We start from the raw sequence: 144,179 nt of genomic DNA on the forward strand, positions 1-144,179 counted from the left end.
AGCTGCTCCACTCTGAGGGAGGACCTCAGAAGTGTATAGTGGGCATATACCCTGCAAGCATCGGATCTAAACATTCACATCCTGTCATAAATAAAACTTCCTGCGGAACATGCCATGTCACATGGTAAGACTTTTTTAAAAAGCAAATCACTCCCAATTGAGGAGATTTTTCTTGTAAAAGTTGTTTTGAGCATTTACTACATATAAATTAAAGATAGGAAAGGGGAAAAAAATTTCTCAGCATCTTAGTAATTTTAGTGTACTCAATTAAATCCGCACAAACTACACCCATTTCCAGTTCAGACTCCATCTGGTTCCTACGATGTTGCATAGAATTTTCCCAGGAAGGAACAAGTGAGTGCAGTCAGCAGCTTTCTAATTTGCAAATATACAGTCAGTTACACTTTCTCAGACACTGAGGTGCACACTCACACTTTGAGCTCTTGCTGAGTAGAGGTTTTTGACACCAGCCAGGCCCTGAGGCCAAGTCAGACAATGAAATGATGGTGGTACACTCTTCTCTGGGCCATCTGCAGTGACATTCTTCTTAACCAGTGACTACTCTGATCCTCACCTCTTGCTAGAACAGGAATGAGAAAGTCAGGTTCACAATATTTACAAAGCAAGCATTCCTGTTTCCATTTGTAAATCACTGTTTGCTCATTATATTGTCCATCCTTTTTATGGTGATAAAATTGATGTTTGCTTCTGTCTATACTTTGGTATCACAAGCAGTTCTGTCCAGCTGCCTATGAAAACATAATCTTTATTCTTGAATTTGTGAGTGAATTAGGTATCTGAGAAAGAGGAGCCCAAGTCTGTTCAATGGAGGATGCACAAAAACTGTATATCCTGTATGACAATTCCAGATGCAATATTCTTAGGTGTGAGGCCTTCTTTGGGGGAAATTCAGCTTAGATTCCCACTTGTATTTACTTTCTTTAGACAGTATTTTTAAACCAATATGTATTATAGACATCCATTTGACTAGCCACCTTCATCTGTCAGCTATTACCTCATCCTAGCCACCTTGGCTGTTGTATGAAAAGGAGGGTAATGTGGGAAAAGATCAGACTATAATTCATCTGCTAAATACATTCTCTTAAAAAGAAAGTACTGAGATAAATTATGCCTAACCAGCAGCTAAGGTAGCATCTGCATCTGTAGTTTCTACAAGCCTTAATAACCAAGGTACACTCTGTACTTAGGAGAGTGAGAAATCTTCTGAAAACGATTGTTTGTGCACATCACTCAAAGCAGGCATCCGTGATGGAGAAACCACTGATCTCTAGCTTTGGACAACCATGCTGCTTTTCTGGTTTTGCACTTGCATCTATTTCTTCTTTTAGCTGCTTAGCTGTGTGATGAATTGTAATGGAAGTAGTTCTGGGTAACGCGAGTAACAGTGGGCTAAAGCAGGCGAGCTGGTACATAAATTAGGCTGTTTGTTACAGCTTTTAAGTTGCTTAAACAGCCACACTGATGAAATGTTGGTAACCATCTGCTACCAACATTTGTAAATAAATATAAACCAACCTAAATATTTCCTGGTTTGTTGCTCTGTTTCAGGCATGGGTCTCTTTTTTGAGGATTTTTTCTTAATTGACATGTAGTTTATGCACAAGCTTAATTTCCTCAGACTGTTTAGATGCCTGGGGGTGATTTCACTACACTGTTCTTTGGTATCCCTGAATGCAAATTACACATGACTGAACGGAGAGGGAGGATGCCTAATTCTGATGATGATGATTATTGATATTATTTATCAGTGGCAAAGCAAACTGTTAAACTGTAAATTCTTCATGGCAGACTGGTTAGAGGGATTAATTGTAAGCTTTCTTTATGTGAATTTATTAGGCAAATCTGAGCAAGTGGAACAAACCTGTTCTCGTTACAGAAGGAAGAGATTTCAAAGCATTTAGGAGCCTTATGCAAACCACAGCTGTGTTTGACTCTATAGGAATAAGAGATGGAATTTTGGAAGTCTGAATCTTTAGTTTTGACCTTATATCACTGTGTTATACACAGCAGCTCTAGAACACTCTTCATTTCAATGCATCCTTTTCAAAGCTTCCTCTCTGACTTGTGATCGCACAATATCTCTTTTGTTTCCATAACAGTTGCTTACTGGGAAAAATAATATTATGAAAACTGTAGTGGAAATCAGCTGTTGGATACTTCTTCAAGCCTCTACCACATAAAATGTTACTTGTTGACTGTTGCTATCATTTTGCATCATAGTGCCCCAAGGAAATAAAAGCCGCTCGCTCTCAGATCTGCTTTCCTTTCTTGACAGCTTTGTCTTTGCAACAAACAGTGCCTCCAAACTAGGAGTGCTCAAAGGGAAACTCACAATTTGCAGAAAATTTTTTAAAATACAATGAAGAAATGAAAAGTCTTCTTGATAGCCAGATTTTCCTACATTAAAGTGTTACTTTCTGACAATGGGTAGTTTAGCTTTACAACATGATTTTACAACTCCTCCAACACACCAAGGACTGTGCTCATTTTAGACATCTTTTTTCTTTTATTGATGATCTACATTGAGTTATTATCTCTTATGTGAACATGATTTCTAAATCCACTGGTGAGATGTAATGTAGTAGAAATGTCTCTTAATTTTTAAAAAAACTTCACATATTCCTTTCCCACTAGAGAGCTAGATCAAATATGAGCATAGCTATATTATTTTGTACAAACCAATGATCTTTTTTTTTTTTTTACTTGCTTCCAGATGACTGCAATGCTTATGAAAGCTGCCAGGATGCATTAAAATCATTCATGAATTTGTAATAAGGGTCTTAGGTTCCACACGGCAAGTATTTTGCAGTAGAAAGGATTCATTGCCAAAGGATTCATCCTTGTTAATAGCACACTCTGCAGTTGTGAAACACTGGCCTTTCAGACTTGAGCAAATAATTGAATGTCCTTTTGGCTCTGTTCCACTAATGACCCTCTAGATTAGGGCAGAATCCTAAAGTCAGAGAGTAAATGGGGTCTTCTTACTGGGATAGGTTTCTAAGTGTATTTGATATCTTCCTGTACAGACAAAATAAAAAGTGAGGCTTGCTCTTGAAGAACAAAGTGTTTTGGGAAAAACGAGGAGCTACTTGGTTCTTTTGCAGCGATTTGAAACAAATATTAAGACTGGCATTAACAGAGTCTGAGTGGAAGTGTGTCTGTGTGTGTATGTGAAAGTGCCCGATGAAGCAGTAGAACACGTGTTAAAAAGGTATCTGAACAAAGAGAAAGAACAAAGTGACCTAAAGATAAGGTATCAAACAAGACAAAGAACAAATGCAGGGCCACAAAATACACAAAGGCAACAAACATTCATGACATTCATGGATTTCTGAAGAGTGAAACAAAACAGTGAGACAAAGTACTCTTTACACTATCCCCTTCTAGAGAGTATAAAAAGCAATTCCAAAATCAGTTTCCTTACCAATCAAGAAGCCCAGAGGCACAATGAGGACAAAACAGACAGTATCCTTATCCTCTGTGTGATCACACATGTGATGTTGACCAGGCCATTTGAACACACACATTTTGATGTTTCCAAGTATGTGGGTGTGAAAGCATAAAGAGAAACAGTATTTTGCAGAGATTTTGTTTATAAAATCACATTCTGCTTTCCTAAGACCTCATGCTGAGCTCTATCACACTCATTTTCTATGCACTTTAGTTCTTCAAAATCCTTCAAAACCTAGGGATTCAAAACATAGACATCGCAGGTAAATGATACACATGTCCCCCTGGCAAAAATGTTTGCTGTGATTGCTGTTCAGCAGCTTTAAGGAAGGCCAAAGGTTGCACTGCAAAGATAGGCTTCACAAAGCCATGGCAACAGAGGGGGTCTAGACAGCTTAAACGAGAATTCACAGGGATAAAATTGTTACAAGTGGACACAGCCAGCACAAAACCTACGCATCATTTAAATTCTTCTTGAGCCTTTAAAACTGGGCAATAAATGGTTTACAGGCCTTGGCCGTCCCGGTTTCTTCCTCTTAAAACAATTCAGCTGAAAAAGAAAGTTACAGTAAAGGAAAGCCTTACAGATTGTGTCACCCCTTTATAGTAGTGCTAAAAACTAGTCAGATCATGCAATATATTTTCTCTAAAACAACACAGGGAGTTATACTAGTCTTCCAGAAGGATTTGAAATGAAAGCTTAGTGTTATACTGCAGAATCAACGTGGAAGTTTGGGAGATTTATGGTTTGATTATAACATGAAACATTCTGGTTTCAGGTTGCCATCTCAGATTCAGAGCAGTTTCCAAGTTTTCATGAAAAGTTTCTATGTGCTGAAAATTAAGACACTTGTTGTGGAAGTCTGTATCTTCTTTCCTGGCTACACAATGCAATGTGTCAATCTGGAAAAGTCTGAAGTTGGAAAATGGATTCTGTCTTTGGTGCAGAAGCCAGTACATCCTGGTATGTTAGATCAGTCTCCACACATAGACAGATCAAGAGGCCTTACAGGATCATCAGTTGGGCATGTCTAAGAGCAATGACATATATTTAGGCAATATATGCCTAAATGAGGACTTCAGTAGATTTAGGATGATCAGACCGTGCACCGGAAAATCTACGCACTGTCTTCCTCTGAATGTGTTCTGACTTCACAGGCGGCCTATCCAGAGTCCTATACCATGCTCTGGCATATTAAAAAGATTTCTTCATCCTGGGCAAAACTGAGTAGCTCCACACAAGCCTGACCAAATACTCCTTCATCTGAGGGGATGGATCCAGCAAGCACATACAGCTTAACCTGCAGCATCAGCCACTTAAGAAATGGCAGTGGCAGCAGGATGAGCAAGATATATGTGAGATGCTGTATTCAACAACTCCTTAAAGTACTGATGCATTCTCAGAAATCCCAGCCTCCTCTCTTTTCCTCTCTCCATTCCTTCCAGCCACTTCCTCACGTTTCCTCACACACTTCTTTCGGAAGCCATTCAGTTCTTTGCTGCACTATGGCAGAGTTTGTAGCAGTGGAGCAGGAAGAAGCGTTAGGAGCCATAACAACTTCATAAATGTCTGCAGTGCAGTTATTTTCTTCAGTTCTGGGGCCTCTGAGCGCTACTCCAATATAAACATGGACAAGCAAAAGATAAGAACATGACCTAAGTAAGAAAGAAATCTGCTGCTCACTAGCCCAACACACCCAATGCTACCAGCTGGCTTGTGCGTGTCTTATTCAAATGGCTGCTGTGCCTTGCACCAGGCTCAGGCTAATAAACACGGCAACTAAGAGGAAGCCCTCAATGACTGGCATGTACCACTCTCCTCATTTCTGCATATTCGAATACTTTCAAAACAGGTTTTTATTTTCCAAAGCAAATGACGCATGTAAGGCATGGTTTATACTCTGTAATTCTCATAACCAGGTTGGAAGACCAACCTCAGCTTCGAACTATTCCTCCAGCTCTGAAAATTCAACTTCAAGGATGAACATCCGTGACGCTCGTTCTGTAATTCTACCTATCACACATATGGACTGATATCCATGTGTCTGAGAGCCACACGTGTCTGTTGGAAACCAATCATGTTTAAAAGAATTCCAATGTCCACAAGTCTCCAACAGGCAAACCTGTAATCCCTACACAGAAAAGACAGGCGAGTAAGGACACCAGCCATGATCTGATGATTTAGTAGCATCTAGCAATCTGGCTGCTACATTGCACCTAATAGCATTTCATCAAGAGTGAGAGCTCCATGTTAAAAAAAAGGGGGGGGCATCGCAATGAAAATCATTTACAGTCTTATGTATACTTACTTCGGCTCCACAGAGGTTAGTGTTCTGCATGAATCACAGTGGTACACTGATGGTTTGGCCAATACTCAGACAGTACATCAGGGAAGAGAATTGCATATAATAATGCAATATCCTGTTTGGAGGCTTAAGAGGCAAAAATTCAGCAGTAATCACTTCCAAGGGTAGTAACGTAGTTTGTATAGCCTTCATAATGACTCCACAGTTATTCAGTCAATGCAAATGGAGTCTGATATTGAGCATCAAGAAGATAAATTAACAACAAAATGAGTCTTACTCACACATCCACCTACGTCAGTGGTGGACTGCAAAGACACAGCATGCACTCTTAAAGTATGTTGCTCTCCTTTTTAAGTTGCTGAGATGGCTGAAAGGGAGGCAGGAGCAAACCCTTTCTTTACTAAATACTGTGTGAAGAAACAAAAAAAGCTGTTAAAATCTAGTAAGCAAATTTTCCATTGGAATTAATGACTAGTTCATGTTATAAAGGCCTTTTGGTTTACCAATCATTTTGGCTAACAGTGAAAACACAATAAAATTCTTTCATGAGCTTCAGATTTGGCAATAACATGCATGAAGTGCCAAATGCCAGGATGTTGGCCTTCTTAATTTTTGTTTAAGACCCAGTTTTCCAGACAAACCAACTGTAGTCTAATTAATTAAAAACAAACAAACTAAGCCTCAAAATTTGACATAAACCATACCATCAAATCCCCAAAAATTTAATGATATAAGCTTATTTGATATAAGCTTCCTTCCTACCTCTCTCTCCAGCTCCAGGCAGTTCTCTTCTGTGTCTGAAGTCATGCTGGAAATAATTTAAAAAGCAAAGTCTTGGCTGAGGACCCCAAATGTCTTATGGTCAATGAATATATCCCCTGAAGACTTGCCTTACATCTAAAATGGAATACCAAGGATTCTACAACTATAGCAGCTGAAAAAAAAACCCCATCCAAAATAAACCAGGGGTTATCATCAAGCTGGATATAAGACAACGAACAAAAGCTAACAAACAGAAGACTCACTGTGTCATGTCTAAAATTAGACTGCATTGACATCTGCATTGTCACGGGTTTGTGGAATACTCAAAGGCTATTATATTATTGTTTTAAGCATCATATATCTCTTTATCAATTTGATAAATACACCTAGTTCAGTGTATTGCTAGTTCAATGGGTAAGCGACAGGATAATTTCTTACAGGAACAAACGATGGAGTCAGTATAATTGGTACAAATTGCAACACTGAAAAAAACCCAACAAACGGTAATTCTTCTGAAGTTCCTGAAAGAAACAGGACAAACAGAAGAGACAGTATTACCTCTGTCACTGCCTCACAACACAGCTCAGTCCTGAAGTTGACTCCCTCAGTCACCTGTACAGCTGAAACCAGCCTTGTTGGCAACGTGAGCTGCAGCAAAGTGCCTGCACAGGAAAAGAGATGGGAACATGGAGCTGGAAATGGGAGGAGTGGGTGGGAGAACTCGGGATTTAGATCATCTGAAACCAACATGGAATCACACCTTAAACTGCTTAAAATAAGCCAGGTCATTTTGAGAGAAATGACTTAAAGAAGTGCGGGGGTGGTGATCCGGGCAGGCTTCAGAACATTGCCCCCTCTGTCTGAAGCAGGGATAAGAAGGCAAGACAGGCTGAGGAAGACAGAAAGATTCCTTTCAGTTGGATCTCGCTAGACACATTTTCCAGCACACCTGACATACCACTGGTCTCACATGCCTTATCATACCACCTGAAACTGCATATAGCAGAGTGATTCTGCCCAGGCGATTTAATGAAGAAACTCCAGGTTATAGTATGAAGAAATTCAGCCAAGTAAAAGAGAGGAGGGAGGAAAATAGTGGAACAATTACCCTTGTATCACTGTATGAAACCATACACTGAAAATGGCCAGTAAAATCTGACCAAAAAATGAAACAAAGATACAAGATAAAAAACCAACCAAACAAAAAACGAATCACTGGAGCTTTGAGACTTTATGCCACCAAAACACAGACATTTCTTGAACCATCTGGGTAGTTCACCTGATTCCAATGAACTGTGTTTGCAGAATGTGTGGTTTGATCCATATGCAGAAATATTTCACTGAGATGGGAAGTGACAAATCATAACATAGGTCTGATGTGACTCGTTCAGAAATTAATTTTGGAGCTCCCATTACCATAACAATGCTAATAAACTGTAAGTCACTCAGATGAAGAGAAATAAAAGTTGGCTGCTGGCTTAAATCATGAGTTAGAAGATCTCAAAGCCCCTGAAGTGTGCATGCATGGAGAATCATGGGATATGCTGAATTCAAGAATAGTGGGCAGCTTAGGAAAGAGATAATTTATGAAAGCTTTCTGAAAAGCAGGATATTTTAGACCTCACAGGAAACAAGCAGAACTGCAATGCGTGGCAACTACGGAGGACAAAGTAACACCCTGGTGTAAGGGGGAGACTGTGAGGTATCAGATCCACACACATCTGTTCCTGTGCTTGGTGGAAGGCAGGTTCAGATGAGAACGGGACGGCTGCTCAACAAACATTAAATGTGACAGAAACAAGCCCCTACAACAGCAGTTCTCACTTTCTACACGACCTCTAACACTCCAATTGCCTTATCCATTCAGCTTGGTTTCACTCCTTGTGCTCATGTCACTTTTCTCTTACATTTATAATCTCTACTATAAAATCAGGAATATATTTGCACTTTTCCTCAAGTACAATTGACTACAGCATTCCTTGAAACGCGAGAAAATTTGCTTTCCTTTCAGACCATGCACATTTTTTACACAAAAGCATTTCCAGCGCCGGTTTCTGCTGCCACAGCCGTTTCGCAGCCAAAAGAATGGGCTTTTTCTTTAAGTGTCAATAATAGAAAGTAATAAAAGCGTGACACATCCCGAGGCTCTGGGAGCTGCTCCTGAGGGAGCGGCGGCGGGAGCACGACCCTTTCCCGGGATCTGGAGATCCCTGTCACACTATTATCGGATCGGCGCGGTCGGGTCAGTGCTGCCGATCATTTACTCTGGGGGCGGGGGTGAACACAGATGACGCTGAGAGCTTTAGGGTTGGGGGGGGGGGTTGTGGTTTTTTTTTATTTTTATTTTTTTATTACAAGTTTTTTTATTATAAGGTTTTTTTATTATAAGGTGTTTCAACTTCGGCTTGGAGGGACACCGCTCTTTCTTCCACCTAACACCGGTGGAAACACTATGTATTTTCAGCCCCATCTTCATTAGAATTTTAACACCAAAGCAACCCACAAGAACCCGAAACCGGCCAGCCAGCCAATCAAACCCCCAAATCGGGGCTGTTTTGGCACAGAAAACCTCTGTAGATACACATGAATGACAATTTCATAAAGCATTAGGGAAACGCAACACTGCTAAGTCTATGTCGGCGGCTGCTCCTGCCGATCTAATTACAGCTGGTAATCAAGGTGACTTTAGGGGAAACACCTTCCCCTGCCGGGGCCGATCCCTCGCAGGCTCAGTCGCCCCTCAGGGACCGTCCCCTCACTGGAAGCGCCCCCACCTCACGCGCGCTCCCTGAGCCCCCGCCCCCCCGGGCGCGCACGTGCTGGAAGCAAACACCGCGCGGCGCATGCGCGGCCCAGCCGCCCCTCCCTCCCTTCCCCCCGCCCCGCTGGGGGCCGGAGGGGCCACGGGCGGGGTCTCGGTCTCCGGGCGCCTGATTGACTGATGTCATTTCCCCGGCCCCGCGCCGCGCCCGCCCATTGGCTGCCCGTGGACCGCTATGTGCGCCGCGCCTCCTGGTTGGCTGTTGCCGCGCGGGCCGCCGGCCTATCCCAATTCGGGCCACACGGATTAGGGTCCCTGGCCCCGCCTCCGGTCCCGGCCCCGCCCACCGCCGCGTTTTCCTCCCTCCCATTGGTCAGTACCCATTCCTCTCCGCCCCCCGTCACTGCTCTGATTGGGTGATGGCCCAGCTCTCTGGGTGACAGCCCCACCCTCGTCCCCCCCCGCGGTGGCCGCTCATAAAGTTTTGTTCGGAGGCGCCCAGGCCACGCCTCCTTCATCTCCCGGCCCCGCCCCCCCGCGAGCGCGGCCCCGCCCCCGCCCTGCCCGCGCGGGCGGGGGGAGCGGCGGCCGTTGGGGCGCGCGCGCGCTCGCGCCGGCGGCACCTCCCGTCCTCCGTCGTCCCCTCCCTCAGTCCCGCTCGGCGGCCGCCGCGGCAGCACCCGCGGAGCCGGAGCCGCTCTGGGTAGCGCTGCCTCATCCTCCTCTTCCTCCTCAGCTCCGCTCTCCCCCGGGCACGGTGAGCACACGCCGCGCGGAGCTGGGCTCGCCTCCCTCTCCGCGTGTGGGGAGCCAGGGCGGTGCTGTGGCCGGCGGGTGGGGCGGGAGGGATGTTGTGGGGCTGAGGGGGCTGCGCGGCTCTGCCCCCGCCCCGGCCCCGCGGACCCGCTGCGGGCGCGGCCGCCGCTCGTCGCGGCTGGCGCTTGGTCGCACTTGTCACCCGGGACCAGGCTGAGCTTTCTCGCCCTATTTCATATCTGTCACATTGCCTGGGAAACTTCCCCAGCGCGATACAACTTTGAGTAAAAACGCAAAGAAAAAAAAAAAAAGACAAAAAAAAGCCCAAAAAAGCCCATTTCCTTTAATGTTACAGCTGCTGAAAAAAACACAGCCCTGCGAGTTCCTCTTAAAATATAATTGCAACATCACTCCTTTGGAGGAAGCGAGACCTGGAACATAGGACCGCAGGGAAAGCACTTAATCTCTCCTCCTTTTGTGTAACCTGGGAAAAGACTTGGCTTTTCTGTGCCGTAGGACTCTCCGCTGGGATGTTTAATACCTTTTAAAGTATTCCGAGGCTTTTCGGAAAGATCTTAGGTGCAAATTGCTGCTGCTGTAAGGCTCTGATCCGGTGAATTGAAAATGAGTTTGGGTATTTGAAGAGACTGCTGTGCTGGGTTTTTTCTGTCGTTTTCGGAAATGCAACCGTGCCGGTGCTGGACGTGGCTTGTCTGAAATCTGGGTGTATTCACTCGCCACCCGATGGTTCTGACATCTGCTTTTGAAACTTGTGTGCGCTTTCTACTGCCTTTGGCTTGACTGACCTTGCTCAGCGGAATCCTTTGTACTATTCGTACTTCCAGATCTTGTATAACATCTGCCAGTGCTATAGAAATACAGTTAGGGTTTTTGGATGTCTGTCCTCCTTCCTGTTTGGTTTTTCTCACAGATATCTTTTTAAAACTCAGAGACTGAGATTAATGCTTTTTTTTTTTTCCTCCTTGTAATTCAACAGATGCAGTTTATGTTGCTTTTTAGTCGCCAGGGGAAACTGAGACTCCAGAAGTGGTATGTCCCATTATCTGACAAAGAAAAGAAGAAAATCACAAGGGAACTTGTTCAAACGGTATTAGCCCGCAAACCGAAAATGTGCAGTTTCCTCGAATGGAGAGACCTGAAGATTGTCTACAAAAGGTTGTTCTGTCTCACTAACCTCGTAATTGCCATACATCACAAACAGTAGCAGGAAAATAATGAAGGTTGTTTGTGTTTTGTTTTGTTTTGGTGTTGGTTTTTTTCCCTTCCCTCTGCTGGTTACAGAGAAGAGTGACTTTTGCCTTGAATCTAATTTGATAACCAAGTAGGAATCATTCATGTATGGAAAATCACTCATGCATTTAGAAATGTACTGAAGAAAAGAAATGAGCTTTCCTTCTACTTTCATAAGGAGTGGCGGTTCTTGGTACTCTGCTTAGGTTCACACAGTCCATACATGCTTCATATTGGTAGGCATTTCAGATGTAATAGGTGATAAAGGAGAATTTTCTAAATGTGCATGTCAGCCAATGACTTCATAAATCAGATGAAAATATAACTTGCTTTTTAAGGCTCATAGAAATAAGGAAATTTTTTAGAGTACTTAGTTTGGTTCATTTGAATTTTATTTTTTTTTTGGCTATGAACACAAAAAGGGATTTCTTCTAATTGAAGGAATCATGGCTAGCTGTGTTTTAGTGCAAGTACTAAAACAAACTCTGTCAGTTTTTTTGCAGTAGTTTAATTTTTCACTTGTTCTCTAACCTTTCTAGGAGTATTTGGCATGCATTTTTTATCTTTGTGCTGGTCTTTAGAATGTATCAAAATGTGGTAGTGTGAACATAATTTTCTCCACAAAGCAGTAATCCACCTCCTGATGGGATGGGATACATCTCTTCCAGGTAAAGCTGCTGCTACAAGGTCTTGAGTTATCTTCATTCTCTAGTTAGGTATAAACTTGATAAGGTTTATGTGTTCTTGTTTTCTCTTTGAAATGGTAGGTAATTTGTGCCCTACAATAAATGTTGTTGTATTCTCTGTAGGTAGGACAGAGAGAACTGGAGCCAAAATTAAGAGTTTGTAACTTTTCCACTGTAATAAATCACAGAATCACAGGATATTCTGAGTTGGAATGAGTAGAATCAAATATGTTTAGATGTTTTAAGTCCTGTTTTCATACAGACATTGGTGTGTGTAATGTCACACTTGTGAATATTGCTGCTCTGAATATTACTTGCATGTGGTTTTTTAACACGAGGAGGAAAGAGGAGCAATGCATGAGGCTGTGCTGGAAGAAAGCATGGACAGGGTTTTCTTCTGCCTCTCAATTTCCTCACAGAACGTCTTGTACATGCGTGTAGACCAGCTTGCTCAAACACTTGGTATGTTTCCTTAAGTGATAGTACCTGGAAGTGCTTTTCCAGCTGGGCTTCCATGAGACTAGATCAGAAAAATGAGGCATGAGTAGGGCCGTCTGTTCCCTTCCTTACCCAGTCTGGAACAGCAGTAACTGTTCTGGGGATGATTCCACATAACTGCTTTCCCCCCCTGTTTTATTGCTGTTAACAACTATTTGCCATGCCCTTTTGTGTCTAAGGAGCTGGTGGGTATGACCATTTGAGTTACTGGAAATTGTGGTGTTCTTGCATCTCAGTAGTGTGTTGTGGATCCTGTGTTCAAGGAGAATGAAGAAATTTGCTGGGAGATGCATTTAGAGCATTTTTGACCGGACGTAGACTGCAGTCTGTCTGCTGGACTGCTGGTGTGCACAGCTGACTGCAGTAGCTTATTTCACTGTCTGCAGACCAATCTGGCACAGGGAGCCTATGAAATTGCTAAAGATGAGCTTGTACCAAGCTAATGAACATCTCAAATCTTGCCTTACTTTTAGTTTTGGGGTTTTTTTTTCTAAACCGTCACCAGAAGGACTAGCTATAAGAAGTGATAGTTTAGATTCCTGTATCTGATTAACACTGACAGCTTTTATAGTTGTGGGACTTTTTCCAATCACCACACCATAACTAAAGATGATGAGTACCAGCTAGTGTGATTTCTTTGAAAAGGGTTATTTTTTGTAGCTGAAAAGGTGGGTGGCTTAAAGAGAAACACACCTGCTGGAACTTTGTGTGCTTTGAGAAATTGCAAAAGGTGCTCCCAATTGCTTACAGACAAGAGCCTCTTGAGCATCTCTACTGAGATCTGCTCTATTGCTGGGAAGGATCTGAACCTGCTGGTGCAAATGTTTTTCAGTATAATCTATAAAAGTATGTGCACAGTGCTATTGTACATGTTGCATGTGCATATTACTGTTATGAGTCTTGAATTGCTGCAATTTGTGCCGGTTTTGTTTTTAGAGTGTATTTATTGTCCACATGTAGGAGAATTGACCTAGATATTGCTGCTCAAAGAATGGTTGGCATTATTGGAAGTATACTCAAGTGTCTCATCATTGTACCTTTTTGCAAGAACAGAATGAACTCAAGTGCAAAATTGGCAAGTCTGTAGCTTTAGCTTCCTTATGATACTTAACATTTATTAAGACAGCTAAACTATTTTGATTAGCCTCCTTAGCTCTGTAGTGTTTCATTTTTATAGGATGTTTTCTGAATGAATCTTCAAGAAAGCAGAACTTAAAATCCATCTGAACATGTGTGGCGTAACTTTTATTTTGCTTGGTTTCATACATGAGCATTGATAACATTTGCAACATAGGCTCAGTCATTGCCTTCTTAATTTTTTTTCCTTTAACACTACAAAACAAGACAGAAAGGCACCCTGCTTTTGTCATGCTTCATGAATTGGGTTATGCATATTCTGTAGCTGGATTGGAAGAGTGTTTTTCAGGCAGATAGGCAACAGAAGATTGAAAAAGGATGTGAGCTTCTGACTTGAAGAATCAGAGAGATTTTAAGTGACTTGCTGGGAAAAAAAATAAATATGGGAAGCCAAAAACAACTGCACTTTATGAAAATAGAGGGGGGAATCATCTGCACACAACAAATTAGAAACTTTCCCCCTGTGGCAGAAAAAATGTGTTAAATGTTAAAATTTCTAATTTTACTAAAAAAAAGGAACTTAGAATGTAATTTTTTTTTATTTGAAGACCTCATCTGTTCACTGTTTTGACATCTGGCAGTATGAATTATTTTCATTATGTAGTATAATGCAGGCAAAATCAGAAATCAGAGAATAACTGATTTTATATAAATTTTACTTTGTTAGCATTTGGTTAATTGCGTTCATGGGATTTAGTTATTGTTGACTGATTATTTGATTAAGGGTTGTGGCTTCGTTTTTATGTGTCAGTTTGGAACTGTGTTTGCAATATGAAATTATTAAACTGTCATTACTGCCCTTGATGTTGTGGCAATTACCTTTTACTTTAGCATGACATAACCAATATCATAGTTTATGTTAAAGACTTACAGCAGATTGAGTTTTAGAACTTTCTTTTTACCCTCTCTCCACTGAAAGTTGCAATGGAAGAGCCCCTTGTGCAGGTAGTGTGCCTTTTCACTTTAATTATTATGAATGGAAGGTACAGCCATGTGACCAGCGGGATGTGCCCAGCAGTTGGCATGATCCCTGTTCTACTTTATGTACAACTTAGCTGCCAAAAATCTGTTAAAATTGCTATTATGATGTTGATTAGATAGCTTTGTAAAACTGGCTGAATGCAGCATTTATAGTGAATTAGATACTTGGGTTTGATAATTTTAATTAGATTAGGCCTTCGTAGTACAGGATTCTTGTTCATGTGGCACTAGAAGGACCTCAGCATCAAGAAACAGCAGCTTTTTTTTTAGAGAACTATCAGTATCATGTTCTTGTTCATTTTTAAAACTACTGGGGGGTATAGCCCTGCTGAAATAAGAAACTGTAAAAGAAATACTTAGCTTTGGTAGACTCTGTCCTGGAGTCTCAGAAGTTCTTGTTTTATTAAAGAAATGCGTAAATTTTTTGGGATGAGAAAAAATCTTTTGTTAGGCACAACATATTAGTGGTCCTAGTTTTCATTTGGGCAGCTATCACCAAACCACAGATCCTTGGGCTCCCTTAAGAACCTGTCTGCCCCTTGGTTGTCATTTACAGTTTGGTTCTGATTGTGCCAAACTCTCTAAGCTTTAAACTTCTGCAGTTAGGATCTACATGCAAAGTGACTGATGCTGACAGACTTATGGTTTGTTTGCAAGTTTACCTGGTGACAAACTTCCAGGGATGACTTTAAGCAGATGTTGTCTCACCTAGTAGGAGAATGCCACTGAGCTGGCAGGATTTTCTCTGCCCCACAGAGATGGGATCTTGCAGCAGAGTTACTGAACTTGGCTGTGAGCAGAGTAGTGGAGAACTCTACTGAAGCATTGCCTGCCTGTTGTGAGGCTTCCCAATACTGAACTATTGAGAGGGAGATACATGCATTTGTTTCCTATCACAAAAAAAAATCTTAAGGCCGTCTGTCTGAAGGCAGGAATTTGTATAAGTACTTATACCTGCTGTGTTACCTTTTTGTTCTTTAATTCCATATTACATTTTAGGTCAAAATTTCTGAGATTCTGTCCAAACTGCTTTTGGTCTCTCTGGTTTTCATCCCCTTTCTGACAAACGAAGGATATTTATCATAAAATATTTTCCTAAATGAGGGTAAGCAGCTGAGCTGAGCTTGAAGATTCTGTTAATAATATTTAGTGAGGGAAAAAGACTAATTGCAATAGGAATAAAAAAGGCAGAATCTTTCTTCCAGACTGCACTGTATTTGCTTGTAGGTGTGTGCTTTACTGTCAGAATTTGCCTTTTCATTGGATGCATATGAAAGACAGGTCTCTGTCAGGCTCATAATGGAGAATCTGCTCCTGCAGAGCAGAAATCTTTTACAGCTTGAGTACAGTAATTTACTCATGTTTGTGTGGGTACTCTCCATGTAAACTTCTGCACTTGGCAAAACTTTTGGTGTCTGCTCTAGACTGTAAGTGGACGCATTTTTCTGAAGCCCTGGCCTGCAGGGGAAAAAAATTACAATAAACTATTGCCTCTGAGAATTTGGGTCTGAAGCATTCCTTTGTGGTATGCTCATGCCCTTTGCAATGATGGCTGACTTGTTCATAGACTTTTGCTGTTTTCCATTTAGGCTTATTAAATCTGCATTTGTTTTCTTTTGTTGAGTAGTGATCCGTTAGTCAAGGCTGGTACTTAAAAAATACATGGAAAAATATTATCTGCATATAATAATAGATACCCAGGCCTCCATTTTGTGTTGATACTCTCTGAGTAGTTTTTGTTTCTTAGTATTATTTCTCTAGAACTGCAGTTGGCAGAGCTTGAATGTGTAGTCTGCTCACTAGCTGCCAAATACAGGCTTTCCAAAGTATGTTGCATTCTCTTTTAAATGAGGACACTGAGAGCAGGCTACTTTCTGGGAAAGTATTTTATGTTAGTCTCCCTTTCCAGCCCCTTTCTTTAGTTTTGATTTTTTTTTCCCCATAAAATAGTTCGGTGCATCCAGACTAACTCTTAAGTAATAGAAAGCACAAAAGGTCTGTCCCATGTGGATAAACTTAAAATATTTGAGTCAGATTTGATTTGATAAGGTCTGCTGGTATGTGGTTCAACTTGTGTTTAAGCACTGTAAGGAAGCAGTTTAACTACACATCATCATAATCAGTGCTGCTCATCTGAAGGTGATGAAAGCTTTGTTTAGATGGATTTGGCCTGAGTGCTGGTGATTAGTGTAAATGTCAAATACTGTGTCAAAGCTCTTTTTTTCTACAGTGAAATATGATAACATGGAGTTTGACTAATGAATTCCTCAGTAGGTTTGAAAGCATGTTTTTTCTGTATAGTATCACTTCCCAGTACTCTTTAAAATAGTTTCGATTTCTTGTACAGATTGAATCTTGCAAACTACTGCAGTGACACTTGTAAATGTCCTTGAAATTAAGTGGGGCACAAACAAAAAGTGTAAAATGAAAAGAACTGTGCTCAGATAGGACTTCTGATGAGCTCACAAGTCCCCATGGTGAAGAGATGAAGGAGCGAGGTAATGAAAATGTTGTCCTTCAGTGGAAGTGTCTTCGTCTCTTCTCCCATCATGTTTTGTGGTAGGATGGAAAAAATCACAGGCAGTAACATTTTATTATGGTTTAAAGCTTTTGTATAAAAGTTATTCTGATTAATCCTTCATAATGAAGCCATGGCAATTTGAGTCAGAGCAGTGTGTGGGGGGGGGGGAACACTTTTTGCTGGTAAATGGTACTGGATGAGTGTCTAAGAGACAAATTTGAACACAGCTCAAAATACAGCATTTTTTTGCAGAACTTCTAGCCAAAAACTCTTGACAATTTCTTTAGGGGTTTACAAAGTTCCACCTGATAAAATATATGTAATGTTTAAAAGCTGCATGGATTTCGCTGTATGGGAAACAGGTACGCACCTTAAATTTGGCATTCACATCTGAATGACTTCTTTTTCGGTAGGGCTGACTTCTCAGACTGTTTAATGTGTCCAATTGTCCGCTCTAAAGAGGCAAACAAAAGCTGTTTCTGATTCATGTAAATTAGCAGTTACAACAGGTGGTACTTGAAGTCTGGTTTGTGCCATGTGTGACTGAGCAGCATATGGTTTGGGCACTTTAGAAAAGACTAAATGGGGTTTTCAGCTTTCATTCCTGTTTTGGTTTTTTTATCAGCTTTTTTAAACATGACTTGAACAAATGTATGGTAGGCACAGTGGAATTGGTTGGTCTTTTTATTAAAGTGGAACCCTATCATATCTGAAGAATTCTGTCTTCCAAGATGGAAGTGGATTGTTGGAAACTATTTGATGGCCTCTCATTAATCTGATGCCAGGACAGTTGGTAGTGATTTAGTTGTTGGCTTAATAGTAATTGGGGTATATGACATAAGAGTTGGTTTTGGAGTTTTTTGAATTTGTTAAATTCTCTTTAAAGACCAAATTCTAATTGCTAATTCAATTTGTCTTTCTCAAGGCATTTTCTGTAGTTTTTAATATTTCTGTGTGTAGCTTGTGTGATAAAGATTTAAGATTGAGTCTGTTGATTAGTATACTGGTGCTTGGATGTTACAGACAGTAGAGAAAATATCATGCCTCAGAACTCTGCCAGGAGACCAGAAAATCAAATACATTTCCTTTTCCAGCCACTTCTTTGGCTAATTTATTTCCATCACCTAAAGGATAGTGAAGACTGAAGTCATTCTGGACTCAAGGAGACAGATCCCTTTTGTACATGTGTATGTCTTCTGGTCTTTCAGCTGCTCTTTGGTAGGAGGTTTAGGTTGGATATGAGAAAGAGGTTCTTCACCCGGAGGGTGGTTGGGCACTGGAACAGGCTCCCCAGGAAGTGATCACAGCACCAAACCTGACAGAGTTCAAGAAGCGTTTGGACGATGTTCTCAGGCACATGGTGTGACTCTTGGGGATGGTCCTGTGCAGGGCCAGGAGTTGGACTTGATGAGCCTTGTGGGTCCCTTCCAACTCCGCATATTCTGTGATTCTGTGACTTGCTTGGCTGTTGATTTAGAGGAACAATATGCTAAACTTGAGTATGAAAGGCAGCTGAGAATGCGATACTCCTCAAGCACATTCATTTTTCTCATGCTCCTATACTCACATCAGGATTATTTTGTTTTACAGATATGCAAGTCTCTATTTCTGCTGTGCTATTGAAGATCAGGACAATGAACTAATAACTCTGGAAATAATTCATCGCTATGTAGAACTTCTTGACAAGTATTTTGGCAGTGTGAGTTAGTTTCTTTATATTTTGTCATTTTGTTTTATACCCACAGGACTTTTATAAAAACATAACCAACTAGCTGTTGAAAAGATGCATCTAACAAACACATTTTATGTGACTTGCTTGGCCAAACTGATGGTTGCCTATATAACTGTTAAAATATGGAATTAAATTATGGATTTGGGAGAAGAGCTGTTATTAATCTGGTGGTAATTGCCTGTATTTATTTCATTTCATAGTAGTTTCACTTGAGGTCAGATAAAATCTTATTCTTAGCTTTCTGTTTAGGCAGCTTTCCTTCTGGCACTGCTCTAGTGTGTGAGCACTTCTTACATCTGCTTCCAAAGGAAGCAGTTGGTTGTGAAGTAGCAGGAACGGTAAGGAAAGACAAGACAGACATCTGCTTACCCAAACAGCAAACACAGAAAAACTGTTGTACTATACATTGACACTTGTAGAAAAACTGCTGCTTGTTCTTCTGCCTTCCTAGTCCTTCTGACTAGGGAATGCACAGGATGAGTAAAAAATTTGAGATTATTGTCTTCACATTTTTCTGTAAGATTGCGTGGCCTGCCTTTAGATACTACAGTCAAGAAGACAACTTTTATAGGGATATTCTCTTACCTCTTGAAGAGCCACATAATACAGATGGTTGTGAATTGAACCCTTTTTAACAATGATGGAAGTGTTTTTCAGAGGTTGCTGTAACTGTTTCTAACTCAAGCAAAAAATTTTATTTTTTTTTCCCCTCCAAGGACTGATTTTTATTATTGCCCCATTTTGTACAAGGCTATAGCCTTAGGTAATGATTTGGTGAAGTTTGGTGAAGCTGTGAACAAGTTAAGTTTTGTGAGAGGATGTACCTCAAGTGAGAGTATCCTCCCGCTTTGCAATAATACCTGATGTTCATTTTAGGTATGTGAACTTGATATCATCTTCAATTTTGAAAAAGCCTATTTCATTCTGGATGAGTTCCTTTTAGGAGGGGAAGTTCAGGAGACTTCCAAGAAAAATGTTCTTAAAGCCATCGAACAAGCAGATCTTTTACAGGAGGTAAGCAAATTCAGCTTCTCTGGCCAAAATGTCAGCATGGTAGGCTGTGACCTAAAAAAGCTCCTGTTTCTCTAAGCTTGTAGAAGGTACTTTTTAGCATGCTTAGCATGTAGTTTCCAGTTAGTTGTCCTAATTGTGCAATAGGATGATGTTATCCTGCTCTTTTTGTTTTGTTTGGCACGTGTATGTTTTAACCCACTGTGACTTTCTGTTCTGCTAGTAACTGCAAGTGGCTATTTTATGTTTATACTTAGATAATTGTAGTTCATGTTGGTTTAACTAAGTGTTGTTCATGTGTCTTTCATTTCTTCCTTTTATTAATTAATCATTAGTTTTTCTGTTCATACCTGATGCATGTTCACTTCTTTACTGTTTCATTGCTGAAATCCAGAAGGTAGACTCTCTTCTTTGAGACTCATTCAGGTATAGTTCTTATTAGTTCTTAGACCTGCTTTTCTGCTATAGTTTGCTTACTCTGGAGAACTTCTGTGTTGACAAAGCAGTAATAGTAGTGCCATAGAAACATATGGAATAAAGTATAAGAACATTGTTTTTTCACTTTGAATGCTTTTGTTTTTTATTACTACTGTAGAAGAAAGGTTGCATCTCTACCATTCTTTTAAGAACTTGTGACGTGAAGGAGTTCATTGGTGTAGAAAGACTTAGTGTCGTTTCTCCATCCTATGCTTGTTACTTTGTGTTCGTTTTGTTGTTTTTTTTCGTACTGAATTGTGGTCAGTGTGAAGGTTCTTGAATATCTAAATGGAAGTCACAAAGTACTGGTGTACTGGGGAAATCATCAGCCTTGTGTGCAAATCAGTGGAACATATGGTTTAACAGGCATGATGAACCTTAATTTTTTTAAATGTACTGAGGTTCACTGCTCAGATTTGATATTGATCTAAGCTGCTCTATTTTTTCCCCCAATGTGAACCTTCAATTTGCTATTTTGTTCTATGAGTTAATTGCTTAATTCTTTTATAAGCATTCTGTGTTTCACTTGTTAATCTTTGTTGAGCGTAGTATTAATAGGATGGGGAAACATTCTTTACCCTGTAGTTGTGTTTGTAATCCTTTCAGAGTGCTGGCAGATCTGCTGCACATTAAAGTTCTTGTTTGTCAACAGCTGCTTAGTGTCAGGGACAAGGTCAGCCACTGCACACAGATTTGCCACCCTGTTTTTCTAGAAAGGAAATACATGCACTTACTTTTTGTGTTCTAATTCAATTTTTGTTAAGCTCTTCTTTACTTTTAGAAGAATTATCTTAACCAGAAGTCCTGTTGCACTTCACAAAGAGGGAAGAAAAATAATATGTTTATACTCTTAAAATCTTTTGCTCTTTATATGAAAGCAGATATAACAGATTAGCTGTATATTCCAGTCTATTTCCTGCAAATGCAGTTAATTATAGAATTACTGTATTCTTTCTCATTCTTACTGGTCTTGAATTTTATTTTCACCATTTTTGTAGCACTCTTCTAAAGCAAAAATGCATTCTACTTCTAGGAATTCATTACTGATTTTCTATCCAAGCAACTAACATTCACTTTTTACAGAGAATATAATTTAATATTGATATTACTTCAAGTTAAAAATTTTGTTCAAAAGGAAATACCACTTTTCCCTTGCCCTGATAGTTTTACCCTGGCTTCCCCATCTCTGGGAGATTTCCTGTTTTCAAGATTTATTAAATAATTTCTTACTAATTGGAATGTAACAGTTTATCACAGTGCCATAGTAGTCCTATGTCGGACTCCTGTATTTTTTTATTCTTAGTTATATTGACTGTTGATCAATTCTAAAACTACTCCATAAGTCTGGTTTTTAGTTTATAAGCCCTGTAAAAGTCTGGGGTCATATTTATATTGAGCTTCCAATACATTTGGACTCTTTCTGCAGAAGTTTGGTTTTGTATCAACTGCTGCTATGTGCATGCTGAGTTTGATGAAGAGAGTTGTTAAAATAACAGCTGGTCACATCTGGAGACTTTCTGGTACTTTGAGTTAGTGTCTGCTTCTAAATGCAAAAGTGTGATTAGTTAGTGTGATTCTAAATGCAAAACATATTTCTAGCAGGGTTGTAATGAGTTTGGTTTTGACCATGTCAGATTTTAATTATGGGCAAAGTGACTTTTATTTGGCCTTGAATACTCATATTGCCAAATATATATATTAATCAGTGTTGAATGCACAACATTATTAATTAGTAATGCCACATACATTAAAGTCTGAAGTACCTTACAGATGAAGAGCTGTACGGAATACTTAGACAAAGGAAAATCATTACAAATACATTAAGTGGCTACTTGTGTGATGTTGAAAGGAAATATGTGGAGGCCCAAATTGCTGAGTAGTGAATTAGTTCTTAATAGCCTTGGCTACTTGTATTTTCTGTGGTGGTTTTCCGGGATGTACTTCTGTGCCTGAGCACCTACTTCAGTTTGTCATTAAGTTCTTGATGCTGTGTGGTCCACTTGCTAACTGGTAGAGTTTGTGTGACTGAAACACACTAACTTTTTAAACCATTCCCACCTTCACTGCTCTAAAGGCGGTTTTTGCCTGTCTGAACAACTCAGTTATACTGAGAGAAGAAAATTGGCAGATGCAGTATGTTGTTGCACGCCTTACATATGTTTTTATATGTATATACACACGTGTGGTGTATAGAACAGCTAAAAGGTAACCCTGTGCATAATTTTATGATATTTAAATTTTTTAAGGCATGAAACTACCAACAGTAGATCTTCTATGCAAAAGAGGGGATTTGATTTATTTCTCTCAAAAGTCTAATTGCTGTGGTTTTATTTGCTGGTTTGAATAATTCCGTGTGGTGCTTGGAAGTTTGTAGTCATTTACTGTGCTAAAGCACTAAAATCAAGGAGTTAATAATTCTAATATCTAAAACAAGCAGTCATATATATATTTTAAAGTAAATCTATACAGAATCGCTCATCTTCATTTGAAATAGGAAAAAGTTCCTAAACATTGGCTTTGAGTGAAAATTCTTCTTGTTGATTATCCTATGTAAATTTTATAAAAGTGTTTTGGAAATTATCCCTGTTTTTGTCCACTGCTATTCTTTTGTAGGGTGTTTATGTATTTTTTTTAGTAGTTGATTGCAGAACATCTGAATACTTAAAAATATATGTGTTTTTAGAAGCGTCATAATAAAAAGACCAATGGTTCTGTCAACAAATCACACTTGTTTCCATCACTATTTTGGCAATAAAAATCTTAAAGCTATGTGAATGTTTTTTTTTTCTTATGCTCTTGCATTTTGGCCTCAGGCAGTATTTACTAGTCCTTCCAAATGAAGAATAAGAGATAGGCTATCAATTAACTTTACTTTCTTTGCTGTTTCAAGCCCTTGCCTCATCCTGTGTCCAGAAGGGTGCTTAAGGTGTTCATGTTGGCTGACTTGTGCTAGATGCTTAGGGTTGCTGTGTAGATTTAAGCTTTTGGTTTTAGAATGAGCATCTTTGGAAATGAAAATTCATTGAGTTTTCAGCTTATGCCATGAAAATTTTCTTCTTGGAGATGAAATGTGCTGGTTGGAAACTACGTTTGAAGGTATGCGTAATAGTAGGTATTAGGTTGTCCTTGAGATACGATAATGTTGGTATTATCAGTAACAAAAAAAATCTGATACTTAAGCCTTCAGTAGGTGGGAGTATAAGGGGTTTTGTCTGCTTTAGGAAACATCCTTTGTGAGCAGCTGTTTCATAGTAGTTGCCTGAGAAACTTACCATAATTAATGCAATTAATTCAGTTTTCACTTAATGTTATCTCTTAAATATAGACTATTGAAATAGACTGCCTTCTTAAGTTGGCAGTGGCATTATTTGCCTTGGCTATACCTGTGTCTTGCTCAGTGTGAAACAAGAATGAATAGTGGAATCTTTATTAAAATGGAGAGCTGCCTGCCATGATTTCTCTCTGCTCTTCTCGTGTAACTTCTGCCTCAGCTTCAGGCAGTCAGCTTGGTTGGTCAGTTCTTTAGATTGTATGTGCTTGATTTTAAGCACAGACAATGATCTACAGTAATATTTTAGAAGATACTTATAGGGACCTTTGAGAGGCACTATGAACGAGAAAGGGTTATGTTGTTAGTTCATTATTTGATGGGTGGACTGTTCAGTAGATAAAGAAGTGGTTGGACAGTTACAGCCAGAGGGTAGTGGTCAATGGCTTGGTGTCTCAGTGAATATCAGTGACAAGTGGGGTTCCCCAGAGATCTGTAATGGGACTAGTGCTGTTTAATGTCTTTGTTAATGACACAGAGAGAGGGATTGAGTGCACCCTTCATGAGTTTGTAGGTGACACCAAGCTGAGTGGTGTGGTAGACACCTGAAAGATGGGATACCATCCAGGGGGACCTGGACAAGCTTGAGAAGTGGACCCATGGGAAACTCATGAAATTCAATAAGACCAACTGCAAGGTGCTGTACCTGGTTTGGGGCAACCCACAGTATTGATACAGGCTGGGGGTGAACAGATAAAGAGCAGCTGAGAAGGACTTGAGGGTGCTGGGGGATGAGAGGCTGGACATGAGCCAGCAATGTGCGCTCATGGAACAGAACGCCAAACGTGTCCTGGGCTACATCCAAAGTAGTGTGGGCAGCAGGTCAAGAGTGTGATTCTGCCCCTCTGCTCTGCCCTTATGAGACCTCACCTGGAGTGCTGCATCCAGCTCCAAGGAACAACCCTCTATAACAACCAGCTGTAGATTTAATAGTAGCAAACAGCTCTGTAAACCTTGATATCAGATACATTTCCGTATTTTTAATAGATCTTTTTGAACTGTCCTTCTTGTGCTGTTGAAGTAGGCTTTCCTGCAAATACTTACCAAATCATACCCTTATGTTTAAAGAAAAAGGAATTATTCCAGAAAATGAATAGTAGAACCTGTATCTCTTTTTCCAAAATAGTAATTTGGGGAGGAGAAGTTAATTTTTCCAGGTTTAAATGTCTTCTTGAAAATGTAGCATTGAGTATCCAGGAAGTTACTGTATCATGCTTCAACCTCTTCCCATTTTCAGTCTGCTTTTTGTGGTTTTTTATTCCTGGTAACTTGAATATTTTTCTGGTTTGTATGTGAGTTGTTTGATTCTTTCTGGAAAAATGCAGTTCAGTGTCTTAATGTTCCTTGTCAAGTTTCTTGCTTTTCTGGATGTGTCATGATGTTTAGGACTTACCATAGATTTGCAGGCTGTGATTTCTAAATGCTTTGGAAATCCAGTTGTCTTTCCAAAAACATGTTGTCAAATCTTAATCTATCCTTATCTTTATGAATTGAAAATGATAGAAAGCAGTCCACTTTTCACCTGAGCAGCTTTTCTTCAGACCTTTAAAAATATCATTTTACTAAATCTGTCTCCATAATGTTCTCCCCTTTTTGGGCTGTTTTGTTTGTGTGTATGCACGTAAGATGTGATTAATCTTATTACATTAAAGAAATCAAAATAAATAAAAACTAGAAGTTCTTAAGACTCAACAAGTTGAGGAAGGAGTCTTTCATATAAGTGTTAAATATGCATTCATTGAGCTTTGCAAATTGAAACATTAGAAAGTTTCAATTATAAGACAAATTAGCGTAAGGGAGATCCTTGCTGTCTCATAACTGTTCAGTGCCCTCTCTGTTGTGATCAATTCACAAACCTACCTGGGAATTTGATCATTCGTTGATATGACCAATTCCTGTAGAGCTGTTGATGGTATATTAACAGCACACCAAACTCTTCGTAGATTATAATTCTGTTTAGGTCATATTTATTATCTGTACACTGAACTGATAGATTCCTCTCCAGAGATATTCTTCTGTTGTTGGCAGTAGAAGCACTGTGTCAGGGTGATATGATGAAAATTTTAGCACTGCTCCATATGCCATAGCTGTTTTCAGGAGTTTAGTCATGTGCTTCTCGTCAATAAACATGGCAAATTCAATGAACAATTGCAGAAGGCTGCTTGACAGTAAGGAGTATCTTATCTTCAAAATTAGGTGCTTTCTAAATGTGCACATTAATCTGCATTTTAATAGAACAAGTTCATTGGATGTGGCAGAATGCTGAAAAGAGCAATGCTAATGTTTGGATCTTGAGATTGTGAGGAGAAAATTCCATTTTTACCCTGGTGTCTGAGATGATGTGTCATGTTGCAGTGCTACTACCCTTTCCTAGAATTTTCACTACCTGTGAGGAGGGTTGTAGAGTGCTAGAGAATATTAGGTGAAAAGAATAAGAATGCCCCTCGGAGGCATTCTGTTGTGTTTGGTTTTAGATTCTCATTTCTTTGTGGTCTTATCTGTGTGTTCTACAGATGTCGGGCACGTTGCTGGAATGTGTTTTGGGGCTTTCATTTGTTATTTTTAAGGGAGAAGCTATGTTTTTTGTTGCCAAGTTGTCTAGCAACAGAAATAGTTCTGGTGATGGATATCAAGATACAATGAAAGTATATATATTAAATTTTACACTGAAAATTTGATATTAAAAAGCAAAAAAAGTCTGAGATGACCTATTGTTCCCTGTTCTTTGAGAAAACTGTTTGATTAACAGATGGATTGAAGAAAATGAAAATGTCCAGCTTTTTGCTCTAAGCATTACTACATGAAGGTGACTGCTCAGCAATGTGACTTAATAAACATGATTTTGTACCTCTTGAATTAAATTGTTTAAATTACTTCAAGGACAGTAGGTAGAAATGTTGAATGATACTTATTTTTCTTCATGGAACAAGTATGATTTAATATCAATGTTAGTAATAATACTGTGTGACAGTTAATCACTGAATTAAATATATGTAAATTTTGTAGCATCCTATTCTATTATGCTCTCAATCTGTTATAATAATGAACAACTGATCTTAAGTTCCCTTTACAAAAAAGTCTTTGAATTAATATTCTTTCAAGCACAAATGAAGCTTTCTAAACAACTCTCTACAACTTATTCTTTTAAGGTACTGGTATCCTTTATCTGGTTGAGAAATGAAAAATAAACTTAAGAGGTTTTTTAATGCATCTCCTTGGAGTCTTTGAACAGATGTTTTCTACTGATGCATTTCTGTTTGCTTTCTTAGCAGTGGACCTTTAGGAAGACTTAAAATTGTATTAACTTAAAGAATAACAATAAGTGAAACAGATTTGAGTGTAATAACTGAATTTTTGTATATAGTTTAGAATATTTCTAAGTCTTATTGTAAATGGAAATAAGCTGTACATGATTGGTGGATGTTGGGGTTTTGTTTGTTTGTTTGTTTTCTTTTTTTTATTTAGTAGTTGGTATTATATTTTCATTGCTGCTTGATTTTGTGTTTGTAGAGCCAGAATGAAGACTGGGGAGGTTTGTCTGAGGATATCTTATGATTAAGAGCATTCTAAGGCATTAGCCTTTTTGACCCCCATCTAAATGATTGGTAACTACCAAGTTTACCATTTTGGTGGCATGGATTAAATGGGTGCTATGCAAAAACTGCTGCACGTGTAATTAAGTCCTTGCAAGGGTAAACAGAAAATGGGTGATGGGCTTAACTTTCTGCAACACTTGCATGATGGTCTTTGAAGAGTGCTTTGAGTGTTTCCTTTTATTTTCCTTTCATGTACTAACCGCATCAACTTGAAGTGTCTGACTTCTACTGGCTTTCTTTGGTGTTAATAATTAAGTGGGATAATGCAAGTTAGAGAAATGGATACCAAAACTAATACCTAAACAGATGTTTGGCTTTGTTTACTTACAATCAGCCCATGTAAACATGTATTTATTGGAAAATGAGCTGTTTACATCTGCTATGCAAAGAAAATGGGCCCTAAAAAGACTGGGTGCTGCTGCAATTGACTGTATATCAAGTGCCGGATGCTGCATGACAGAACAAAGCTTATTTGCATACATAGTGCATTGCAACATATTTTTATCCAAAGCGTAAGTGGAATACATTGTGGCAGTCCTACTAATAAAGGTAAGATTTTATTTTGCATAAGGCAAGTTCAAAACACATGAAAATGATTTGCTGGTGAAAACTTAATTAGTCTACTGCTTATTTGATATAATGATAAACAAGTAGTTGAGTAAACAAAATAGCTTTTGTAATGCGGAACTGCGGTAATAGATCTAATTTCATACACCGCTTTATAAATGTCAGGATTTAGTTTCTAGTTAAAAGAAAATAATTATAGTACACAAAAATATATGTTACATGTGTAAAATCAAATTCACTGTTGGTATATGGGTGTTTTTACCATTTAAGAGTTTCCTAGTATGTGATACAGCCATTGATCTGTGTTTGGAAGTGGGGAGTAGCCAATAATCTGCTTTTGATTGGACCTGTAGAACTAGAGCAGCCAACAAGTCATTTGTTGAAAACAGAATTTCTTATATGAGCTTGGACATATCCTAAAACAACTAGGAAAAAACTAAATGCTCAAGCTGGATACTTTCCACATTTCCTCCCATGTTTATTCCTTTTTCTCTCCTCTTCACGATAAATTCATGTACAAACAGTGTGATTCTCATGGTAAGGTTAGTATTAATACTGCAACTGTAAAACTTTTCTTGTGATTAAAAACTTAAAAAGTTATCTGTGTTTGGAACCTGTGCTAAGAACAGAACTTTTACTTATGAGTCTTAATCTTTCTACTGTTGTTGTCTTTGATGGCTACAAAGACCAATTCTAGCACGTACAAGCTCAGGCTTAGAGAATTCTGTGTGACTCCAGTTTACTTGCCTAGACTGTGTCCCAGATGAATTCTATGTATGGGCTCAGTGTTGAAGAATTGTGCTTTTGTCCCCACTAAGCTAAACACAGTGGCATTATCTGATGGCCATGAGATGTTACTTCTTGGCCTGTACTGTTCTCTGGAAGGAGTGAAGGAGTAGTCGCTCTGTTCAGAGCTAATTTACAAGGTTGTTATGACTCCTCAGAATATGGAGAAATGGAGATGGTGTCTGCTGGGGTAAGTGGAGAGGACAGATAAATGTTACACATAACAAGAGACGGGGGATAGTTTGCCTGCCATAAGGAACTGCAGCTTGTATAGAGGAATGAAGATCATCTGTCTTAAAGAAAGATCTCTTGAGGTAAAAGAGGTTGTCTTCGGACAAGGGGAGGAGTTTGACTCATAGCTTTGGTGCTTGGATTAACCTGATATTTAACTGATAGGTTATACATCTTCAAATTACTTAATCCTTGTTACTACTCTCTGAGGCATAAACAAGCAGTGTTTATGAATGACTAGAATGTGGAGTTTTTGAGAGCTGTTTCAGAGAATTTGCTTGTAAACGAGGGTGTCAAGTTCTACATGTGCTGTGTGGCAGTTGTAATAATCCACGTATTCAGAAGTAGTCAGCTGCATACAGAATTTGGGGAAGTTTAAGGTAAGCCTTGTATAATATTGAAAAACCTATGTGGTACACATCTAGACTAGGTGAAATCTTTATATTGAACATTTAAGTTCTGCTGTGTAGAACTTTGGGTTTCATTGAGAACAACTCACGGGTGGTGAAGTCAGGGTGCAGTTTCCTCATCACCCAAAACCATGCTGGCAGTAACTCTTATTGAGAAGACCAGATCCGTTCCTACTGCCACCTTTGTGTTGTATTGATCCACTTGCCCTGTGGTTATGTGGCTCCCAGTTTGTTTGCTAAAATTTGAACACATGTAGGGCAGCATGAGGGAAGTGCTGGGAGGAAGAAAGCAGTGGCATTGAAAAGGGAAGTAAAAGGCAGCTGCTTTTGCAGTCCAGGACTTTTGCTAAAGCTAGTAGTGTAACTTAAATTACATCTTATTTTTAAAAATTCCAGTATCTAAGTGTTTTAAAAAGCCACTGTTCCACGCATCTCTTGTCCTGACTCAATGTCTGCTGTGAACCCCCAAGTCAGCCAGCATAGGTAAATTCTAATTTACCTGTCTGATGCTGCACCCCTGCTTTTGGCCTGAGTCATAGGAGTGTAGCAAGGAACTTTAGCAGCAGTATTGACTTAAGGAGTTTTTGGTTCTCCTTTCCCTCTTTCCTTTGTGCCGGAAGAACTATTTATATGATCATTCTAGAACTGGATTTCAGATCCATTTAAACTGATCCAATTTAAATTGCTCATGTCTAAAAACATATAGTCAGCAGCTTTTCTTTTCCATGTTTACAACTCGTGCTGCAAACATCTGCCCAAACAATTATAAGAAGGCAAAGTGCTGCAGGACCAGGAAGGAAGGGAAATGCTTAAATGCCATTGCCATGGAAGCCGAATGATATTGGATGTGACGGGGCTTGTTGCAGCAGTGTATGTGGTCATCCCTTCAAAGGTACAGCCCTGCAGTTTAAGAAATGCTTTCTTAAGTAACGGAGACTAAATAGCGCAAACCAGTATCTGCAGTGCTGGAAGCAAACATTACTGAATCCTTATGTGCGTGGTTTGGCAGTTTGCCAAACATACAGACACTGTGGGATTATCTGCTAGAGAACTCTGTGATCTTTAATGATTGTGGCTCTAATTTCACAATACAAAGTATTCAGCCACAGTATGTGCTTAAAGCATTTGTGTTTTTATGGTGGCAGAGAGGAGCCTCTGGTGGATTCTGGGAACCATCCTTGTCCTGAAGGGTTAGGCTGTTGATTCTTCATAGCTCACTGCGTAGCAGCTGATTGGCACGTACGGAGCACAGCCTCCCAGAGTGATTATCACCCCTGATCCAGCAGATCAGAATAGCAGCTCAGAAGCAGGAAGAACCAACCCACTATTATCCAGTTACAGTACATGAAGGTTCCACTGATATTTTTACTTCTGCTTTTGGCAGGGAGGCAGGAAGGCCACTGCTGATCTTATGTCGTATCTGCTCTGGTGTGCTGAGGTGATGTTTTAGAGCCAAAGGGTGTGCATATGCTAGGATGTTCTGCTGAATAACACTTGCGTGATAACTGTTGCTGTTTAAGACTCTAGTTGAGAATTGTGTTGACAAATTTACACCAGTTTTGAAGATGTTTTTAATTTTTTTGGTCTGTATAGGAAGCTGCAGACAAGATCTTAATTTGGAGTTGTTATTGATATAGGATTGTTTTTTGTTTTTGAAGAGCACCATAGTTAATACTTGTCTTTGAAGATGTTCAAAACCTTATGGGTGTTTCTAGGTTCTCTGAGAAAACACTTTGTTCTCCTTTAAGAGTAAAATAGAATTTTCCCAACGTTCCATCCCTGGACGTATTCAAGGTCAGGCTGGATGGGGTACTAAACAACCTGGTATAGTGGAAGGTGTCCCTGCCCATGGCAAGAGGTTTGGAACTAGATCTAAAAGATCCCTTCCAACCCAAACCCTTCTATCTAATTGGAGTTATTAAATAGCTGGCTAACCACAGATTAGGAAACAGATACTCCACTGTTTTGAAATTCTTGAAAGGGCAAGTAAACAGCATCAATTTCCTAAAGCAACCTTTCATTAGAAATATTTCCTAAAAAAGATTCAGAAGTAGAGTGTAAAAGTAAGTGCTTCTGAAGCATTGCTAAAGAAGGGCTTGTTAAATGTTAATCTTTTCCTGCTGTAAGAACTTCATGTTTCTAAATAGAAGCCCTCATCCCCCCACTTTCCCACAGCCTGTTCCTATAGAATTCTTTGAAAACTTCCGTATGCTCCATGGTCCTGCATCTTCTTGTTCTTGCTAGGGTGTTTTTAAATGCTTGGGTGAGGGGGGAAGCCAGGTCTTTATCGAAAGGTAGCAGTTACAGTTTTTTCCTGCAGTTTAACATGGCTTGCCTTCATAGGCTTTGTCCTGGGTTTAATGGGAAATAAGTTAAAACAATAACCTAAATATTCCCTGAAAAAGAAGTTATGCCAAGTATTCGTGAAGTCTCACTGCCATGAGATGTTGTCAGTAAAATGGCAGCACTGCAAAACACTAAACTTAAGACAGTTTGGTGTAGGCATAAATAATTTATCTCTCTCTTGCCTGAGGAAATAAGTGTTTTCTTGTCCACTACAGACTTAAAATACCTTAAATTGCAGCAAGAAAATAATTTCAAAATAGATGTTAGGCAAATTTTGCAGTAGTGATGATAATATAGCATTTAAGTAGATCGCCTGGGGCACAGTAAAAAGGCATCACTGGATGCTTTTAACAGATTGAATATTTCTCAGGAAAGTTATAAGTATGCTGTTTGGAGGACTGGATTAAATGAAGCCCCTTCTAATTTGATTTTGGTTATGATTTTTAATTAGATTGGGTCATGACAAAGTTGGCTGAGAAAATATCAGTTGAGTTGGACTGACTGAATAGTTCTGTTTACTCAAATCAACTCTACCATTTTTCTAATTTAAAAATCTCTAATGACTCAGGCTGGCAATTTCAGAGAGTATTATTAGCTTTTTAAAATGAGTTGTAAACACAGATGTCAGTTTGAAAAAGATGAATTCTAGTAACTTTAAAACACTGAGGAATTGCAATGTGCAGCCTGTATTGTAGAGCTGTTACTGCTTTGGCAGAACTGGTATTTAAGACCTATGTGTTAAAGTCAGATAAACAGTTTACATTCACATTTTTAAATAAGTGATGATTTTTCAGAGGTAATATTTCATGTTAGTTTGCCATTGTGTATTGTGCTGTAAGGACACCATTGCCTCTTCAACTAATTTATAAACTCATTAGATCTAGATTGTTATCTTAGACAACATCTGAGCCTGTGAAGCATATCCCTGAGGTCTGCACAGTCCCACCAAAGGAAGGCAAGGTAGCATAGATACTGGTTGTGGAATTTGACATTTGTCCCTTACCCACTTTGTCTGTTCTGATCTTCAGACCAGCAGGCCAACTGCTCTGGAGACAGTGTAGCAGGGAACACCAAAAAAACCAAAAAAGTCAGTTGAAACTTGAAACTAGTTCTCTGATGGCAAACAATTTGTCTAAACTTTATTTTCCTTTCAGTTGTTTGTCAGGCTGCCCATAGTGCCAGGCCCTCTGTGTGGAATGGTCCAAGACGTCCTTGGTGGGGTACAGAGATCTCCCTGAAACTGCAGTGTTTTCCTTCTCATTATTGCTGTGTTATCCTTCATATCTCTGTTACTTGTTGCCTTCCATTTAATCCTTTAGCTTCACCTCTACAAACTTTGTTTATCTAGTCTAGTTGCAGGTGGTGTTTACATGTCCTGTAAACTAAAAAGCTGCCAGGAGCCAAATAACCACTTTTGTCCTGTTGTTTTCTGACAATCTATCTTGCTTTATCAGTAGATAAGAAGTTTCTGTCAAGATGAGGCACTAATTTCATAGTGACTTGAGTCAATCATATAATTTTCTGTACCATGTTTTTCATGGCAAAGACAGTGAATTCCTCAAGTTATAAACCACTGAAAATACAAACAGGGTGGGGAATACCCCAGGACTGTGTGGGAGAGTAGAATTTTGGAAAGTACTGAAAAGGTAACAAGTAGATAAACATGAAATGAACACTTCCATGTCCTTATTAGTTGATACCAGTTATGTAAAAGGGGACATGATCACTGTTTCTGGGCCAAAGAGTGTGCTAAAGAATGTGTGCAGCCGGGGATAATCTTTGAACACAACAGCAGCGGATTATAATCAGCCTCGTAAGACTGCTAGAAAATGAACTGCTCTCTTTCTTCTTTCTGTCCAGAGAACTAGTGTAAAATTAAATATGTTCTGAGATTGGATAGGCATTTCAGTGAAGACACTGACGGCTCTAGGTTTCCAAGGGTGAAACACTGGAAGACATAAGTGTTATTTTCAAGGAGGAGGGGAATCACCTGTGTACATATATTTCCAGGTAAAAATTGGGCATTTTAGAGTGTTACAATATGCCTGTTTTTCAGTTGTCTTCATGGATCTATATCATGCCAGCAATGTAAGTAAAGCAGTGTTTTCTGTAAAGCAAAGTTTTCTGTAAGAATCTCTCTGGGAGTCTGTTGTCTGTGGAGGCTCCAGGAGTTCTAAAGGTAGTACTTTCTTGGTTTTAGTCAAAACTTCTACTCCTTGAGGAGTACACTACTGTCATGCAATTCCTTTTCCAGTTAGGAATATGCCTCAGCATTTTGTTTTTAATGTGGGCTGACAGTTCTGACTTGTGCAGTATGAGAGGTTTTAAGAGTTAAAATTCACGTTTGTAATTCTGTATTATATACCAGATTCTTTTGAATTCTACCGAAAATCACAGCAGACTAGAATTTATTTGCAACTGACACTGAGTTATATGAGTTATATAGGTGCTGTTATTTTTTGAACTACTGGATTTGTAGTTAGTTTGGTCAGAATAATTCTAACTACTGTGGGATAATCTTCGGATTACTGATACTGAAAAGCAGGATAAATATTGTAAAACTCCTAGGATATTTTTGTTGTGCTCTTTTTTGTAATTTGAGATTAGAATTTAAAAATACACAAGCTTGAACATGTGAATAAACTGACATGTGAATAAACAGAGGAGACAGGTTTAGAAGTCATGGGATCTTTCTCAGTTCTGTTGTAAGACTTCTGTAATTCTGAGGAGTGGAATACTGAAATAGATTGAAGATTATAATGGGCACATGAAAGATGGTAACTAATATGAGAGAGTTGAGTTTTGTGTGTTTTGTTTTCTTCTCAGAAGATGTGTAATGGGCATATGTGGGGCTGATGCTCCTAAATTGCTATTACTGCATTAAAAATGTCCTCATCTGTCTTCGGGGCACTGATTTTTAATACAGAAAACTGAGTGTTGCTTATTTCTAGCTCATCTTTCACCAAATTGTGTACTAACATTGTATGCTAATCATACAAGAGTGTATTGAATTCAGCAGCATAATTCAAAAGCAAAGAAAACTTTGCCTGCTGTGAGAGGTGTATCAGATATGTCCTGTTTTTAAAACAGACACTGTTTCTATAAAATGTAATTTTTGTCACCAGTAGTGCCACAGCTGTACTGCCCTGGCATGGTGCTGCTCACAGCCATGTTTGAGAGGCCTGGTGCCTCTAAAGGTGTGTTTATTGGAGCAGCTGTGGTGGGTGATGTCAGATGTCACTTAGCCCAGTGCCTGTCTCTGACAGAGGCCAACTGTTGATGTCTCCATAGAGACAAGAATTGTGCAAATAATAGAGTGATCCATCTCTTGAGCAGTCTTTCTGCTTCAAACATTTTTTGGCTGAGAAGAAACTCTGAGCTGATGTTATACAGTAACTATGATGTGAACTTGTTCTGTGTGTTGTTGGACCCAGCATGCAAATTAGAGGGGGGTAAAATGATGGTTCTCCCCCCAGGAAATTTAGAGTAGCCAAAAATGCAATATTGTATTTCTGTATCAAATGTCCTTTTAATGTCAGAGATACAATAATGAGATAATACTTTTGTTTTCTTGCATATCTGTTCACCGTTTTATTATGTATAAGAATATGTACGTTTCTTTTGTAGCCACGACATGAATACTTTAATGTGCCAGTGTACTAAATGGCTTCATTCATCATGCATGCAGAGTTTCAGAGGAGATAGACCTGTGACTTACTCATGACAGAACATTATCATCAGCTTGCTGAATCCAGTCATCTTGAATCTAATAGAATGCCACAACCATTCTCTGCTGTTGTACTTTCCTCTTCCCCCTCTGTTTTACAGTGTTGTCTCTTCATGTCTCATTTCAACAGAACTTGTGCTTGTTGGCATATGGTTTAACTTTTTTATTGTGTGTAAGCTTGAAGTCTTATGCTTAAGAGTTCTGTAGCATTTTCTGAGCTAAACATCTATATACTGTAACACCTTACTGTAACATTACTCAACCTGTGTTTATCTTTCAAATAGGTTGTGGTGGTATTTAAACATACGCTTAAAACCTGTCGGTGAGGTTCATACTTAACAGAGAAACCAGTGAAGGAGTAGTATCATGTGAAATGTGTATACACACAAGTATTACATGGTGTTATACACAGTTCTACACAGACCGTTATCGCAAAGATGCAAATACCAATACTCTTTTCTGAAGACTGGCACAATAGTGTGACTGACTTTACAAAGAGGAGAAAGGCAGAATTGATTAGGTCAAAGAGAATGACTTAGATAAATTTGAAGCTAGAACATTTGTATTTAAATGTTCAAAACACTCTTGTGAGTAGTTGAACGGTTGCTGCCACTGAAGGTGAGAATAAGATCATTGCTTTACAAATGAATAATAGAATCATAGAATCATCAAAGTTGGAAAAGACCTCTAAGATCACTGAGTCCAACCATTTGTTAGGGTTGGAAAGATCTAAGTCCATTAACAGTATACTTGAAATATATCTTCTTAAATTGGCATTTCCAGATTTACATGCAGGCTGCCTTGTGTATCCGAGAACTGCCACTGCACATAAGTGCATTCCACTGAAAAGTGGGCAGAGTGAGAGGGCATGTATTGCATCCTCTATTTGTAACCTAAAACCAATGCTGGTTTTGAAAATTGTTTTAGTGTAATTAACAAGGAAGTGGTTACTGAGATTAACCACAAACAGTAGTTCTATATGTGGTAATGCACTACCTTCCAAATGTTAAACTGACATAAAAATGGGAGATTTAGGGGATTAGACAAAAGATTTGAATTGGATTTGCAGCATTCTGGAATCTTAGAAAACGAGATCATAGGAGTGGTTTTCCATTTCCAAGTTTGCCTTTTTTTCTGTAAGCCATTAACAGTGTGTTTGGATGTCTGGTTAATGCTGCTTTAGCCTACATTATTTCATGCCTGTTGGCTTAAAATGCTGTGCATTGAGCTGTAATGAGATGCTGTTTTTCTTGTTATCTGTATACAGCTGCTTGCTTCTAAATGACTAGGTAATGAATTGGCTTTTCTGGCATGTTTGAAATAAAGTATTGCATGCACTTTTGTCTCATGTGAATGACTTTTTTCCTCATCTGTGTTCTGATATTTCAAATTTGCATTGTTTGCCTTGGGTGATTTTGAGCTGCAGGTAGTGTATAATACTGCAGAACATTTTCCATAAGAATTGGATGAGATGTTTGACACTTACTAAAACAAATAATGTGAACAAAACATAATATAATTCATTCTGTTTGTTTCTTAAAAGTCATAATTGATGAAATTATTCCTCTAGCAAAACACATTACCCTTTAGGTGTTCCTTGGGATTATATTGTTGATGAGCCTATAAGAAGGCATGACTGCTTCAAGGTTACTGCTGTAGTATTAAAAAAATTAAAATATTACTGTCTTTTATGGGTGAGATATCTGCGGACAAGTAGCCAATGTCCTTGAAATAGGTTGCTTTCAATTGTTAGCCAATGACCTTGATTTACTTGAAGAAATTTAGTCATTTAAGTATATGCCTGCTGAAAATCACCTATGACTTTGAATTGGCAGTGGAGACAACAATACTAAACTGCTCTACAGACAGCAGCAGCAATGCTCTGTATTTCTTCATAGCTATTGAGAAGTTTGTTTTGAGGCAATTTTGTAAATACCGTTTCACCCCTCAGTAACTCAAGTGTCCACTGCTGTCTAATCAATTTAAAACTGAAAAGTGGATCTATTACAAATATTTTCAAGACCCTAAAATGCTTGAGAAGGTATGTTCTGTTAGAATACCCTAAGTTCTGTTGCCATAGTTAGTTAGCAATGTAGGATTTCTTGAGTAAAACCCTTAGGTTGGTGGATAGAGGAGATGTGTGTCTTCTAAAACAAATGCAACAAAGTAATCTGGGAATATAATAGAACAAGTTATATTAAAAATGCTACATAGCCATTTCTTCAATCAGTGTCTCCTTTTGGGGGATTTGTGTTAAAATACACATGTAAATCTTTAATCCTGCTATCCTGTCTGGCTTTATCAAGGTCACTGCAGTTCTAAGAATATTTAAGTATTGCATCAGTGAGGGGGAAAAAAAAAACAAGCCATCACTACATCTTTAATACACCAAGTATCTTGTTTCCAGATTTAACTTGCCTTTTTCTTGCAATTTCTTACTTGCTGCTGGATTTTGGAAGCCATCTAAAAGTGTTCAGAGGAGGCCTGTTCCAAGCTCTGACTGACTTTTAAATGAAGTTGCCTTTAAAGTATCAGAGCTTGTTCCTTCTCTGCTGAATCACCTTATACATGAATAAGGATACTAAACTTGATCATTTTGTGCTACATAGTCAAGGTTGAGAGAGAGACAATGTTTGGATGTTATTTGCAAGATTTGAAGTGTTTCATTATGTATTTTACTGACAACTTTTTTCTAATAAATATTTACAAAGAGTTGAAAAATAATTTGTTGGCTGCCTTAACTGTTATCTGCCTTTTTTTTCTGCTGCATGACATGTCTTGTTTTAGGATGCTAAAGTAAGTTATTCATACTCTTGTTATTGAAACTGTTTGTTTCCATACGGACACAGTATCCCCTTGTATTTACTATGACATTGTTAATAATTATGGAAAAGGTCAGCCTAATGTTCCTAGTGTAAACAATTTCTGTTGAGATATTATGGAAAAAATGAATATAAAACTGATGATAACCCTTTGGAATTTCGTATTAAACAACTGGCTCTGAATCTAAAAAAAGCTTTTTAATATTAGAATTAACCTAAAACATTATGCCTGGTGTGGAATAATAAAATTCCTGTCTTAGAAATTCCTCTGCTTCTAAAAGGGGTGAATTTATTTGACACCAGGCATACCAAGGTACCTTGACCTGGTTTTATGAATTAAGCATGGGATCACTGTAAAAAACCCAGACTCTTTATAAAGAGTTTAAGGGATACTGTATCTTAGTTGCATCAGTAGTTTCATTCATACATTTATTCATTATTCCCTAACAGATTTTTGAGACCTGTGAAACAATTCACCACAAAAATCACTGACTCCATTGCAAGATGCTTCCCCATCCCTCCCCAATTCCTTTCTCTTTTACTTGGTTGTGATTTGTTCCCTGCTGATACATCTGAATTGTTTTATTTTTATTGCGCTTAAGGGCAATAAAATCTACCAGCTATTCCTGTGAACCATGACAATCTAATTAACAACTCTGTGAAAAGTGCAGCTAATACCGTGTTTGCAAATAGCAGTTCTTGTATGTTTTCGTGTCTTTCAGCTTTTCTGTTTTAATTCAGCATCTTCCATACTAACCCATGTTCAGTGCTCCTCAATAGAAACACAGGGTTCATTTACTACTGTCTCAAATTTTCCCTCCGTAGGAAGCAGAGACCCCTCGTAGTGTACTTGAAGAAATCGGATTGACATAAATCTTCAGCTGATGCCATCTCAGTGTTTCATACTGTAAATGTTCACTGCCATCATTGTAATGTTTAGCTAATGGTGTAAGATGCTGTTTGTCAGTATTACTGTTTTGCTAAGCTGCTTCTTTCAGGCCTACAAGAAAAAATACTTCTTTTTAAAAAGGGAACAAGAAACCGAAGTTCAAAATTTATAATGAAAGGGAATTAGATTTAAATTGACTCAGTGTCTCCCTTCACTGCATTTATAGGAAAATTGCATTTGACTTCGATAAGTGTACTGTTTTTTATAAGGAAACTTGACTTCAGGAAATAAATGTATTATTATGACATAGCATAGCATATCTAAATGAAAAGAAACTACACAGACAACTCCAAATATGAAATGTCATGGTGTGGAAATTGTGTTTATGCAACCAAAGAATTTGTTCATCTGCATTTTAGTCACCACTTACGATAATTCTGCTTATTTCAGTTGTTGCATAAAGAATGGAAATATCTGTTAACTACTGAATTTGTCATTATACCAAAGAATCCTGCCAGGATCTGCATATCAAACTGGTAAACACTGTTAAGGTGATAACTGCTTTTTGCAAGAAAACTGCAAAGTGATTCGCTCACTAGACGTGAGGGTGTATTTTAGTGTAGCTACCTTTAGCAAAACTGTACAAGTTACTATACTCAAAAGGGAATGCATGGAGGAAAGAAGGAAAAAAACTCAAATAAGGAAACTGTTTTTAGGTCTGATATTAGCTTTCTCTGACCATGAACACAGGAAAGGAGGTCAGCTTTCTGACTGAATAGAGGGATTTGCATGATGAAAATCGAATACTTTCAGAGATGGGGAAGATGGAGTTTTACAAAAGGGACTTTTTATTATTTTCTTTCCAAGTTTACCAATTACTTGTATTTTTAGTGTTTTATAGTTAAGCTTCAATGGGTGTATAGGTACCTGTAGGAAAAAGAAAAGGCCACACTAAGTGTCAATGTCATTTAACTGCTTTTCTTGATTTACACCTGAAACATGGCACATCCCTTAGGAAACTCCTGCGTGATGTACAGTTGAACCACCTAATTTGCAGTGAGAGCTCTTAGGTATTAGATTTGTATAGTATATTCATTGCAAATGTAAACTGATATCCAGTAATATTTTGACACTTTGAGCAGACTTTCAGTAATTATAAACTAAACCTGCTTTAATTGAGGAAATTCCACTGACATGTGGTTTTGAGGAGGTAGGGCTGCACTTGGGAGCTGCCAAGTTCTGCTGTGTGTCTTCGTGCTCCCCGGGGAGGTGGGATCATCCCCTCCCTCCCCAGGAATCTCACTCTAGGAGTTGTGGCTCGTTCACTGCATAGTGCCACATTTTCACAAAGCTTGGCTCTGGCAGTGCTGATGGCAGCAGCACTTCCGTGGCCAGCTGGAGAGCTGGGCTGTGGGCTCGATGGGATCACAGTTAAGTAAGTGGCACCCAGCAGGAAAAGTGCAGTGTTGCCACTTTCAAGGCCCCTGATCCAGATCCCAGCATAAATGCTTGTGGCAACAGAAAGGCCAGCCAGGGCAGGGCTGTGTGTGCTACTCCTGTGGCAGTACCGGCGTGGTGCCCGTGAACTCGGGGCATTAGAAGTTGTCTACTTACGCCCGTTCTAGGATTTACACTTAGAGATTCCAGATTGCACGACTGTTTTTGTCCCAGGGCATCTCCCCAGTGCACAGTGGGCAGGAATAGATGAGGGTGAAATCGCAGTGGAATGACCCTGTGTGTGAGATTGACTTAAATTAAGGTAATTTTACTTCAAACCAGAAGCAATTTTATATGTATTAAACATGTTTTTAAAGTTTACACTGTCACTTGTATGTGCTTGGCTGAATTAAGCTTTCTTGTGATTGTGATAAACTGTTTGACCTCTGTCTGTCACATTGGTTTAGTTGTAATAAATGTCCATTTTTACACCATTGCTCTGTGTTTATATGTAATTAGTGCTTGTGTTTGCAGAGAAAAGAAGAGGCTACTCAGTGCTGGCTTAAAAAAAAAAGGGAAATTTTATTACAGTGCTTAACCTGTTCTTGAGCACTTCATTAAAAAATGTTGAGTATACTGTGTCCAAGATTAGTTATTTACATCCATTTAAATTGTACAGAAAGCAATAAATTAGCAAGTTTTTGGAAGGCTTACCACATTAAACATGAAATTTATTAAAGTGGATGTTAAATTGATGGGGTAGTACCACTTCATTTGAAAATTAAAAGAAACCACATGTTCAGAGAGAATTCTAGATAATACAGACTGAATATTCAGTTCCTTTCATGGAATTCTGAGCAAGTCAATGCAACGTTCACAGTCGTGGTCTGAACCAAAAATTTCTCAGACGAATCTGTTCTCCACCTTTCTAAAAGAACTGAACTGGTTGATGATGTCAGCAAAGCATGGGGAAAACTTACCATCTTTGGGCATTTCTGAAATTATTTGAAATAAAATTTTGTTTCTTGAATTTTCTGTCTTGTGGGGAAGGGGTGGGGGGAGCTAAAGAATCAATTGGGATTTCTGGATTGTTTAAGCAAGTTGATTGTTGGCTTGAGTGTCTTCAACTTCACTGACTTAAGTCTTTACCTTGTGCCATGGATTATGCTTGTACAGCTTGCTTTGCAGTCTGTCTCATGGCTTGACAAAGACCGTCAATGTTTCATCGTTTTTGGTTTTAAACCATAGATACTGAATTCAGCTGATATATCAGGGTTTATTTTAATTACAACAAGCTTACAGTGAAAGCAAAAGGAGCTGCACTCTTCAGATGATGTAAGAAAATAAGTTAGGTCGTTAGGTTACTAACTAGCATAGACTTTCATCTTTCATGTTTTGAAAGAAGTGCTGATCCAGGACAGGAAGCAATAGCATCTTTGAGCAGGCTCTTGCATGTCTTTAGAAAAAACCTCAAGTTGTTCAGCACACAGGAATGTCACTGGTACACTTGAGAGCAGTTTCTGATACAGTGAACGTGCTAACACAAAACTGGATCCAAGAGAGCCATGCTGCCACCACAGGGCATAAAGCTGGGAGAGGAGTCCCTTGGGATGCATTTTGGACAATGTGCCCTATACACAAAGGAAGGGGCCAGAGAGGGAAGGCCTTTCTGGGTACGCTTGTTCCCCTTCCATAAGAAATGCCATGCATTCAACACACAGACATGTGCTACCCCTCCTCACCCCGTGATGGGTGTTTGCTACTCTGGACAGGCAGGCAGGGAATGAAATCCCACAGAGGGGGCCAGCTGCAGCTGGAGGAAAGGCAGTGCTGCGAGGGGGCAAGCCCAGTTACCTGATGCCTTAATTCTGCTGGGCAGCAACAGTGCCTGTGCCTATGGGAATTCCCACCATGCTGCCACTATTCCCCTTGTGCTGCTGGAACAAGGCAGCCTTGCTGCCAGGTGGGCTGTTCCTATTCCCACAGATGGGCAGGAGCAGAGCTTGCTACCCATCCTGACTGAAACAGGGTGTCTGGCAGGCTCTGGCACTGCCACCCCCAACCTCTGCATAAACACCCGCTCTCAGAATCACGCCAAAGCACCTCTGTGATCCCTGCAGAATTCACAAGTGAAAAAAACTATTTTGAAAGCTGCTGCTTTTAAGCAGTCATTAAAAAACAACCCAAAACTTGGCCAATATTAGTTCACTTTATAAGGTCCTTTTCTGTGGAATATGCAGAATAACACGCAGTGGGAACAGGCTATTCATTGCAAATTTAAATCCTTTCTGTGTTTTTCTGGGGCTTCACCCCTTTGGGAGAGAAAAGAATTAAGCTTAACATTAAAAAACTTGTAGTCTCTTTGTCTCTCCAGAATAAATAGCTTACTCAGCTAATAATAAAGAAACACAAAACCATGCATATAACACTACTTAAGGCTATGAAGCAGAGAAACAATACTGAAAAATAAGAACTCTGAAGTTAGAAAACTGGTTGGATCCCAGGTTTCATGCTGACAAATGCAAGCTAAATGTCACCTCTACAGCACTCAAATTCTGTGTAATAAACAGACTGCGGGTGAAAGTGAAGGGTAATCACAGGTACCAGTCCTACACTGCACAGGTACAGCCAGCATGGTTGGGTCCAGACCTCAAGAAAAACAAGCTGAAGCTTCAGCCATGGTAGTAGCAGAAATAAAGTATATTTAAATTTTACATGCATCTCTGAGCAAGCCTTTTTTCTTTTTTTAATTACAAGAACCTTTTTTTTAAAAAGAAACATACAGCCACTCAGGTTCCCAGATGCCGTTATAAAACTGTAGGGACAAGGAGCCTAATTACGTGTGGAATTCTCACATGGGTGAGAGTTTGTACTTAGCTTCTAATCCCACAGAGACCTGGTTTGCTTATTTCACCCAACAGGTCACAGGTTCCCACCACTCACTCCACTACTCCTTGAGCTCCATAATTGATTTTGCTGGGATAATGCTCCACCACAGCCCAGCCGCGTGACACGGGATGCACAGCATCTGCAGATGTCCCAAGGCAGCTCTCCCACTGGAGAGCCTTGGCCAGCAGGCTGGGTCAGCAGCACGAGCTGTGGGAAGCAAGGCATCCCCAGGGAAAGAAAGATACCAGCCTGCTGGTGACATCTCTGCACGCGGGAAATGCCGGTTCAGTTCTGCTCCAGGGAACTGAACCAGAGTTTGCCACATGCTGCACAAGTGACCACTGAGACAATTGAGCATCTACAGAAAAACAGAAACCTCAGGAAAAATCTGTCTGTAAGGTCTAGTCAGAAAAAGGTATGTTATGAGAAACTGGTGGTCACAAATTTCTCAAATGGAATTTAAAATTAGCGCTGTCTATCCTTTGAAATACGCCTTTCAAAGTTATTATTTTAAAAGTTATGCTATTACAGCTCCTACATCTGTTAATAACTAAAACATTTAATCAAATTAACTAAGCTACAGCTCTGCCTACAGTTATGACAATATATAGTGAAAGTTGGGTTTGAACTGAACATCAATATATAGCACTTTTGTTGTATTACTCCATATTGGACAACAGTTACACATGAAGAAAGAAGGAAAAATGTATAATCAGCATGCTAGGTGCAGTATGCATTTAGAAAAGCAAAAATATATATATTATATCCAGAAGCAATGTTCACTCACTCTTAACTATCCTGGGGGAAAAAAAAATTCTTGCTGTGAGGAATGCTATTGGTAAAGTTTGGATAATCCAGATTTTCTATGGTAGTGCATGTTACATCATTGGAATCTTAATGAATTCCTATTTGGGAGCACTTCACGCCTACTTCAGGCTTCTAACTCCTGGGGTCTGATCTGTGTTCTAAGGGCAGGAGCACAAGTTCTTTGGAGAAGCTAAAGAGAGGGAGGTATCTCTGCAGACCTGCACCTTCAGCCCCACAAACTCCTCTCTCCAAGCATCTGAGGTGCCCACGTTAAATACCTGAAGTTAAGCTGTATGAAGTACTGTCCATCTAACAGCACAAATCTTTCATTTAAAAGTGAAAAAATATTTATAAGGATTCATCTAACTGCAGGTACTCTACTAATACAGCTGTCATTTCAAAAAGGTTTTGTCCCTGTAACTTCATTTTTATGTACCCTACTCTCCACCCTGGCTGTAGGAAAGCGAGGCAGTAGGGTGCCTAAAACTTTGTAAAATAAACCTAAAAACCATAAAAAGTCAAGTCCTCCTCTACCAAAACCAAAGTATTCTTTCAGGTATAAAACCTTCAGTTTCTTCAGCCACTGTGCAACTGTCTTGATCGAGCCTTCACAATCACATTTGCATCTTTGGTTCCCAGATGGGACACTTCCACCCCTCCAGCACAGGTTAGGCAACTTGTTTTCACCTACAAATGGTTTGCAGCCAAGAAGTATGTGAAGTATTTTCTATCCTCACTCAAGGATTACAGTTGCATGGTTTCCACTCTTACTTGGGGATTAAGGTACTGAATAAGATGATTGTTTCTCTGTGTACTTCCCACTCGGTTTTAGTCTACTGCAATCCCTACAGGCAATTAGTCCAGCAGCTCAAGTCAGGGGAGAGAGAAAAATCCAACACTCATGACCACAAAGCTCCTACTGGGCAAGTACTGTACAATCAGACAGTGATGTCTTTGAGATCCCTTTACTCAAACTCATAATACGATTATATTTACTTTGTCTAGAAAGATTTCCCATAAACAGATGAAAAATACAAAGGGCAGTTGTCTACACAGACCTCGGTCTGCAGCGTGCAGGGATGTGAATTTACTGCACACTGGCTGTTCCGTACTAACTCCCTACAGGGACAGGAAACACTTAACACACACAAAACAGAAATAAGCATATACCAAAGAGGCTTTACTTCTCTATTTGTACTCAGTGTGTATCCAGGTGTTGCAGCAGTTCGGAGGGACAGAGTAGCTAGAGTACTTGACGTTCACACCTTCTATAGGACTTAAAACTTTTCATTTTCTGAAGCTTAGCACACAATAAACTAGGTTCCTTTATTAGGAAGAAACATTTTAATGTGCAAGAACACTTTATTTGAAACTCAAAATATATCTGGTGCCCTGTTGTAAAGATTTCTCTGTCAGATCTATTTCTGATCAATTACCGATTTCTAAAAGTAACTCTCACTTTGTTTTGGGAGTTTCACTATTTTTTCCTCTGCTGCTTGATCTCTTTTTACCCCTGCTCCTGGATCGAGAGGAACTCCGGCTTCTGCTCCGACTGCGAGTTCGACTGTGACTTCTGCTGCGACTGCGGCCTCTCCTCTTTCTCCCCCTGCTGTGAGACCTCCTCCTCTCCCGGCTCCTCGACCGCCCCGATCGGCGCCGCCTCTTGTTTTTGCGGCGGTTCTTTTTTCTCTCGGACTCTCCATTTCTCCGGTAAGAATGATCTGGGCTTGGGCTGCCCCTTCTCCTGGACCGGCTGTAATAGTCATCACGATGGCTTGATCTGTTTCTCCTTTCAGAGTTTTTAGACAACTGATTAGTCCGTTCAGGAGAAATACGTATGTCTCTGTTGGCCTCCCAAAACTCATTGTTTGGGTTTTTGAATACGTGAAGAAAGTTGCAGTGTTTCCCTCTTGGACACTTCTGCCTTTCAAATAAGCCTGCAACAGATTAGGGTTTGATTTTTTATGAACCAGATCATCTATTAAATCTCTTTCTTCATTATGTACCTACTGAGGGGAAACTTAATAAACTGAATTTCGCTTCTCCAAACAGAAAAACATGCCTCTGACCACCTATCAATTTAATTCACACAAGATTAATTTTCCTTGTGTACTTTTCTTGGAATTAACTTTTTAACAGCTATGAAGGTTTGGTTTTACCTTAGAACAAATTTCATTTTTCATTTAATTAAATTTCATTTATTTTAATCTAAGGGTGTAAATCTAGATAAGTTAAATGTGATAGCTACTGCTAAGAACTGTTGATAGTTCAGAAACTGCTGCTGCTTTTCGAGAGATAAAGTAGTACTTCGTGTAGTTTCATCTTAAGATTATTATTTCCAAAGCTACAATCTAAACTTTCTTTTCCAGTCCAAGGTAAATCCACTAAAACAATTCAGGCACTTACATGCCATGGTATAATATTCCTTTTCTTTCCTAGACCTACACAAGCAAGTTAGCACATGTGTCTTCCAAACGGACATGAACTACAACATTAGGCAGATCCGAAAGCTGCAGACTAATCCTTCTTTTTCACTTCCATTAGTACTCTTTGAGTAACACTCGTTCTCTTTTCCAAGTGTTTACATGACTCACCACAAATAGCAGTTTTCCACCTCGTCACAGGACAGAATTCACAATGAAGCTGTCTGCCTGCATACCATCGTCCACTGAACAGGGCCAGGGCTGCCTGACAGTCCTTCTCTCTTTAAAAAGTGAAACGACACACAGCATTACCATCACACGATCAGTTCAGACATCACTTACCAATTCTGGCCTCCCATTACAGTATGAGAATGAATCACATGGATTATATAAACACTTCTTATTCATTACTCAGCGCTGGAGTTTAGTTCTAGCACTGAGTACGACTGCGAGTACTTACGACTGGTACTGGACGTAGACATTTCCTCGCAGGTGAGGCTCATAGTTGCAGCTGACCTGAGGGGATGGAAACACAAAGTCAGTGCAGTGGAAGGTTTATGCTGTACAGCAGCTCCTGCATTCTGAGATGGGCCATTCATTTATGAAAGCTCATCCATATCAACTTAGATATAATTTTCTTCTGAACACTTAGTTTTCACCAAAAAAAAAAGAAAAAAGCCCTTCTGGCTTATGTTTGACTGTTTCCAGCATTATGCTTTGATTAACTCTGGGACATCGGCTTCACTTAGCCCACAAGACAGTTTATACTCCATTGTCTTGCACTTGTCTGGGCCAACCCTTCTGTGCAACAGACAAATCTGCTCTGAAAACAATTAGTAGTATCCTCATGTGGAAATGTGGGATTCATTACAGTAAGAGACTCTTTAGAGCTATTTACCTTCACAGCATCCCCGTGAGATGGGTTAGAAAAGCTGAAGTCACCAGCTTTCACTGTACAGGTTCTAAAACCCCTTTTTTTGTAATGATTTAGCATCCAGAGTGTAACTAAAGCTCTCAAAAAATACACAAATTACCTTCCAGAAAGCTTGCTGCTAATTACAAAAGATTCTGATGGGCAGGCCCAGGCAGGTAGAACACAGTTCCCCAGGGCAGAACTGCAATCCCAACCCCTGTTGCCCCCAGGCCTCTTCCAATATCTGCACAAATGAGGCTAGCAGCTCCTTTCATCCCTGAACCCTGACTGATCCTCAGGAAATATTTCTTTGTGCGCTGGATCAGGAAAGGGCTTCAGTCACAACAACAAGCAGTTGTATAATTAAATATTACAGGAAGGAGTCAAACTATTTGAGATAAACAATGTCAACACAAGAACAGGAGAGAATGATTTTGGTGTAGACATTTTTGGGTAGGAAGAGTGTTTTATTAGGATCTCCCAGACTCTGGAGCAGCTTCCCAGAAAGAACAACAAGAATAAAACCTTGGGCTACACTGGAAAAAGAAATCAGCTGAAAGAGGAGTGTGTATAATCTGATTCTAAACAGTTGCAGAGACTCAGCTCACTCACAGTTAAGATCCCTGCAGCCAACATGTCATTCTGAAGCATATCTAATGTAATGAAAATGTCCCTAAGAATCACCTTGTGATTGCACAATTGCCTTGGAAGCCATGGAATGCCACACAAACAGTCATAGGGACCCAAGTAGGTGCAGCTTAGCACAGCCACACAGAACGACGATACAAAGTCAAGGAAAGTCAAGGACCTGACTTTGCTGGTAAGACATTTTAACCCACCTCCATAGGGAATCTACATCCCATCTTCTAGCACAGACTACAGCTTACTGATAGCCCATGAGTCAAAATATGGAGGGGATACTCCTCCAAACAAGTGAAGGTTTCTTACTTATAAAGCTCATTACACAACTATTGAAAATTCACTCTACTTTCCTCTTGCTTGAAATGCTAATACCACCTCAGTCCCGAGGCAGCTGTCAGTAGATGGAAACAAAAGGAGAAAAGGCACCATGTGCCTCCTGGTGACTGCAAGAAAACTCTCAGGAATGGCAAGCAGAAAGGGATGCTGCAATAGATTCTGATACGAGGAGATTTCACCATCCAAGCTGCATAATTTGGGGCAACATGGGACTGTTAACACACATCGTTGATCTCAGTGGTCTCCATTTACAGATCCCTGTTTTTCCCCATAAGAAATCACAATATGAGTGGGAAAAATTCAGTACAAAACATTCAGTAAACCAAATGCACAAACTAAGGATGGATGACAAATCTAAACACCATTTACATAACTTACCTTTTTATAATTCTTCCTACTGGAATACCTACTAGCTTTTCAGTTCTTTGTAATCTGATTTTATTTTATCCAGCCAGTCCTAAAATGACATTGTTTGGGTGTACACTCCAAATACATTTCATACCCCCACTATTTCATTCCTTAGGCACAAATACAGTAGCTCGGATGTATTTATACTGTCTAACCATCTCAGTGGACCCTCTGGGGCTTAGCACAGGATAAAGAAAGGACTGTGAGGTAAGTGGGCTGTTGAGCAGTGTGAAGAACTTGCAGTATAAAAGCACAAGCTTTTATTAACAGTTCAGGGGAATGGGAGAGAAGATTCACCCAGAGGAAGACAGTGTTCTGTAACAGCAATGGCAAGTTTACAGGTGACATGAGAGATGTACAGCTTGCTGTAAGGACACTGTAGTTTCCTAATGCACACACGATTTAGCTAGGGCATGCCGGACAGAATTTTTCTTAAGGCTTGTAAACCACACTTAGATGCATACCTTGAACTGAACAACCTTCCCCACATTCTGAAATTCAGGGAGCACGTCCTCATAGAACTCCAGGAACTGCTGGTAGGTCTCCTCATCACTGTACTCAAGACTTGCATCTGTGTCATAGTCATCCCTCCGGCACTGCTCCATGCCAAAGGTGATGAACATCCCTCGGACGAGGAGTGTCTTGCTGGATGTTGGGTAGTTATGCTTGCGAGAACACCTGGAGAGTAGTAGAGAAGGAAGAAAAGTGGAAAGATTGGCACGTAGCGCAGAAAATGCATTTGTTGAAGCTTCAAACACTTGCCATTTTCAGTTACAGTTATTATAAAAGAAAATCCATTACTGGGAGATCAGCGTATTTCAATTAGTAAAACAAATCTTTTGGAGTGAGTTTGCACATAATCTTGATGCTTCCTGCCATGCACAAATACATCGTTGCTTAAGAAAGCGTATCTACAAAAGCTATAGATATCAGTGTCACAATGAGAGCTAAAGTAATTTCTTTTAGGCTACTAGGGTTAAATGTGTTCCCAATTTCTGAAGGGCTTAAAAGATTGCCAGTATTCTTTCTACGAATTCATCTTAAAGCAAATCCCTGCTCTTCTTTCCACAAACTAAACAACTTTTCCTGAAATTGTTCTCATCATATAGGGGTGGAGAGAGGGAGTGAGGGAAGGACAGCATGTTTAGACCTGTGGTTGGGTAAGTACAAGACTGCTATTTTTCCACTTCTAAAAAAAACATAAAATAAAAAAACTCTTTAAAGTCAGTCTTATCTTAGTCTGCATCCTCTTGGCAGCCATAAAACTATTAGGTCTCCCTCACCATCCATCATATTCAAGCTACCTCCCTCACATGCTGAAATACAGTTCTCTCTTAGACACCTTTAGATCCACTAAGAACACAGATGTTGGCCTCCATGTTTATTTCACTGTGCTCTATGATCTCCATTTCATACTTCCCCAAGCAACTGGGTCATGCACTCTCCAACACATTTCTCCTTTTCAAGACATGCTCAGAAAAATATCCAGACTAGTCTGCCCTCTTCGTCTGGCACTGGCACAGCACAGACAAACTTCAGGGAGGTCAGGTCTCAAAATGGGCAATTCCAACCCAGACTTTGGCTACGAAGTGTCTTTCTGCACCCAGTCAGTCAGTCACCTTCTGGTTGACACTTTGGACTTTAAAAAAAAAGCACCCTATCTCCAAACCCAAAACTAAACCAGGAGACAATTAATTTGATGATTATTATTTTTTTACATTTGAGAAGCTGCCTCCCTTTCCTGTTCAATTTGAATAATAGAACTCAAAATATTAAATCCAACCAATACTGCCTGTACACAAAATGACTACAGCACGTGACAGAACAAAAGGAAATTAATGACCCAAAAATCCAGTATTACTGCAAAATATTAGGGTTTGAATTAGAGGAAATGGATAATAGTGAACTCAGCCAGTTTTAGCTTCTTCAAGATACAGTGAGCTTTGACAAGATTCAGCAATTATTTATTGGTAACACTGGCTCTTAGTTTTTCCCAACTGCTTCCAACCCATCCTTCCAGTCCTTACCCTGGCTGTACCTGTCCTTCAACTTACAGACAGCACCAGTGGTTAAAATGACCAGAATATGAAGGAAGCAGGTATGGGAGGAGAAGGAAGGAAGATGGAGAGGTATCTGAGATCAACAACTATGGATGAAAGAAGAAGGGCAGAATATGATGTTTCTCAGTATTTGTTTTCCAAGCATTATTCACAGTTCAAAGCAAAGCTGAATTCTGTGCAATCCATAAATAATCCATGGAGGTTACCTCTATTAAAAACCACTGAAACAAAAATACTGCAAAGACCTAGACATCTGAAAAGCAAAAATGGTGTCTGCAGTGAAATAGCTGGCCAAATCTTTATTATGGAATTAAACACATATTTCAAAATAGAAAAAAAAAAAGATGTGGACTTGAAGCTTCCATACAGTTGAATTATCACATAATTATCCACAATATACATCACACTGAAACAAATTACTCCTAGGATAAAGAAAACTATGATAGCTGGACCACACACATTTCAGTGATACAAGTTAGTAAAACAGCCTTATTAGTTTATGCTGAAGATTCATGTAATAAATATCAGTGTCCTTCCCTGCTAAGATGTTATTCCTCCTAAACACAACAACAACAAAAAAAATCAGGTATTTTCTAGTCAGATGCTGCATTTGGGTCATCATTGTTCCTGGTCACTGATGAACATGAACTCGTACTCCATGAATCTGTTTACACTTTTGGCTTTCTCTATGTCCTCGGGCAACAGGTTTTGCCATTTGTTTCATATGAGAAGTCCTTTCTTTTTTGAAGCTGGTAAACACTCAGAAACACCTGATAAAACTGCAAATAATCCTTTCCATCCTACCATGAATTTTCTGTTCATCTACCACAGCCCTCTTCCATCCCTTCTTTCAAAAGAGTCTAGACTCAGTGACTTCTCCTACAGAGCTGTTGCTCATCTCTCATCATCTTGTTGTCCTTCTCTGGTCTTGCCTTTTACTATACTTCCCTCCCCTATCAGTGTACAAGACTCAAGAACTAATGTATCACACACTTAAATAGTGAGAATTCTGGAAGCTTTCACAACAGTGCAGATTTACCTTAACTTGCTTTAGTCCATTTGAGATTTGATTTTATCTTTTAGACAATGCAACGTATGCAAAGTAGACAACATAAAAAACCGAAATCTGACATTTCAGGCCTGTACTAATAACAAACCAAATATACTCTGTCTGAATATATCTGTGCATGTGTCGGAGCTAAGGAAAACTAAGTCTGACCAATGTAACCAGAATGCACCATCAATAATATGCCATAAAAAATAGCTCAATTCCAGCCAGGCAATGCTTCTGCTCTCAATCCACATCCAAATATATGAAAGTATTTTATATAGCAATTTTTCTTCAGTTTGCTTATGACCTAATGAAATTGCCTCCCTTTCATCTCCCCAAAACACTTCTATGCTGGTAAATATTCAATTGATTACCTGTCTCCAAATCGGCAGGAACCTGTTTTAATATAGAAGGGGCAATTCGCTCTATCCTTCTCTGTTCCCAGATTCTCTGGGGGCTCTGGGTTATGCCAACTCACACCATTCTCCAGCTGTGGAAAAAACATTAAAATACACAGAAGTTAGAAATGAATAAAGAAAGGGAATGTCAAAAATAAAACTGACAACTGAATTCACGTGCAATTGTGAGCACTGGGCTGCTACAAGGCAAGCTGAATCTATTTAAAGCATTGTTTTCAAAGCTGCCCAGTGCCTTGGGCAGCTTTGTACACCTGTGCCATGCTTTAGCCCCAGCCAGACACCAAGCCCCACACAGCCACTCATTCACTGCCCCACCAGCGAGATCAGGGAGAAAGTAAGAAAGGTAAAAGCTGGAAAACCCATGGGTTGAGATAAAGACAGTTTAATAGGGAAAGCAAAAGCCAGGTACACAAGCAAAGCAAAACAAGGAATTAATTCACTGCTTCCCAAGGGCAGGCAGGTGTTCAGCCATCTCTAGGAGAGCAGGGCACCATCACGTGTGACAGTGACTTGGGAAGACAAACACCATCACTCCAAAAGCCCATGCCCTTCCTCCCTTTTCTTCCCCCAGGTTTATATACTGATCATGGTGTCATATGGTCTGGAATATCCCTTTGGTGAGTTTGGGTCACCTGTCCCAGCTGTGTCTCCTCCCAGCCTCCCATGTATCGCCAACTTCCTTGCCAGTGTGGCAGCATGGAAAGCACAAAAGGCCTTGGCTCTGTGTAAGCCCTGCTCAGCAATAACAAAAACATCTCTATGTTATCAACCCTATTTTCAGTGCAAATCCAAACCACAGCCACGCACTGGCCACCATGAAGAACATTAACCAGCCAAAACCAGCACAACTGGGAGAGAGAAAGCTAGGACTATTTACTTGTTTGAGCAATAGCTCAAAGCTCAGCAAGCTTAGCATTATTGCAGTTCTGTGCATCTAGAAAAGGCTAAAATAAAAACAACATGCCAAAGGCTGGAATTTAAAAAAATTAAATTCATAGTTTGCACTGGAAGTAAAAGTGCCCATACCGGTCATTTTGGTCCATTAAGATTTCTATAATTCCAAATGGGCTTACCAAGTTGCAAGCCTTGACTGACTACAACCAAGACACACATTTTAAAAAGGGAATTTTCATTCTAACCAAGTAATCTGTAAAGCTGAGTGGCTTTACAGTTCTCCTTTTAAATCAACTGAAAACTGTTTATTTACAAGCAGCATTTGACCCTGCGACCAGTTCTGTTCATGACTTGCAGCCACAATTTTCTCTCACTAGAACAGCACTGTTACTTCAGCAGTAACTGAACCCTGAACTGATGCTATAATGCAATCTCTTAACATACCACATTTCTGCCTATTCCTTTGCAGACATGGCTGCTAATACATCTTGAGCTCTGGACAGGTAGCAGTTCAGAGCATTCTTCTACCCATATTACGAAATAGAGTTAGATCCCTACCTAAAGAACTGTTTAAACATGATTTGGAACCAAATGTAACTATGGCGATCAACACACAATGGATTAACTAGGTTAAAACTTTTTTTTCAGATTCATGCAGTGGTTTAAACAGAACTAGAATCCTCACGAGTTTAATTTTATGACAGAGATAAAAAGCCAAATTATTCTTTAAGGCAATTTCTAAGAATCAAATGAAAACTGCAGTTTTCTTTGCTACACGCTGCCAGCTTGTGATCCATGCTCTTCCAGGCATCTGAACAGTCAGCTTCTTCCTCCCCTACCTTTTTCTTTTCCTTAAGAATCTGTGCCCTTCTCTACCACTGAATTCTCTTATTTAGAGCCTGCCATCTGCTTAAAAAGACAAGTTTGTCTTGCCACCCAGGACTGACAGATTTATTTAGAATTACAATTCACAAATAAACCGTCATGCACAGTGTTTTTTAACAGCACACAGCAGTATTTCCAGGTTCATTTTGACTCAGATCTCCTGAACAGTCATCAGCATGCACAGCTGCACTGCCACCAACCAGCCAGAAATATGCTTAATTATGTTCCACCCAGTAAATAATTGTTTACAGCTCATGCAAGCCACTATATATTAAATTTATTCAGGCCATTAGGTTCTCAAGAGCAGATGGACAGCATGCTAGAAGACAAACACCGGATGGAAATTAAATTACTTTTCAGTTCTTTTTCAAAAAGTCTCTGAGCATACCTGGCTTTCAGCTTGATCCAGCATCCTCTGCACAGCTGCCTATAAATGGTGCAAACACAGGACTAGTGAAAACCCTGAGGACACGCAAAACATCTGTTGTCTTTAGTTAAGAACCTAATTTACAATACTCAATGATTATGCATAATGAAAGTTTGATGGGGTTTGCTTTAAAAACAGGAGATTTACTTTGGCTCTGTAGCAATTCATGTACTACAAAGTTGTTAAAGGATACATCAGACAAGACCCTTATGTAGATGATTTTCTAAAGTAAACAATGGACATCTTAGAAGTTTAATTTTCTTTTTTAAAACTGTCATTGAACTACTGAATATTTAAATGTATCTCCTGCTCTAGCACACAGCCTGGTTATAGGTAAGTCCATAATTGTTTAGTTGCACTAAACTTTTTAACTCAAGCATTCTATGTAACACACAGAAAAACACAATGCTCAGTGAGTCTCTGTTAAAGCAAAAGATGTAACTCTTAAGAAACCTAAACATCATAAGTTAACTGTATTTAGCCTTCCAAATACAGGAAGACAATGAGGATATTCTTTCCCTTACTTCTTCTAACTGGGCTGAGCAAAACTATATCACTCTCCAAATCTGGCTGGAAATTGGTTCTAACAAATTATTCTAAGAAGTTCAAAGAAAAAAAAGACATTTAAACATAATCAAAACAAGAAAATATGCTAGCACTGTTCTAATTTGGAAGAGAATTAATTAAATTAAAAAAGAGCAAATAAAAATTAAAAAATGCAATCCAAGATGAGAACGCAGAGAGCATCTGGTACTAATCATGAAGAATGTCAGATTTTATCCATCCTATTAAAGAAAACCAAAACAGAACAAACAAACAAAAAAACAAACCACATAAACAGAAAAACAAACCAAAACAAAAAACACAAATAAAGCCCCAAACTACCACCAGTCACGAAATCAGAAAATCTATTTTTTCATCTTAGGGAGGAAAATCAGTTTCTTTTTTAAATCACTGCTTGAATTTGAATAAACTGCTGTTTCAAGACACAGGAAAAATCAATTAAACAACTTTCTATTGCTGGAATGGATGGCTCCACTCCTAGCTGAGTAATCAGTTTCCCTCTGGCTGCCTGTCAATGCCCTCTATGAGCCAATTTAACTCACTAACACAGTAAAATAGTAACCCAGAAAAACACAAAGCAAACAAGCCAACAAAGAAGCAAAAAAGAAAGCAGCTTCCATCTAGTCCAGAGAACCAAATTATCCCACCGAGGGGCTTGGGCAAACCTAGGCACTAGGACAGAGAGGGGGAACAAAATCCTGCTGTTACCGTGGTTCAACTCTCTTTGAACTATATCTCAACCTTAAATCAAGGACACGAGCATCATTTTCTCTCCCTATTCTGCAAAGAGAGAAATGGACTCAACACTAGAGGAAGTAAGACAGGAAATACAACAACTGCTGTTCTTTGGCATTCCTTGTGCAAGTGTTACATCATCAGTGGCACAACCAGCTATTAACTGGGGGAGACAGAACTATCTGCTCGTGACTCCTCTCCTGCTGTAGTTACCAGACACAGTAGCAAGACATCTCCCAGTGAAATGACTGGAAACTTTTGTGATTGTGGAGAATCAAAAATGACCGAATCCTAGAAAGCTGCAGTCACCCTTCACTGGGAATAACAGGCCAATCCTCACACTGGATTTCTGTACAGGACATCTTACATCCAGGTCATTGAACTTCTAAAACTTAAGAAGAATGTATCATTAACAGAAACGTCATCAATGACTTGTATCTTCCGTATAATTTTTTATTCCACCCAAGGAGCTCTGAAAAAAGATACGTCCTGTTGGATGAGTCAGGTAAAGAAGAGCTGTAACACATCTTTTGATTAAGAACTGTGTTAAGGAACAGCAGCAATGTACTTCCATATTCCATATCCTCTTTGGGCATTTTCTTCAGCACTGACTGTGTTGAACTGAGACATTAAGGAAGGACCATCTTTAACACGTGATGCAGAAAGTGCACATATCAGAACCTGCATTGGCAGTGTGCCTTCATATTTAATTGATGTAAGCAATTACATACTCTGGACAACCAGATGTGTTAAAACAAGTTACCCTTTATATGGATCCATTAGATGCTCTTTAACAGTGATTAACAGTTTTAGGAAATCAAACAGAATGGAGTAACCAACACATTTATACGTTTGCTAATTATAACAAAATCCCTCTTCAACATGCATAACTGTTGCATTTCATCATGTAACAGGATATGTAACATGTTTATCCTCCCACCACCAGGAATCACCTCTCTCTCTTTCTTCTCCTGTTGCTTCTGCTGGGCCACTTCTCTCTCTTTTCTTTGCTGCTCTTCCCATTCTTCTTTGATCTTCCTCTTTATGATAAAAAAATTAATTATTTAAGGAAATAGTGCTTTATAATCCAAGTCAAAACTATCCTGTTTAACCCAAACAACTCCTTGATCTTTAAGTTTCCATCCAATCACAAGCAACTAAATCTCTGGACAAAAACTTTTAAAGAGTTGCTGTTTTCCTTTTCAATTTTGCTCTTCTAAATGAAATACAGAAGAGCTTGTGCCTTCAAACACACAAGGATCAAGAAAAACAGGTCCATGATAAAACAGTAAGAATATTACCCTAAGTCTACCTTATTTCCAGGCACAACAGTAACAGTCAGTTTATACATCACCTCTTCTTCTTCTTGCCGTTTTCTTGCAGCCTCTTCTTTTTCTTTCTTTAGCTTGAACTCTTCTTGGGCCTTTTCTTCTCTCAGCAACCACTGCTCATGTAGTTTTTGTCTACCAAGAAACCAGACACTACTCAGACCCTCCATTTAATGAGTATCCAGAACTGACGCGACTGTCATGTACACAATTCAAATTTATTGCTCCAGCAATAACTGTAGCTTATCTAATCTTCCTTAAAAGCGAAAATTCAGATGGAATTATTCAGGCATTAGAGAAAAGAATGGTGTAACCTGAAATATTAAAAAATATTCTGTTTTACAGAATATATTCAAACTTTTCAAAGTATAAAAATGGAATTGACTACCTAAGTGTCTACTGCATATATGCCATTTCCAAGATTTTTCACCTTTCTGCCTCAAGTTTTTTTTCTTCTTCTTCTTCCTCCTCTTTCTCCACTTCCTCCTCTTCTTCCTCAGACACAGATTCATCTTTTTCTGTAGCTTCTGAGAAAAAAACACAAAACAATGCATCTACATAACCGGATGCTACAGCCAGCAAAGGATACACAGAATTATATCCTTAAAAAAAAAAAAAAAGAAAAAACCCAATCACTTCTAGTTCCACTGACAGCATCAAGCACTTCACAGTTACCTGAGTCCCTTAGTTTGGCAAGCGCCTGCCGCTTTTTTTTCCTCTTCTCTTTCTTCAGAATAGCTCTGTACTTTTGATGGCTGAAGATGAGGAACATGAAGATGAGAAAACAGCCAAACAACTAATTTTTACTGTCATACATGCAATTAATTTCCTTCAGCAGAAAAAAATCCCACAAAATGCAAAATTAACAGCCACTCGTATGAAACAGTAACTCTGCAGCGGCATCTGACATGACAATGAAATCTGTAGATCTGTGGCTGTGCTCTTAGAGGTACACATGGACAGCAGCAACAAGACACCACACAGGGTCTCATCCTTCTTGAGCTCTGCAGTGTTTGACATTATCACCAACTTCATGAAATCTCTCTCAGCTCCTGAAACCTGGTCACTAGATCAGATCAGGGAGCAAAACTTGGGGATCTTCTACCCTCCAATTTTGGCATACCTTTCAGCACATTCTAGTCTTTTTATGAAATTACAAGTTTTCTCTCATCTCCCTTGATACTCTCCACTGGCAACAATCTCAATGCACAGATAACAAAACACACACTACACCCCCAACAATGCTCAGCTCTGCTCTTCTGCTGCAGAAGCTTGGCCAGACTCTGCCTTGCTTGTCTGACAGCTCTGCATGGCTGCCTATAACCAGCACCATGTTTGCAATGTGGTTAAAACCCCTCTAAGTATCTAAAACCTTTTCACATCAACTGCTTTTCTGGCAATTTTCATTCAAGGTCCCTCTTCCATGCCAGTTCATAATGGAAAAATAGGAGGGAGGGACGATCTCCAACTTCTGTCATTGTGCCACACCAAACACTGCCGGGACATTAAAACCTTCCCATTTTGGAGTGTGTAATTTTAAAAGATTCCACAAGCATAACTCAGAACTTCACCAGCATCCCCAATCCTTCTGTTCAGGGCTGCTCATATGGTCACCACCTGCAGGGGTGCCATGGTGACACCAGGGTGGCTGTCCCGGGAGCAGCACTGCCCTCAAAAGCACTGTCCCTACATGGGCCCTCTGACCTGGTCAGCCTGGACACTCCGTGTCTCTGCCTGAAATGGACTGCATCCCTCAGCAGGTGCCTGGAGATGAAAGCAAGAACCTCCTTCCCAGTTCCCACGCTTCCTTAGGCACTCCTGAAGCCCAAGGCAGGAAGGGGGAGAACAACTCCCCTCACTCCCGGGCCAACACAGCACACCGCTGAGGCGCACGGAGCAGCACCGCCCCAATAGCTCCAGGGCTGGGCTTCGTCTCCCCCTCGAGCCGAATGGCATCGGAGCACGGCCTTGGCAAAGAGCTGGACACCCGGGCCGGGGGCTCCCATCCCTGCGGCGGGGCCGGATGGGGCTCAGCCCGGGCACGCACATCCCGCAGCCTCCCCGCGCCTCTCATCGCCACGGCCGCCGCTCCATCGGGCACTCCCCGCCCCGCGCGGCTCGGGCGGGCACGGCGGCCCCGCTGCCCCGAGACCGGTAGGGAGCGGCCCCGGCAGCGCCCCCCGCCCCACCTGCCGGCTGCCCCCACGGCCCCGCTCGCTCCCCTGCACGGCCGCGCTCCCGCCCCGCGCCTCCCGGCCCCCGTTCCCCCCGCCCCGCGGGGCCACGGCCGCGCCGAGCTGCGCCACTGCCGGCCCCGGCCGCGGGGCGGCCTCAGCCGCGCCCCCCGTGCGCCCGGGCGGGCTCGGCCGGGGCGGGGCCGCGACCCTCTGCGGGGACCCGCGGGCTCTTCCCCTGCCCCCGGGGGGTCCCGGCCCGGCCCGGCCGCGGCCTCACCTCGGCTTCCCCAGGGGGGGCTCGGGCACCAACATGGGCGCCGCCATCTTGCGGGGCCGAGGGGGCGTCACGTGACCCCGCGGCGGAAGGGCGAGAAATCCCTTCCGGCAGCGGCGCGAGCAGCGGGGGGGGCGGGGCCGGGGGGCCTCGGCCGGGGCCAAGGGGTGGGAGAGGGGACGGAATTCCTGTTAACCCTCCTGTCGGGACCATTCACGAGACAGGGAGTGCGTGGGAAAGTACCACTTTAAATTCCAGTTTACTAAAGATCAGAAGCGGTGGAGTGCACTGAGTGTTTCGGTGCCCCAGAGATCACAGAATCACAGAACGGGTCAGGCTGGAAGGGAGCGCAGGGGGTCACCTGGTCCAACCTCCCTGATCAGGCAGGGTCATCCCAGAGCACGTGCCACGGGATTGCATCCAGATGGTTCTTGAGTAGCTCCGATGAAGGAGACTCCACAGCCTCTCTGGGCAATCTGTTCAGTGCACGGTCACCCACTCAGTAAAGTTCTTCCCTATATTCAGGTGGAATTTCCTGTGCGTCAGTTGCTACCTGTTGCCTCGTGTCATTGTGGTTGACACCACTGAGAAGAGCCTGGCTCCATCTTCCTGGCACCCCACCTTCAGATATTTATAGATACTGATGAGATCCCCTCTCAGTTGTCTCTTCTCAAGGTTGAACAAGCTTCCTGCTTCAGCCTTTTCTGGTGATGTGTCATTTTCTCAGCTGTGTGGAGTAACTGGGTGTCAGTGGTGCAGTGCCTGAGCTTGCCTGAGGTGTTGCTGCACATGGCAGTGCCTGTGCTGGGTGATTGTCCTGGCTGCCAACAACTTGTGCTCTGTGAGCTATCTTGGTTTTGTTGGGAGTTGTGGGAATGTGGGGTGTTCCCACACATTCCAGAGTTGAGGGAAGTCATGGCTCCAGTGCAGCAGCATTAGCACACTGGACTGGTACATTGTTCAGTGACACTGCCTGTCACGAGGTGAGTTTCCAGTGTCTCTCTTTGCTGCCATGAACGTGGGGGATAAATGGCTGCCCTGGCCCACAGCCTGCCAGAGGTGAGGGAAGTCACAGCTCCAATGCAGCAGTGGCAGCAAACTGGACTGGTACATGGATCAACTGAACTCACACTGCTGATACACTCCCATCATTGTCTCTGAGGCATACACCTGACTTGATTATAAATATATTTCATGGCAGGAAACAAGAGTTACTCCTCACAGACCATTGTGGATACAATGGGTGGAAATATGCCAGTTGTCAGTAATCAATTCCTCGGTGACACAGTGATAGATTGCAGCCTTCAGAGACAGAGTATTTGTAGGTTTTATTTGGGCATGTTTTGCATAGCTATTAATAATGTACATTGTTGATTAATGTCTAAATTATTGTCCTAAACCACAGTGTAGGATCTTCTTTCCTATATCCTGGGGGTAGTATATTGCATAAACAGTCTGAGCTGCTGGTGGTGAAGCACACCACAGCAGGCTTTGTCAAAATCTGACTAATTGACTGTGCTGTTCATTAACAGCATAATGAGCATACTCTTACTTATTCTGAAGCTCGGTGAAGTTATTCAAAGCAAGCATGTGACTGCTATAGTCAGCAGTTACATTTGCTATCTGACCAATGAATATTCAGCCTGTGACCTCTCTGCTATTACTTAACCACGTGTCAGATCCCAGACTGTCTTAAAATGTTGAGTTACCACTATTACTTTTACTGTTTCTTATGCAGAACATACATGTAAAATAACATACAATTTGCTGCTTCTTGGATACAGAAGATGGCAGTATTGTGCATTTTACAACTGTTGAACCATTGACACCCATGGAAATTTTGACAAAAGCAACCAGATATTTTCCATAATCTTATTTCATTAGGAAATTGCAACTATAACTTTTCATCCTCCTTTCAACAGAGTAAGTGCCATAATATTAACCTTCCCTTAAACTATGTATGAGTCAAAATTGAGAAATTCAATCATTCCTTTGATTGGTGTGCTACATTTCATCATGGCATTTTCCCAATGTACTTGGGGAAGGCACCATCTGAGCTTATATATTTCAATAGGGAAAAATAGGATCTCTTTTTAACAAAACACAAAACAGCTATTACAAATATCCATAATGATTCTGAAAAAAACTATCATCCTCTTCAAAATAGGAATGCAGTATAATTACATTTGTTTCCATTTTGTTTATTATTAATTTATACACATACAGCAGCTTTATATTCAAGTCCAGGCACAGACTTTCATACAATTTAATTGATACAGTGTAAGAAAGAAAAACATATGACCATTCCAGGCAAGAACCATTCACATATCCAAAGTAATGTAGCATTCCTGTCCGTAGCTGTTAGTCCTTGCACTGGAATTACAGACCACAGTCCTTTACAAGCATAGTTTATTTTGGTGGACACCTTCAAGAAGTTTGTGGAACTTATTCTTCTGTATTTCCTAGACAAAAGTACGCTTGCATGGTACAGTGTCATGTGAACCTCATCATGACAAGGTCGGTACTGGATGTGCAGATTATACTTCATGGAATAGCCCAGAGCAGAGAAACTTTTATCTTACAACTTGAAGTTACTTACCACGTTGCATTATAAATCTCTGTATGTCTTTCAAGATGTGTGCACCGAACTCTACATGTGTAGTAGAGCAGATCTGAGCGAGAGTGCAGAGACTCCATCTGGCACACATTTGCACTTCCTTTCCATGTGCTTCTTCTGGTTTCCATTTCGTGTATTTCCATCATTGTGGACTGACATAAGCAGATAAGAAGTGTTCACTCTTGTTTGCCCAAGCCCTGTATGGAAAAAGGAAAGATACATTTTATAAGCATATAGATTATGTAAAAGTTGTCCTCGCCTTACATAATATTTGCTGTATGCTTCAGGAGAAGAGTGGTACTTTCCTCATGGAATTGTACATCTCTTTTTTTTTTCTAGCTGAAGAAAATGAACATAAGAGAACATGTGGGATATGGCAGTCAATCATTAGTATGGATTTGTCTGACTCAGAAAATACATGTTAACTAGGAAACATCCAGGAAGTGTGGGTTTGGGATGCGACAGTTTTCATTGACACTTCAGAGCTGTAGGTTGTACTACAAACACAATAGTGAAGTGGCAGCACCACCCTTCCCCACCCCCTCTGTTTGCTCACTCTCAATACCAGCCCCACTGTAGGCTGTTCTGAGTGCTTTCCACTGCCAAGTGCCCTTTCCAAGGCGATACATGTGAATGCTGGAGAGCACGTCCTTCCCCCCCCCCCCCCCCCCCCCCGCTGCTAATGCCAGCACGACTGTCTCAAGGGGTTAACAATTTCTCTCATGTTGTCTGCTTCTGTGAGCACTGATAAAAACTCTGTGACAACTTAAGTCACTTTTGCACTGTTACAGTGATTACAGTGGTGGCAGTCCTCCTTCAACACCCTGTTCCCCTAAAACCTTCTGGGAAAACTCACATTTAATGAGACAGGCTGGACCTTTATCAGCCAGCCTGGTCTATCAGATGATACTGAGATTTGCTTAGATCCCAATCTCATCAGTTTCTGCAGCCTGCAGAAGATATACAGTGTTTGTCATTTCCATTGCCCCTGGGGAACTGCACAGTGCTCTGCACAACTGAGTCTGCAGTTCTCCAGGTACATTTCCATGAGTGACACACATTGACTCCTGCCTCATAAGAGTTGAACGCAACTATTTAAGACTAAAGATTAACTTCCTCAGAGTTTAAAACTGTTAATTTGTCAAATTTGAAAACTGAGGTTAAGTTTGGCCATAGCTGTTAATTAACTTATAGGATAGCTATCAATATTTTACTTGCCTGAGATTTTCCATTTCAAAGACATTGAAAGGAGCAGAAAAAGTACTTTGCTAATCACATGGAGAAGATGGAAGGGGTCTGTTTGTTTGCTTTACTGAGTCACATGTTTCTTGAAATTTCAGTCCTCTCCTGATTTGTTTGGTAGTTAGGTATATATGCTACTAAATATATACGTACAGATAATAGATGAACTTCTGGAGGCCACAAGTGCTGAAGAAAATTATAGAGATACTCTTATTTTCAACCAGGTGGACAAATACATTTAGCACAACAAGGGAAATAATTCTTTGCACTAGTTCAGTGATGTTTCTGGAATGCAAATTGTGTATGAAATTCTTCATGGCTATGACCTGTAGCTCAACAGTAGTTAGGAGAAACAAAGGTACTATAAAAGAGGAACTACTTAAAAATCTAGAACCTCACAAAGTAGAGAGTTGAAAACATACAGCGCATATGTGCATGTAGATTATTTGTTCAAGCAAACTGATGCCTGATTGATTAATCAGTGGCAAACAAATGCAAACGTGCTTTAACAGTGCTCCATATCTGGCCAAAATGGGAGCAGAGAGGTTGGGCAGAAGGTTATCCATGCAGGTACATTTATTACAGAGATACAAACTGTCTGTCTTTTTAGATTATGCAGATATACTCCATTTGTAGCCTGAAAAGTTACAGTGCTTTTTAAGACAGTACTTAAAAATACCATTTCCACTTGAAGAAAAGTTATTTTCTTACTAACACCTTGCATGTCCACCTGTCTTGTTTAAAAAACATGCTGGCTTTCAAAAACAATTTACAGATGTGCAGCAATCAGTTGCTTATGTGCAGTGCTCTGTGCATATACAGCTGGATAAGCACAGGGCCCTTCAGCTGGATGCATTTGGCACACATCCAAGTTGCTGTGCACATATATATCAGCTGCACGATGTGCACCCTGTGAGCTCTGAGCTAGGGTGTTTATCACACTGCTGCTTCCCCTGGCCTCCTCCCCTCTCTGCTGGAAAAAATCATTTGTCTTGCTTCTTGCCAGCAAGATAAATTGGGGAAAATCAGCCATCCGGGCTGGAAGTCAGCAGCCCTGATCAGGGAATCCAGTCATGTCCTCTGAGTTGTTCCTGCTGGGCGTTGTGTGCCTTTGATGTACTTTGACACCGGCTCCATGTGATTCTGAGGGAAAGAACTGATTTATGGTGTTTTACAGGGGGGAAAAGAGGTGATGTTCTGTATTGACACTTAGTTCCATTTGCCTTCTAGCAGCAGGGAAAGAGTACTTGGCATTTCTCCTCTCTTCCCAAGTTCTTCAGTGTTTTCCCCAAAGGTAGAAAAAAGTTTTCATGCTCGTTATTGAAGCAATGCAAATGAATTTACCATGAAACTGATTGCATTCACATTCTTTTAAGTTTTTTTAAGTTACAAATGTTACAGGATAGTCTTTCATACATCTGTACATTTTTCAGTGCTCTCCTTTTGATGTGTGTACATACAACATGTTAATTTAAGGTGTCATTAGAAATTAATGCATCACTTTTTTGTTTTCATAGGCATAGACTGAACATCTAAGTAGATAATATATCCAATAGTTTTGTACTCAGAACTGGTTGCCTAGTGAGACCGAAGAGGTGCCTGGGAATCAGCTTGGTGTAATGACTTTTAAAGATGGGATATCAAGTCCTTTAACAGTGGCTTCTAAAAATAAGATTAAATTACTGAAACAGTTACGTTCTCTGTTACCTGAAAGTCCAGCTATTCTAACGTAGTAAATACTGGTTATTGTTTTCCATAAATTCAGTCCAACAGTAAAGTCAAATTTTCTCACTGTTTGTCATTCGTGTGGAGGTCTTTGGGCTTGCAGTCTCCAGACACACTTCTAAGTGCTAAAGAACCAACTGAAAGTAATTCTGAAGCAATCTTCGATTTAGGAACTAATCATTAATCAAATGGCTGCAGGGGGAGTACAGCAGCAGAGTGGAATAAAATAATCCTGTCTGGCTGCCTAGATTGCAAAGACTGTTCAAGTACCTGCAATGCATTTCAGTTTCTGCATTGTTTCTCCTCCACATTTGTTTATTTGTCTTGGTAAATATTTGATTAATAGTGTGGAGTGCATAATTAAAATATTTCCATGCGTGTGTTTATATGTATACACAGCATATCATGTCTACAAAACAAGAACATGTCCCTATTCAACATGTTTCTCATGTCCTTTTATTGCACCTTTTCTTATTCTCGTTCCTACTGTAACAAGCCTGTGACGTATTTCTCCATATGTATAACAGTTCTTTTCATGCAAAGCTATGCCTCAGATGCGGGGTGTTTTTGAGTGGAACAAGGTATTTGCTTTGCTTGGCTCAGACCAGCTCCTGAGCCAGGAGGCAGGAGTGGGACCAGGGTGGGAATGTGTGCCCACCAGAGTGACCCTTCAGAAGTGCTGTGAGTTCAAAGGCAAGTGAGGAGCAAATCCAGAGCCCTGCTTTTGGGTCTGGGGGTTCTGCATTCATCACGCCTTTCTTTTGGAGGAGTGAAAAGGGTGCCCAGTCTTCCTTTATCCTCAAGGACCCTCTGTGGGGCCAGACAGTTTCCCATGAAAGACCGGTGGCAGCTTCCTTTGGGATCTGGTGGCAGGCAACTTTCCGATTCAGCTGCTGTGGGTCACAGTTGCTGGCTCCTCTGGTGTGACATCCCACAGACATCTTGTGTGTCTGTCTGACATTGCAGCTGTGGGAAAAAAAAGGTTGGCCTGGAGCACCCTGTGACATTCTGTATTTTTCTAAAAAGAAAGAAGGAAATTTAAAAACTTATGTCTTTTTTTTTTTTTTTTTGTTACAGAGAAACGTAGTAAATAACTAGGAGAAGACAGTTGTTTCTAGTGCCTGTTTTTAGCTAAGATAACGGGGGTTAATTATTAAACCTTTTACTTAGTTGCTCACTTGTGTTCCTGATGCTTTAATCCTGGGTCGCAGAAAGTTTAAGAGTGCTTTACAGGGGAGACTCGACTTCTTTTTGCCTCAACCTTTCCATGCTGACGGAATGTTACGGGCTTTGCTGCTTATACTCTCTGTAGTTGCTATTGCTCATGCTGAGCTCTGCAAACCAGGTAAGATTTGGAGCTGATTCCCGTTGTTCCCCAAGTAAAGTAGGTATCACTTTATGACTACAAAGCTGCCAGCTTCTCAGATTTTTATTTTAACTCTAGTCTTCAATTTGAGGATTGAAATGCTGAGCATTCACTTCTTTTAGGAGTTTGCAAATTAAGTATGGAAGTTGATCTCACTTAAAGAGGTCATGGTAAATCTCTGTAGGGCTTTTTTCGTGCTAGTAACTTCTGTTCTCTTATACAGGTGATCTGTTAAGACACATTTAGAAGCTGCCATTCATGAAATAATTAGGGAAGTAAATTATTTAAAATCCTATTTTTGCTGACTATCAATATATGTTTGCTTTTTTCCCTTTGTGTCAGATGCACAGAATGCTTTCAAAGTACGGATTAGCATCAAAACAGCTTTGGGGGACAATGCAGTAAGTAAAGCATCTTCACATATTCTTCCTAACTGAATATCTGCCAAAATAGAAATAATATATACTGTAAAATTTCTGGAGGCAACACAAACAAATTGTTTTACAGTGTTAATTGTAATAGCTTGCTGAAATCATGATCCAGGGATCCATTTCTTGACATTTGACTAGCCCATTCCTTAAAATGTCATCCTTTAAGAGAAGTATAAAGCTCACCTGTTCATAAAGATAATTTTGTGTCAAAGATTTTTTTTTCCTCTGGAAAAGCAGTAGGAATGTTACACTTTATGCATGAGAGGTGCTGCATAAGTGTAAGTCTGTATTTTGGGAAAAGCACTTCTGCTCGAGAATGCTACTTGTAAAGTCAAGCATGTCTGGGAAGAGAAGCAGGAAAAGACTTTTAGGTCTTTATGAAATGGGACTTTATATCAGGCTCTCAGACAAGCATTAACTGTAGAGATCATTCAAGCATGTCTCATCAATTCCCTACTAATGGAGGGCTTTGGATAGTGGCCTTTCTTCCCTGCCTGTGGTGCACAGGCTTGTCTCATGAGGACTGAACTGCTTTGGCTTAATTCAGATCTTTGGGCTTAATGCAGAAGTACTGGTGTGAATACTAGGAGGTATATGTAAGTGATTGAGACATTAGTTAACAGAATGATCCTTCCTGATCTAAGGCACTGTTTAATATGTCAGATACCAGTACTTTGCTGGTAGTTTTGAATACTTAGGACAAATCTGCAGCATGTTAACAGGCTCAGCATAAAATTAGATATGAAATGTCTTGGACAGTCATCTCCACTGGAAGTGTGGTGTCTGATTATGTTATAAGCCCTGGGAAACAAAAAGCAGTAGGTTACATGTTATAAGAGATTGGTGATATGAGAAACTCCCTATGACTATAGAAGCTGTTCTAAAATTACCCTTAAGTATCAGGTAATTTAAAGTAACATTAGCAGGGACCTAAGTTTCACTGATAACTTTATAAACCAGACAAATAGCAAAGATTTATTCAAGATACCTGCTAAATTAAATGTCTGGAAATTTGTATTGAAATCAGTTCTCTTAGTTGGAGAGAGTTCAATTAAACAGTAACACAAGACTGGTTTGTTTAAAAAATTATTAAAAATAGTATAATACTATGGCTGAAAATATGTCAAAAAATTATTGAAGCTCCTTTTAAAGATAACTGCTAATATTTTAATCTTGGTTCAACATAGTAGCAAAGAATGAAAATTGCAGTTCCCAGTAATGCCCTTTTTTAGTGCTTTTTACTTCTCTAGCTCCAGTAAAATAAGGGGAGTTTGTTTGATCATTTGTCATTTTTAAAATTTTTTTTCAAAAAGGGTATGAAACAAATCATTACCTTTAAAGGCCCTTTATATTGCAAGAAAAAAAGCAATAACTGAGGAGTCTATTTTTTTTGTGGAGAGTCATTTATTTCATATAACAGAGTTTCACAAAGTGTGTGAAAGTGCTAAGAATGGGACAATCAAGAACAGCATTTTAGAACACCAATTAGTTGAAAGTCGTATGATGCCATACAAGATCACCCACACATAATGAACAGTTTATTAAGTGCACAGGTAGTAGCAGTTCCTTTTCACAGCTGTTGCAAACTTCTCTGCGAATGACTGAAAGTGAAAACTGAAACTACTATGAAACTGAAATTCATTTTGGAATTTGGGCCGCCTTACTTTTTTTAATGTTATTTATTTATTTTAACAAAGAAAAGTGTAATACTGTCACAGTAGGACGTGCCCAGCTTCGTTCATTTCCAAGTTACTTCAAGCTGCACAATAACAGAAAGCCCTGATACTGTGGGAATTTTGCTCCAGGACTGGCAGGATAGCTCCAATGTACATTCAGAGGCATAGGAAATCAGTTAGTGCAGCTTTTCACATGGTTTAGTGCACTCCATCCGCTTTGTGTGAGGCTGATGAAAACGGGACACAATTTTTTAACTTGTTCACAAGGTAGGCTGTACTTTGAGGCAGGGAGTTCCATTTAGTGTATTTATTTAGGTCTTATCACAATGGAGCTGGAAAGAGCAGCTCAAATGCAGTAAGTGTTCAGTTATTATAATTCTATTTGCAAATGATGGGTGTACTTGACAGAGCATTGTTTGCTGATCGGTGAGAGGAAACATGGTGCCTCTAGGCCTAAATGGAAAGTGATTTATGAGTCTCTCTGAGGATGGTTTTAACTTTATGAGTGGCTTCTGGATTAGCCACTAGTGACTAGTTGCTTCCTACTCATGGAGTCAGCAGAGGGGTGGAGAATTAAGTCAAAAGGGACAGATGTAACTAGGGAGTGAGAAGAAGTGATGTGTACTGAGAAGTCTGTGTACCTTAGTGTCACCACTCATTTTAACTGTAAGAGTTGAAGAGCTGGCACCTCGGGGACCACAGCCAGGTGAAGTAGAAGGTGCACTTCCCTCTTGGCTCATGTATTCAGGCTGTTTCTAGCGTAGGGGATGAAGAGGAGAAAGGCTGACATACACCTTGTGTCTTGCTACCAGATGGGACCTAGAAGTGTGTTCGTGTGTCCATATGTCCGTAGCCACACTGCAGTCTGAATGGCTGTCTAGTTAAAACACAGAACCATTCAGGAGGGAAGGGATCTTAAAGGGTCCCTAGTCCTCTGTTGCTCAAAGCCAGGTCAGCACTGAAGTCAGATCAGGTTGCTCAGAGCAATCTTATAATCTCATTCTACTCAAATTTTGTCTTCCTCAAAGCACTACTATAGCATTTCACCCCATCAACAATCTACACTCATTGTCTTTCACCCATTACCTCATCATCTTCCTCTTTCAGTAACAGACATTCAAGACTGGCTTTCACAGTCAGCTATGTCTAATTCTGCTCCTTCTTAACGTATAAAGGATGGCAAGTGCAACTGAGCCAAGGTCTTTGCGTTGGTTCCTTCGTAGAGCAATGAAGATGGTAAACATTAATAGTTCTGGTACCATCATGTAATGTTTCATTGATAACAGTTATGTTTATAGCGTGTGGTTGCAAGCGATATTTAATATTTCCTTATATCAGCAGAAAGTGTGCAGCAGTAGCTGCACTGCATAGGAACATCCTCAGTCATCAGCTGCAGTCCAGGCTTTGCACTTGGAGGATATAAAGCCCCTTATTAGAACGAATCAGGTGTAGTGGAAGGTGTCCCTGGCCATGGCAGGGGAATTGGAACTAGATGATCTTTGGGGTCCCTTCCAACACAAATAATTCTAGATTTCTTTGCACCTCTCTGACTGGAGAAAGCTACTGATTAGAAACTTGTTTCTGGCAATTCATGCCCACTTATCCTGAGTTCATGCAGTTTGTTAGCTTGAGGTGCTCTTGCCTTACTTTTCCTCTTCATTATTTTACCTCCTCTGTGCATATTCCTTCATGCAGTCATGTATAGAAGTTCTTGTTCATATGGAGCCCACAGCCATCTCCATCTCCTTTACTTCCTGTCTAATTTCCATTTACCTGGAGCTTCTTGCCCCTCTGCCCAGAAGGTTGTCTGCAGCATCTTCTCCTCACTCAAGCAGACCCCCGATTTCTTCTGAGCTTTCTCTGCCAGTCTCCTCCCCCCATTTCTTGCAGCTTTCTGTTTATTCTGTCTTTTTTCCAAGTGCTTACTCTTTCAACTAGGGGTTGAATTCCTCACTGCAAATTATTTTCCTTGTTCTGATACCCTGTTTGTTACTCTGACTTCAAGAAGTCCTAGGCAAACACATTATTCATGAAAACGGAATACTAGATTGTGACAAATTGTGCATGTATATATGCGTTGCACTAAACATAAACATATCAAGTACATGTACTTGGTAGTGCTGCATTGCATTTGTGTCCATGTAAGCATGAAATGAAGTGTGCTTCATCATTATCCATTTTCAAGACAACTGATTAAATTATCTCTACAGCTGTTTTAATCCACTGGGTAACAAATGATTTGTTTTTGTCCTTTTGGACTTGTTCTCAAAGACTGCAGATGGCATGTAGGGATTCAGTCAATAGTGCCACATGCAGAAAAAAAGATCTTCCCTTTTAGTGCTGCAAATTGTGCTTCATGGTTTAAATACAGATGTCTTTAAAATGATGATAAATAGTTTTATGGCTCCCATCTGTATTAATTCCTCTATTAAATGATCTCTTTTTCTTTTAGTAATAGTTGCTCTCATTACTGTCACGTTTTCTTCAGAGCAGTGGGATCAAAGTACAGGCTTTTATAATTTTTTTCCAAAGAGTTTCTGGGTTTTTTTTCAGTTGAATTTCCCAGGCTGGCATGCATTATCACAGTATGATCACAGCTCCATTCACAAGACCAGAGGGGTGAGTCAGAACCCAGGTTCTCAGCACTGCAGCTGGATTTTAGTGCTGCTCAAGCTGTCTCTTGCCTCAGCTTTGTTGTCCCTGTCTTACCACATCTCAGAGAGCCCATTTCACAACTCTTCCTTTGTCTAAGGATGATAAACCTGATCAGTATGACTTTCTGCCATTTAAATGATGGCCCTGCCTAGGTTCCCAGTCCACAGTTTGACAGTGTAAAATGAGGGCTGCTGATACCTGAAAGTTGGATTCCCTTTTTTTCTGTGGAGAGATTGCAGCTCCATGCATCCAAAATCAGAATTTAAAAACCAGAATTAAGATTTGGCAATGCTGTTTACTGCTTTTTGAAGTACACTGTTGTTTTTTGAAAATGTAATAAAGGACCATAAAAAAAGTAGGTTCATGATGTCAACAGAGTTAAGTATCCACACCATTTGGTTTTGGTTTGGACGATTACAGATCAGACTTTTTAATGCTGAAAATTAAAGATTAGATTTGTGTTCTGATTGACTGAAGAAAGCTGTTTCTAGCCTCCATTAATATAATTCCAAGGAACTAATAATCTTTGTAATCTGCTGAAAGGTGAAAGGGGGAATTCAATCAGTATCCCTCCGTCATGGCTCCTGTTATAAAAATGTAATAGATGCAGTTCTTACAGGTCATTAGAATTGCATATGTGAGTGAAAGCCCAGGGGAACCCAGTGAAGCTGTCTCAAAAAACTTAAATTACGGAAGCGTGATTTTTCATCAAGACAACAGAGGCCAGTTTTTGGAGCCTGTATTTTACCTATTGAAGTAGTAAGGATGCTATTTTCTTTCTTTTGTCTCATATACAATGTAGCAATTTGTAATGTACTTGAGTCGTCTTGTTACAAGGACCGCGTGCAGCAATCTCATTGTAAATCCTGGTGTCCTGATGTCCAACTCCCAGAGACTACCTTCAACACTAGGGTTTTTTTAACTTATTCTTAGGCAGAGCCAAATAGTCCTTGAGAGTGGTTTTAAGCCTTCTACTTTAACAAAGTTTATCCAGCAAAAGAGGCTAGGCCATGGGTGCAGCTGTGTGGGGAGAATTCTAGTAATATACCTAGTCTTTGGTACAAGAAACTTTACATCTCTGGTTTGGTCAGCTTTCAGAAACATTTGATTAATTCAGTTTTTGGAAACATTCTTTACAGTTTATATTATTTATATTACAGTTTATGTTGTGCTTTTTTTTTCTGCTAGAAAAAGTCCTTTGTGCATACTAAATAATGGACATTTATTTTCTTAGCACAACCAGAGAATTTATTAACTTTCTTGATCGATACAGCATTTCAAGTTCAATGACTCTTTTGCCTCTCTGTACTGCCAGCACTGGTGCTGAAACTAATTATTTTCCATTTTGCTTTACAGTATGCCTGGGATGCTAATGAAGAGTACCTCTTCAAAGCAATGGTGGCTTTTGCAATGAGAAGATATTCCAGCAAGAGCACAACTCAGTAAGCATCTATTCAGATTTGCCTTTTGCATATGAACAATGCTGCATGTAGTGACTGTTCTCTGCTGTGCTGAACTGTAGAAATCATTACAGAGATTCTAAAAGCAGACTGTTGCAGTATATTTCTTTGACACCCCGATATATGCTAAACATCACACTTTCTCTGTCTTAAGCAATGTTCAATCTTTGAACCAGTATCCCAGTTGATGTGAAATGACACAGCTGTGGATCTCAGTGGGATGGTGCCTATTCACTTTAAGAAGAACCCGGCAGTAAAATTTGACACCTTCTGGAGACCGTACTTAGAGGAGGCGAAGGGACATGTTGGAAGGTGAAGAGAGACAGTGCAGATCTTTGACTAAGCAGCTTTGGTGCACACTATCTTAGAGCTCAGCTTCAGTAGGATGCTGAAGATGAGCTGACTCAGAGACCCAGAAGGTGGACAGCTCTGCCAGTGCTGTGCTCTGCCGGGTGTTTCTATCCCCAGGATCACAGCGGTTGAGTTACCTGGCATCAAGAAGTTTCAGATGTTGCAGTTCAGATATAAATCAGCCTTTAATTGATTTTGGGATTAAATCTACCCTGAAGTATTGAATATTCTTCTCAGGCTTCTGATCCTTGCTACTCTATGAAATTAGATACCAGATTAGACGGACCATTTAGCTAGGTGTATTTTCAGTGTGTTCTTATCTTTCTTAAATGAAAGACCTTGTAAGTGCATTTCCATTAGTGTTTTTCATCGTTTTTCAGTCTGAAACAAAAGACTTGGGGTTCTGGTAGGCTAATGAGGATAAGGTTCTCAATTTACTTAAAAATAAAACTCCTTCAGGCTGTCATTGCATCAGATGAAAGATGCTGCACATTTGCAAAGATATTAGTTAACTTTAGTCACATGATGATTATTGTGGCTGCTGCACTTCTGTTAAATGGAAGGGGATCTCCCCCTCCATGTAACAGGAATATTTGATTCCTTGCTGTTTCATTTTAATTCCTCAGAAGTGGTCTCCTTTGAGCAAGAGAGCCATTCCACCAAGCTTAACAAAAACAGCCAAGTGTGCTACTAAACCAATTAAATTAACACTTTAAAAAATTAGTTCAAGATACAAGCTAATTACAAATTGTTCTGTAGGGCTTTTTCTCAGGTTTTCAAATTAGCAGCATTTTCATCCAGCATCTGATCCATAAAGATTTGCTTTTGTATACTTACTTTAGTCCTGGGTCCTTTTTTTAAATTATTCTCTTCTTTCAAAGTCATGGTACTTTCACAAAGCAAAAAACCTGTGTCAGAAGCCAGTGATCTTATTCTTCTTCAAGCACCGTGGTTTTCTGCAGACTCAAATAATACTAGAAGGGTTGGTGCAGGAATGGGAAAAAATCAAGCCGGTATGAAAGGAGTTAAATTTTTAATGGCAGTTATCTGTACCCACTCTGGAAAATCATAGAATACTCACTTAATTCAATTTTCCACCCAGACAGTTTTTCCTATGGACAAATATGATGAGTCAGTGTTACTCCAGTTTGGAGGTGGTCTTGCACACATAAATAATTTCCTGCTACTAAGTTGTTTGGAAAAGAAGTCAGTAAGTCTTCAGTTCAGAAGAAGCCAGCTTTGGGCATCTTTAGCTCTTTTTAAGATGGCATTGACTTCCTCATGGGGTATAACTTGTTGAGGTGTACCTTGGAGGTATAACTGATAACTCATCTAGGACTTAGAGATGCCTTTACAGTCAGCAGTGTAGACAGCATGTCAACTGAAGGGCATTTGTGCAGCTCTGAGATCTGGTACAATCTAGGCAACAGATTGAGGAGTATCCTATTCACAGATCTTTCCCAAATCCCAAGGGACCTCAGAGCCCCCGTTCAGGGACAGAGAGGCCAGATGAATCTCCCAATACACCTCAAATAATCCGCCTGTTACATGGGAGCAGGAAGGCTGTGAAAGCCTCCATCCTGTTAGATGTGCTGGAAATAACACCCCCCTTTCCCCGCCCGTGTGGCTGACAGCTGGACGGCAGGAGTGCAGTCCCTCTCCATCCCCTCTGCAGTGGGCATGGAGGTGTGGGGGCACTCAGGATACAGCAGCATGCTGTGCACAGGAATGGCACTCTGGCATAGCTGGTGAGGATAGCGGCAGGGGCTTGCAGTGTGGTGAAGAGGGAGGCAGAAGCAGGAGCTTGTGGCAAATAAATTACATTACACTACTGGCAAATAAATTGCATTTCACTGCAGGAGCTTTTGCAGGCAAATGCCAACATATTTTCTTCAGGAGCCGTAAAAGACCAGTGACCAATTATTCTGTCATAAAAGAACAAATTGCCTGTGACTACATTCTGGTAGCATTTAAACTTACCCAAATTTTGCATCTGTTTAATTGAAGATTTTGAAAAATTCACCATTATTTTACATAACTAAATACTGGTTCTGCCAGGATATACATTATGCACATAGCCAGGATGTGACAAACTTCCTCTTTAATATCCCCTTAATTTCTAACACACCCACAGCCCTCAAGTAACTCACAGCCACGACTATATCCCATATGAGACCAACTGCCATTAACTTCAGCAAGCTGGATCAGGCCCCAAAATAATTTGTCTGGTGGATCAGGATAACCATTGTTGCAGTCTGTCCCATAGTTTTTGATATTCAAAGGTATTTGATATTTTGTGAGGCTTCTGAAGCTGGATAAAAGCCAACTGGTGATGACAAACATTTGAATGTGTTGCCACAAACAGCAGTTGATGCTGTTGTTGCCCTTGTGTAACCACTAAGTGACCCAATGCAGAATGGACAGAATGGCATGTTACACCACGAGTTCTCTAAAGTTAATTTCTAAACTGAAATCTAATAAATCATGGAGCAGTGTTTAATGTTTGAAAGGCTTGTCAAATTTTCAAGTTTGCGTGAAACAGAAGAAAGACACGATCCATCAAATAACTCAGAAACTATTAATACAGATCAAATAAATACTTCTTTTTCAGTGGAGAATTAAACCCCCTTTATTTCCTTTTACGTATGGGCTTTCAATTGATTCTTAATACATATAGTCATGAACTACGTCAGCCAACCTTTGATCTCTCAGTGTTAAAAAATTATTGTCTGTAGTCTGTGTTTCTCTAATCTGTGACTCATTTGAAATAATATGCATCTCTTTTGGGTGTGAGACTAGTTAATCTTTAGAGCAGAAAGAATGTAATGGCATTTGCTTTCATTCAAGTAACAGAATCTACTTTTGGTACATCTTCCTCTCATTTATAGATTAAAAAAGCCTGCAGTTTTCTTCCAAAGTGACCAGCAAAAAATTCATCACCATTATCCATCTTCCTGAAACCATCTATTTTTGATACTAAAAATATTGTGACCATTTATAACAACAAAATAAGCTGCTAGAGTTAAAGCTGTTACATCAAGGTGATCCTGTGGCTGCTGCTCATGAAAGGGAAGAAAATAACATTCGTTTGCAGAAGTAGCTGCACAGCCCTGGGTTGGAAGAGCTGTGATGCTTTTGAGAGAGCTGGAGATAGGCACTCAAGCCATAGGACTGTGGTTCTTTCATGAGCTAATGGCCACTGTAGGCACCTGGCTCCCTTTGGCTCTTTAGTAGCTCTTTCTTACCCCTAAACATTCCTTTAAATCTCCATAAGGAACAATGGTGGTGTTTTAGTGCAAGGAACTGCCAGGATTTCCTCTACTCTACTCACTGGTGTTCACTTGCGTATATTAAAGGAAATGCAATTTTGGACTTTTGCCATGGTGCCATAAGACCAAACCAGGATCTTGTCATTTTGATGATAACAGTCTCCCGTAATCTCCATGTAAAAAGTCTATCAACTGCTAAGGAAAAAAAAAGATGTCTACATATATGTTTACAAATACAGTGAATTAGTACATGAAGAAGCCATGTTTCTCAGATCTGTACGGTGTGACTGCACAGTTGCAATGCTTCTCTGTGTTGTGAATCAGACCTGCAAGCAAATACTGCAGGAGAAAAAAAAAGGTGCACCTGCTGCACAGACATTGCCACATTGGTGCTTGTTGAACCAGTCTGTTTTGCTGTTTACTCAATCTCCTTTGAATTTCTTGTGAGCTGTGTTATTCTTTTTGGGGCCTGGAAGGATTTACAGCATTCAGATTCCGCTGATGAAAAAGTGGCGGCAGTGAAGCCAAGTTTTGGATGCTTGTAATTGAGCAAGGATTTTAGACACAACAGGGAGCAGAAAGGCAGCAAAATTTACGTATCCTAGTGCAATCCCTGCTGCCCAATTGATTCAGTGCTGTTCGTTCTAGAGAGAGAGAGATGCTACCCCTCTGGTGACTGACTGCCCTGTCTCATTCTGAAAGCCTTGGCACTGAGGAAAGACCCCAGGCTGAAGAGTCTCTGAAAGAGAGTGAGAAAGACAGGGCATTCTGCCAATCCTTCTCTACCAAATTTATCTTTCTCTTTGGGGATCAAACTTTCCTTACTGATGCCATTTCAAGAACGTCTGTAGGGCAACACACCCTCAAATTTTCCACCCGGCCCAGTATTTGATTGTGCCACAGTAACTGCAGCTTTAGGAACTATGGCATAAAGTTTTGGGTCCTACTGTTATAAATTCCCCTGATTGTAAATTTCCTCTGTAGATACAGTTTTAGATATTCTGTGAAGTCAACAAAAGTTTGCCAGCCACCAGCCAAAAGTAAGCGCTTTTCCCCTCCCCTCCTGTATATTTTGTGCTTTGCTTTTGTTTTGTGAAGAATAAATCTGCTTTTATCTTCTGACTGTTGCCAGCAAACTCACGTGAACATCTTTTCAAATTCCAGAGGATGGCTTTCCCGTTTTATCCGTAAAAATTCTTTGTATTTGCCAAATTGATATAGTTCCAGAGAGGTAAAAGTGAATATTTCAACTCTGCAAAATCACTGCTTTCCATTTTATTGCATATCTCTCTGGAATATGCACTTGCAGCTCAGAAGGCCAACCATATCCTGGGCTGCATCAAAAGAGGTGCGACCAGCAAGTTGAGGGAGGGAATTTTGCACCTCTGCTCTGCTCTGGTGACACCCCACCTTGAGTACTGCATCCAGCTGTGGGGTCCTGAACACAGGAGAGACATCGACCTGTTTGAGTGAGTCCAGAGTAGGGCCAACAAGATGGTTAGTGGGATGGAGCACCTCTCCTATGAGGAAAAGCTGAGAGTATTTTGTTCAGCCTGGAGAAGAGAAAGCCCTGGGGTGACTTTGTAGCACCTTCCAGTACCTGAAGGGAGCCTACAAGAAAGAGATTGAGGGACTTTTTACTAAGGTCTGTAGTGACAGGACAAGGGGTAACAGTTATAAACTGTAAAGGGGTAGATTTAGATTAGATATTACAAATTTTTTACAATGAGGATGGTGAGATACAGCATCATGTAGTCCAAGAGAAATCGTGCATGCCTTGTCCCTGGAAGTGTTCACGGCCGGGCTGGATGTGGCTTTGAGCATCCTGGTTTAGTGAAGGGTTTCCCTGTGCACGCAGAGGGGTTGGAACTAGATGACCTCCAAGATCCCCTCCAGCCCAAGCCACATCCATCCCTCACGCCCGCTCCCCGTTCCCGCCGCCGGCCGGCAGGTGGCGCTGCCCAGCAGGGCGCGGGGGCGGGCGGGGTCAGTGGCGGCCCTCAGGCACGGCCGTGACCCCGGCGCGTCTGAGCCTTCGCTTCCTGAGCTTAAATACTCGGGGTGATGTCATTCCAGGAGGATTTTCTGGTAGTTCCGCCACTTACTAGTGTTAGCGTCAGAAACCCCGTTTGTAAGAATCTGAAAAAAGGCTTTTCGCACACCGTTTACGTCGTATGCCATGAGAAGCTCTGTGCCTATGCCCTTCCACTAATAACTTCACATAAAGCTGAGCAATCTTCCTCTAAAATATATAACATGCGTAATTTTTTGCAGCATAAGATAAAAGGCGTAGGCCAGTAGAATGACTAAATTTAGCTTGTTCCTTCCACTCTGCCTGGCTCTGTGAACAAAGATGTTGAAAAACCCATCATCAATTCCACTAATCTTCCTTCCAACAAAATGTATCTTGTAGAAGAACTGCACTCACTTGACAATCATGTAGGGAATTTCCAATGCCTGGTTGCTCAGGTATTTGCTGTCAAAACCAATATTTCTAGTCCACCAGTGCATTTGCCTCATTATATGGTCTTTGTCACAGCCCTGATGATTAATATTCAAATATGTATTTTTCCATTTGATTACGCTAAATGTATGTCCAAGACCATACAAGTTTGTAATAGATTCAAAAATTTATTTGAAGACTCGTTTGGTCTTAATAAGCTTAATTTTTTTGGTCATATTGGGAAATGGGAAATGCTGTGAGTGATATTTCTTTCTTGAGCATTAACTGTTACCTTTTTTAAAAATGAGATTTCCAAGGGGACTTAGATGAGAGCAATATTTTAAGAAAATCTAAAATACTTCAATAATTCCTTTCATGCATCTTTAATGATTTATTTTTTTTTTTTTAATACCTGCAGAATTTCCAATGTGCTGCTCTGCAATGTGACAGATCGGGTGTCATTTTGGTTTGTGGTCACAGATTCTTCCAAAAATGTGACAACTGTTCCTGGAAGTGTGGTAGAGGCAGCCATCAGGTACAATCACTGCTTCTGCAACCTTTTCTTCCTTGCTTACTGAGGATGCTTTCTCTCTCTAGGCCTTGTATGAATGAGCACACTTCCTCTTTAAGGATGAATTAATCCAAGTAGTTAAAACACCAAGGGGTCAGTACTCTTTCATGAATGTAAGATCAGATAATTTTTAACAGTCCCACAGAACGCAGAGCATGTGAGCCTTGGGATTATAACTTTGGAAAGAGTCTCTGTCAATGCTGGAGGCTCAGAAGAAATTTAGCCCCTTTTCAGAACCCTACCAGTGATTTACCCTTCGGTGTGTGGCATATACAGTGCTCTCATCCAACTGCTACACTTCCCAGCAAGGGAGCCTTCTCCCTCAGATGATGGAATTACACACTTTCTGGGTGGAATTAATGTAATTTAACTTTCACTTCATGCTACATGCACATCTATACCTGGACTAATGACTGTAGGCTCCCTTTCAGTGCTTCTCACTAACAGTTCAACTGATTTAATTTAGAAGTTGAGCTTTCACATGAGAAGAGCTCGTGTGAACTCCTAGCAGAGCTGGCTGTGTCCCAGCCTGGCTTAAACAATCTTATGCTCACATTCTTTTCATACCAGCTGGTTCTGGAATGCCAGTCAATATCATAGCTGAGCATTGCTTGTACAAAGTACTGTGTGGTACAAATCGGTTTGATTTCTACTAAAAATCACACTCTATAGCAAATAAAAGCAAGAATGTGGAACTGATGAGGGAAAAGAAAAAGTAGGTAGTCTGACTTCAGTTGTCCACCAAACCTTCACAAGGGGTTTATAGGGATGAGTCCCACAAGCAGCATAACTCATGTACGTTTCTCAAGCATGGGGTGGAAAATGGACCTCTTTGTTTTAAGGCATTCTGTGCACTGTCTTGAAAATTCATGTTATCTCTGTGGAGGTGTAATGCCTAATTCCTGATGAATGAGTATGCCTTCTTTTGGAAAGATTAATTTAAGCTTATGAGCAGATTAAACTATTTCCTACAGAGACACCAAACAATAGCTTCATAGCATTAGTGGAGAAAGCAGATTATTTATTCACTGAAGCTCTCTGTAAGAGTGCTGGAATGCAGGGGTTTTGCATTTCTGTTATTCTTTGATACATTCAGTAGCATAAGCTGATTTATTTAAGTCTTTTATGTGCCCTGTTTGGCACAGAAATTGGATGCTATTATTGTTTGTTTTTTTAACTGTTGTCTGTCACTCGATAAACAATATGCTATTTATGAAAAGTTTTAATTCCTATCTAATTTAGAAACAAGAAATAAAATGGTCTATAAAACTAAAATACTTTTTGTTCAATTGCTTCTGATTGCAGGCTTCCACACTAAACCTTTACTCTAATTCTTCATACTATAGTAACTCGTAACAACACTAGCCATGAACCAGAATTTTTTTGTATGATATTCTCTACAAAGTAAGAATAAAGAGAATGGTAAACCATTTCAGAGCTCTTTATGAGAGTCAAGATCTTACATAAATATACACAAGATATGCATACACAAACATGAAATGCACTTGTAGGTGCCTGCATGTGTATATAATTCTGAATCTCCAGCCATTAGATGAGGGTGAACAATGCTTATTTCATCTGTTCACAATGACCCTTTCATATCAGTAAGGATGGAAATCTTTTCTAAATGACACACAGCTTACCGTACAATGAGTCTTATAACATGCCATGGCTTTCAGTCCTCTCCAAGAATGTTGGCTTTCCATTAAGGCTAAGAACTTCCTGTCTAAGGGACAGCCAGACATTATGATTTCCAGGAAAAGAACTTTGAAAAATCTTACCTGTATTTCCCATACATATTTTCTTAGGAAATACTTTCTGTATGGTAAATAAATTTAATTTTATACAAAAAAGAGCTGCCTTAATTCATACAACTGCAATCAAAAAGAATTTCTCAAGACCAATACGTGTAACACATTTTCTCAAAAATCTTTAATATTTCGAAACAGCTAATGGAAGATACTGCTGAAGTCTCTTAAGGCTGCTTAGATTCAGATCCAGAAATACCTGCAAATGATTACAGGTAGTGAAAAGGCGTGAAGATATCCCATTACAGGGTAGCAATTGTACTACTCATGAAAAAGTGTATTTCTCAGACTTACAGTTTCTCATAATGGGAAAAATGTGCAAAATACAAATCCCTTTAGCTGCATCCTGCAGAGAAGAAGGACATCTTGATAATAGAAGTGGATTCTTTTGGACCAAGCTGCATCCTGTCCCTCATGAATCTAAGAAAATCTACAGCAGCAGGGGCAGATGTACTGGCCCATAACATGCAGGATGGTTCAGTTTGAGAGACCAAGGGGCTCTATAAGTAAATCCCCTGAGCATTGCAGGGTATATCTGCCACTCCCATTCTAATCTTGAATGCTGCATGAGCAAGACAAGGGAGACAACCTTACCGATTGCAGCCTGCTATGTCTTCAGCACATGGTCCAAACCAGAAATAATTCTGTACTTCAGATATCATCTGTATTCCCTAGTTTTTCAGATTAATACATATGACAATCTGGTGTTCAAAATGTTGGAAGTGGGTGGGTGTTTATGGATTACTGACGAGGTCTATGTTAAAGTGAAGGTCTGTGTAATCCTACCAACATCACAGAATCATAAAATCATAGAATCACAGAATCAGTTAGGTTGGAAAAGACCTCCAAGATCATAAAGTTCAACCTTTGACTGATCACCACCTTATCAACTAGACCAGGGAACTAAGTGCCATGTCCGGTCATTTTTTAAACACCTCCAGGGACGGTGACTCCACCACCTCCCTGGGCAGCCCATTCCAGTGCTTAACCACCCTTCCAGTGAAGAAATTCTTCCTGTTATTCACCCTGAACCTCCCTTGGTACAGCTTGAGGCTGTGTCCTCTTGTCCTATTGCTAGTTGCCTGGTAGAAGTGGCCAACCCCCACTAAAGGTAGACAACATCCACAGCCTTTAACTCATCATGCTGGACCAAATTCAGTCCTGCCAGACTTGCAGCACATTAATGAAAAATTCTTTTATTTTCTTCTGTGTCTTTAACTTATCCAATATCTTTATAAAGAGTTGTGATAGTCTTTTTTTTTTTTTTTTTTAAATGAAGGATGAACCGGAACAGAATCAACAGTGCCTTTCTACTGAGTGACAAAACACTGCAGTTCCTGAAGATAACCTCAACCTTATCACCTCCCGTTGAACCCTCTACGCCTGTCTGGCTTATTGTATTTGGTGTTGTTCTTTGTCTCATTGTGGCTGGGATTGTTTTCCTCATTGTTTCAGGGATTCAGAAACACAAGAAGTAAGCGGCTTAGCCTTTCTTCTATTTTAATGGAATATTGGCTAGTTAGGTCAACTGAGCTGGTTTTGTGTTTCAGAGCAGCCTCAGAGAAATTGTAGCTGTGCCCCCTTCCCTTCCTAGGTAAAGACAACACAGTCCTTTTCTGAGGAGAGGGGTTAAAATTTTTAACTGTGAAGTATAGATGCCTTAGTAATGCTGGGATGTAATGAGGAAATGGGGAGTGTCAGAATATGATCCTGGAGGCCACCTAACTAGAGATGAGCTTTACAAAGACATTTGATGTGATTCTTCCAAAGGTCTGTTGTGCCACAGGGAGCCTCCTCTCACAGTCTATCCACGTAGTTACCAGGAGGGAGAGGGCTGGCAGTGACTGAGCTCCTTCCAGGGCACTAGTGCCAAAAGTTGGCAGGCCTAAAAAAATTTTTGCTGCTGCAGCTTGAGAAGACCCAGTAGAGAACACAATAATGGTTAATGTATGGCCAAAGAGGGCCTGCTCAACGGAACAGTCAGTGGGTCTCACCTACCATTCATGACTCGATGAATCCGAAGCACCCAGCCCTTCACAGGTTCATGGGCAGATCTCCCCATGAGTTTAGGTATTTGCTGTCTGGGTAGGAGAGAGAGAATCTCTTTTCCTCTCAGTTTGTGCCCTGTGGTGGCACTGGTGAAAAAGAGAAGGCTATTCATGCTTCTTTAGTGTGAGCATGTTGGAGCAACACAGAGTAGGTGGAGTTTTGATCCTGCCATCTCTGTTGGCTCTGAGTGGGGCATAAGGAATAGAAATTTCTCAGCTGAGTTGAGAAGTTCAACTTCTGCCATGCTTTTGGCTGCCACAGAGGTTAGGTTAACACAAAATTATGTCTTCAACAATAGATTCATACAGGAACAGCAGAAGAACTGAAAAGGTAAATTTCTGATGACAACTAGATAATGTTAAAATCATTGACTGTATGATAGATTGCATCCTCAAATATATCAGAACAAAGGATTAATATACGAAAAGTTGTGTGTTGCAGAGACTTTTGCTTTCTGCCTCCTTATTACCTTGAAGAACGTTAAAAGACCTCAGAAAAACAACACTTATTGTGAAGGTTAAGCGCTTCTCATAGACAACCTTTAGTAGTGTAGCCAGAATCCCTTCAGTTATGTATTGCATTCACAGGAGTTGCATGAACTTCCAAAATCTCCTTCCATTTTCAAAAAGCCCCAAAATTCAAAAAAGAATAGATGAAAGATGCTGCTGGGGAAAGAGTCTGGGCAGGGCCTTGGAGTATATGGATAGTTTTAGCCCTGTCACAACCACGTTGTATGGACTGAGTTATTTCATGCCTTGAACATAGGAAACCTCTTCTGAAAAAACAGAGAATAATGTTGCTACCTGAAGCCTATACCTGCCCTCCATGTCATATCATGGCTCTGTGTGTCCTTATAGTGCCTGACTTAAAGGGATTCTTTGAACATTTCAAATAAGTGTGATATAAATAAACTATGCTAAATAACTATGATTTTTCTAGCTAAAATAATAATTTATGCTTCATATCATGCTGAAAGACAAAGTTTCCTCCCTGTGTTTTCAAAATAACTCAGCAGAATTTGAGCACTTCCCCTCAGTGTGGTGTAAATTACATGGCATATCACCAGGCTCGTTGCTGCCTGCCTGAGGTCACTTGGCACCCTCTCTGTCTCATGCTCTTGTCCTTTTAGTTGTTACGCTTCTTTTCACTTCTCCCTCTGTTTCCCTACTCTACCTGTATATATAACCTTTCCTCAGAGCAGATTTGTCTGTGGCTGAACTCTAACCCTCCTTTCACATCAATAACATCTGCAAGCAGGGACAGTGGAATGAGAGAGAGGGTGAGCACGTATTTCTTCCATCTACTGCTGCAAAGACTGGAGTGGTAAAAAAGGATGGTCTGGGTGATTTGGTTTCCTGAGAAAAAGAGCCAAACAGGGAGAAAAGAATTTCAGAAGTGCTGATCTCTTTTTCAGACACTGAAGTAAGTGATCAGGTTGTCAAAGACTTGAGCATGTCCAGTAATTAGTTTTCTTGGAAACTCAACCAGAGCTTACATAATGGGAACTCTGTTGCCTGGTGCTCTGTGTTGGACAGCTGGCCCCAAGGATGGTAGTGACTTCTCATAAATCTGGCATTTTATCTTTAAAGGCCTTTAGAGTAGCAGTTAAATACCTCAGTTCAGATAAGCTCAAAAGTAGGTGCTTCAGGCTGTTTATGCTCAGGGTAGCAGGGAAGCATGGTTGGCCTGTAAAGGATATTGAGTTAAACTCATGTGTCATTTCTGGAACTTAATTAGGTCTTCACTGTGCATCACTGCCAACATGTAAAATTGCAAGTGCAGCTTCCTGCAGATTGAAGAGCTCCACGTGACTGTAGCCCTTGTCTCTCCAGTGGGCTGGATCAGACACTCTGTCTCCCAGCCTTGTGTTTGTTCTCCTGCCATTGCAGCGATAGGACACCTCCCTCTCCAGTAATAGAATTGCCACGTGCCCAGGGCAGGACCATCCTCTGCTGTCTATCCTGAACTAGCCTGAAGTCTACACCTACCCCCACAAAATCCCATCTGCAGCAGAGGCCATAAACATTTGCCTTGGGAAGAGTGAAAAAAGAGTAAGCACACAATCTTTCCCTCTATTAGTTTTCCAGCATCTAACTTGCAGCTGCCTTCCTGAGCTGGATTTGGTCTTCATGTATTGAGTTACCTGCAATGTTTTCTCTTCCCTTAACTTCTTGCTGAGTCTCCTCTTGGATTCATAGAAATTTTCTACTTCTCTTAATTCCTCTGGCAATGAGTTCCACACATCTTCTACTCCTCTCATTTCTTTTGAACCTGCTTTTTAGGAACTTTTATGTTCTGTCCCCACAGTTTTGTATTCAAGAACATTCCTTTTATCAGTGTAAGAGCAGATACAGCAGCCAGAGGTCAGAGGTTTCCGCTACTACACCCCAGGTTTATTTTAGCAAGTCTGTAATACCAAGAATCTTCCAAAGGCCAATAAAATTTTATTATTGATAATATCACTGTTATTAGCAGTTACACTGAGTCAGATTTTTATGATTGTCCTGAGTCAGATTGTTACAGTACATGCTGTGGGATAGGAAGAAGTAGTGCAGCTGACCTTTGAGTTTCTTATCCTCTGAAACCGCTGATGCCGCAGGCTGAAAAGTACATCAGGTTTTTCAACTATGAACTAGTGGTTCTCAAGGTCAAAATAAATCTGGAATTAAAGGAATGTTGTGACATATTGACTGATATTTCTCTATTACATCTTCTTATGGTTGTATTTTTATATTTTCTGTTTTAGATTTTTTTTTAATTTAGATAATTTTATTCAGCAACTATTTTAATATGTTTTCTGGGAGAAGTGAAGCCTGAAAAAGTGAAAGCTGTGCAATTGTTTGATCTAGAAAATAAAAGTATAAAATATTGGGTAGGAATGTGGATGTTAATGAAGTTTGAAGAAAAAAAAGATTTGCAGCATTAAGAGTGCCTAACTTCTGGAGAAGATAATCCTGGAGTGTGAGGGCACCCAAGCCTACACATTTGGAGACTATAGTTAGTCTGAAGCTGATCTGTTTCTAAAATGTATACTTTAATTTGTACACATCATGAGGTGAGATCTATGACATACATTACAGGGTCAGATTAGATGTTTAGTCCATTCCTTCCTGATGTAAAATAAAAACAAATTTAGGGATTTTTTTGATTTTTGTTTTGCACCAGCTTTTCCTTCTGCATCCTCCAGTCACTTTACAGAATAAGAAGGTGAAATAATATTTAAAACATACTTACAACATGTTTACTTTGGGTTTTCTCTTTCCCAATCCTGAGGTCAAACCACTAAACCAGGGCTTCCAATCTGGGCCTCCCATCTTCCATGGTGTATTTACAACAGCAAAGATGTACACAAGATTATGCCTTTTAGCTACCACAAACTTCTGACTAAACATGCAGTTTTCTGTCTGTGGAATCGTGATGAGTGATGCGGGTCAACAGAATAAGATGATTTTTTCTTTCTTGTTTTTAGAAAGAATAAAGAGTCAACAGAGAGAGAAAATTTAGAAGAGAAAGTTGAAGTGACAGTAACATTAGAAAATGGGCTGCCTTGTGAAGTGCTGGATTTAAAAGCAGGCCACATTAATGGTGTCTTTCCAGCAGATGATGAACGGTTCACATCCTTATGAAATGCTGCGATTGCTATCTGGTCGTTTTCTGAGAGACTCCTGTGCCTACCTTATCTCGTCACTACTCCTGAATGTCAAACATGAAGACAAGAAAAACATCCTTTCACTTAATTTCCCTGGAGAGAACCTTGTGCTGATAATACATACACTTGAACCTCCATTACAAAGCTTTTGTTCATGAACAACGCAAATGAGAAGGCCTCAGATAATATCCAGAAAAGATTTCCAGAAGATGTGTGACAGAACAGGGTTGAAACCTGCCGTGTGTCAGGCATTTAATTTTTAATGATTATTTAAATATGTCCGTTGCTTTTTGTCCCTGATGTAAATGTGAAACTGCATTATTCCTGAATGTCGCTGGGGAGATCATCTATCATTGTCAATTCTTGATGGGTTTTCTTTCAAACCATATGCTAAAGTTTCTCTGTAAAATTACTTTTGTTTGCTGATATGTAGTGTGCCTTTGGATGGAACAATGATCAGTGCATGAAAGTTTTCATTTATTGAGAAACAAAAAAGTGAGCTTTCACAGCCTCTGTAAGACCAGGTCAAAAAGCATGTGGGACATATGTAGCTTTGAGGCTAAGAAACATCTGGTACTAGAAGTGTTTTTCACTTAACAAAGTCACAGAATATATGACCTGGAAATAAAAACTTCCAAAACTCTAAAATTTGTAGAAATTAAAAGTTGTGACAAAGAGCAGATTTTCCAAAGGTGCAGTCTGTGTTTAGCAGCCCAGCTCTCATTAAATCACAGAATCAAAGAATGGCCTGTGTTGGAAGGGACCTTAAAGATCCTCTAATTCCAACCCCCCTGCTGTGGACAGGGACACCTCCCACTAGACCAGGTTGCTCAGAGCTCTGTCCAGTCTAGCCTTGAATGCTTTCAGGGGTGGGACAATCACAACTTCTCTGGAAACCTGTTCCGGTACCTCATCACCTTCACAGTAAAGATTTTTTTCCTAATATCTAATCTAAACCTACTCTCAGTTTTCTCCCTTGTCCTGTCACTATGTGCCCTTGTAGACAGTCTTTCACAACTCTTTGAAAAAACCTTCCTTACATTTTTTAACAATAAAACTAGAGTAGAATTCCAAGGCATGGACAACATGGGGTCAGATGAACCCTCATGTGACTGCAGGGTAGCTTTTGTAGGGATTCAATATGTGAAACACCAGCTCCTGGGTTTGGTGCACCTGACCCAGATGACAATATGTAGGCAGTGCTAAGTCAGCAGAGACCAGTCAGACTTGTGTTTCCTATCTGGCTGGGAGTAGAGGACATCAAATAGTGCCAGACTCTACACTGCATGGGTGGATTACTTTGAAGTCAGTCGTGCATACAAACAGTGCTATCTGTGCCCTGATCCCATTCCCATTTACATTGGTGAAAACATTCTGCCTGTTTTCAGAAGAACTGGGCCTCAGAAAAGGGGAGTTGTTTATGTGGGTAACTGTACACAGAGAATGGAAGTGTGTTGAAGGAAAATACAATATTTGCAGTTACCAAACAGCTACCCACATCACTGAAGGCAGTATTTGATCATTAAGCATCCTGTTTTCAGTGTCATGTTTAGGGTCAATATTAGAAAACTCATTTCCTTATTAGGATTATTCCATTAGACTCCTCACCAACAGGAATAGGCTTAAATAGAGTAAAAACTGCTAAAGGACCATCCTAAAGGACATCCTGAAGGGTACTGGTTTGCTTCCCAGCATACAGTCCTTCAGCATTTTGTCTGTATTGAGCACCTTTGGCTATCCACTTCACTCAGCACTGGCTCTTGGGAACACTGAGCAGAAGGGGAGGAATGGGAAGGAAGCAATGGAGTAAAGGGAGAAAGCTGAGCAGGGGAAGCTTGAGGCTAGGAGATGCAGGGAAAAGGAAAGCTAAATGCAAAATAAAACTATGGAACCCACTGATCATTTGCCTCACATGGTTTCATCTGTCACAGTTATCTTTGATGTCCTGATGGTAAGTCCCTCTGGACAAGGAGTGCATCTTCTCTGGATCTGAGAGGTGTGCTGCTCCATTCTGGAAAAGGATTAATAAAGTTAGTTATGAGTGATAATATCTCAGTGCTTCAAAATTACCATTCACAACATGTAAGTATTTCTCACAGGAATGTCAAAGATGAAGCTTGCCAGTGTTGAAGGGAACATACAGAGTACAGTGTTGCTATTGCTTCCTCAGTCGTTGCTCCAAGGTCTCTCACTCAGGCAGTTTTATTGAGGTAATTCAGATCCCATCATTTCTAAACCTTCCCACTTTTCACATCCTTTCTATGACAGATAGCCACGTCTCGGTGCACCCACAATGGATCATTGTAACTGCAGCACCTCTGCAAGAACCTGTGAAAGATTTCAGTGAGAACAGCTTAGCAATGCAAGAGTAGCCTCTAGCTATCCAGTAAGATTTACTGTTATCCTATATTGTACTATATGATATCGAAATAAAATGCATTTGAGACGAAAAAGGGCCAAGCTTATCTGAGCATACTTCTCAAAGCCTGAACGAAGGTTCTGTTCAGCCTATGGCACTGGCTAGCAGCTTGAAAATAGATTGAAAAAGCCTCTGAACAAAACATTATGCAATGTGGGCTGACTCTGAGGTAAGTTTTTAATCACTGTCTTCCTCCCAGCTCACCTCGTAGCTGCATAATTACTTTACAGCAGTTTGGCATAATTTTCTGCTAATGATGATGTGGGATTCACCCAGAGCATACATCTTGCTTACTCTCTGCTGACAGAAAATGGCTTGAGAGAAGCAAATGATACATGAACGGGCAGATACCACACTTAGCAACACTTTGAAGTCAGTGTTGGTATTAGCTCTTTCACTGAAATAGATACCACGAATGAGGTTAATCAAGGGCATAGTGCTATACGGAAGAAATAAATCTCTAGTCTGTGCAGCAGGATCATATTAGAAAAAAAAGAACACTTTTGTTTGGTAAAGCCTGTCTCTAGAGCCTGCAAATGGTACGATGACAATGTATATCCCTGGAGGATGTGGCCAAGATATTTTTTGTGTACTTTCACCTTTTTTTCCTCTAAACCACCTGCCATGCAACACCTGATAACAAACAGGAGAGTGAGTAATAAGCAATATAGACTCTAAGGGGAATTGCTTCCTAAAAAAATGAGTTGCTTCTGCTTTCAGTTACGTTTGTGTTGTGCCAATGAATTTTGAAAATGGTACATGGTGTGCTCGAGACTGAACTGTTTCGTTTACAAGAGCTGTGTTTGAAAAAAGAGAGGAGAAAGGAAAATTCAATTAAATGAAGCAATAAACCCAGAGAAGTTCTGATTTAAGAAAATCTGCAGCGTTTATCACTAGCTGCACATCCCCAGCAAGCTGACATTTCAGAAGGGACATTACCGTTCTGTTCAGTTTACTTGAGAGGGAGCATTGATGTCTAAGCTAGAATGAGCACAAATCATGCATAAGTAAGTTGTTTATGCTGTCAGTTATTAGCTACACATTTAGAGTGCTGAAGAACATTGGGAACTCTGCAGTGCCCTCTTTAAATTAGGGACCACATTAGTGGTGCCACAACCATTTGCTGTGCACAACCTTCAGAGTTGTAGCAACCACAGACTGGCATTGTAAATGAAATTAGTAGTCCTTGTTTATCAATATTTATTTAGGGAATATTGCAAACTGTGGGCAGATGCTGAAGTCCTTACTCACGCTATTCTACCACTTGCTTTAAGGAAAGCTAATCACTCTGTCCTGCAAACTAATGCTTACTCTGTGTGGAAAAAAACTACACTGAAGCTTGTTCTGTCACAGCAGCATTTACCTCTTCTCTTCCAGGACAGTGCACAAAGTCTCGACAGAGTCTGTCTGTGGTATTTACCCCTAAGCATCTCCCTGTCAGCCTACCTTGAAGCCTGGTACTCACAACTGCACCCAGTATTCTCCTGGGGCTCTGCTGGTGCTGAAGAGCCTGGAGAGGTGACCTCATGGGCCGTGTGCAGACTATATACACCCATTTCTTTGTCTGGGTACAATGTTTGCTTCTGTCACATTGGTCTTCATGGAGAACCCTTTCCTGGCTGTGCCTTCATAAAGGGCCACATTTGTTCTACATTTTGAGGAAAGCCAGTCTATTGTTTCTGCTGTTGTTCACAAAAGAGAAGGGTGAAGTGGGCACGAGGAGCCTCAGAGCAGGATTCAACTCTTGTTGCTTCATCACTGTGAGAATGAAATAATTCCCAAATTAATACAAATCACAGTTTTAGCACAAGAGCTTCTGTTTTGATAATTTTTTTCAAGAACTGGGCATCAGTTTTGGCCAAGCAAGGAATGTTATCACATCTTGACAGAAGAGTTTTTCATGTGTAAGCTCCCACCTGTGGGAAAACAAAAGAAATTACTTTCAAGCTAAGGGCAGAAGCACAACAAAGACATGGAATAACTCAGTGAAAAGTAGGAGTCTGTGATTCTAGATACTCTTAAACTGACCAAATTTCTGAGGCTCAGATGCCCTCAGAAATTTGGTCAGTTCATCAGTGCAGTGACTGTGACTCATGAAATGAGCAGTTTTAAATATGTCTAGTCTTTATGGAAAATGCAGTGACCAGCTGCCCACAATGAGTAATCTGTGCTTGACTTTCTACAAGTAGATCTTTTTGGCCTCTCTTGGTTTTTGTTTCCTTTTAATGTGACGTGCAAGAAGGGATGTGTGCAACAAAATGACACCACAGCTTCCTACACTAACAGACAATTGCTAATGAAAAATTTGCAGTTAGATATGCCTAATTTCACAGACTGAACTTGCTAGTTTTCAAATCACATAAAGCTAAAGTACATTGACAGTGATGAGTGGTACACACTTACCAGCACAAATATGTCAGTATGTTCAGTTTTATGAATACATTAAGCACTGTGAATGCACTTAGCATAATAGACTTGCATTTTAACTGGATATTTTGTGACTGAATTGATGTTTGCATCAGTTCAGAGGAATTCCACCTTTATAGCACAAATTTGACTTTGTTCTGAGTAAAGTCAGCAGGTTCAGTAGGAACCGAGTTTGACCTAAGATCAAAAGGTAAAGTTTGATTTTGCTGGTCTGTCCTCTTCCTTCCTACTGTGTTTCCCTTTCCCTTAGAGGTGGCAATTTGAAGGTATCAAAGCATCTTATCAGCTACAGTAATGGCTAAATGGAAAACATTTAATTTCAGAGAAACTGCAAGAGTGAGCCGGCATTATCTCTTCATCAGCTTCTGCCTCTCTCCTATAATTTAAATTGTAATTGCTACAAATTACAGTATGTAGCTTTTATCAGTTGTGGACCAACAGGAATTTTAGACCTTGGACTAATATTCTTTATGATCTTGTATCTAAACAACTCTGCAGGTGCTGATGTGCGAACACATGGTCACTGTAAATGAACTGAGACTGCTCACTCCCACCTTAGTAAGACTGAAATGAGAAATGTGGGTTGCCTGGATGAAAAGCCATGTTTCACAGGATCAATACCTTCCCTTCACTGGTGGGCCAAGGTGGCTTTTTGTAATAGACAAGGTGTAAGGAATACAGAACACCATACCCCTGAGTCATTGCCTTTCCTCTGCCTTCTCGACATGGTCTTGATTTTGACTGTAGCCTTCAAAAATAACACTTCATGATATCCTAATTTAACCTGCCAGTTTGTACAGTCATCACCTTCCTGAAAATCGTTCAGCTTCAAAGCTTTCTCCTAAACCTTGCAAAACCACTTTGGTTTCCCGATGCTTCGGGCAGCTGACAGCATCTTTACACAGCTCCTGATGTTGTCTTCAGATGAGAGGCTTGCCCTTGCCTACAGGGCACTTTCTCCCTTGGTGATGCTGAGCACTCTGACTTGGAAAACAGCCACCAGCCTGTTGGCAACCTTTCAGTGCAAAGTTGTTGTGTGGCAGTGACAGCTTTTCTGTCTGAAAAACGGAGTGGATCAGCCTGCCTTGGAACAGGAGGTTATGGAGAGGTACGAATTTGTTGTCAAAGGCACTGGCCCCAGCCTCAGACCAGTGGTATACAAACCCCTCCCTGCTCCAGGATGTCACTGGGATATGGCTGTGTGGTTGAACCAGCTGCAGGAGGTGGATGCCAGCCAATTGGAAACCTCCCTTCCCTTCTCCCCTCTGAGGTGGCTGTCCTGAGTGGGGCAGCAGGAGCAGAGTCTCTGTGCCCTGCACTCGCCGCCTTGACCTCCATTCATGCTGGGCAACAGAGAATTAATCTGACCAGCCACTCATCTGCCCTGTGTCGTTCCTGCAGAGGAAGAGCCAGCTGAGCCCAAACCGCTGATGCTCGAGCTGAGACTGTCTGCTGAGACATGCCTTTTCCATGGGAGCTCATCCCTGGTGGCTCAGATGTTGAGCAGGACAGGCTGTACCTGCCTGCAGAAGAGTAGAGATATCCACCCTCCTTGCTGCCACACAGCTCTGCTCCCCACCTAGAGATCGGACACAAGGATCTCATGAAAGCCTCCTCTCGTAGGAGTGTTCCCAGCAGGAAAGCTCGGGTTGCATGGGCTGAGGGCAGCTGGTAAGCCAGGGAGCCAGCTCCCCAGTCCCAGCACTGGCAGGAGGGCTTTCATCCGAGAAAAGGCGGATGTCACGCATGCAGAAGAGTTAATCATGTGGGAAAAAAGGCTGTTCGGGGGATTAAAAGGACTATTTGCCAAGCCTCCAGTTTGAAGAACGAGAAAGAGGGAGAGGATCGGGGATTGCCCCCCAGTGATGCCCAGGTGCAGCTGGGGCAGCACAGCCCCTCTCCCAGCACTGCTGCAGGGAGATGTGTGGAGGGGCTGAAGCCGCCCCTGGGCTGTCCACTGCCTCCATAAAGCCACTTTACGGGAGTCCTCAGAGCAAGGATTTGCCAGGTATTTAACTGATGTACGCTGCTCTTTGGCAAGCGGCAGAGCAGTGGCAGAGAGCGGGGCAGCTGCAACACTGTGCAGGCAGTGGGGTGGCTGTCCCACGGCAGCTCATCTTCCCTGGGGATGCTCCAGGCTGTGCAGCCACAGCCCTTCAGAGCCCCTCTTCACAAACTGATCACTGAGTAATGCTTATGTCTGTCCTTTATGCACTAGGCAGAATGACATAGTGTAGCAGAGAGCTTTAACAGTGCTGCTGTGTGGAAAAAAATGGCCTGATAATGGTATTTTAAGTCATTTTAAGGGTGTGTGGTGCCCAATACACAACATAGAGGTTTCTTATTGAGGCATGTCCAAAATGCAATTCTCTGTTATTGCAGTCCTAGTTTCATAGCACAGCTTAGCCAACATGAGTGATGAGGCAGAAAACTGCTCGAACAGAGGCAGGGTATGGATGAACATTGGTGGGCAGCAATCTAAGCAGATGTCAGACAACTCGGACCCTGGGGACAGGACTGGGAGTATCAGGTAGGAGCTGGGAGCCACAACTCACGCTGCAGCCTAGGGGGTGGAGGGGAGGACTGGCACACTGGAGGAGAAGGAGCCTGTATTAGCACGTCAGGTTACATGCAGCCTTTGTTCTGTAACGGCGGGAAGCTGAGAGTTGCTTTGCTCCAAGGAAAGCAGGCTGGTTGCCACCTCATATGGCAACATATTTGGTTGAGATCAGGTTTAAACTCCCAGTTGCTCTTCTTCTATCACCCAAGGCTTCTGCCTTGCTGCCCTGGCTGGAGGTTTGAATTTCCTGAAAAGGCTCAAGGTACTTTCCTTTCTCAGCTGTTTACTCTTTCCTTTTTGCTGTGGCACAAACTGTCTCCATGCTCTCACCAGCTTTCCGGACCAGCATGAAGGTCCACCCCAAGAAATACTCCCAGCTTATCCAAGAATGGATGGCCATCACCATTTTGAGCAACATAAATCACTCTCAGCTGAGCCTGGCCATCCTGCAGAAAGGCTGCCATGGTAGTAAGGCTGACACACTCACTCCAGAGGGTGGTTGGGCACCAGAACAGGCTCCCCAGGGAAGTGGTCACAGCACCAAGCCTGACAGAGTTCAAGAAGCATTTGAACAGGCACATGGTGTGACTCTTGGGGTGTCCTGTGCAGGGCCAGGAGTTGGACTTGGATGATCCTTGTGGGTCCCTTCCAAGTCGGGATATTCTAGGATTCTATGATCCTATGTATCCAGTGGTCTCCCATGTGTCTGCTTAATGGGAACAAATCCATCCATGAAAGTTTGATGTTTGTGGAGTCCAGTGACTCCTCACTGTTGTAACACTATTTTTCAAAACATAACTTCGTGCTAATCTCACATCTTGATTTTTTTTCTCTTGCGTAAAGGCAATGACAAGAAAGGTGGAATGTAATTATTGCATTATTCCTCAGATATAATATCAAGGTTTGCATTTAGATATGCAATAGAAAAGAACTTAGAAATAGGTCTAAAAATTTGCAGCACAATTCAACATGACTCTGCTTGTTACGTTTTCAGCTCACCACATCGTTTGCACACACACTCAAATGCAGGTGCAGATGCACTCCCTATATGAAATGAGGTGACACCCTTCTCTCCCCTTCAGGTATTCCACAAGTATTCCACTGTTTAGGGTCCCCTGGGTCCTGCAGGCATCCCTTGGGGGTTTCAGAGCTGTGCATGGGCATGTGACAGTGGCAGACTGGACAAGGAGCAGAGGTGACTCCTGCATCATGGCAGGGAGGTGACAACTATCAGAGCTGCCCCTGAGGAAGGCACCAGAGCACTCTGAAGGGGGGGAAAAATAGCACCTGCATGTAAAAAGGCATTTTGTCTTCAGCCAGCCCTGTTTCAGTACCCTAAAAAGTACTAGTTCAATGTTTATGCAGTTAACTTGACACCATAGAAGAGAAAATAAAAGAATTGAAGAGTCATCATAATCCCTGTTCTCTACTGAAGAATGCACTGATTGCTGTTGCTCCCACGTAGGCAGACTCATAGTGGTTTTGGAGAAGCTCTCCTCTGGTTGGAAAACAACCCCATGGATGTGGCTACAGAGTTGCATCTCAAAATCTCCCCCACAAGATGCAAAACAGAACTAACCAAGTGATCCTGAGAAGAAATAGGCTAATTTAAAAAGCACTAAGGCGCTGTCTGATCGATAAGCTCAACCCAACCTGCATTTCCAGAGCTAATTCATGCATTGATTTTCCCACTGATTTTCAGTAACCACAAGGTTCCTGGCTAGATTAGCAAAGGTATTTAGATCTTAAGATGGAGTCATTTTAGTAGTCTTAGTCACCTTAGTACTTAAATCCAGTTGATTTATAGTTCAGATTAGGTCTCTATGCAGGATGTGATCCCGTGAAGTGAGCACATTTAAATTTCTGGGTTTATATGCCTTGACTGCTTTGAAAAGGAGGTCTGTTCTCCAAATCACCTGGGCTTTGAAAAGCCTTTTAAAACATCGGCCTAAACATGCAACTAGGTACCCTATCTCAGGCTAACTGGGGTTTCCTTCTGCATGGGAATTAAGGTTCTTGCTTAGTGTTTCAGTGAAGTTTCTAAATATTTTTACAGCTCATCACCAACCTGTTAAAGGATTCACAGACTGAGCTACCAAAGACTCTGGTAGGCTATAGATAAAGTGATCAGCTGTATCATTGACAGCACATTTGGGAAACATTAACCAAAAGTAAAAGCCTTTTATAAGAAGGCCATAAAATGGGCAGGAGTAATTATGTTTTTCCAAAGTTAATCATTGACTTTTGTTTATTTGGCTTTTTATAAAAAACTTTTTCCTTTCTCTCCTGTAAGGAATAAAACCTATAAAAGGACCAGCAAATTGGATTCAGCCTTTCTTCTTCACGCTGGCCATGCTTGAAGGCTGATGAGACAAAGGCTGACAGAGAAGCTTACTGGAGGAAACCTACTTCATTGAGAGGTTCTCAGCCTGGACATGAATATGTTGGTCCACCTCTGGCTTCTCTGTGGTCTGATCACTGCTGTGACCCCTCAGAATGTCAACCAACAAGCCCAAAATTTTCTAGAACAGTTTAACAGGATGGCAGAAAATATCAGCTACGAGAGCTCCATTGCCTCATGGAACTACAACACCAACATCACTGAGGAGAATGCCAAGAAAATGGTAAGTGCTCCATCCCGTGGGTTTTACTGTTGTCTTAGGAATCTGACAGCTACTTTCTGGTTTATTCTGGTGTTCCACCAAGCTTGGCTGAAATTAGAGTGCTACTTGATATCTGTGGTTTAGTTTGAGGAGGGTAGAGGGGCTTGCTTTAACATAGCAATGCCTCACCGGGTGTGCCTGGGCCACTACCAACCTCTACAGCCTTGGGTTGGTACCTGGACTGCCTTTGCACTGCACAGGGATGGATGGAGCCTGGGCTTGTCCCTAGCCATCACTTGGAGTCACCCCAGTGAGTGGAGGGAAAAGGCAAGGATGCTCTGCATGTTCGTTCCCAAAATCTGTGTTGAATGGAGAGAGATGTGACTGAATTTACGTCGGGCTTTTTATTGGAACAGCCAATGCTCTCTCTTCTCTGGTCCTGAAATTGTTTTGCTTCTCAGTGAATATGCAAACATTTTCTGAATGTAGGTATTCTATTAAATGTTTGCTGATGGGTTTATATGGTGGTCCACACCGGTTATCCAGTGGGGGACTTTCCCCCCTGCCTCCATCACTCTTCTCATAGTCAGGGCTGTTGCTATGCTGCCTGGAGGTATAAAACTGGGAAAAATGAATCGAGATCATCGACTACCAATTGCCAGCAGTGGAGTTTGTAGTACAGTGGTCTAGTATATTGGTTTGAAAGTCAGTTTCTATCTGCAGGAAGGACCATGGCATTTATACCTATACTGTCTTGCAGAACAGTTCTTGCTTCTCAACACTAGCCTCTGGTTTTCCCAGACAACAGGAGCTCTAGGCAAGAACAGGGCTTTTTGAGAGCAGGCATCTATGGCCTGGCTGGTTACTGATATTGCCATGCCTCAGCCCAGCATCTTGTGAGCTCAGAGCCTCTCAAAATGCACAAAAACACCTTGAATTTTGTAGCTGTGTGTATTTTAAAGTTAACTCAAGCTTTAGAGAAAAGAATTTAGGGCATAAAAATGAAGCTGAACACTGTACATCTATTTTTGCGTAATGGCTTGTCTTCCACTTTGTGGTCATATAGCTTAATTGAAACATGGTTTAATTATCATATTTCTTAATTAAAGCAAGGAGACTGGTTGCTGGAAGAAATTCAAATGACTAATCATTGTCAATCTTGAATGCTTTCCAAGGCACCAGGTGCTTAAACTGTAACGTTTCCAAACACATAAAATGAAAGCCTCATATAGTATTTCCAGCATTAATGAGATGATAATAAAATACATGAGAAGATACCAGCAATAAGAACCAATTAGTCCATTGCTCAGAGAGAATGTTTTCTCTTGCTTGATCTCTTCAGCAGCACTGGTAAGAAACCCACTGATTCCTCTTTTCCTTTTCTGCTGGAAGAGAGTTAATGAATACTGTCCCTTCTGGCTCCTTTCCATCCATTTTCCTTGTAAATCATGTCACAAACCCTATAACTATTCCTCTGAGTTACCAACCAGTTCCTCTAATTGTGGAAATATCAGACAGCAAGTTAACTTCTGTCCTCTGGCTTTTGTAGCCAAAGAGCCCCCCCTTCTGCCCCGCCACTCCTAAGGCACCTCTCTGTCCTTGCTTAGGAGAAGGAGCTCAGGAACACATTTTCACAGTGATGCTCTTCCTCTGGGTGCTTATCAAGCTCTTGCCCACTTAGCTTAGCATGCTCCCATGAAAGGGAGAGTTTGGAAAATCTCCCAGTGGTGGCTGCTGTCCTGCAGAGGGGCTACATGGGCAGGGGAGACGCAGGGACAGGACTGCCAAGGGCTTACGTCTGCCACTGCTTCTCTCTGCTGGAGCCTAGAGCAGGTACAGTGGGTACTGCACACACGGCATGCCTGGGGTTGGACAGCCCGGGCAGAGCCCTGGCAAAAGCCTTGGCCTTGCTGTGTGTTTGTACAGGGGTGAAAGGTGACTGAAAGAGCTCTTCAGGCACAGTATGACATTTGTGTTTCCTGATTCCTCAGCAGGGAGGGATGGGTGTTACAGGGGCCCTCTCCACAACCTGGGAAGCGTCGGTAATAAGCACAATCTATTAAACTGTCTGAAGGACCCAGGTCAATCAGTACTGTTCTTGTTGCCATTTGGAATGGGTGCCGATGTGCTAAACTGTGTACAAATACACTAGAAAAAGGTGAATAAGACATTCCCAAATCCAAATAATGCTCTTATGGTGCTACTTTGTGCACTGAAATGTGGGAGTTTCACATGTATGTGCATAATTGCAGCAGTGGTAAAAACAATCTCATAAAATATTGAGGTTTTGCATGCCCAATTTAGGCAATTGCCTAGAGCCTCCTATGCCCAAGTATAAAATAAAAGAAAAATTTATTTACCAATATTTCAGAAGAAAGTGATATTTGGATAATGAAAAGACTCAGTATCAATATCTTCTGCTGTTGCTGTTGGCTGCTTCTCTGCCACTGCTACTGCAGCAAAAATGGGGAGTGACATCTATGCTGCCGACCTGTTTGTGCCCTTTCTTGTTTCCTCACAGGTGGGCAAAGAAAAGCACTAAAGGAAGAATAGGTGGTGATTTAGAGTAGCAGGGAACACAGAAAAGTGATGCTGGATCAATTATAACGAGCAAGGTGTGAGGAGACAGTCATGCTTTTTGTTATTTCCAAAGAAAAATGGTTATCTGGATGTGTGAGTAAAACAAGGTCAAAAAGCTCTCCAGCCATTTCACTGTGCAGTGCAAGTGCTCAATCCGCAATCCACAAGTGTTCTCTACAAATGAAGTTCTCTACAGAAGTAATATTTTTGCCCACTGAGTACATTGGGCTGCTGCACTCTTTGGGAGGGAATAATTCAGGGTTTGTTTGAACCCCTTGCAGAACGAGGCAAGTGCCAAGTGGTCTGCATTTTACGACGAGGCCTCTCAGAACGCCAGCAGCTTCCCAGTAGACAGCATTGATGATAACCTCATCAAGCTCCAGATCCAGATTCTCCAGGACAGAGGATCATCTGTGCTGTCACCAGAAAAATATAACAGAGTAAGTTGCTGAATGTACCTCATTTATGTTGGGTGAGTTGAGCTGCCTCCCACAACACCCTCAAGTGAGAGCATGGTGCTGTTGCCACTCTACTTGTCTTGCGATGATACTGTGTGTGATAGGGAAGTGTACCTGTTCTAGATGTTTGTAGGAATACAGGATTGGAAGGGGGGGTCTAGCCTAGGAAGCTGATTGCCATTCAATTCAGCAGTTTTGCCATCGAATGAATTTCAAGCACACGCACACACGACCGTGCCTCAGAGTTGTCCTTGCACAAATGACAGGATTAGTCATAAGAGAAAAAAAGGACCTGTGGTAAGTGCTTGGTGAAGTCCAGACCTAGGGCAATGAGCAGAAAGAGATGGGTGAAAGGACATCCATTGAGTCAAAAAGGTGCACGTGGTGCATTATCAAACTGTGAAAAAGAGAGGATGTTTTGTTGCAGTGGGCACCTTGGGATGCCTGAAACTGGGGAGGGTTGGTGACCTCCTTCCACAGAAAGCCACTGAAGGCCAACAAGATTTAGCAAGACTCATAACCAGATTTGACATTTGCACTGGCAAGTTCATGTAAGAGGCAGATGTATGGATAATGACTATTTGTGAAATTGGAGTGAGCAGCTATGCGGACTCAAAAGGGATTTATAGCCAATCATAACCAAACACTTGAGAGTCAAATTAGTTTCTTTTTGCTGGAGATCGAATTGAAACATAGCATTGAGTCATGGGAACCTACAGTCCAGGATCCTACAATCCTAATTATTGAAGGATCCGGAGATTTTTCTGCTAAGTGCTAGCAGTGCTAACCACCATAGAGAAAAACAGCGGATTGGCTGGATCTCTTGTATCTCCAAATGAGATGTGTTTCGCGAAAGACACATTACGTTGGCGGGAATGCTGACAGTTTATACAAACTTATATTTATTTTGGAGCACAACAGTGCACTGGTGGTAATGCTGTCTCAGTTGAGGAGGTATTTTCTTCAGTACCCTCCTTGTTCAGATATTTAGAGTTTCCTAGATAATAGCCTTTGAGGCTGAAGTTGTTGATTCTTTCTTGAAAAGTGACTTTTTGTAGAGTCTGATGGGATTCCATAGAAATACTTAGGTATTCTTCACTGATACAAAAATTTCCCTGGGCACCATTTTAATGCTGACAGAAATAAAGTTAGAGCTAATCACTAACTACCCCTCCCACTGACAGCTGTTTATAGTTCTGATTTAGAGCTCTAAATGAGAAATTGCATAGTCCTAAAGGAAAAGCTAAAAGTGGTACATATATTTCTTGAGGCATGAAAACATGAAAACATTAAAATAAACCCAAAAAACCAAAGCTACGTAACATAGGTTCTGAGATGATTTCAGATGGGTTTTGGCCTTAGCTGGGCCAAGACATGAGCCATAACTTCTCTGTGATGATGTATAAGCAGATCTATGCAATCAGTGTGATGTGACATTAAAACCACAAGCAACAGTCAGCCTGGCAGCATCTTCAGAAAGGGCCCTTTTGCTGCCATTCAAAGCCATGATCTCCCTAGAAAGTTAATGTGGGTTCATGCTTATGGAACCACATTGCTAAACTTTTATTGTTTTATTGCTGCTGTGTATTTATAGCTTTCCTGTGACAGTCAGTGCTCATTAAATCCAGCGATCTGTTTGACTGGATATTCAGAACCTGCAGGTTACATCATATATTTGGGAGATTATCTGTCTTCTCCAGCTAGGTCTGGTTCACTAATACATTTAGGCAAATTCTTTCATTAAAATCTACTGAGCTTAAATGTATGCTTCAATGCTAAGCTGGTGGGTGAAGTGTTGAATCAAGCTCTTAAGGAATTAGCATAATTGGCTGTTATTTTGCACAGAGTGGGTTTCTAACAGACTGTCTTGCATCTAACTTGCAGCTGGGCACTGTGCTAAGTACAATGAGTACCATCTACAGCACTGGGACCGTCTGTAAAATCAGTGATCCATCTGAGTGTTTGGTGCTGGAACCAGGTACGGTACTAACCACTGCCCCTACTGTGTCCTTTACCCTGAGGGTGCACAAAGAGAAAGCCCAAGGGTGGCTCCTGACTGCAAGAGGACAGGCAGTAATTTCAATAGATATATCCTGCTATCTAAAGCTTAGTCATAATTTAATTGCACCTTGCAGTTCAGGGAACTCCAGTGGGCCTGCTGCCCACGAGACATACTGTCTCCTCCTTGTAGTAGACAAAATTTGGAGAGGGCTGCTCAGTTTGTTTGGCAGCCTGCCTGTCACTTGGGGTTTGCCTACATCACAGAAAATTTAATTTTTTTCCCCTGCTGTCAAAGTCTTGTTGGAATCAATGCTGTGTTGAGGCCAGTCCCAAGAACTCTACCAACTCAAGGGAGGGCAACGCAGAGAGAGCATGTAAGACACTCATGATTTGCTCCATGCTTCTTAAAAAGAAGGGAAAAACCTTAAATGAGAGAAGGATACAATAAAATAATGGGATATTTCAGTATATCAAACACAAAGTGCTTTCTTCTCAGTTCATGAAATTTCTTTCACTTGGGTTTATTTGCCTGCTGTGAAAGAAAAATTCTGCTTTTTTAAGGCCCAGTACTTATTTTTCATTCTGACAGGTCTGGATGCTATTATGGCTGACAGCACTGATTATCATGAGAGACTGTGGGCCTGGGAAGGCTGGAGAGCTGATGTTGGCAGGATGATGAGACCATTATACGAAGAGTATGTTGAGCTTGAAAATGAGGTTGCTAAGCTTAATAGTAAGTAATTTTTTTTTTTTAATAATTTCTGTTTTCCATAAACTAGCAAACATACTGCAGTCTTGCACAATTTGCCCAGGAATTCAAAACTCATACATAATTTGCACATAATTTGCTCTTGGTATGCACGTCCCAAAGTAGGACGCAATGCTGACAGATGCCATTGACCAGATCAGAGATTTCTTACCAGCCTGGAACACCAGGCACCTTTTTGTTGGCACCCTTCTTTGTGGCACTTTTTCCAAAGGCCATAATGTATCAGTGCCCTTCATTACATACTGTTTTACCCAGAACTGCACTGCTTGTAACTTATGGTTAAGCACACTTGATTTGAACAACTTCTGAGTGCTGTTGAGTTTTGGGAACATCTCCTCTTTCCTATGGGCCTTGACCTTCTTTCTGGAGCCACAATCATTGGTAGCATTTATAAGCATTATTCCTGAGCTGGAATGATCAGATTTGGTAGGCCTGGGCCAGCATATGCAGCTGGGTGTTTAAAAAGGATTTTGGACTAAGTGTGCTTCCAGTCTGAGATCTCCACACAAATCATAGGAAACTGTCTTTTCAAGGAACAATGGTAGGTGGCTGCTAATTTTCTTTTGGGGTCTTCTAAGCTTCTGAAGTGGCTATATAATCTGTCTTTTGGACAAACTGCAGCTGTATCACCTGCTTTCCTATACTCCTTGTGTTGCAAAACTTGTCAAGCTGGAGCTAGAGACAAGGGATAAGAAAATATAGTCCAATTAGTTAGACAGGGAAAAACCTCAAATATTAAGAAACGGTCATTATGACTTTCCTCCATACCACTGAGGAAGAAACTTCAGCAATGAGCCACTTCTACTCCAGGCTTGATGGAGCTCTGTGGACTGGAAGATTTAGTGGAACTGGGAGCTCAATTTCAGTTGTGGTGTCTCCATCTGTCCTGATGGATTAGTTGCTGGAAGAGGAGGGCCATATTTAATGTTCACCAGCCTATACCTTTGGTGAGAATGAACCCCTTGATATCCAGCCTGAGCAGAGTCAGAGCTTCAGTCAGGAGTGATGATTTCCTCTGACCTCCATCTCCAGATGGAATGACCCTAATTAGCAGATAACCATGACTGCAATTTCTGAATTTCTTGGAAACCTCCCATACCTGCATATTCATGGGACAGAGCCTCAGGGAGCTCTCTACTTCCTACTAGACCCAAACTATCTTGCACTTTGCCTTTTTGCTTTGGGGGAAGGCTGCAGGTCACCATGGGATCAGAAGGGAGCTGCAGACCTAAGCAGTGCCACATGTGGTGTCCTGATGTGATGCATCCATGCTTTACAGATTATTCTGACTATGGAGATTACTGGAGAGCAAATTATGAAGCAAAGTTTCCAAAAGATTATGAATACAGCCGTGACCAGCTGATAGAAGATGTGGAGAAGACATTTGAGCAGGTAGAGGCAGAAGAAGCTCTCACCTGGGTTGTGTTTTGAAATGGTGGGCTCAGATGTTGATGTTATGAAAAAAGATGAGACCACCTCTAAACTGGCTGATTGCAGTCTACCTAGGTTTAACAGATGTTGGGAGACACACATGAGATTTTTATCTCTGCAGCCATTCTAGGACCAGCTTGGTCCCCTTGGGCTGCATTGTCCCCAAAGGCTGAGAGAGGGAGCTCTGTAAGTCTGTGTCTCTCATCCAGGTAGGGCCCACGGCAGGAGGTATGTCTCCTGTGGGGTAGATGGCATCCTTGATAGTCTGCATTTAAAGTTAGCAATGCTCCCTTCCTCATACCTGAACATGACTTCTGGGGCTAGGATCTGGACTCAGTGCTTGAGCCCTGAGGCAGGGGGCAAAGCTCAGCTGCAGGTTTGGGGTGCACTTATCTGCCAGGAGAATTTTGTCAGAGGCATCTTCAAGGCTTTCTGTTTAGGAGTGATGAGTGGCATAGAGCAAAGTGAAAATAATTAGTTTCCTTCTCCTTCTCTGCCCCCAGATAAAACCTCTGTACCAGCAGCTGCATGCCTACGTGAGACACCACCTGGAGCGAGTGTACGGCCCCAAGCTCATCAGCTCCACAGGATGCCTCCCTGCTCACTTGCTGGGTACGTCAACATGTCCATGTCACGCAAGCCTGACTTTATACACAGGACAGTCACCTTCAAGGCATGAGGGAAGAGAGTAATTTGATTGTTTAATCACGATAGTAGCAAAAAGGTTACAGATAAGAGAAGGGGAGAGGAGAAATGGAGAAATTCCTGGCAGAGATGACACGAGTGCTTAGCAGCAGAGGCAGGAAGAGAAGGCAAGTTGTCCTCATCCTCATCAGAGCTGGCAACACACAGCTCAGAACTCTAGCATTGGGCTGGGGCATTTCCCTCCCCTTTGCAGCACTGGTCATCCTTAGAAATGAGAGTTTCGGAGAGAGTTGTATTTCCTTTCAAATCTTAAACTCCCGCATTTCACGACTTTGCTTTCAAAGCATGCAGCATCAAGCTGCTGTAATTGTTGTGTACTTGAATATAGCACGGAAATCACATAGACTAACAACGTGGATGCTCAGTTCTGAAACTATATTGCACAAGAATATCTGACATTGGGTAATAAAAGCATCTTTGATGTGAGTTTGACCTATGCATGACTTCCCAGAACTGCTCTCCTCCACATCTGGATCAGACCAGTTTAGATATATAGAAATCCCTATTTATGACACTGCACAATTTATAGAGCTGTCTGGCACTTTTGGACAATACATAATAAATAATTGAAAGTATTTCTATGTTTCTCTCTTTTTATGAAGGTGATATGTGGGGTAGGTTTTGGACAAATTTGTATGCCTTGACTGTTCCCTATCCAGCCAAACCCAACATTGACGTAACTGATGCAATGGTTCAAAAGGTAAGACATGCATTTATGCATTGCATTGTGTAACAAATCTAGACAGTATAAAAATTATGCACCAAGTGTCAGCTGCTCTCTAGAAAACCATGGCTTCCCTCAGGCAGACACACTGCCAACAAAACATTGCTTTCTGCATCCTTTTTTTGCTCTTCACCTTAATGTGTTTATGCATTTTTCACTGTACCTTTCCCCTTAGCTATTCTCTTTTTTCCTACACACAAGGCTCCAAGTCTATTGTCCTCTGAGACATCTATCCATTAAGAGATATATTTTGAACATATAAATATTTCAGGACTCCTGGAGTTGGCTGGTATCAAATATGACCTTTGCCAGTCATTACCATAATAAAATAGTTTGTACATCACAGTTTGTTTCATTTTTATCAGTCTTGTTTATTTGCATACATCTAGGAAACTGCAATGCTGCCTGTTATCTTTTAATAACTGCATAGCACCATGAGGTCTGTGTTTGAGACCTGTAGTGCTAAAAGCTGCGATGGCACCTTTACCAGACCAAGAATAGGGGTGAAGACAACTCTCTGCAGTCTTGCCTAAGCTTCACTTCTTTTAAAAAATAAACAACGATAGGTGGAATTTGATTTTTGAAATGTGCTTATTCACCTGGAATCTAACCTTCTGTCATAGGGAGCACTCCATGCAGATGTTATGCTGATAAGAGAAAAGAAACAGCTAAAGGTGATTCATTAACAGTTTGCACAAGTCTGCATCATTCTCACCTCTATTTTATGCTGCTGATCCCCCGTCAAAAATCTGTATCTGTTGAAGTATCACCACAAGGAGGGGCAAAGGCTGAACTCATCCTTGTTGGTTGATGTCCCCAGTTAAGAATTCTCATCCACCTGAGCTGTTTGCCACCTAGATCTCTGTGAAAGCTAAAGTCCGGTAAATGCAGAGCTTCTGATATGTAGGATAATAAAACTGCTGAACGGCAAAAATATCTTGGGCATTACCACACAGTCACAATCTGATAAGCAACTCCCACAGACACATTTGCCAGGTTTTATAGTTCTAGCTGAAATCTCTCATGCTCGTCTTCTGGGAATGTAGCTCCACTCCCTCAAATGAGTTGACTCAAGTTGACTGAAGTGGCTGAAGGGTCAGATCCCAGATCTGGCATGCTACTGACAGGAATGTCTTCCTTATCTTACCTTATCTTTTATTGAGAACTTCTCTGGTCTGGGTCAGGTGCTATCAGCTGAACCTCTGAGTGCAGAAACCTATTTTGTTCTCAGGGAAAACACTTAATTCCAGTTCCAAGCAGAATTTCCAGAAGTGCCAAAGGCAGACACTACTATCTTACTCTCAGTAAACCAGGTGCTGATCTGAAGTTCCTGGGAGATAAAGTCAGCTGCCCTGCATTAAGGAGGCCATTGGGAACAGGCTCCATGAAGAAGCAGTGGGTATTGGTGGCATTTTCTCTTTCAGGGATGGAATGCAAATAAAATATTCCAAGCCGCTGAGGCCTTCTTCACCTCCGTTGGCCTTTATAACATGACTGAGGGCTTCTGGACAAACTCTATGCTCACAGAGCCAACTGATGGCAGGAAGGTTGTCTGCCACCCAACGGCATGGGATCTGGGGAATAACGATTACAGGTACTGAAATTGCTATGATCCCCTTTTATACCGTCTCCTAGAATAAACATATTTTCACTAAAGGTGCAACATCCTGGTTTAAGTTATAATTTCTCCTACTTTATTTTTTTCTGGTTGATAAGAGGGGAAAGGAAGACAAGATCCTGTAGGACTGTTAACTTTTCTGTGTAACTTTTTCCATGAAGGTCTAAGAACTACTCTCAAATTTTAGCTGAGAAGTGACTATTATTTATATGATTTAGAGAAATAATGACTATATTCTAGGGCTTAAGGAATAAGCAGAAAAGCAGGTGCTTGTGGATACCAGTGAGATTTGCGGACAACTGCATATTCTGCATCAATGGCACCGGGTCCCTGGGTAACAAGAGAAAATCTCCTGAGGGCCCACTGTCGATCTTTAGCAAAGAGATCCAGTTTCATAAAAATCCATCAATCTCTTCCATGTTTGGGAAAGGAGAAGGATGACAAGTCCCCACACAATGAAGTTTTTTGGCAGGAATTCTATCCCCTCTTGCAGTCCCCACAGTTACCCAGGGAAAGAGTCTGGTCCCCAGCAAAGCCTTAGTGAAAGCCATCAGCCTCACACCTTAGCACTCTGGGGAAGGTGAAAAGAAACCCAATTTGGAAGAAATTCCTCTATTAAAAAGTACCTACAAGAGGATGAAGTAGCAGGAGTCACCAACACACAGGGTTTTTCACACTACTATCTTCCTAAGATTGGTGGTGCTTACTCATTCCCACACACACAGTGAGTTTATTGCTAGGTTTCAGGAAGCAGCTGCTTTCTCACAAAACAGCGATTTTCTCTTACTCTCTGCACAATTTCAAGGTGACTGAAGGTGTTTTGCCGAGTTCCCCTCAAGGTCTCACTCTTGCAGGAGGAACTGCACTGCATAGCAGGATGTAGCAGCCCAGGTTTTGTGAGGGGCAAGGGGCATTAGCAAGCTCTGGAGGGGCTTTGCCCCATGGCTGTGGCAGACAGGGCTGAGGCAGTCACTGCCTAGGCCACTGTCTCTCTAACCACATGCACTTTGTTCCGGTGTGCAGGATCAAGATGTGCACCAAGGTGACCATGGATGACTTCCTGACCGCACACCATGAGATGGGCCACATCGAGTACGACATGGCATACTCTGCACAGCCCTACCTGCTGAGAAGTGGTGCCAACGAGGGCTTCCATGAAGCAGTAGGGGAAATTATGTCACTTTCTGCAGCCACTCCTCAGCACTTGAAATCTCTTGATCTCCTAGAGCCAACCTTCCAAGAGGATGAAGGTAAATAAATGCATAAATATTATGTATTTAAGTAAAGGACTTGCAGGCCTTATTATGCCTGACAACTCAGCAATCAGCTGAGAAGCTTCTGAAAATCTTACTACACTAATTTGCCAAAAATACTTTTTTTTTCCCCAAATCCCATTGTAGAGCAAGGATCATGGCTTTACAATGATGCTACATAATTCAGAAACAAATAGTTAGCACTTTATTATCTTCGGTACTGAATTCGTCCTTAAATCTTCATAGTTCATTTAGATGAGTCTCCACAACACTTTTCAATTTTTGTTGCATGAATCCGTACATATCTCTGTCAAGGTATGTATTTAGCAGTTCAAATGAAACTGCAACCTTGAGATTTACATCTCCCATTTGAGTGAATATTGAGTGATAACATATGTCAGCCCTTGTTATAATGCAGTTTGTCTGGCTTCCCTGAGTATTGCCTTAGAATGATGATGTACATTTTTGACATTTTTAGATGTCTTCAACTCAAAATTCCCCAGAGCCTGGGAAGGCTCTCAGTGAAGGATAATGAAATGCAAATGCCAAAGGCCAAGGTTATTTAAGAGGTTGGGTGAAAGAAAGAGGGATAAAACTGCATACAATACCTGAGGATTTTACCTTATGTTTTTTTCAGTTGTATTCTTCCTTCCATGTTTTCTTTAGTGAAAATCTGTGATTCAAACAAGATGTAAGCATTAACTGTAAAAGGAAGCAACTTTAGCCATCAAATCAGATACTAATTGTTACCATAACCATTACCTTAACTGCTTCTCTCTTCAGAAACTGAAATCAACTTTCTGCTCAAGCAAGCACTAACAATTGTTGGAACAATGCCTTTTACTTACATGCTTGAGAAGTGGAGGTGGATGGTGTTTAGGGGTGACATTACAAAGGAGGAATGGACAAAACGGTGGTGGGAGATGAAGTAAGTTTGTGAAACAAAGAGGTTTTTTTCAAATGAACCTGCAAAACCAACCCTTCATAGTTACTCAACATATTGAGGAGTTTGTGCCCCCATAGGGCAGGATCTGTTTTTCTGGGTGTTTCTACAAATCTCTGTAGAGTGCCAGCTAGAAACACCCAGTGTGGTTCACACAATATCTCACAAGCCACGTATCCCCATTATGACTGTGTACAGCCCCAGGCCATTTACCTTGCCTCTAAAATACTTTCCCCACCATTTTTAACATCAGTTTCCTGATAAAGACAGCACATGGGATGTTCCAGATCAACACTGCTGTCCCCCTGATTCATGCCCCAAGACATCTTTGTAGCTTAAGTGCTTAAGTACAGCCCTTCCCTAAGTCTCATTGGTCATGTGTTCTGGTGTGCTCCCCCATCTTCAAGGACAAGTGGAAAGTGAAGTTCATCACACTTGCCAGCCTGAGAAGCATGCAGATCTCAATCTACCAACTATCTGTGCACACTTCTTTGCTTTGTGTTTCCTCCCCACTGTCTAGTGGGTTTGGAGACAAATTGTCTGAAAGGTTCGAGACTGATTCTTTCCTTTCTTATATATTAAGATCCCAGCTTTATTTGTCAAGAAAATACAGTTCCCTTGGCAAATAATATCCAAAAGTGCATTATCAGATTACGCCCACCACTCAATCTATTTTCACCACCTTGGAGCTCAAGATTTAAAAGTAGTTTGATTCAGACTACATTTTGGAATTTCCCAGGTTGGTTATAATATGGGGACAGAAAAAGACAAAGAAACCAAACAAGCCCCACACTGAAAATGGAGCTTGCCCTCTGACATGAACATGAGCACTAAGCCTCTGTCAGCAAACAGAATCTATAATAAAACTTGATATATGCAAGCTTCCTGACCTACTGTAAAAATCAATCAGCTTCAATGTATTCAAAAGTAGCAGAGATGTCAGATAAACAGAGAATGACAAATTGTTCAGGGAAGCTTATCACATCTGTTGCAGTGGCACCGCAAAGCTCTGCTGGAACAAGAACTTGAAATATGAGCTTACAGAACGTATTTCCGTGAAAGCTTACTACCATTTTCAGAACTTAGAGCATGGGTTTGTTTCTGTAGTGCTGCTCAGGAAACACACTCTCAGGAGAGGAAAATAAAGAGAAACCTCCTCTACAGCCCAGTGGCACAGGAGGCCATCCACCTTTTGGGTTGCATGGTCTCTGCATGCACTTACCCAGAGCAAAAACACAGGTCTCTACTTGGGATGGCCCAGGGCATGGGGTGTGTGTGTGAATCTCATCTTGTAGATTCTTTTATACCACTAATTTCTCCCTGCACACCCTGCTATTATACAAATCATTTCCTTGCACTCTTAGTTTCAAAGCAGCTTCCTCTCTGTGGTCTCCAGCTGTGGAGCAAAACTTGCTTGGGGTTACTGGAAACTGTATGGAATTCTTCTGTTTGGAAATGAGAGAGGTGCCCATACACATCAGACAAAACAAAAGAAAAGCTGAGTTAGATTATTTTTCTTTATTGTCTCTTAACAAAAACCCTGTGTTTTTCCTTCATCCCCAGGAGACAAATAGTTGGTGTTGTGGAACCAGTCCCTCATGATGAAACCTATTGCGACCCTGCAGCACTGTTCCATGTGGCCAATGATTACTCCTTCATAAGGTAGTGCAATGTTTAATTCATTACTTAAATTTTGGCTACAGAACAAGCCCCAGCTACCTGAAACATCTACTGGAAAGTCTCGGGACTGAATCTTATTTTGTTTAAAGTCCAGACTGAAGGTCACTGATTTCAATGGAAGTGTTTCTGTGGACATCAAGGGCTGCTCCAAAATAATCTCTGAGCATGAGGAGGCTGCTGAGCTTCTTGCCGAGCAGAGAAGCTTCATGCTGCCATCAAACCAGCAGGAGCATTTCTGTATGAGGTGTTTACCTCTTGGGGAGTCACAGTGCTTTGTGTCACTTGGGCCACACACATGCAGCCCTGAAACAACTAACTCTGAACATCCCTCTGTGTCCCATCCATTACATTTTAGAGGGTTCAGCCAGAGTGGAGAGCTGAACTTAAAAACCTTACTCTCTCCTGGTTTTTGTGGCAACAAACAGATCTGGGGCTCTTCTGCTGCATTTAATCGTGGCATTTTGTTAGATTCGAGCAAGCTTAGCCTATAATATCATCTGCCCTCTCTCCCTGCAGTACAGCCCCCCACATAGGAGTGATGGCTGACACAGCAGAGCTTTTTGAAGGCCAAGGGCCTGCGGGCTTCCTTGACAGACAACTAACAAAACCTGTGCCTCCCTTTTCCTTGCCCTTCCTTTAGGTATTACACCCGGACCATCTATCAGTTCCAGTTTCAGGAGGCACTTTGCAAGGCAGCTAACCATACTGGCCCTCTTCACAAATGTGATATAACCAACTCCACTGCAGCTGGTGAGAAGCTGAGGTAATGAAGCAAATTTCTCACACGTGTAAATCAGAGTATAACAAAGCCTAAGTCATCCTCGAAACCTTCTAGAGTTAATGAGGTTGCATCAAGGATGAACCTAGCTTGGAAATTTAGCGTGTATTTGCTCAGTTCATTTGGACAAGTTGACTAGATTTATGTACACTGATGTTCTAAACATTGAAGGTTTAATTAGCTGTTAATGGAAATAAAATATTTTTATTAATAGGAATAATAGGAGAAAAAAGGGAATTCAGAAGCAAATAAGAAAACTTTTATAGTGATCACAGAGTATTTTGCTATTCTAGATGGAATGTGGCAATAACATATATTACTTCTCATTTCACATACACAGACAATTGCTGTCATTAGGCAGATCCAAGCCCTGGACTGAAGCACTGGAAAGTGTAACAGGAGAGAAATACATGAATGCAACACCTTTGCTCCACTACTTTGAACCTTTATATGAATGGCTGCAAAAAAACAATTCTGGAAGATTCATTGGTTGGAAAACAGACTGGGCTCCATGTATGTATGGCTTGTGAGTGATTAAAGGACTCCTGTTAGTCCTCACAACTCTTGATTAGCAAAGTCCCTCTCTCTTGTAGCTGTTGAAGGCTCTTCTCCATAGGGAAGAGGGTTATGGGAAATACAAACCAAGCAGTAAGTTTTACTCACAGGAAAATGGACTGGCTTCCTCATGGCCAGAGCTGGAGAAGTCATCACGAGGTTTGTCAGAGTCCCACCCAGTTTTCAGAAATTGAGGTGTTTTTGTTTTTGTTTTTGTTTTTTTTTTTTTTGTCATAGAGGCAGCTCTCAGAGTGTGGGATGGCTGTACAAAAGGAAGAAAGATCAGAGGCTTGGACTTGTGTGGCACTTGCCTGAAAGCAGTGGGCCTGTTTGGTAGGGCTGGTAACCACTGGTCCTGGGAGCCAGCAGACCCTGACCTGGGGGCATAGGGACAAACCAGTGCAAAAAAATTAGTACTGTGTTTTTTTACTGTCATGTGTTAGTCAAAGATGGGAGCTCAAGGGGAGGAAAAGGTGAAAAATGCATTTTTCAGCCTATTGTGGAGACAATAATTGTTGAACCACTCAGGTTATATATGTGTAATCACTATCTGTACTTGAGAGTACCATAATTCTTACAATGCTGTGCTAGTCTCTAATGCTGAGATTCACCTAACCAGACATCAACATCTGCATCTAAGCTGTTCCTCCCCAGTGGTGGGAAATAGGAATTTTTCTTCTGTCTACTGCAAAGCCAGGCTTGGGGACTGAACAGCTCACATGCATGTTTGCAGTAGTGGTAACTGAAAGGAAACAAGATCAATCCCACCAAGCTCTCTAGGAGAAGCAGGGGAGCCCATAAAGAAACTTTAGCCACCCCAGTGTTTCCCAGGGACAGACTTTCTGTTAATGCAGCTCTAACAAGGCCCTTGTTTCTTTTTAAACCAGATTCCAGTGATGCCATCAAAGTGCGCATCAGCCTGAAGTCAGCGCTGGGGGACCAGGCGGTGAGTGTGTTTGTGCTGTGGCTCCCTTCCCATTGCTCGGGCAACAGGGATGGTGTACTAATAGTTCTCGGAAAATAAGGCAGGATAGAGCTGATCTTTGTGTCTGAAGAGTGGCATCATCTCAGGTGAAAACTTATCACATACAAGATGTCTTGTCTGAGTTTCTGGTCAAGACTCCCCCTAGAATCAGTGAAGGGACTTTCTCCAGAAAGTGATCCCATCCATTTTAAGAGAGACATCTCAGCTAGATGAGTTACTCCATGGAGATACCAATCACAGTTATTCACCTGCTACAGGACAGGCCTGGAGGGCTAACATAGGGAAATCTGTAAGCCTGAAAAGGGCTGTGTTTTTCCCAGCTATGTTGATTTGTCTAATAAGGCCTCTACCTAATTTCTTCTAATATTAGTTATCGTGGCTATGGTGTCTGACTTCAGAAGTTATTACAGCCACTACTTCACATTTAACGTGGGGCTAAAGCAGAGGGGTTGATTCCAACACTCTATTCTTAAATGCTCTTGACTTTAAACTAAAACACTGCTGTCAGCCTTTCTTTGTAGATTTTTTTTTGCCTGTTTTCTGGGCCCTGATATATTCGACTGCCTCCCTGCCCTCCAACCCTTATGCAGAGACAGCTTTGTTATTGAGAGGGGGAGAGTGCAGTGCAGCTGCTTCTCTTTCAGATGAGAAGAAGGGCTTTCATTCCCAAGAGCTTGTCTGCTTTTCCCAATTATACCAGCTGGTCCAATAAAATGTATTAGAGCAACCAAAAAAACTCATCAAAGCCAAAGATGGCTTTTACAATTTTAACAGAGCATTGGCTTAGCCCACCTGCTTAACCCAGGCTGAAAATTTGCTCCTTATTCTAGCTGTTCCTCTATATGCTAATCTCAGGGAGGCAGTGTAGAAGGCTTAAGTGGAGACACTTCATTCCTCTTAAGAGCCATTTTCACCTTGCAGAACATTAGTAATTTTCCAAGAATGAGTATGTCATCCAGCAGGTTATTTAGACCTGCGTGTTGGAACCTATGCACTAGCTAGGACACAATAACATGAGCTCAGTTTTCATATGAATTGGTGCTCTTGCTTCTATCACTCTCTCATATGTAAGCCCTACTGGAGTTTTATTGCTTCCTAGACTGCTGAGTTGAGTTAGATACAATTCGAAACTGATATCAACAGCATGAAAAGGTTCCATATTAAAAGACATTTATTAGTCATTATGGTTAATGTTTAGCTTAATACCATTTTTATGCCTGCCTTTTGCCATCACAGTCTTTTGTTGTGCAATTGAGCAGCTGTAAAACAATCTCATACAGATTACTTAATTTGAATTCTTGTATGGACAGTAGGTTCTTAAGATCTGAAAAGCAAGCCATACATTTTCCTCTCAGAACCTGTCCACATCACCAACTTGCAAAAAACCTTTTCCATTCCGTTTCTTTCTGCCTCCTCATGATTTTCCCTTATGCTGGGCCCCTGGGGACATGACTGAATGCTGGTATGTCAGGAGCAGGTAGTGGTACATGCATGAACTGGCACAGAGAAAAGGCAGGGGGAATCTCGGTTAGGAATCTCAGCCCAGCTACACAGAGCAGTATGTTTTGGCTGCTTTACATGGCTCACAGTGCACAGAAGCTGTGAACCCGCTGCAATCGTTTGTCTAAGATGAATTTCGAGTTGCTTTGCACTGTTAGGGCAGTAGAAAGCACTCTGAGTATGCCGGTAAACCTATTTGTATTTCTGCTCTGGAGAGAGCAGAAAGGGAACGATTCCCCCCTTGAGCAGAGGCAGAGCTGTGCTGGGGCAGCCGCGGGGGCAGCTGCAGCTCATGCAGGCAGTTCTGTGCCTCTCAGCTACAGATCTCGACCCTGGCTGCTACCAGCAGGAGAGTTTCAATAGCCCAAAGTTCTGGCAAATTAAGCATCCAGACTCATGGATGGGCTTAATGCCAGCTGTACCAGAGCGTGCGCTGCCGCAATTACCCTGCTAATTGTTTCCAGGCCGATGAGATTAGAGCTGCATCACTGGATCACCAGTGTAGCTGATGAATCTGAAACACCCATGGCTTTGCTTCAGCTGGGGCTTTATGGAAGTGTCCTCCTAAAGGAACCTGCTACAGGATCCCCACTGAATCTCTTGGGTTATGTCTTATTTAAAATAAAAGTTTCCAGGAGGATCAGTCCACCGACCATCAGCCCTGAAAACAGGACTCCTCTTCAAGCATTAATTCAAAATTCCCCACTGGATCAATGCCATACATGTGATTACATTGTAAAAGGCTGGCACACAAGACAGCATTAGGGAATGGAAAGCTGTCAGCCTGCAGGCATTTAGATGTATTTTACAATGAAAAATCCTTTTTGAATCAGAGGCCAGAGTTACACGGTCTTTCAAGTCACACGTGGGATATTGGAGGGAACACGGTAGGAAAGAGCAGAGGCACTTGGCAGAGTTTCTTTCTCTCTGAAAGCAAAGCAGCTTCTGTAACAAACAGCGTAAGGTGTGTTTCTGAGATGCCTAGGGAAGGAGTGTGGGTAGTTTTTACTCAAACACAGATCAGAAGCCAGCCAGGTACTTCCCATCCACACAGCCCATAATGTCTGGGCATAAATAGAAATTTGAGAAACCCCCACGACAGCATCATAGGCTGTTATGGTGAACAGTGCCAGCTGCCGGAGACAGCAGAGGTAACAAGAAGTGTTTCAGTGCAGGGCTGTGAAAGCTGGAGAAAGCCAGGGGCATTTGCCTGGCAAAGGTGACTCACAGCCTCAGCCCTTGCTGGTCGGAGCAGCCAGGGCTGGCACAGCCCCTGCCCTCTGAATGCCACGGGGACTGCTCTGATTGCAGTGGCTTTGGGTCACCTGCACCTTTCTTTCCTGGGGCGTGATCCTGCATGGACTGACAACACAAGGCTCTTTCTGCTCTTTCCTCCCCTGTATTTGTAGAATCACAGAATAGTTTTGGTTGTGAAGAACCTTTAAAGATCATCTAGTCCAGAACCCCTGCAATAAGCAGGGATATCTTCCATTAGATCAGGTTGCTCAGAGCCTCACCCAGACTGTCCTTGAATGTTTCCAGGGACTGAGCATCCACCACCTCTCTGGGCAACCTGTCCCACTGCTTCACCTCCCTCACAGTAAAGAATTTCATCCAGTAACTAAATCAATTCTCTTTTAGTCTAAAAATCTTACTCCTTGTCCTATTGCAACAGACCCTACTAAAACGTTTATCCCTGTTTTTTTTTATGTTTATACATATTTCTCTTTCTTCATTTTATATCAGTATCAAGAGGGGGACAGGATTGAAAAATGTAGCTGATTTTTATAAAGCCTGTTACAACAGAGCTGCCTTCTACCACACCTTCCTGAATGATACTTAATAAGGTCAGGAACTGTGTAAAACTATCAATGACAGCATTTATAGGCATTCCTGCCCAGGTACCATAAACATAATCAAATCTAGGCCTTAGGGGGATAAAAAAAATTGCCACAAGTTCAGTTGGGAATTTCCCCTTTGTGCACATTCACTGTTGCACAACAGACCAGGCTGAATTATCAGCTCCTGTGGTGGTTTTTGCCCCCTGTACAGCTCTTAGTTCCTGCTTCAGAGAAGCTGTTTTTGACTTCCACTGCAAATAACTTTGGACTCATAAGGTAGGCCAGGAGAAGCCTGCACACAGGCAGTACATTTTTTATATCACCTATCTATTCTCCAGGGAAAAACAAGAAATTGGTGCCTGCTGCAGAAATACAGATGCAATGAATTTTTTTACCAGAACAAACCCCCCCAAAAAATCCCAGCTCATCAAGCAAATAAATGAGCCACCTTCGCATGACACCTCCACCCCAAAGATTCTCCTCCTTAAAAGAACAGAATAAAAGAATCTAAATTATGAAATCGTTAGACTTCAAAGAGAATTCACAATATTTGGTAGGAATAGTGTTGCTCCTGACACCTTTTCTCCTTGTAAGGCAGGGAGATGTGCTGGCACTGCAGCGTCTTCAGCAGCCCTATGCAAACTTACCAGAAATTGCAGAGGGACACCATGATGTCTGGCAGCAGGGATGCCTGCTTGGTTATTCTCCTGCAGAGAGCCAAGATTAGCAGAGCTAAAGTGTTTGGGTAGTATTCTGATGTGCTATAATGGTACAAATAAATAATACTGAAGTGCATGCCAAGCCTTACAATTGCTATTTCTTTTTAGAATGATTTCTTAGTGTCAGATAACTTGCCGTCTCTGATGAATTTCTCTTGTGCTGTTTCTGCAGTATGAATGGGATGACAACGAGCTCTTCCTGTTCAAGTCATCCATCGCCTATGCCATGAGAAAATACTATGCAGAGGTGATGAAAGAGAATGTTGACTTCCAGTGAGTGGCTTGCTTAATTATGCCAGCTATGTCTACATTGCTTCTGGTTCACTAAACAGCATGGACTGGTGGAATTAATTGTGCCTTCTGTCAAATGTAAGGTGATAGCAAACAATGTCAAACACCAGCTGGTTGCAAAAGACAAGATGCCAGCTTGGGTACATGGTGTCTTTTCGCTGAAGAGTCTGAAGTTTAGGAGTAATGTGCTAAAGTTAGATAAGAAGGCTTTGACTCCCATGGTATATCAGCAGTGCAGGTGAGCCTTGAGAATTTGTGCCCAACACCTGCATGGGAATATCAGGGAAGGTACATTGATTGGAAATAAAAATCCCTAGCAATGTATGTGTTTGATACTGGATATCCAAGAGGTTTGGGGCCAAGAAAAGATAAACTTGTTGATTAAAAAATACTAGAATTTGGTGCAGAGTTACTAATCTTATCTAGATTCAGTTACAAACACAAAATTTTTCACATGAAATTGATTTTGGTACGAAAACCAGTCCTTTTTATTAAGTATCTTCAAAAATTTCCAGAAGCTATCTACTTAAACTATTAGCTGTTATTCTATAGAACATCAGTCATGTAATATCTAGATATTACTTTATAGAACATCAGTCATGTTATATCTAGAATCTACTCCCAGAATAAAATAAGGAAGAATACTTTTTTTTTCCCACTTGGTACTTCATATATCACCTCATTCATGAGACCAACCCCAAACGCTTTCTGTTCTGCAGGTGATTATGTGCTGAGGAAAATTACACCAAGGATTGTCTTAGGTATGGAGTAGATGTTCTCCAACTAAAGTTACAAATTAGCACGTAGAAAAAGAAATTCTGTCAGGAAAATTGATTTCACTTCCTAGTTGATTTCACTAGAAAGTGTTCCCTCAGCATAAACTAAGCCCCTGGTACTGCCAATCAAACACAACTGTTCACTTGCCTGAATTTAAAGCTAATGTATCTTAACAATGAAAGTAACCTTTCTCTTCTGTTCCTCCTTCAGGATTACAGACATTCATGTTGGGGAACAAACACAAAGGATCTCTTTCTATCTGACTGTCAGCATGCCAGGTAACATCAGTGATATTGTGCCCAAAGCTGACGTGGAAAATGCCATCAGGTGAGATTTTCCTCTCTGGGAAAAAACAACCCAACAAAACAACCAGATGAGAGGGTGGAAGGGGAAGCAGTGCTCAAGTTAGCTGAGACAGAAGGGATGACAAGAAAGTCAATTATGTAGTTAAAATAGAAATAGTGGGATGAGAGAAACTAAGATGAGAACTGTTATGATAGAAAGAAAACAGTCCATCTATCTGATGTGTCTTGGACAACAGCCAATGTAAAATGCTTCAGGGGGCATGTAAAATTGCCATAACACATCTCATTGCATCACACCTTGCCAGAAAATATCACTGCTCAAACTTTAACAGGAACTATGTTATATTCTGAAATACAGTATATACAGTAGTGGTGTGTGCATGCACATGTGTTTTCTTCCTCTCAATAATGAAAATTCAGTGAAGGAATTATTGTTAGCAAGGACTCCAGAATAATGGTGTACTAGAAGGACAGCCAGATGTATTTGATTATACAGAAGAGGTCAGAGCAGGAGCTAGTTCCCACTTACAGGTCAATGAACAGCTCTTTTATAGCACACTGTGACACCACTGTAAGTCATTGCTATAAAAATGATAAGTAAAACTGCAACTCTGCAGATGAACATGATAATATACAGTGGGAAATGAAGAGGGCACAAATCTAAAAGCAGCAGCAACATGAAATGGAGTTGAGAAAGCAGTGAGACCAGTTGGTGAGCCAAGGAAGAAGAATATGCCTGTGAAAGTCACTGTCCAGTTAGCACTCAATAGCAGATGTGGAAGTTTGGGGAAAAACAGGGCACAGAAGATACACCAAGGAAAGGGTGTTTAGGGCAGTGAAAAAACCAAGATTCAAAACTGCAGAAAACTCTAGGGGAGAAATAGGTAAAAAAATGTAAAAGCTGTGGTTTTATGTCACACATCTGAGACACTTTTGGATAGCCAAAAAACTTAGGGTAAAGAGAATGAAGAGCAAAATGCAAATAGAGAGGGAGACCACAAGGCTGTTTGCCTCATTTTGATAAATGTTAAGACTGAGATTAAGAGTCCATACAGTGTCTGATCATGTCAGTGAAGCTGCAATAGGTTAAGGGTTTAAGTTACTGTGGTTGTCTCTCACCACCCCATGCCAGAAGCAATATAGATTTAGCAGTACCTCCTGTGCAGCCTTTTCAACTGAGCAGTTCAGAGGACGCTTGGCACACTAGAGATTTAGAAAACAACTGAAAACTTTCTTTTCTTCCAATAAGTGTGTGAAACTCTTTGAATTTGCATTTGATGGCAGGATGTCTCGGGGACGAATCAATGAGGCTTTCAGGTTGGATGATAACACGCTGGAGTTTGTGGGCATACTTCCAACCCTGGCCGCACCTTATGAACCACCAGTCACCATCTGGTTAATTGTATTTGGGGTGGTCATTGGTCTGGTTGTCATTGGAGTTATTGCCTTGATCATCACTGGCCAAAGAGATCGCAAAAAGTGAGTAATATATTTTGATACTATGATTATGACGACTGGGAGATGTCCCAATAATTGAATCATCGGGATTCTTACAAACTGGGCTGCCAAGTCTAACTGAAACAAGCTAAAGAATGAAAGCTTATTATCCCTCTCCCATCAACAGGGATAGCTAAAGGTTCAGCCCCCTGCCTTTCACTGCACGACAGCTTTGGCAGCTCAGTGCAATTCCCCCATCATGAGCAGTTTAACCAACGCAGCTGGATGCTATGGCCACAGGGAGCTGCAGGGTGGCCAGGCTTCTGCCAACCCTGCTGCAAGGTGGATGGGATGTCCTGCTGGGAACACAGTGCCTTCTCTAGCAGCAAAGTTGTCCACATTCATCAGCACCTCCAGTTTTCTATAATCTTATTGCAGGCTGTCCAGTAATGTCATTTTCCTTAAATATTGTTGCATTAACAGGAATAAAGCTTGATTGGTTTTCTATGTCTGTCCATTAATAGGGTTTCCAAGAACACAGTAGTTGTGCTACAGTTCCTCTTTAAAGCCAACACAATTCTTTTTATATAAATATTCCCAGTTAAACACAGTATTATTGACATTGGGGGTTGATTGTGGGTATTCAGAAGGACTTGAACAGAACAGAGACCTCTACTATAAAATGAATTTTCCTTACAGGAGAGCAAGAGAAAGTAGAGTTGAAGCAGGATCAAACCCTGAAGCAGTGAACCCTTATGCTGAAGAGGGAAAAAGCAACCTGGGCTTTGAGCCATCTGAAGAGACACAAACATCATTTTGAAAGATGTGGGTACACTAAGGGTTTCTGGTTTTTTTCATTTCACTTTTAACAATAGTGCCTAGCAAAGGACTAAAACGCTATGGGATGTCTTCAAACATAATGTCTTCTGGTTGACCATTAATCTACTGATTCATGGCCAGTATCAACTAAATCTGCTGTTTATGTGGTAACTAGAAAACATGCAAAAGTTGAAGATATATTTGTCTTGTGGCTTTTCTATGAATTATGTACATAACATTACACACTCTTCGTGCTGCTTTTCATAAGTGTGCCAACTTCTCCTTGTTTCCTCTGTAATGAGATATGAAAACTTGGAAGTATATAGCTGTATACAGATCAATACACACATAAAAATAACTCATATACTCCTGAGGAACATCTTGATCTTTCCAGATGGGGACCTCAAAAGTGGATCTGATAGACAGTGAGGAAAAGAAAACCACCTGACCACCAGAAGAACTTTAGTGATGAAGAACTCAATTTGATATGAAATAACTGCAATTTTTGCACCTTCAAGAAATCCGTATCAATGCAAAATGGATACTGGATGAAGACTAACAAGTACTGGAACTTTATTAGGAAGTTGTAACATAAATTATTTTTCTAACTGTTTGCTTGATAAGTATTGTAAAGACCAAGTAGCCCATGCTCCCTCAGAAAAAAAAAAAGTTAAAATATCGCTGTGTTATGTTGTCATTAAAAATGGAATAAAACTCCTTAATACTATATGATCAAATTTGTTGGTTTTTTTTTTCTATATCTTAGTCATTGCCTTCACTGCTACAAATACTGCATTACAAATGCTGCATACAACAAATACAACTGTGCTATTACATACAAGGGGCAGTAGATTCAGGTTTGGGAGGTTGTGATTGCACATGAAAAATAAAACCTGTTCACAAGGAGGACAGTGCAGCGCTAGAACAGATTGCCTCTTCTATACTCTAGGAGAGGCTGTGGGATCTCCACATTTAGAAGTGTTTAGAGATCAGGTAGAAAAATGTATGGCTGATGGAGCAGTGAGGATAATCCCACTGCAAGGGAGAAATTTGGCTAGATGACCTCCAGAGGACCCTTTCGCTCAGGTTTTTTATGATACTAAGTCTAAGTCTAAGGTCCCATGCCATAGCTGCCACCTTGCCTGTATGTTTTTTCTGGACACACCAGGGTCACTGAAAGTCACAAGGATGTGATACTCAGTCTTGGATTGTGACAAAGAGCCAGTAGCAAACATGAACCTGCACGAAAAATGTCCAGCAAATGCAGGGACTCCTAAAATCACGGGCCTCCAACATGATCAGAATCTGCAGAAAGCAGTCAAATATATATCTAAAAACATACAGCTGGACTATACAGGACCACAAAACACTATCATAATGCTCCGCATTCATTTCCTGTTTGAGACAAGACCCTTAAATGAAGCAGTTCAAAATGGTAGGCAGATGATACTGATTAACTGCAAACTAGACAGGAATGCAAAGGGATGAAAATACTTTTTCTTTTACATTGACTACCTATACCACATATTCTATTGCCTTAGTAACCCCAAACCTTAGTCCTTTAGCTGAACTTTTGGGATAACTAATTCAAGTCTATGTGGTCTTCCTTCCTACTTACTGTGTAGTAACACAAAAAGGGAATGGCAAAGCCTGAAACAATCAAATAATGCAATTAGTCATGCCAGCCATCTTCAGATTGGTTGTTAAGATTAACTTTTCCATTATGACAAAGCCTTCATTTCAATCCAATTAATTTTAAAAGTTGTGTTATGAATCAAAAAACACCATTCACAATTGTCAACATATAAAGCCACTAAAAAAATACAGTGGGATGTTGGAAGAACATAAATAAAAAAGACAACATTTATATGGAAAAGGTCAGCTACGTGCATTAGCCCCACCCACAGCTCACACCCTCTGTGCTAGGGACTCCCTCTGTCTCCTGCTTTCTCTGTGTCTGCACTCCTTCCTCACCCTTTCTCTGGGTCAGCACTCCCTGACCCAGCCTGGTCCTCAGGCAGCATCATATACCACGCCCTATCTCTCCCTCCTGCATAGCCTCCCATGGCCCCCAGGCCTGCATAGATTCCCACAGTCATTTGCATGACCCCAAATGCTGTTTTACCTCAAACACACACACAGCTCCCCAGGTAGGCAAGGATGTGCTCTCCGAGCCATCTTCCAGTGCTGGGACCAGGCAGTGCCAGCAAGCACAGTTAGCTCTAGCTGGCCGGAGACCTTCATTGCTTTCTCACCTTTCCCCCTATGTCTTCCCCCTGGATTCCTTACTCCTTAGGTTCAGGTGAGCTTGAACCAGAGCTGCAGAGGGGTCCCTGCTAGGGCTGGGCCAGCTCCACCAGGGAAAGGGCAAGCAGGCACCACTTGGACTCTTAGAGACACTGCATGCTGAACTAGCTCAAATATAAGGAGAGAGAAAAGGATTATTTTTTTCAGAGCTTACTTTATTTTAAACCTTCTTTATTTTATACATATTAGATCAGCGTTTTACAACTCTCTGTGTCTAAATGCCTCTGTCATAATTATGTAGCTTCAGATGTATCTGGTATCTCTAGATTTGCTGAAGTTAGCACTAATTTTTGTAGCGCTATGCACATTTGAAAGTTAGGTGTTCTTATTTAAATGCTAACATAAGGAGCCGAATTTCAGATCCTCAGTAGTAGAATATTTGGCTAAGCAATTATACTAATAGCGTTTTCAGTTATCTTCAAATTTTTGCTCTTCAGGTTTTATAGCGATCAGCAAATTTACCGTTTACTATTGCAATGACTATTTTTCTCTTTTACCTGTAGCAGAAAGCAATAACACTCTAGTAGATGCCACATATGTTGCTAAATTGCAAATATCCTTAATATGTAGCTCAGAATGAATTCCAAATCAAATGTACACCCTGAGGGCCAAAACTAAAGTCAATAATACTGGTGAGAAAACAGATATAATATTTCACCAGTGGTAATTTCTAAGTAATTGAAAGTGAGACTATATCTATTTATGTCGCTGTCACTTGCAGCAGTTCTAAGTTTGACTTCAGGTGTCAACTTCAAGTGATTATGAAGAAAAAACACATTCAGATGAGTTATGATAATCAGAAAACCTAACAAGCATGTATTTCCCTGTTTACATTACCAGTTAAGGCCAAATAATGACAGCTTGGAAGCACTGAAGGAGTGCACATAATTGGTATGTATACATCTCAGTGCCTGAGAATTCTTTTGAAAAAATGCTAACGAAATGAAGTATATTCTTCCACAGTATCCTTCCAAATTGCGCCACCCACAGAGTGTCACGAAAGCTTTCTCCATATGCTTCTTGGTCAACTCCCTGATTAAATGAGAAGAACACTAATATATAGCATAATAGGCATGGCTAATGTCAGGCAGATTTCAGATGTAGCTCTCGTACAGAAGGTAGGTGATATGGAACCAGTATGCAGAGTCATCTGTTTCTGAATCTTCTTTTTCAACCTCTGTTGCCTTCTCTCAACGCCTCAAAAAATGGTAAGAGCTGATAAAAGGCAGGGCGCTTTTCTGGTAGTTAAATGAAGCTAAGATGATGGATATAGTTGTTTCATTTTAAAATAATTCAAGTACTGTAATTTGCATTGGTTTCTCTTGATTTTAGCATGCAAAAATTTGTAGACAGTGATGTTGCTATGAATTTCTGCATGCTAAAATAAAATTAAAGTTACTTTTTATATATATCTTATGTTGTGATAATTTAATCTGCTTTACTTGCACTAACATGCCCTCAAATATAAGTCACTTTTCTCATTTTCCTGACAATTATATTAAAAAACCCAATAAAACATCATGGTCATTTCATGGTATCATCAATAATGTGTAAAACAGTTCTTTGTTGCTGGTGAGAAACAAGTCATGGTCTACAGACAGGTGATTAAAATTTACATGAAGAGGAACAATAAATCAGGATCATTTTTGGCACAAAAGATGCAGATCTCTCAAAATAAAATGAGCATGATCAGCATTTGACTCACAGCTCCTAGACTCATGGGTGGGGTAACACATTTCTTCTCCTTCTAAGGGTAGAGTTATTTTAGGTCTCTTCTACATCTGCTGTTTAAGATCTCTGTATAGGAAAGCACATATCTTTTATTCTGTGGTGGCTAAGAGAGAAAGGACAAATGACCATGGAGATGTACCAGTAATGGTCCTGTAATCATGGAAGAAATCTGGACAGTTAGTTTAGCTCAGTCACAGTTTTTAATCCATTAAAATTATGTGAGAAGAATCTCATCATGTTTATTTTGTTGATGTTGAAGGGTATTATGATTAAATACACGCTTCTGAAATGAAGTCAATCTTCCTTTATGACCTGTTTCCTGTATTGACAATTTCCTGAGCTAGATACGATATAGAATGTTCTACATACAAGCAGTGGCTTTTATAAAGGATATTTTTCCCTGTGAAATTCAGTTCAGCTGTCAGCAGGGACTCCTAGTGGTTCCTATTATTTTGTTTTCTCCAGTTTGTATGAGCAGATATACATACCTCATTCCAGCAGTTGTCCATTATCTAGTAGATGGTGTTTGAAACCTGTTGTGGTCTATAAAATCTGTATCCATGAGAAACTTTCTCAATCACTGGCATTCTATATTAAAGCTCATAGGGCTGCTTTCCCAAAGTGAACACCTCCCACATTAAGACATGAAATGAAAGTCAAGAAATGCAAGGTAAGTCCCTTTTCACAGAACAAGATACACATGCAAGATACAACTGATCAGACTCAGAGAATATTGTCCAAAGAAAAGTATCGAGGTAACTGAAAAGTGTGATTCTATACACAAATGTAAAACAACTCCTACTGCAGGGGAAGATGACACTAGGTTATAAAGTTAGCTATAAAATATATTTAATGTGGACAATGATGGACTGAATTTTTTACAGAATATGTGTAAACATCTTCTTATATATGCCTGCGTGCGCACAGAGAGGGAAGGAAAAACAAAATGACAACTATAGCTATCCATTGTTTTATAAAATAATAAGAAAAAGTTTACTGTGTTTTCTGAGTGGGACATATCCCTTTGGCATCAGAAAGTTTTCCAAATACTTTAAAGTGTCAGCTGCACATACCTTTAAAAACTGGTTATACAGAAGCAATAGAAACACTGGATAGTACCATAATCATCAATTCATAATTAAAGCTTTTCAAGAAACAATTTTGGTTGTAACTGAACATATGTGAGACTCATGCCTACCCTAAAGTAAAAAACAAACGGTGAAATATTTATTTTAAAATGATATATAATACTAGCTGCATTTTTTTTTCTTAGAAATTTTTGGGATCTTTGACTTCCCTCCAGCTTGAAGACTGGAGTATTGTAGTGTCACAGTGAGATAAGAATAAAATGGAACCTGAATCCCAGCTTTCCTTGATGAGAACATTAAAACCCCCAAGATTCTTTCTTCTTTGACATCTGCTTTTGGGATATGAATACATCAGTTCACTTTTTAAAGACTGATTAATTAATAACAACCAAACAAGAACTGACAGATCCCACTCTCCCCTTGCTTCCACTCATCAATGGATAGTGTTAAAATAAGAAAAAAATCTTCTATGGAAAAATAACATTTCTCATTGAAGTTAACGCCAATATTGAAGTTAATGACAGTAAAGCCTGGGGCCAGAATTTAATCGATAAGAGCAAAAAGAAAACATTATCACCAGAAAATCCAACTTCTGATATAATTGTATAAATGTATAAACAACTTGTAAAGGGCATGAAGGAACTCTTTCTCTGCCAGAGTCATTAATACTGGGAGACTAGCTGAGGTTAAAGATAAGAAGCAGCCCAGCATTTGGAAACACTTCTATCTGCTTTATTCACCATTGTTCAATGTCAAGAACAGTGGGTTGCCAATCTTTCATCAACTTGACAGCTGCCAAAATTTTCCTGCTGGAGGAGCAGACCCAGATAAGTGGAATTCAAGCCTGTTCACAAAAGGTTCCCTTTCCTTTGACACCTTCTGCAGACTTTAAGAAACACTGAACAGACCCCAGGGATTTGTAAATCATAGCTTGAAACCACTGAAGTAGAAGTTCAAATGTTCAAAATTCCTGGCTAGAAAGTGATCTGCAAACAGATATACTTTTTGCTGAGATACAGAGTCCCAGCTCACACAGACTGTCTCCCACAGACGGCTTATGTACAGAGTCCACTCTGACCTCTGGGACAAACAGAAAAGACCTTTTGACTTGGGCGGCACTGATTTATGGTCTAAAAGACACCAAAGATTACACTTGATCTCCACTGCCAAAATTTACTTTACTATTTTAAACACATATGTAGCAAATGGGGAGTGGGCAGAGTTTCTATTTGCCATAAAGAAAAATCTAAGAGCTAAAAAATATTAAACAAGAACACAAGCTGCAACTGCTTTTTACAATCTTTCGGTGTGTTAAATGTCTAGAATTTCTGCTTAATAAGCTGATGAAATCCAAATGTAATGCCATATATACATACAAATTCATGTGTCAAATTCCATACATACCAAAGGCCCATACATCTGACTTCATGTAATGGAAAACTTTGGATGCTGACCACTTCACTGGAAACTTGGTTCCTAGAGAACTTATATGCAGATCATCCAGAACATATCCACAAGACAAGAACCAAACTTGGTTGTGATTGAGTTACAGTGAAAAACTTTACTGCTTCTTTCTTGTACATCACAACGTTCCTAAGAAAAGCCTAGGGAGAATCTTAAATTTCCAAAGAATACCTCATAGAGGCATTAGCTATAATCTAGACCAGATCATTGCTACCAACTTACTAGAGAAATAACTCAGAATCATAGAAACACCTGTTGTCAGGCCATCTAGCCTGGCCTCCTGGCCTCCTGCTCAAATAGCATGAGAGCAGGTCAGCCATGACTCCCTGTTGCTAAGTCTTAAAAGCCTCCAAAGATTACTATCTTGTAGTCTCCCTGGCCAGCACATTTCACTGTTCCATCACTTTCCTGGAAAAACAACTTCTCTTACTATCCAGCTTGAAGTTCCTGAGCTGCAGCCTGTGGCCTATATCTGCTGTTATATCACCTGGCACAGATAAGACTTATTTGGCTCCATTGGCTTTGTAACTGTAAGTAGTTACAGGCAGCTTTTAGATACCCTCTTATCTTCCTCTTCTCCAGGCTAAGCAGCTTGTTCCCCTCAGAGGACATGCTCTGTAGGCTGCTCACCCTTGCCATTGAGGCAGCTATTAATCACTTAATCTGATTAAGCTATTTGGTCCCCAAATTAGGTGAAAGCCTCATACACAAAATAAACTTTGAGATTTCTTTACAAACATGACTAGTGAAACCTCTCAGCTGCGATTTGCCTTTAAAACTTAACTTTTTGACACAGCAGAGTGACCCTATTGTTCTTCTAAAATGTCTTACAGTCATTAATGGAAAGGAGACACAAAGAGCTGTATCACACTCTTTGGCTTAACTTTCCTATCAGCCAGCTGATCAGTGCCAGTAAACCAACATCAGAGCTTCACCAGGCTCCCAGTTCTCTCACTTACTGAGTCGTCTTGAAGTCAGATACTTTCACAGTAATTTTGCTGTCAACCAAACAGTTCCTAGCAGCCTTTATTGGAGAAATGAGAAGAGATGAATGGAAAGAACCTAAAGAGGAGCAAATAACATCAGGTATTTGGTGTTTGCTAATAATGTCTGCCCTCTAGCATTTCAGTGAGTAATGACATCTTTGATTGACACAATTAAGTTTGAAACGGTAAGGGAACAGTAAGTGGCTCTCTTGTTTCACTTCTTGACTATTGATTGAAAAACATTCTGTACCATTATCCCAGCTTTACAAATAAGGACTTTGAGGGATGAGGAAACAAGTGAGAAATCCACATTCACCTAGAAAAACAGCAACAGAGCCAGGAACTAAACTCTGTCTTTCAAACGGCTTCCTAACCTGGGCCCTTTTCAGTCATCTCAGAATTTACCAAGGCATCAAAAAGTGGAAAATATTGATTGGATTATTTGCAATGCACTAAAACCAGAGTGGAGCAATGAAAGGGGACTGTAACAGCTTGATTTATGAAAAGTTCAATAGAAGCCTAGTTGTGTAAATGATCACTTGAGAACATTTATCTAAGGCTGTATTCTCTGCATGCATGCTCGTTAACTTCTGTGATACTGTTTGTATCTACAGTTTTCAGTCTGAAATCAAGCTCCAGTTTTATATCTGTTTTCCCATGGTTTCCCATGTTTTCAGGAAACTGACTTTATATTTAAAACTTGAATTCTGCTACTTAAGTTGTCTGATATTCCTGGTTTCTGAATTGAGCTGTGAAAATTGGTGAGGTATGGATTTAACAACTGTGTTTACAAACAAAGACAATTCTTTGAAAGCATCAACAAGACAGTTAAAATGCAACTAAACTTCCATTTCCCCATTGGAAAATGAAACAAGTCTGTAACATAAATAGTCAAAAATCTACCAACATATTTTTATCTAGAGTTAGAAGGCAAAATATTGCTACTGACTCTGAAGCACAATGCACCAGAAATTTAGTTAGGTTCACTGTTAATAGGCCAATAAAAAACCAGCTTATTTCCCCAAAGAATGGCAGCATTCTTGAAAGGTAAGTTTTGCATAAACTTTAGGTACAAGTCCATGAAAGGACTGATCCCCTAATCAAATGCAACTTGAAATACTTGCTTGAAAACTGGCAGATAAATGTATTTTAAAGAGCTGGGCAGTTGCAGACTTTCAAATTCTGTTCCTGCTTATAATGCACCAAATTCCAGTTTATCCTAGTAGTGTTCACACTCGTTTTATTCTAGCAGAAATAGTTCCCAATTAGATAAATCCCTAACTCGTTAGAAACAATGTAAGTGACCCAAATCTTTAACATTGCATTTCTTTCTCCTGGAGGACTACAGCATCACTGGACGGAACCCTTTATTTCAGTGGGCAAATTTTCCAGTTGGATGTCTGTGCTGTGTACACATTAATCCTTGAGCCCAGAGCCCATAAATGCAGGCAGCACAGTATGCAGCGCTCTAGAACCTGTCAGCTCTGCCCTGAAGCAGAGCACATTAGAGTATATGATAGCCTGAGTTGGAAGGGACCCACATGGGCAGTGCTGTTTACATGTGACTTTAGTGCTGCTTCTCCAGAGCTGCCTTGTATTGAGCCAGCTTTGTGTCTCTGTTCAGCACACCACAATGCTTTTTGGGGTGAGTGCCAACAGAGCCAGTGCATCTGTGGCTGATACTGAGGCGTAGAACTGACTAATGTCGGGTCATGCCCCTGCCTTCCCTGTTCCGCTTCTCCTGTGGGATAGATTACCAAGTCTCCATGTATGAACTGACAGATCTCCAGAAATGCCATAGCATCACAAACATCATAACATACTTTCAAAAAAGCTAAAGGGTAGGAAGGGTTCCTTTCCATGACTCCTTAGGTGGTTGATCAAATAGTCAGTCACTAAATAGGCAGGATATAATTTTGAGCATACATTGTACAGTCTAAAGTGTTTGGGATTATTAATTTTCCTGAAATAAAGAAAAAATCAATTAATAAATAGATATTACTGTACATTTCTCTAAGTTTTGTTCTTCAAATATCAATATAATGTATTGAAAGAAATTATTGAAACTGGATACAGTCCCAGCTCAGCCTTCAAATACTCCATTTCAAGAAGGACTAAGTGTCCTTCTTCTTATTATTTTGAAACTTGGTATTGATGACAAACAAAAGTGTTGATGAAAAGACAGTATTGTAGCCAAAACCTGAAATAGGATTTAGCAGCATAAAAGTGTGGCCTTACAAAATTTTCACATTCAGAATACAGATCCTATCAACTACTTAATTGTCAGGAATGTAGTGCCTTCTTTCAGGATACAGGATATCCAAAATATTCTTGAATTCATATGCTTCAACTATCATCTTGTGAGACTTCATTGGAATTTCTAACATCTTTAACTCTTTGGAGTCAGAGACTGAAACTTCAAGTCCCATGTTTTTGTTTCTGGTGTTTCCTGGTTATTTGTCGGTCTCTCATTCCTACCTGTGGGATCTCATTCCTGCCTGTGGGATTGCAGGAACAGCTTTCTAACTGTTTATGTATAAATGCTAATGAAGCATAGTTTTACGTGGCATATGTGAAAGCTCTGAAATTATGGAAGAGATGTTAATTGAAAACTTTGTAGATGACCCTATCAATCTTTGAATGTTCCTTTGATAATACTTCAAATATCTTTTGTGACTCCTTTTAGCCTGTTTCTAATGTACTCACCATTACTTAATGCTATTTATAAGAAGAATTCTTTCCTGTGTGTGTTATACATTACTGATTAATGTTTGGAGAGATCATTATTTCCAAATAATTAAACAATGCCATAGCTTACATCATGGCCTGAGCTTCTATGAGTTCATCTTCTGCTCCCTCTTTAATCCTCCTTATAGCCACTTCATATTTTTCCTTCCACTTTCCCTGAAGCACCACTCCAAACTGAGCACTCTCTAGCTCTCTCAACAGGACATTTTTTTCTCATTTCAACTCCCAAATGCCTAGTGGGAAAAAAAAATTCCTTTAGTGAAAAAACAACAAACAGTGGACAAATGCAGGTGCAGTATCCCTCCCAGGCAGTGCTGTTTTCTCTGGAGAGTTGCAGCACTGGAGTAACATACCTGTCTCTCAGCTTTGTGTTTGAGTTATGGAAACTTCCTATGAGTGTTGTTTGCTACTGCTTAAATTTAAGCCTTACATCTATAGATTTGAACAAGATTTATGCATGAAATCACAATGTGTTTTCATACAGGATATCGGAGAACAAATATTACCGTGCCAGGTGATGTGGCAAAGGGAAAGAATGGCCATGGCTCAGATGGGCTGGGGAAGGAACCTTGCAAGGACTTGCACAGTTGATATAAGACGTGGCATAAAATGCCTTAAAAAGGGCACAACATAAAAGTTGCTACAAAATGCCTTTGTACAAAATGCCCTGAATGTGGACAAAATGCACTTGTAGGAAGGGATACACTATTTCATAGAACCATAAAATCTCAATGCTACACTCTGCAAGAGAAAATTACAGAAGGAACTATTGACTGAAAGACCAATTTCACCAAATTCTCCCATTGCCTCTTGCATGGACAAGCAGAAATGGCCACCAAACAAAGATTCTGTAACCTCCTGACTGTAACTGCAAGACTGAAAGCAGTGAGGGTCATTGTTCTCTGGTTATTCTTTTCTTGGCGGCCAAGACACCAGTTTCAAAAGGAAAATTATCTTCATACAATTTCCTGATGAAGCTGTGGTTGAGACCTTATTTACTTTTGTAGATACTGCATGCTGGAACCTTGTCACATATTTATAAAGAAAAACTGTTAAAGGTCACAGTATATACATGGGTTTTCCGAAATAAAAGAAAATAAAGGGAAACAAATACCTCCCTCTCCCTACCATATTACAACCATCCAGGTAATGACAGAGAGTCAATATTCAATATTCAGCAGCTGCTGCATCGTGACACCAGATTGAAAATTTTCTGTGCTTAAGGGCTGTTTCAGCAGACGTATTGCAAGATGGGGTAGTTCAATACCAAAAAACCATTGTACAGCAAAGTTAAGCAACTACATTGATTGTGAATATGTTAGATCAAGTTACACCCAAAGTCTCCCAAAAGATGGCTCAGTATTTGGAACGTTCAGTATTGGAAGAGATTCACCATCATGCTGAGAAGACCAGATGCCTAAGCCAAAACCAATCAAGTAGAAAGAGTACATAGGATAACTGGTGAAGTTGTGCTGATGGTAGTGTATAAGTTTGGGAATTGATTCAAAACAATAATTTTCAGCAAGGTAATACTTGTGCTCAGGGGTTTTATACACATGTAATATTTGACTGTTCCTTTTTTACTTATTAAAAACATCACAATATGCAGTATATGTCAAGACCTTGCAAAGTGCCTTCCAGTCCAAGTGTTAATAGATTAGTTGTCATGAACTGCAACACTTCAACTGGCCAAATAACAAAATATGTAGTAGATGTCTCCAGGAAAATTGTTACATTTGCCTCAGCCTACTTTCCTCTCCTTACCCACCCCTGACTATGCAGTACAGGTTCAACCCATTGGAGACTTCTGTGATACACTTTAATGTAGTCTGATGGTTAGGACTTGTCTCCCAACAGTTACATCTTAAGCAAAAGACTTTCATATTCTGCCCCTGCAATAGTTCTTACATCCAATTTGGAACATCTTCCCTTCCCCTACTCCTTCCCATTCCCTCTTCCATTCCCTTTTCCATTCTCTTCCTTCTCTCTCACACTTGAATCTCTGCTGTTCCCCTGGATTATGTGCCTGTTACATGGCATTGTTCAGATGAGAAGATTCTGGACCTCTGTTCCCCCATTCAGGGAGCCACTGTCATCTATGAATTCAAAGAACCAATATGAGCTGAATGTGCCCAAGGTTCATTTTTTAACACAATGTAGAGATGGTTGTTGACCTGTCACAGCAAGCAGCATGTCCATAGCATGCTCATAGAAATGTTACACTTTCTTGGGATATTCACTCAGGAACCTTGCTGAATACAGACGTAATACACATTCCTGCTTTGTAATCCATTTGGCTAAGCTTCAAACAATAAAAGCACCTTCTTTTCCCCAGTTAAATAAAAAAAAAAAAATTAAAAAAAGAATGAATAATTTCCAAGAAGCAACAAGGTTGGGATTAATTTCAGTGAACTTTAGCCTTTTACACTGTAATGTCCAGAAAGGAGACATGACTCATCTGAACTCCTTTAAGGACTTCATTAGAACAAGATGAATAATGCATGAGAAATCTTTCTTTCCAGTAAAAAGAGGGTTTAGGTAACAGGTTGTGGTATCCCACTATAAATATTTAAAATTAGGTGAGTTCTACTCCAGCCCAGACATGAAGCCAGTCATCTGCAATTCTGTTTTGGTGCAGATTTATAACTGGGGACATTGAGAGTTGTTAACCCCATCTCCTTCCTCATGTCCCTTCCAGAGGCTCTATGTGTCGTAAGACCCTAACACTGACACACACATATCCTATCTGAAAAAGAGTTCTACCCACCACACTCAGTTCCTTTACATGAAGAATTAGACTGATATATTTTTTACTGCCAAAGTATTTCTGCATTACTGAGCAAATAAAAAGATTTTCACTGCACTCTATTATAGTTGCACTATTTTTAGTCTATGTGGTACTCTAGTTTTAACTTTTACTCTCTAGTTTTACTTCTGTTAATTATTACCATCCCGGGCTGGAAATTCTGACTTTCAGAGTACATTAAACAGCTACACCTCTATATTGCAGGGAGTAAAAAAAGACATCTAGAGGTTCACTGCTGTGAAGTTTGAAGGAAATTTCATGTCCCCTAAGTTAACTGGACTAAGTGTTATCCAGCACACTTGGGGACTGAAACACAACTGCCTTTCTCCAGAGTTCATCCACACCTGAGTTCCATTCCTGAACCTATGGTGCAGGTCCAGGGGAAAGGACACTGAGTCAAGGCTCCCAAAGGATCATGTTCCATCAAAGTTGTTAGAGGCTGGGTACCGATAACACTGAGTGTGAGAAAGTAGCAAGCCACAAGAGGAAAATGTTTACACAGCACATCCAAGAGGAAAAAAATGTGTGAGGCTGTGTCTCCTCCAGGAAAGTATATGGACAAGTATTTCCGCAGTCATCTGCTTGTACCCCTGACTATGGTGCTATCCATCCTGGCTCCTAGTCAGCTGCATCCAGTCAAGACTCAGTGAGCATAACACTGAGTTTGCTCAGGGTTGTGTTCCTGTCTGGGTGAGCTGTAAAACCACCACTGAGGATTCCTCTACACTCACCTGCAGAAAAAGCCACACTGGAGCAAACAACACAGGACTAACAAAAGGGAAAAATAGAGCTTTGAGGGGAAATGCACTCAGTGTGGCTTTGTTCCAAGCCTATTTTAGAGGTGAGTCGTTTGCTCATTTATGTGGAAGAGGCATTCTTTGAAATCTGTTTATCCATACCAAGTTAGGACAAGGATTTCTAGCACTTTATAATACTACAGCTATTTGAAGAACATCAGCATCCTCTAGCTACACTGTATAGCAAAGACAACAGACACAGAAACATTTCTGTGGTTGTTGATATACAAACAATAAAGGATGTGTATGACTTTCAGACAGAGCAGCTACTCAGACTGGGCACAGGAGATATCAGCATACCAACTATAAAGAGAGAGATTGGGTTTGTTATTCACAGGCTGGTTTCTGAATAAGATTCAGCAGACATATGTAAAAACTACTTTTTAAAGTCAGAGGATAGACTTGGGCCTGTCCTGTATATGTAATTATGGGCCATGAGATAACAGGGAAACCACTAGTTCCCATCTGCTTTTTCTCGTCCAGTGGCTCTCGTTGCCCCAAAATAGCTGGGTCTACTCTGTAACACTGACTTTTTACAATAACTCCTTAGAGGAGGATCCCACTGCCTAAAGTTCTGCCAGGAGCTCTATCAGAAGTCATCATCATCATGGCTGGGCTTCATGAACGAAGATTTGGGAAGGCTCTATCCACATTTGTTACAGGCACGCTGGTGGCTTATGAGGCCAATACGAGACAGACATATCCGATTACAAAAGGCACAGCAGAAAGACTCCTTAGATGGTGTATTCTGCAATATACGGTTCTTTCTGCGTTGCCTTTTTTCCTCGAGGGTGATCCTGCGTGTGTTCTCAAAGGAGACAGCTGCTCTGTTTCATGCAGACCATGATGTAGTTGTCTGCCCAAAAGCTGGGAGGTACATAATTCTCCTCTAAATTTGAACCTTCTGTTTTCATAATATTTAAGTAAACTGAGAGTTCCCTGATGGATGAAACAAGCCAAACATGCTCTATCAGATCAGTTCAGGGAGTACCAATGAAGTCTGTTTCAATAGAGTTCCCTTTTATGAAGCATTACTTTAGCATACAGGAGACTGATTTGTCTAAATGACTTTTTTTTTCTCTGAAAGTAAATATATTTATACCTTCAGAAGTCTGTGGGAGGTGATATTGCTGATGAAAATACCTATATTTATTTTAATTATTATGACGGCCATATGTAGGATACCATTGCTGCAGGTACAGTGGACATGTAGGGTGGAAAGACAATCTCTGCCCAAAGAATCTTTTGGTTCTCAAGAAGACCTGTTCTACACGCTCACTTACGCTTGGCAATACTCTGCTCTTCTGCCAATGTCTGTTTGCTGACACTGGAGTTTTCCCTGCAAAGACAAAACAATATGATAAAACTGTGAAAACCCAGTGGCCTTTCAATACTTAAGGGGCTTATGAGACAGATGGAGACATACTTTGTACAAGGCCTATTGTAATAGGACAAGGAGTAATGGTTTTAAACTGAAAGTTGGTAGATTTTGACTGGACACAAGGAAGATATTTTTCATGGGGAGGTTGGTGAGACACTGGAACAGGTTGCGCAGAGAAGTTTTGGATCCCCCATCCCTGGAAGTATTCAGTCATGTTAGATGGGGCTTTGAGCAACCTGATCTAGTGAAAAACGTCCCTGCCCACGGCAGGGACTAAATGATCTTTAAGGTCCCATCCAACACAAACCATTATAAGATTTGATGATTCTATGACAGATTCCTTCCTTGGGTTAAAAGTCATGCTACGTGTATTTTTTGAGTAACTATGCTGTGGTCTAAGATGAGTATTTAAAAAATGTGAGACATATGTAGTTGTCTGGATTTTTTAATCACTTGGTAAATACTTAAACAATCTTTCTCCTCCACTGTGCAATGTGTTAGAAAGCCAAATATTCTCTGTGCATGCTGTAACAGGCAATGAAACTACATATGCCTTTAGTGACCTTATGTAGAGATTGCATCTACATTTTCAAAATGTACATGGAAACTTTCCAAAACTGCACAACCCTAGACTTTACAAATAAATGTTCTTAGCATGAGAGACAACAGGAGTCCATATGGCAGAAAAAGAAACCTCTAAAATAACCTCTTGTACAGAAATAATGATGATTCTTATTTATGGTTCCTTTCACAGAATACTATAAAAGTAGAGATTTTTTAAGGAAATCTCTGAATCTTGTTCAGTATGGTTTATTATGAGACAATATGTTATATTTCTGTGAATTTTTCATTCAAATAGCTTGGCATACATTTAATGCTTACAATGTCACATCATCTTACTAAAAAGGGAAATATATATCTGATGTCTCACTTTGACAGACCTGGACTCCCTTTATCCTGTACCAGACTACTCACAGACATACAAAGGCCCAGGAGTGCTAGGAAGGGTGATTTAATGCTGAAATAAGAGTAAAAAAATTGAAATACCAGCATCAGTGAAGTCAGTGACAAAACCCTTGACTTGATTTAAATGAAACCAGTATGTTTTTCACATGAATGTATGAGACAAGAAGACAAATTGTATCTGATCTTATACATTTCAGGAAACCTTATGCTTAGTACTCAGAATGTTATTGAAAAAGAAAAATAATCCAGAAAAACTGCCTAATCTTTGCTAGGCTAGTGTGGAAAACATTTAAGCAGTGAATGGCTGCGTATTGATTAACCTGGGCTTATCATCATTCAGAAACAGCTTTCTCAAGTAAGTGCTCAATACAAATCCTTTATTCCCACACAACAAATAGTTCACAGTTTAGCTATTGTACATGACTGCATCTTAAATTTGGTCACTTAGGAAAAGGGATTAAACAGAAAGTCACTTTTCAGAATGCCACTAACAGAAATGCTCATGGTTAAAACATTCCTGCTTTTACTTACCACGCAGAAAAACACAGAAGCAATTTGTTTGAGAAAATTACATTTCAGTGGAGTACTCTTTCTGCTAGTCATTGAAATGGTTTCTTCCTCTGCGGTTGGTTTCATGTTATGGAAGGCTGGAGCAGCTGTTCAACAATATCATTACATTCCGTCTCAGTCGCTGTGATGAAGGATGCCAGAGAATAATGGATGCCAGCAAACTGTCCAAGATCGAACACAGAGTCAATAGGCAAGCTCAGCACTCTTCCTGACACAATGCCAGATGAAACTGAGAAGCTAAACTAAGTGAACACGGACAGTTGAGCTACCACTTACAGCAGTTGGCAGCATGGCATGATGGATTAAGTTATGGGGGCCAACAGACATCTGTAGTTGTAAGGTGGTGGGCTGTATGTTGTGCCTATCAGAAAAATAAATGAGAGAAATAAATTGTATATTTGAGTACGGATGGACAAAGAAAGGAATCTTTAACATAGATCTCAGTAGCAGAAGAAGAAAACTGAGAGTGCATTAAAACAGGAGAAACATGACTCCTGATATTTGTTCCTGTTACGTTCAAGAAAGGAAGATCTTCGTTCTTTTTTTCAAGCAGAATTTAAAGCTTTCGTTAAGATGGATAGGTAACTTCTCCTTACAGAAGCAATACTGCAAAAGTCTCAGTTTCTCAACCCAAAGGGAAAAACCCGTAAATGACCCTCCTTTTTCTAGATTCCCTCTGCTTTTTTATTCATGATAGAGCCCTCTGCTCAGGCTCTATAAGAAGAGCTGCCTGTATTGTATGTTTTTACATAATCATAAGTGAGGGCATTCAGGTCCATATCTCAGCTTACCAATTTACTATTTTCTTCAAGTTGCTGGGGTTGTGTGCTGCTTTCTTCACCCAGAACAGTGTGTGATCTCCTTAGTTATAAATTGCAAACACTTTACGTCAAGTTAAGGTTGCTTTATTTGTTGATTTTCTTACAGTTGTAACAGTAGATAAGTAATTTCAGTCTGTTCCAAAGTAATTTGGGCATCCCTATCTCAAAAATTCTTCCCTTCCACACTTCTATCAAGTACATAAAATCAAACTCATCTAGTATTAATCATGAGACAGACAAGGAATCTTATCTCTTCCAGACAACTCCTGTTTGTTGCACTGCCTTCACCTCCAGTACCTCCTAAAACCATTTCTCATTTAATGACTTGGGAAGAGGTGCTTTTTTTCTGCTCCAGCTGGATATTAATGAAAAATATCTTCGGTTGCTTAAGAAGATTTCTCTGCTTGTAAAAGTCAAAAAGAATAATTAAACCCTATGCAGGATGGGGCTGCCCTGTCTTTGTGCAAAAGTATTACTAAAGCTGAGGAGAGACTGAAGTGATAAGGGATTTGCAGTGCAGCACTTCACACTGGTCTCCCACGGTGTCACTGCTATTGCAACTGTGATGGTGGTGGTCTAAAGAAGGTTTGTGCATACACGAGAGACAACATTTGTTAGGAGAGATTTTATCTTTTTGTCACTTAAACTAAATACTGAAAAAAAATGGATAGCTTCTGTGTACACAAGCCCTTCTTCAGGCACATACAAAAATTAAGGCCACTGAATACTATCTTAGCTATTATACTAGACAGTGACTGCTGTAAATTTTATTCAACCTGCCAGCCAAGGATGGTAATGAAAATGGAGTTGTACAGAGACAACGAGGCTTTTAGAGTAATGTTTAAAAGTTACCAAGGTAATTCTAACATAGATCCTGAAAGACGCCAGGACTGCCTGCAGTCTTGTCTTCAAAGATGAGATACGTGGAAGACCATGATCATGGAACAAAAGCATTCTGCAGGGCATACTTACCCTTCCCAATCCATTATTTTCCACCAGTCAGAATATTTTTCTTGTGATACACAATATTTATTGCTTCTGACAAGCTGGATAGCTGAATTACCTTCAGGTTTGTAGTTGCCTTGGGCCACAGCCAAATTCAGGACTGACTTCTCTGGTGATAGTCTCTGGGGCAGGCTTCCACGCTTCCGTTTTTGAAGACAGAGGAAATAAATGATAAGGAGATGTAGAACAGGCTACAGTAAGAAATAACACATGGCATTTATGTAATCAGTTATATCTTGAACATTTATAATGATATTAGGCAAATTAATCAAAGCTCAGAAGCTCAAGGCACAGACAGGCAGTTTTTTCTCATCCATTTAAAAGGACAGCCTAGACACTGTTGTCCACATTTGAGAGACAGGTGAGAAAAGAGCCAAGTTCTGTGATAATGACACCAGCAGCAATTAACTCTGAGTGGAGGCTGACACTGCTGTAATAGGAAGCCCTCATTACCAGAATTACATGATAGACCTGACTTGTATCAAAATCCTGACACCTCTCTGAAGCTGATACTACTTAATGAACAGTTGCAATTCCTGTGCTTTGGACACCACTTGACCAAGTTGTTTTTTACTGTAACTAATGTCCTGTTGTATCAAAAGATCCCATCACAGTATTTTAAAAATAACTTTGAGGTTCTTTTTAATGGTTTTTGATCAATAGTAACGTTACCATCAAGCACAACAAACATTAGTCAACTGTTACTACTAACCACTGAAAGCAAAATAAAAGCTATGCTAATTCTAAATTATTCCTTTTTCCTAACATACTTTTTTGATGTTTCTCAGCTAAGCATGTTGGATATATGTAATCTCACTCCTTGGTGCCTCACTTTCCCTGTGGAGAGCTGAACACGTGTAGGTATGCAACCATGGGATTCATCTTACCAAGTTTTAACCCGTGTCTTCACGTGAAATATGTCATCCTACAGGAGTGTCTACCTCTCATCATGGGTTGTTGAGGATGTCTGCAAAATTACTTGGATGAGAAGCCTGGCATTAAAATTAGGTGACAACAATCAGATCATGGACAGAAGAGTATCTAAAATTAAGGCACTGAAATGTGTTTAGAAATCAGGGAATGTCATAACTGAGAAAATCTGGACATCACAATTCTTTAATTAAGAGGATAGAAAGATACACTTGAAACACTGACAACTAAGGATGAGGAAAAATAAGAATGACTTATAAGAAAAGGCTGCAAATGCCACCTATTTATTTACGTATTACTGAAAACCACTGTAATTCAATGTCAGTAAATAATGGCAAGTGTCCTGAAGCAGGCTATGATTCCTTTAAATCAAGTCCAAGTGACCATGCCATTGTGTGTTTACTTGTTTTCTATATATTGGCATTCCTTAATTTAAACAAGAAGAAAACACAGAACCACCTTATTAAATCCACTGAGCCAGAAGACATATATGATCTCTTCTGCACACACAAAACATGTCAATCTGAGCTCCATTCCTTAAAGAGGTATCAGTCACAGAAGAGTCCTCTTCATTTGACGAGAAGTAGTTCTGTTATACTTTTTGGTGGTTTATATTGGCTGTATCTGATTTTAGTGGAGAGAAGCTTATAGTTTGATGGCCTGAGTTAGGCAGGATTCAAGTTTTAGACTATCCATTTGCTTTGTGGAATAATGACAGAACTATAGTTGCCTGCAGATTTCAGAAAGATGGGGAAAAAATATAGTACAGAGATTAAACTCTTCTCTCTTTAGAGCATCTAGTGATGTTAGAGCAAACTGATATGCAGCAATCATGCTTATGAGCTGGTGTGTACCTCTGACATTTGGTCTTGGTAATTTTGGAGATTAAATTGCTCCTTCATTTCCTGTAATTTTTTTTTGTTTTGTTTTTGTTTTTGTTTGGTTTGGTTTTTGTTTATTTTGTTTTGTTTGAGTTTTTGTTTGTTTTGGGTTTTTTTTGTTTTTCTGGTTTTTTTGTGTGAAGTGATCAGAGTGTCATCCTCTGATGGAGCTGTCACCTTTTTGGATGAACAGAAGAAACTGCAAAGCACTGGCCAAAATAAATGAATTATTATCATGGAAATTAATTTTGCTTTGTCCAACCTGCCAGGGAAAATAACCAGTCCAAGATGAGCACATCAGGTTTGTGTTTCACTGCTGGATGTATATTTAACTGTTGCAATATTTTAGACAGACTTCATCTGTAATCTGGTGGAGATTATTATCCTGATTTGTGTCCATACATACAGCTTTCCATGTCCAACACTGGCTGAAAGCCCCAGAACACTTCCTAAGAGTAACTGAGTGGATCTTATTATTTCCATTATGCTGGCAGTGGTATTTTTGTGGTATTTTTGTGATGATCGTGTCACTATCATCTAAAGAGAGCCATAGGGGATGGTCTGAGGTTCAGCTGTGATGTGCACATGAGGAACAGTTCCTATCTGCAAAACTGTACCCCTATCATATGGCTGGAAGCATGTGCTAAATCACTTCAGCTCCCATAAAGCTTGTCTAATACATACTAACGAGAGAATATGTGTGTGCACTCAGTGATCTTCCATCTGATCTACTGCAGTGTTGGTCTGACCTATGTGAACCATTTTCCACTGCAAAGACAGTGGATGTCAGGCACCAGCAGAGGTGAAAGTATTTCTCAGGCAGAAAGCTCCTGCTTCCTGCTGTTATCAAAGCCAAGAGGAAGTGCCCTCTGCTTCCCATGAAGTGACCTTTTGTGCCCAATATTCCTTATAATGGCATCACGCTTCAGGAACCAGCTCCTCTGTGGGAGACTAGAGGTATAATGGTGAACTGATGAAAGAAATAAGAGGTATCAAAGGTGCAGGACATGAGTGTGCAAAGGTAATGCCTCATGTAAAAGTAATACCTCGAGTCAGCTGGGAGCAAGAAGGGAGAAAGCCTTGCAGAGGCTGGAGAGGTGAGTGACATGAACTGAGGTAGGCAGAAAGAAGGCTGGGGGCATGGTGATACCTCTGATGATCAAAATGAGTACATGAAAGGAAAAGTAAAAACGTGCTGAGAGCTTATAGAAGCAGTTCTGTGACTAAATATAGACTGTTCCTCACTGTGAGAAGTCAGTATTGGCCTTCTTAACCTGATTGTATCATATGGCTTGGGAAAATGAAGTCAAGTTGTTCTACCCAGATGTGGTAATTATATCTTCATTTACTGAACCTCTTTTAGAAGTACCCATCGGAAAACTGTTGTGCCCTGCTTTTTAAATTTCCTCTTCAAAATATCTTCTCTGAACTGAAGCACATAATAAAAAGAAATCATAAAGGCTTAACGGAACCCAGAAAGTTCAGCAGCAGATTTGCATGACTGGTGATCTCTCCATATAGACAAAGCATCTCCTGATGGAACTCAGGCATAACAGACCATGATATTCAAAACAAGTTATGCTGCTGCACGTTCACAATGCTATTGCTTTCAAATCTGAACATCAGAAAAAAAATCAAAGTCTTCTTTGTTCATAGCTTCTTTCCAAGGGTTTATTATTATTTTTTCTTAAAGCTCCATTGCATAGCTCTTGTGATTTGTATCTTCTGTCTCTTGTCAAGCTATGTGTTTCTTAAAGCCGTGGCTATTCATATTAACTCCATAAAAAAAATTCAAGTTTTTCTTTCTTTTTCTTTTAAGTTACTTTCTGATTAACAGAGAGAAACTAGGAAATAGATCCAGATCTAAAGATATAGAACAGAAGACAAAATAAAGCAGTAAATATGGATTTAAAAATCTCATCATTTGAAACACAATTTGGTTTAATTTGTTAGAGGCTGTGTAACGATGTGTGCATACACAGTCAGACCATACTGCTAGTCCTTTTTTTTTGAGAGATAAAAATATCATAAAAACTCACACCACTTTGGTGGCTTCTCTTGTCATTGTTGTTGTTACCTCCTTCCCACCTACAAATGCCAATCATTAAGTTGGGCAGTAAAACTAAGGTCAGATGTTGCATTTGTCCAGGAGGAGATAGATGAGCAAATAAACATAGAAGCAGATCTTCCAGTTTACTTTTATTCTTAACCCTGACAACTCTTGACCTTCTTTATCAAGCAACTGCTGTGCTAGAGGACTCAGGTTGAATTGAGCACAAGTAGTACATTTTGTCATCCTGATGTCCTGTTTGTCTCTTTAGGTCTGTGAAAGCCTGCCTTTCTCAGATGGACAGTAAGGCCCAGTGGGTGCTGATGGGACACCACACTCTTGGTTTTCTGTCTGATATAAAGATACAAGCAAGAGCACATAAAGAGCTCAGAAACACTTTCCAATTCATTACCTTAGAGGCTGCCTCTGGGCAGCTG

General features: G+C 40.6%; 5 protein-coding genes across 9 annotated transcripts in view; 3 read left to right on the forward strand and 2 right to left on the reverse strand.

Annotated features, from left to right (window-relative positions):
- The first annotated feature begins 9,916 nt into the window (after positions 1-9,916).
- AP1S2 (adaptor related protein complex 1 subunit sigma 2) lies at positions 9,917-41,123 on the forward strand. 4 transcript variants are annotated; one of them, XR_003543904.2, is made up of 7 exons: positions 9,917-10,057; positions 11,054-11,232; positions 18,721-18,829; positions 19,739-19,876; positions 27,189-27,283; positions 38,129-38,137; positions 38,989-39,070. XR_003543904.2 is itself a non-coding variant. In XM_027738177.2 (6 exons), exons 2-6 carry the CDS (start codon positions 11,054-11,056, stop codon positions 39,034-39,036), a joined length of 483 nt encoding a protein of 160 aa, XP_027593978.1. In that variant the 5' UTR covers positions 9,919-10,057; the 3' UTR covers positions 39,037-41,123. The 4 variants fall into 4 exon arrangements, 3 of the variants coding, with proteins under 3 accessions (XP_027593979.1, XP_027593980.1, XP_027593978.1); XM_027738177.2 differs by lacking the exon at positions 27,189-27,283 and having other exon boundaries at positions 9,919-10,057; positions 38,989-41,123; XM_027738178.2 differs by lacking the exons at positions 27,189-27,283; positions 38,129-38,137 and having other exon boundaries at positions 9,918-10,057; positions 38,989-41,123.
- ZRSR2 (zinc finger CCCH-type, RNA binding motif and serine/arginine rich 2) lies at positions 41,048-59,785 on the reverse strand. The gene is given in 11 exon segments (XM_039378150.1): positions 41,048-46,122; positions 46,780-46,889; positions 47,069-47,124; positions 49,372-49,585; positions 52,393-52,508; positions 54,605-54,643; positions 56,896-57,020; positions 57,194-57,405; positions 57,701-57,797; positions 57,946-58,025; positions 59,725-59,785. Coding segments are annotated over 11 exon segments (1,578 nt in total). The 5' UTR covers positions 59,772-59,785; the 3' UTR covers positions 41,048-45,640.
- On the forward strand, positions 59,204-87,710 carry CLTRN (collectrin, amino acid transport regulator). 2 transcript variants are annotated; one of them, XM_039378137.1, is made up of 6 exons: positions 59,204-59,424; positions 67,014-67,072; positions 72,790-72,875; positions 79,375-79,491; positions 82,615-82,809; positions 86,854-87,710. In XM_039378137.1, exons 1-6 carry the CDS (start codon positions 59,220-59,222, stop codon positions 87,008-87,010), a joined length of 819 nt encoding a protein of 272 aa, XP_039234071.1. In that variant the 5' UTR covers positions 59,204-59,219; the 3' UTR covers positions 87,011-87,710. The 2 variants fall into 2 exon arrangements, with proteins under 2 accessions (XP_039234071.1, XP_027593977.1); XM_027738176.2 differs by lacking the exon at positions 59,204-59,424 and adding an exon at positions 66,332-66,650.
- Positions 87,711-96,874: 9,164 nt separating this feature from the next.
- On the forward strand, positions 96,875-121,688 carry ACE2 (angiotensin converting enzyme 2). The gene is made up of 19 exons (XM_027738174.2): positions 96,875-97,063; positions 99,904-100,062; positions 101,965-102,058; positions 102,671-102,814; positions 104,130-104,242; positions 104,785-104,893; positions 105,589-105,686; positions 107,135-107,304; positions 108,352-108,578; positions 109,365-109,509; positions 111,088-111,186; positions 111,845-111,967; positions 112,323-112,495; positions 113,425-113,483; positions 117,755-117,855; positions 118,861-118,977; positions 120,240-120,434; positions 121,092-121,217; positions 121,606-121,688. Exons 1-18 carry the CDS (start codon positions 96,875-96,877, stop codon positions 121,210-121,212), a joined length of 2,436 nt encoding a protein of 811 aa, XP_027593975.1. The 3' UTR covers positions 121,213-121,217; positions 121,606-121,688.
- Positions 121,689-124,688: 3,000 nt separating this feature from the next.
- BMX (BMX non-receptor tyrosine kinase) overlaps positions 124,689-144,179 on the reverse strand; it is a 25,435-nt gene continuing 5,944 nt past the window's right edge. Inside the window, 13 exon segments of the mRNA XM_027738184.2 lie at positions 124,689-124,765; positions 125,740-125,892; positions 127,739-127,849; positions 128,762-128,825; positions 130,545-130,634; positions 130,636-130,750; positions 131,606-131,768; positions 132,498-132,559; positions 132,985-133,096; positions 133,099-133,118; positions 135,316-135,441; positions 136,418-136,477; positions 139,849-140,025. Of these exon segments, the coding sequence (XP_027593985.1) occupies positions 124,689-124,765; positions 125,740-125,892; positions 127,739-127,849; positions 128,762-128,825; positions 130,545-130,634; positions 130,636-130,750; positions 131,606-131,768; positions 132,498-132,559; positions 132,985-133,096; positions 133,099-133,118; positions 135,316-135,441; positions 136,418-136,477; positions 139,849-140,025 (1,330 nt within the window).

This window comes from Pipra filicauda, unplaced genomic scaffold (assembly GCF_003945595.2).
Source record: "Pipra filicauda isolate LSUMZ 115617 unplaced genomic scaffold, ASM394559v2 scaffold12_size5214236_pilon, whole genome shotgun sequence".
Taxonomy (NCBI): Eukaryota; Metazoa; Chordata; class Aves; order Passeriformes; family Pipridae; genus Pipra; species Pipra filicauda.

Bases quoted from the DNA above. Each gene is read 5' to 3' on its own strand.
- AP1S2 (XM_027738177.2), top strand. From the start codon at position 11,054: ATGCAGTTTATGTTGCTTTTTAGTCGCCAGGGGAAACTGAGACTCCAG. The intron at 11,233-18,720 runs GTTGTTCTGTCT...TTTGTTTTACAG, and splicing joins CTGAAGATTGTCTACAAAAG to ATATGCAAGTCTCTATTTCT. The intron at 18,830-19,738 runs GTGAGTTAGTTT...TGTTCATTTTAG, and splicing joins TTGACAAGTATTTTGGCAGT to GTATGTGAACTTGATATCAT.
- CLTRN (XM_039378137.1), top strand. From the start codon at position 59,220: ATGGCATCGGAGCACGGCCTTGGCAAAGAGCTGGACACCCGGGCCGGG. The intron at 67,073-72,789 runs GTAAGTAAAGCA...TTTGCTTTACAG, and splicing joins CAGCTTTGGGGGACAATGCA to TATGCCTGGGATGCTAATGA. The intron at 79,492-82,614 runs GTACAATCACTG...TTTTAAATGAAG, and splicing joins GTGGTAGAGGCAGCCATCAG to GATGAACCGGAACAGAATCA.
- ACE2 (XM_027738174.2), top strand. From the start codon at position 96,875: ATGAATATGTTGGTCCACCTCTGGCTTCTCTGTGGTCTGATCACTGCT. The intron at 97,064-99,903 runs GTAAGTGCTCCA...AACCCCTTGCAG, and splicing joins AGGAGAATGCCAAGAAAATG to AACGAGGCAAGTGCCAAGTG. The intron at 100,063-101,964 runs GTAAGTTGCTGA...TCTAACTTGCAG, and splicing joins CACCAGAAAAATATAACAGA to CTGGGCACTGTGCTAAGTAC.